The sequence below is a fragment of the Neltuma alba genome, unplaced genomic scaffold (genome assembly GCF_004799145.2).
Source record: "Neltuma alba isolate B1F8T4 unplaced genomic scaffold, ASM479914v2 tig00011854_pilon, whole genome shotgun sequence".
Taxonomy (NCBI): Eukaryota; Viridiplantae; Streptophyta; class Magnoliopsida; order Fabales; family Fabaceae; genus Neltuma; species Neltuma alba.
The window spans coordinates 164,197-279,784 of NW_021636459.1; the positions used below are offsets into that span (position 1 = coordinate 164,197).

General features: G+C 36.9%; 12 protein-coding genes, 1 non-coding gene and 2 pseudogenes across 31 annotated transcripts; 10 read left to right on the forward strand and 5 right to left on the reverse strand.

Moving 5' to 3' along the window:
• Positions 1–5,665: 5,665 nt before the first annotated feature.
• On the forward strand, positions 5,666–13,965 carry LOC114718617 (transcriptional corepressor LEUNIG_HOMOLOG). Of its 6 annotated transcripts, none has more exons than XM_028903999.1 (19): positions 5,666–5,854; positions 5,961–6,057; positions 6,222–6,309; positions 6,392–6,489; positions 6,706–6,815; positions 6,906–7,186; positions 7,280–7,355; positions 7,471–7,582; positions 7,855–7,904; positions 7,993–8,262; positions 9,607–9,681; positions 9,809–10,033; positions 10,575–10,716; positions 10,794–10,903; positions 11,250–11,399; positions 11,823–11,981; positions 12,073–12,189; positions 12,301–12,495; positions 13,511–13,965. In XM_028903999.1, exons 3-19 carry the CDS (start codon positions 6,278–6,280, stop codon positions 13,652–13,654), a joined length of 2,346 nt encoding a protein of 781 aa, XP_028759832.1. In that variant the 5' UTR covers positions 5,666–5,854; positions 5,961–6,057; positions 6,222–6,277; the 3' UTR covers positions 13,655–13,965. The 6 variants fall into 6 exon arrangements, with proteins under 6 accessions (XP_028759832.1, XP_028759831.1, XP_028759833.1 ...); XM_028903998.1 differs by having other exon boundaries at positions 5,668–5,854; positions 7,468–7,582; XM_028904000.1 differs by having other exon boundaries at positions 5,669–5,854; positions 7,468–7,582; positions 7,867–7,904; positions 10,569–10,716.
• A 2,266-nt stretch (positions 13,966–16,231) lies between these two features.
• LOC114718612 (cyclin-dependent kinase inhibitor 4) lies at positions 16,232–19,504 on the forward strand. 3 transcript variants are annotated; one of them, XM_028903986.1, is made up of 4 exons: positions 16,232–16,694; positions 16,725–16,813; positions 18,639–18,845; positions 18,981–19,504. In XM_028903986.1, the coding sequence occupies exons 1-4, from the start codon at positions 16,317–16,319 to the stop codon at positions 19,048–19,050; spliced, it is 744 nt and encodes a 247-aa protein (XP_028759819.1). In that variant the 5' UTR covers positions 16,232–16,316; the 3' UTR covers positions 19,051–19,504. The 3 variants fall into 3 exon arrangements, with proteins under 3 accessions (XP_028759819.1, XP_028759816.1, XP_028759818.1); XM_028903983.1 differs by having other exon boundaries at positions 16,232–16,813; XM_028903985.1 differs by having other exon boundaries at positions 16,234–16,813; positions 18,642–18,845.
• Positions 19,505–26,093: 6,589 nt separating this feature from the next.
• LOC114718607 (26S proteasome non-ATPase regulatory subunit 1 homolog A) lies at positions 26,094–33,547 on the forward strand. Its single transcript, XM_028903976.1, has 13 exons — positions 26,094–26,487; positions 28,245–28,314; positions 28,607–28,712; positions 28,960–29,071; positions 29,155–29,323; positions 29,429–29,895; positions 29,997–30,132; positions 30,222–30,470; positions 30,548–30,768; positions 30,849–31,107; positions 31,299–31,531; positions 31,613–32,132; positions 32,746–33,547. Exons 1-13 carry the CDS (start codon positions 26,342–26,344, stop codon positions 33,079–33,081), a joined length of 3,024 nt encoding a protein of 1,007 aa, XP_028759809.1. The 5' UTR covers positions 26,094–26,341; the 3' UTR covers positions 33,082–33,547.
• Positions 32,651–49,813, reverse strand: LOC114718611 (vesicle-associated protein 2-2). Of its 2 annotated transcripts, XR_003737832.1 has the most exons (10): positions 49,776–49,813; positions 49,195–49,282; positions 49,002–49,072; positions 48,731–48,812; positions 48,416–48,531; positions 48,085–48,267; positions 47,629–47,820; positions 47,332–47,409; positions 46,524–46,798; positions 32,651–32,661 (listed from the first exon to the last, which is right to left on the reverse strand). XR_003737832.1 is itself a non-coding variant. In XM_028903982.1 (9 exons), the coding sequence occupies exons 2-9, from the start codon at positions 49,241–49,243 to the stop codon at positions 46,685–46,687; spliced, it is 885 nt and encodes a 294-aa protein (XP_028759815.1). In that variant the 5' UTR covers positions 49,244–49,282; positions 49,776–49,813; the 3' UTR covers positions 46,439–46,684. The 2 variants fall into 2 exon arrangements, 1 of the variants encoding a protein (XP_028759815.1); XM_028903982.1 differs by lacking the exon at positions 32,651–32,661 and having other exon boundaries at positions 46,439–46,798.
• On the reverse strand, positions 35,670–37,852 carry LOC114718609 (transcription factor FAMA). 3 transcript variants are annotated; one of them, XM_028903981.1, is made up of 5 exons: positions 37,802–37,852; positions 37,344–37,485; positions 36,465–37,205; positions 35,941–36,381; positions 35,670–35,842 (listed from the first exon to the last, which is right to left on the reverse strand). In XM_028903981.1, exons 2-5 carry the CDS (start codon positions 37,371–37,373, stop codon positions 35,753–35,755), a joined length of 1,302 nt encoding a protein of 433 aa, XP_028759814.1. In that variant the 5' UTR covers positions 37,374–37,485; positions 37,802–37,852; the 3' UTR covers positions 35,670–35,752. The 3 variants fall into 3 exon arrangements, with proteins under 3 accessions (XP_028759814.1, XP_028759813.1, XP_028759812.1); XM_028903980.1 differs by lacking the exon at positions 37,802–37,852 and having other exon boundaries at positions 37,344–37,778; XM_028903979.1 differs by lacking the exons at positions 37,344–37,485; positions 37,802–37,852 and having other exon boundaries at positions 36,465–37,321.
• Positions 41,252–45,893, forward strand: LOC114718608 (sodium/hydrogen exchanger 2). 2 transcript variants are annotated; one of them, XM_028903977.1, is made up of 15 exons: positions 41,252–41,303; positions 41,813–42,116; positions 42,227–42,345; positions 42,608–42,705; positions 42,912–42,971; positions 43,081–43,127; positions 43,221–43,415; positions 43,485–43,531; positions 43,805–43,871; positions 43,982–44,082; positions 44,217–44,318; positions 44,416–44,554; positions 44,643–44,705; positions 44,821–44,904; positions 45,196–45,893. In XM_028903977.1, exons 2-15 carry the CDS (start codon positions 41,949–41,951, stop codon positions 45,520–45,522), a joined length of 1,617 nt encoding a protein of 538 aa, XP_028759810.1. In that variant the 5' UTR covers positions 41,252–41,303; positions 41,813–41,948; the 3' UTR covers positions 45,523–45,893. The 2 variants fall into 2 exon arrangements, with proteins under 2 accessions (XP_028759810.1, XP_028759811.1); XM_028903978.1 differs by lacking the exon at positions 41,252–41,303 and adding an exon at positions 41,499–41,518.
• A 4,213-nt stretch (positions 49,814–54,026) lies between the features above and the next one.
• Positions 54,027–56,797, forward strand: LOC114718597 (acyl carrier protein 1, chloroplastic). Its single transcript, XM_028903958.1, has 4 exons — positions 54,027–54,245; positions 55,187–55,297; positions 55,883–56,005; positions 56,425–56,797. Exons 1-4 carry the CDS (start codon positions 54,180–54,182, stop codon positions 56,551–56,553), a joined length of 429 nt encoding a protein of 142 aa, XP_028759791.1. The 5' UTR covers positions 54,027–54,179; the 3' UTR covers positions 56,554–56,797.
• A 1,848-nt stretch (positions 56,798–58,645) lies between these two features.
• On the reverse strand, positions 58,646–66,588 carry LOC114718630 (serine/threonine-protein kinase RUNKEL). Of its 2 annotated transcripts, XM_028904019.1 has the most exons (11): positions 66,324–66,588; positions 66,116–66,205; positions 65,183–65,235; positions 64,993–65,068; positions 64,207–64,268; positions 64,014–64,092; positions 63,854–63,913; positions 62,080–63,732; positions 61,298–61,852; positions 60,991–61,175; positions 58,646–59,975 (listed from the first exon to the last, which is right to left on the reverse strand). In XM_028904019.1, the coding sequence occupies exons 1-9, from the start codon at positions 66,369–66,371 to the stop codon at positions 61,802–61,804; spliced, it is 2,172 nt and encodes a 723-aa protein (XP_028759852.1). In that variant the 5' UTR covers positions 66,372–66,588; the 3' UTR covers positions 58,646–59,975; positions 60,991–61,175; positions 61,298–61,801. The 2 variants fall into 2 exon arrangements, with proteins under 2 accessions (XP_028759852.1, XP_028759851.1); XM_028904018.1 differs by having other exon boundaries at positions 60,991–61,852.
• Positions 61,091–61,638, forward strand: LOC114718631 (uncharacterized; annotated as a pseudogene).
• Positions 66,589–68,497: 1,909 nt separating the features above from the next.
• Positions 68,498–88,715, forward strand: LOC114718602 (chromatin structure-remodeling complex protein SYD). Of its 3 annotated transcripts, XM_028903969.1 has the most exons (35): positions 68,498–68,658; positions 69,496–69,610; positions 69,831–69,892; positions 70,228–70,316; positions 70,407–70,838; positions 71,249–71,406; positions 73,051–73,217; positions 73,303–73,367; positions 73,461–73,816; positions 73,883–74,228; positions 74,345–74,520; positions 74,682–74,779; positions 74,860–75,045; positions 75,202–75,382; positions 75,465–75,659; positions 75,738–75,781; positions 75,985–76,041; positions 76,648–76,744; positions 77,054–77,226; positions 77,311–77,524; positions 77,737–77,862; positions 77,980–78,069; positions 78,932–79,048; positions 79,215–79,295; positions 79,680–79,787; positions 80,102–80,271; positions 80,894–80,972; positions 81,061–81,135; positions 81,614–81,711; positions 81,830–81,937; positions 82,727–82,784; positions 82,859–83,086; positions 83,627–84,851; positions 84,938–88,553; positions 88,634–88,715. In XM_028903969.1, the coding sequence occupies exons 2-35, from the start codon at positions 69,506–69,508 to the stop codon at positions 88,689–88,691; spliced, it is 9,438 nt and encodes a 3,145-aa protein (XP_028759802.1). In that variant the 5' UTR covers positions 68,498–68,658; positions 69,496–69,505; the 3' UTR covers positions 88,692–88,715. The 3 variants fall into 3 exon arrangements, with proteins under 3 accessions (XP_028759802.1, XP_028759800.1, XP_028759801.1); XM_028903967.1 differs by having other exon boundaries at positions 73,461–74,228; XM_028903968.1 differs by having other exon boundaries at positions 73,461–74,198.
• LOC114718604 (uncharacterized) lies at positions 88,692–92,216 on the forward strand. 3 transcript variants are annotated; one of them, XM_028903970.1, is made up of 7 exons: positions 88,692–88,891; positions 88,965–89,225; positions 89,310–89,573; positions 89,650–89,898; positions 89,979–90,149; positions 90,225–90,305; positions 90,742–92,216. In XM_028903970.1, the coding sequence occupies exons 1-7, from the start codon at positions 88,700–88,702 to the stop codon at positions 91,963–91,965; spliced, it is 2,442 nt and encodes an 813-aa protein (XP_028759803.1). In that variant the 5' UTR covers positions 88,692–88,699; the 3' UTR covers positions 91,966–92,216. The 3 variants fall into 3 exon arrangements, with proteins under 3 accessions (XP_028759803.1, XP_028759806.1, XP_028759804.1); XM_028903973.1 differs by having other exon boundaries at positions 89,310–89,471; positions 89,794–89,898; XM_028903971.1 differs by having other exon boundaries at positions 88,995–89,225.
• Positions 92,217–94,085: 1,869 nt separating this feature from the next.
• On the forward strand, positions 94,086–101,273 carry LOC114718622 (bifunctional 3-dehydroquinate dehydratase/shikimate dehydrogenase, chloroplastic). Of its 3 annotated transcripts, none has more exons than XM_028904007.1 (12): positions 94,086–94,267; positions 94,611–94,849; positions 95,609–95,714; positions 96,325–96,552; positions 96,892–97,238; positions 97,924–97,987; positions 98,076–98,184; positions 98,288–98,428; positions 99,293–99,441; positions 100,109–100,271; positions 100,399–100,443; positions 100,883–101,273. In XM_028904007.1, the coding sequence occupies exons 1-11, from the start codon at positions 94,262–94,264 to the stop codon at positions 100,437–100,439; spliced, it is 1,593 nt and encodes a 530-aa protein (XP_028759840.1). In that variant the 5' UTR covers positions 94,086–94,261; the 3' UTR covers positions 100,440–100,443; positions 100,883–101,273. The 3 variants fall into 3 exon arrangements, with proteins under 3 accessions (XP_028759840.1, XP_028759841.1, XP_028759842.1); XM_028904008.1 differs by having other exon boundaries at positions 94,089–94,267; positions 96,325–96,543; XM_028904009.1 differs by lacking the exon at positions 94,086–94,267 and adding an exon at positions 94,374–94,454.
• A 3,678-nt stretch (positions 101,274–104,951) lies between these two features.
• LOC114718634 (uncharacterized) lies at positions 104,952–108,456 on the forward strand. Its single transcript, XM_028904020.1, has 2 exons — positions 104,952–105,052; positions 106,021–108,456. Exon 2 carries the CDS (start codon positions 106,195–106,197, stop codon positions 108,145–108,147), a length of 1,953 nt encoding a protein of 650 aa, XP_028759853.1. The 5' UTR covers positions 104,952–105,052; positions 106,021–106,194; the 3' UTR covers positions 108,148–108,456.
• Positions 108,457–108,955: 499 nt separating this feature from the next.
• On the reverse strand, positions 108,956–109,027 carry TRNAP-AGG (transfer RNA proline (anticodon AGG)). The gene has a single exon. It is a non-coding gene; the product is annotated as a tRNA-Pro (tRNA).
• Positions 109,028–110,580: 1,553 nt separating this feature from the next.
• Positions 110,581–115,036, reverse strand: LOC114718596 (uncharacterized; annotated as a pseudogene).
• Positions 115,037–115,588: the final 552 nt, after the last annotated feature.

The window sequence follows — 115,588 nt, forward strand, 5'->3', positions numbered from 1 at the left end:
GATACAAATGTAATTAAGAACTCCCTGACTGATTGCTCCAGGCTTTATAACTCTCTGTTTCAAGAGGAATATCACACTCAGCTGCTCATGGTCAGATTAGTAACTCCACCAACCTCCATTGATTCAGCCTTCATTGCAGCAAAGGGAAGAGGCGGACTGGGAGACTCACGCAAGAAGAATGGAAGACACAGGTATCGCGGCCTGAAGATGCTGATTGATGGTGAAGACGAGGTCGGCGGCGGCGCTCACGGTGAAAGGGGAAGAAGACGATGATTATGGAAGACGGGGGAAGGAAGGTCGCCGATGGTTATGAGTGAGGAAGTCGCTGGCGTTGATGGATTGAGGGAGGAATGCTGGGATGGAGGTGTGTGGAGGTCGATGGTCGAAGGTGGAAGATGGAATATGGTAATGGTGGAGAATGGAGGATGCGTTCTGTCGTCTCTCCGTCCACTCTCTGTCTCCTTCCCCGCTGATTTCGAATAATCGAAGAAGAGGAAAAAAAGAGAGCCCTAATCAAAACGTAGCACCTCATGCTTGGATTCTTCTCTGCAATTTGTGAAATTCTGACTGTCCTTTGCTTCCATTTTCATTGTTCCTTCATTATAATTTTTTGAATATTCTCTTTTTATCTTTAGTCTCACCCAAATTTTTTATAATAAATTCAAGATATTACAGTATCATATTTTTCAAAATCAATCAATCAAAATAAATCACAAAATATGATATTTCTGCCATTTTATTTCTATTTTCATCTAATCACAATTAATCCAAATTAACCATAATCAATACATTTAAGCCTAATAAATATGATAAAATTCTCAAATAAGACATGAAAATTTATAATAAAACAAGGATTTATCAATAATTATATATTACTACCTCTAATCCTAATTATAAGAGCTAGTTGACTAATTTGAGGAGATTAAAGTCTAAAGAAATAAGTTGAGTTAGTTATTTGTCCTAAATAAGTGTTGTTTTTTTTTAAATATCATTGCTAATCAAGTGTATTGGCTAGAACTACTATTATTAGAATGACTACTTTAAAAAAATGTATAAATATGAAAGACAAAGTGGATTGGAGTCCTATGTTTAGGACCAGAATAAAAGTCAAACAATATCTTATACTCTTCCGGTCCTTAATATAAGATCCATTTAACTAATTTGGTTAGATTAAGAAAGTTATGTAAGTTAATTAATTATAAAAAATGTGACACTTTTTTTCTAAAACACCATAATCATCTTTATTAATATCTCATCTTCCTCTCTTACTTGATTATGATTGAGGGAGTATCCATATGGGTAATTTAGAAAAAATTGATAAATATGAGAAATGGGTCTTATATTTAGGACCAAAATTAACTCAACAATTAGATAATATATTAAGGACCGGAGGCGTATTAAGGATCCAAGGTAGCATTATCTAAAACTTTTTTGACGAAAAATAAAATGACATCAAAGTTTTTATTCCCCGAGCATAGGTACTCAAGTTAGTTACTGACTGAGATATCAATGGATATTAAATATGGGCATTTTTCTTGATAGGAATTTAGATGCTAGTTTCTTTTGTCCAAAAATTCAGACCTTAGTTTGATGTTACAGGAAACTAGTCTCTTTTATTGTATCCAATCCTCTTAAGGCTTGTTTGGAATCATCTTCAAAAGTACTAATAAACACGTTTCACATAAGTTGAGATACAATTTCTTTCATATAATTATCTTGTATTTCGTAAATTATGATTGAAAAGTTTTTTATAAGTTATTCTAAATAAGTCTCTCAAATTAAACTATTTTGGCACGTTTGGTTGGATCACAAGAATCAGGATTACATGTAATCCTAATGCAAAGAGCTGATTCATTTGTTTGGTTTGGCTTTTGTAATGTTAATTACCTAAAGTAATGTAAAGGGGATTACACTAGTGGAACATGTGAATAAGGATTACAACATGTGGGAATATAGCAAAAAGACATTTTTTGCCCCCCTCCTCCGTAGTCTCGCTGACCACACATTCACCTACTCACGCATTTCTTCATCCACTATCCTCCTCCTCCATTTCTATTACCACTGTCGAGCTTTATCATTATGGGTGTCATAGCTTCATCCCTAGTGCCGCCACTCATTAAACTCCTATTCATAAACTTTGCCACCACCATCACCTACTCAGCAATGGTGATTAAGTTTAGGAATCGAGATATTTGGGTCTTCCATGTAGATCTTGAAAACTCATCATGAATTCTTAGTAAATACTTCCCATGGAAACAACTTCAAGTGAAAACCACGAACAAAAAGACTAGAAAAAGTGGGTAAATTAGTAGCAGCAAAAAAAAAGCTACGGTTACTCACTTGAACAAACTTTTTTGGTCTTACAAATTATTAAGCGATGAATCAATTAGATAATAGCAGCACTTGACTCTTTTCACTTGGATCAAAAGGCAATGAAACATATTAATAACATTTAGGACCGGCAATATACATCAACTTTAGTAGCCCTCTACCTCATTTGTTGCTGTAGTCCTGATTCTTCTTTTGTCTTCCACCCAATGATTTCATTTTTGTTTTTAGCCTTTCAAATCATTTTGCCTTGATTATGTTTTTAGACATTAGTTATGGCAACAAGCAATGAAGAAAAAGGAGGACGGGGAAGGTGATCATGGAAGGGAAGGGGGTAAGGAAAAAATGTGATAAGGATATTTTAATCTTTTTTGTTTTTATAATTATTAAAATTAATATAAAAATTATTATCTTTTTGAGATTTCTAATATTAAACCAAACAAACTTATTGTAATCATCTTTACATTACATTACATTCCCTCCTATTACATTACATTCTATTACTTATGATTCAATGAACCAAACGGGCCATTTGAGTGGTACATTATCTTTTTCCTTATTGCTCAAATAATGCGGGTCAAAACCAAGAGCTACAAAAAATATTGCGAGAATAAAATAAAATGTTGTACTGGGTTTAATATATAAATTAGGATTAAGGTATATATAGTATCCTAAAATTTTTTTTCAGATGCATTTAACACTCTAAAATATTTCGTGGGGTATTTAGTATCTTAAAATATTTTTCAGGAGTATCTAGCACCTAGAAATATGTTTTTTGATTTAGTACTAGATGCATCAAAAAATATTTTAAAGTGTTGTACGTACCTAAAAAAATACTTTATGGTACTTGATACACACAAAATACCTTAAGATGTTGCATGCGTCTAAAAAAAATTTTAGAATGATAAATGCATCACAAAATATTTTAGAGTACTGGATGTATTTGAGAAAATATTTTGGGACACCGAATACACCCTAATCCTATAAATTATACTCAAATATAAAATATTGACATGCGAGAACATAATTAATCTTACATCAATTAAACTCCACATTTTTCGATGGCAAAGAAAAAACATATTATTTTAAAGAAATTGAGTTCCGCCACTGCACAACTCAACGACAAAATATGTAATAGATAGGCAAAAAGATTCCATTTTCACGCCTATGTTGTAAGAAGATGGAATCATATTGTAAAATGCTTACTGTGAAGGAGTGAAACCGTAGAAATAAGGGGAAATTACAAAAAAAGATCTTGAAATTGTAAAAACGCAGATAGGGACCCTTGACAACTTCATTTTGAGTTTTGACAATTTCAGGGCATATTATTCTTGTCAAAACCTAAAGTGAAGTTGTCAAGGGTCTCTATCTGCGTTTTTGCAATTCCAAGGTCTTTTTTTGCAATTTTCCCTAGAAATGACCTATATATTTTATTATTAATTGCAACATTATTATGCCCCAACTTTTTAAAGATTTTTTTAAGTATTAGGTTATACATAAAATAAGTTATATTTTAAGACCTTAGGATAACAAGATGAAATAATTTTATAGGTTTTATGATTTTTTATGAGTGATTTTTCAAAACAAAAGTTTTAAATGTTCAAACATTTCCCGAATATACTTTTTTAACATATTTATTTGAAAAATTGTAGCTTTTAATTGGAAGGAATTTGTTTTCCCAACGCGGCAACACGCACCGCCAAAAGTCGAAAACCATTGCTTCTTCATACACTTTACTTTCTTTATTCATTCGTTTTATAATACTTAATAATTAATAAGTAATTGTTAATGAATATCTGCTGTTCAGAAAAATTTGAAAGAAGTATTTAACGGGCGGCAAAATAAAAAAGAAGAAGCAGTGTTTGATAAAAAAATTTCCCTGCAGGTTTAGTTGCGGATTTTATTATCATTAATTAAATTAACCAATATTTTTGTTATATTTAAATTAATTATTTAATTCTGTATATTATTTCCGGTTTTTAATATAAGAGATATCTAACTAATTTGAGTAGATTAAGAAAGTTTGTTGAGTTAGTTATTTATAACAATTAGATGTTGTCTTTCCTAAAATACTTTTGCTAATCATGTACTACTGCCAGTTCTTATTGATTAATTTGAGTAGATTAAAGAAACTAGTTAAATTAGTTATTTGTAATAAATAGGTACTATTTTTCTCAAAGTATCACTGCTAATCAATTGTATTGGTTAAAACTACTATTATTACAAGCATTATCTTGAAAAAAAATGAATAAATATAAAAAACAAAGTAGATTGGGGTCTTATATTTTAGACTAAAATAGAAGTCAAATGAGCTCCTATATCAAGGTCGGATGTAGTATTAACCAAAATTACCATTTGCTTGAACCTTTAATACTACCTCCGGTCTTTAATATAAAAGCTAGTTGACTAATTTGAGAAGATTAAGAAAATTAGTTAAGTTAGTTATTTGTAATAAGTATGTATTGTTTTTTTTCTAAAATATCCTTGTTAATCAAGTGTATTGATTAGAATTATCATTATTACAAGAACTACTTTAAGAAAAAAATAGATAAATATGAAAGATAAAGTAGATTGATATCTTATATTTAAGACTAAAATAACAGTCAAATAAAGTCTTATATTAGGGATCGGAAATAGTACATGCAACTACTATAAAAACTACTTTGAAAAAAAATAAATAAATATGAGAGGTAAAATGGATTGGGATTTTATATTTAGAACTAAATTCAAAGTTAAATTAGCTCTTATATTTAGGATCAGATGTAGTATAAGACCTAGTTGACTAATTTGGAAAGATTAAAAAAATTAGTTAAATTAGTTATTTGTTTTGAGTGATGGGATGATAAATCCCACATCGCCTGAAGTCCTGACGCTCCTATAGTTTAAATATCATTTGGGTATCTCCTACTCTTGAGCTAACTTTTGGGTGGGACTCAAAGGCCTAATGTGGTATCAGAGTCATAGTTGCGGGGGAGGGTGAAGAGCGATAGGATGATAAGTCTCATATCGCCTGAAGTCCTGACGCCCTTATAATTTAAATATCCTTTAGATACCTCCTACACGTAAACTAGCTTTTGGGTTGGACCCAAGAATCCAAAAATCTTCTTATTAATTGTATGTTTAAATTACAAATTGATTATATATTTTTTAATTTATACTACTACTATAAAAATTATTTCAACACAAAATAAATAAATACAAAAAACAAAATATCCTGGATTTTTTTAACCAAATTAAAAGTCAATAGTAGTTTTTATATTTAGGAGGGGTAGTGAAAAAACCGGATAATGGACGTGTACGTTTTCTGGGCGCTTCGAAGATTATCGAACAAAACGGAGAACGCTCCCTTGGCTTTGCCCGAACCTTAGCTTCGGCGAAATAACGAACCTGACTTGCGGACCTTGTTCAGACACTCTCTGCCCCTTTCCGTTCAAACTCGATACTTGATGCTTGATTGTCCTCACTGGGTTGCTAACCTGGTTTCGTTTCGTTTCGTTACGGTTTTTATTTTATGATCCACTGATAGGTAAAAAATGTATATAATTATTGGAACTGCTCGGAATTGCCTGGTTTGTTTTTACTGAGGATCGATCTTTTTTTTAAAAAAAATTTTGGGCGATGCCTGAATACAGAGCGATGATCCATCAGTGACTCGGTGGTGATCTTCGATATGAGCAGCCTTTGATTAAGTAATGCAGGATTTTGATCCGTCTTTTGTTGGGTTTTGAGGTAGGATCATAACAATGCAATTATAGTCCGTTATTTTGCAACTTGGATTCTGATTTGTCACTTTGATAATTCGATGAGCTTGTGAATCAGTATTTGTATAGAAACATTGTCTAATTCATGACTTGAATTATCTCTTAGTTTATCCCTTTTTCCCCTTTAATTAGTCGCTTACAGTGGGAAATTTCATCTTGAGCAGCTTTTTCATTATTGACACGGGAAAATGGCGCAGAGTAACTGGGAAGCAGATAAGATGTAGCTACCTATTCATACGTCTTGTTCAGATTACTTAAGAATTCAGTTGTTTACTTTCTGATACGTGGTTATTGGCTGCTAGGCTTGATGTTTATATCTATGATTACTTGGTGAAGAAAAAATTGCATAATACTGCCAATTCATTCATGACTGAAGGAAAGGTCGCGCCAGATCCAGTAGGTAAGAGATAATTTCATCAGTTCAATTTATCAGTTACTCTCTGGCAGATGTTATATAAAATGATGAGTAGCCCGTGCAGCCATAATTCATGATCTGTTTTAAAATTCCTCGTGTCAACATTGCTTACAATATTTGTCTCCATTTTCATCCGGGGTTGAAAGTGCATAAAATATTTTAAGCAGAGTGCTCATATTATAACTATGTTTCAAAATGCAGCAATTGATGCTCCTGGAGGGTTTCTTTTCGAGTGGTGGTCTGTATTCTGGGATATTTTTATTGCGCGGACGAACGAGAAACATTCCGAGTCTGCTGCAGCATATTTGGAGGTAGCTGTTAACATCTTATCTGACTTGATGATGATTTGTTGGTAACATTATAGTGAAGTAGTCGTTTGCCATTTTATTGATAACTTGCAGGCTCAGCATATTAAAGCAAAAGAACAGCAGCTTCAAATGCAGCAGTTGCAACTTATGCGTCAAGCTCAGCTTCAAAGAAGGGATCCTAATCATCCTCCTCTTGGTGGTACTGTAAATGCTATTGCTTCTGAAGGAATGCTTGGGCAACCTACTGCCAGTGCATTGGCTGCAAAAATGTATGAGGAACGGATGAAACACTCTAACCCAATGGATACTGAGACATCCCAACCACTCATAGATGCTAGAATGGCCCTTTTGAAGTCAACTACAAGTCATCCTGGGTAAAATCATCTATGAATTTCATATAACTACAAACACACATTAAGTTCTCGTACACATAAATAATGATGTGTTTGGTCACTTTTGCCCAACAGTCAGATGGTTCAAGGAAATACTGCAAGTGTGACTGCAGCTTTGCAGCACATGCAGGCTCGAAATCAGCAAACTCCTGTAATCACTTGCACTACCCTGGTTCATTTAGATTTCCTATATGTCCTCTTTACTCCATTAGTTAAAGATGCTGAAATCTTTCCCCTTGTTCTCTTAAAATAAAAAAATTCAGCAGGACATTAAAAGTGAAGTCAACATGGGCACGATGCAAAGATCTTTGCCCATGGATCCTTCTTCAATTTATGGGCAGGGAGCAATGCAGTCAAAACCAGGAATAGTAAATCCAGGTCAGAAGAAAAAACAATATTTAAGAATATGTTGATTTTAACTGTGATTCCATAATTTTATATCATACATAAAAGGCTATGAAACATGTTAGAGGAAGGAATTTAGTTAGTTCTGCTTCTTTAGGTTTGGGTTTCTGCACTATTTCCTGTTCACATCATACCTTTTTAGATTATTTTCTAATCTCGTGTTGTATGAGTATCACATTGCTTTCTAAGAAATGTCCTTATATAATCATCATGTTTTATTTCAATAATTCTCTTCTCATTTCTAGGACTAAATCCAGGGGTTGGTGGGCTCACATTGAAAGGATGGCCTTTAACTGTAAGTTCTGCAATGTGATTCATTTTTTCTTTGACCCATCTGTCAATGTATTTGACCCAGCCTAAATCAAAATCATCAAATTATCCAGGGCATAGATCAAATTCGACCAGGTTTAGGAGCGCAAGTTCAAAAGCCTCTCCTTCAAAGTGCAAATCAGTTCCAGCTTTTGCCCCAGCAGCAACAACAGCTCTTGGCACAGGTTCAGGCACAAGGAAATATTACCAGTTCGCCAATGTATGCAGATATGGATCCTCAACGGTTGAGGGGATTAGCTAGGGGTAGTCTGAATGCAAAAGATGGCCAACCTATTGCAAATGATGGATCAATTGGTTCTCCTATGCAATCCACTTCATCCAAGGTATGATCGGTTATTTCATTGCCCTTCATGCTTCATGAAATGAAAAAATTGACACCATAGAGCATACTCGAATGTTAGCATCAGCAAGTCTTTTTTGGCAATGAATCTTTTTTTTTTTTTTTTTTAATTCTGATGATGCCCACATCATGTGACTGGCCTGGTTTTTGTACGTGATAAGTGAATCATGTCTTTGTGTGAACAGAGAGTATCAGTGAATTTACATCCCCCCCCCCCCAAAAATCTTACTTTTTTGGTTATATGCTAAGTGTTGATACAATTCCTGCCCCAAAAAGTAAAGAATTATCCTTTTAATTACTATTTGCACCATCATCAGACTGAGAAAGTTTTTCAAGATGAACGTAAATCATAAATGTTGGAGATATCAGATCTGGCTGGAGTATACCCTGGCTTTGATGACAAAAATGACGTGGGACAGTGGGTTGAGTAAGTAGAAAGGAGGGAAATAGAGGGAAGTGAGTGGGAAGAGGGAGGTGGAAGAGCAAGGAACAGAAGATGACGTGAAGGAAGGAGATCCAGATTTTGAAAATATTTTCTCCTCCTATCAAAATGCTCCCAGTATAATTTGTAATTTATATAGAGCCCGTGGGATAATTTCTTCTGGCTTTAAAATTAAAAGCATAGTAATAAAACAAAAGTATTGCAATATTAATTTTTAATCCTGGTCTTATCTAAGTATCATTTACTATATTTATCTTTAATGCCTAATTTACTTATAATTGATGCTAATATCTTTCCTGATCTCTTACAGTTCTCCATCATTAATCTTTTGGGATAAAGATATTCTTGACATGATTAAGTGGTCAGGATTCGAGTTTGACAATTGAGACCCCTCCTCCCAATCAAATTAAATTTCAGAGCAACATGTGATAGACCTGTTTGTTGTTGAGCCTTCAAGCCCAAAGGGCTTTTGTATTTTTTTTTTTTGGGGGTGTGTTTTTCAAGTTTTATCTCATGATTATGATACTGTTTGAACTTTCTTCTATAGGCTTTGGCTTTTGGGATTTGATTGTTCTTGACAAAATGAATCCAGCACTCAAAATCAAGATAGCTATCATAACTGTTCATGATGATTGACGACTCTTTGGCTAAATAAAAAACAAGATTAACAAATCAAGAAAATATGGGAGGTTCTGTTGTACCATAAATTAAGAATCTTCTAATTTTGCATACGTCATCCACCTTCTTTGTATATTCTATATATTCTATTCAGTTAACTGACTGTTTACACTTTTATGACTTATTTATCTGTGTAATTTCATATGCCTTTTAATTCCAAGTGTAGGTTGCTGTTAGTTGACGTGGTGTTTTGTGTTTTGCATGCAGATCAACATGCCACAGATGCAACAACCTACCACTCAGCAACAGCAGGATGCTTTGCACCCACAGCAACTGCAGCAGGTTTGTTTCTATCTTTACTTTTATTATTTTGGTTACTTTCATTTTGGTTTTGCTGAAAGTAATGTAAACTAGCAGTTCATATGCTTTTTCTGAATGTTTTGGCTGTTATTTTTTTATTCTTCACTAGAATAACCGGAAAAGGAAAGGGCCTACTTCTTCAGGAGCTGCCAACAGCACTGGTACTGGAAACACTATCGGCCCTTCTAATTCCCAGCCATCAACCCCATCTACTCACACTCCTTGTGATGGAGTAGCCATGGCTGGTAACTTGCAGAATGTTGGTGGTGTATCCAAAGGTTTGATGATGTATGGTGCTGATGGCACAGGTCTTGCATCGTCCACAAATCAACTGGTAAGTAAAATTGAATATGTAACTTGCATAACCTGAGAAACGACTGATGTAGAATCTGCTGCTGCATGTGTTGCGAGAAAATAAAAATATTTGTTGTAAAGAAACAGTTTAGTACCACTTCGCATCCAGGAAAGTAGGAACAGAAGAATGAAATACATATTTCTTACCATTTCTGGTCAATTTTATTGCTGAAAACATTTATCCTTTGAACAAAACAAGTTATAAAAATTTGTTTGGGATGCTTTAGTCACATATTCTTAGCACTACTTTAAGACCTTAAAGACAACAATAAGGTTGACTCTAATCCAGCTACTCCAACGATGTGTAGGCTGAAGTTGATTATATTCATGCCTAGGACAACTATTTCTTAAATTATGTTGATTACATTGGTGAAGTGCTGGTAATATATATAATTCTGCTTCTACACTTAAAACATTTAAACTCGTCCTTTATTCCCTTGCTAGTTTACCAATTTTATTTACTCCACTATATTCTATGCTGAAGCTTAAGCACTAGACATGCCATGTTCTTTTAGTTGCAGGATGACATGGAACGTTTTGGAGATGTTGGTTCCTTAGATGATAATGTGGAGTCATTTCTTTCACACGATGATGCTGATGGAAGAGATTTGTTTGGCACCTTGAAAAGGAACACTTCAGAGCACACAACAGATGCTTCAAAAGGTAATTTAATACTCACATTGTTCTAATATATCCACATTATATTGACTTGTTTGGTGTTTGTATTGCTTTTATTTCAGGCTTTACCTTTAGTGAAGTTGGCTCCATACGGAAGAGCAATGGCAAAGTTGTTTGCTGTCACTTCTCATCAGATGGGAAGTTATTGGCCAGTGCTGGACATGACAAGAAGGTAGTATGGATTTATTTTTTTATGCATAGAACTTAAGGGAAGACAGTTAATTTGCAAAACAGGATTGCTTATTTTCTTTCATCATGGTAAAACACTATATTGTAAATCTGATTATATAGCTGCTGGCTGACATTTTAGTTAAGAACTTCAAAGGTTTTCCTTTCATTCCATTTACAATTTACTGGAGAATTGGTTAATTTAATGCTTTTACTGATGTATAATAGCCGTGGGCCATCGTCCCTGATGTGGCCACTACCAGCACCTATGCTTAAATTAATTTATGCTCTATTTAAAAGGCATATCTCCTTTAGAATATACAGATGCTCATTTTCCTCCCTGTCAGTAGGTTTTTCTGTGGAACATGGAGACACTACAAACAGAGAGCACTACAGACGAACACACACTTATTATTACTGATGTTCGCTTCAGACCAAATTCATCTCAGCTCGCAACTTCTTCATTTGATACAACTGTGCGACTCTGGGATGCTGCAGATGTAAGTTTCTTTTCTCACTCCTTTTCTGAATGGAAATAGAAACTTACCTTTGATCTATTCCACGTGTTGAGATGTTCTGCTTTTATTGAATGTGATGTCTTCTGGATGGATATTATACTGTTGCCTTCTACCATGTGATATGTTGTTTATCCATAAATATATTGTTTATCATCATTTATTTTCCACTTAGTTAACTTAAGGTGCTGTTTTTCCTGTGGATACTGTGGTTGTATGTCCATAAATTATTAATTTCAGCTTTTGCTTTTCTGATGGAAAGCATCATGGGTCTTGTGCTGAGCTTGATCATTTGCTAATTCTTAGTCAATAGTCACTAAATTTTATATTATAGTTTTATTTCCTTGTTTGATGCTGATTTACATGCTACCAGTTCTTACCTGTCTCTTTTGTTTTTCTTTTTGGCAGCCAAACTACTTTTGTTTACAGACATATACGGGTCATACCTCTCATGTGATGTCCCTTGATTTCCACCCAAAGAAAAATGACCTTTTCTGTTCTTGTGATGCCAACAGTGAAATTCGCTTTTGGAATATTAGTCAATATTCCTGCACTCGTGTTTCCAAGGTCACTTTTGAAACTTACATGACATAATATCAAAGATATGATGGCTTTTTGTATGTCATGTGTTCTGAACCTCAATATCTAAATCGAGCAGGGAGGCTCTACACAGGTAAGGTTTCAGCCAAGAACAGGACACTATCTGGCTGCAGCAGCTGGTAATGTTGTATCCCTCTATGATGTTGAGACTGACAGGCTGGTGCGGTCATTACAGGTATAAACATGAATACGAGCTCCTGGAGAACTAATAGGATGTAATGAAAGATCTCTAGCACCCACTTTTATTACAATATCCGGCTAATAATTGAAACTTCATTTGTTTTAGGGGCACACTGCAGATGTGCATTCTGTTTGTTGGGATACCAATGGAGAATACTTGGCATCCGTGAGTCAAGAATCTGTCAGAGTGTGGTCACTGACCTCTGGGGAGTGCATTCACGAGCTTACGAGCGGGAACATATTCCATTCTTGTGTTTTTCACCCAAGCTACTCCACTCTCTTGGTTATTGGAGGTTACCAGGTATGTTTGACCAAGTCAATTTTCAAGTTGTGTGAATGATTTCTTTTTTCGGCTCTTCGTTTCCTTTTTGATGTTTTATGGTTTTCTTATTTCCATTTTACTGTTCTCCACTCCTTTTCCTTAGAACAAGTAAGATACGGACTATTAACTACTACCTCCGGTCCTTAATATAAGACCCTGTTTGACTTTTATTTTGATCCTAAATATAAGACCCCAATCCACTTTGTCTCTCATATTATACATTTTTTTCAAAGTAGCCCTTCTAACAATGATAGTTCTAGTCGATACACTTGATTAGCAAGGATATCTTAGGAAAGACAACACCTATTTAGGACAAATAACTAACTCAACTTACTTCCTTAATCTCCTCAAATTAGTCAACTGGTTCTTATAATTAGGACCGGAGGTAGTATAAGTTTGTGAAAGATGCGGATGGACAAAGTGTAGATAAGGAGAAAAACATCCATTTTATAAGAAGCTACATAGGACCCTGGAAGAGAAAGCCCCTTGGAGACTGATAGGAACCTTTGGGAGTATTATGTTTCTAGAAGCTAGTTCGTGTGACTGGTCTAAATATCACATTATAAGCCCTCACATCTCCTATGTGGGACTCACCATATGGCTTAGGGTGGATGCTGGCAGGCTTTGGGGTTAGCTTTCTAGTCCTAAACAAATACTGCTAAATAAAGCAAAAGACTGAATTGAAAAGAACTCTGATTTTGGACAGATTTCATACGATGAATACATCAAAAAGGTGGTGTGTGACATGGATGGGTCTCTGATTTGTGGGATCTGTAAGATAGTGGTTCCATGCGAGCTTTTGTGTTTGCACCAAATAATGAATAGTTTACGTGTTCTGAACGTTACGGTTGAACTTGAGAATAGATTTGTAGGCTGCTTTACTGTTCTCTTCAGATTATATCTCACATTCGAGATCTGATTCTACGGTTATACATCACATCATATGATTTCCTCGTAGTTTAACGGTTTCCTATGCATCATTAATGGCTTGCAGTCGTTGGAGCTATGGAACATGGCAGAGAACAGATGCATGACAATAGCAGCTCATGAGTGCGTGATCTCCGCTTTAGCACAATCACCAGTGTCAGGAATGGTTGCATCTGCAAGTCATGACAAGTCCGTCAAGATTTGGAAATGAGTTTGATAGTTCTTGTGGTTGAAACAGCCGAGTCAAGTGTTCTACTACATGTAACATTCTTAAGGGCAGCAAGAATCTGAACAAGAAGCTGTTGAAAATTTTATCGGAAGCAAGGGGGGAGGAATCCTTCATGTTAACCCCCCCCCTCTTATAAGTCCCATCTTAACTTCATTATTTGATATTTACCGTGTTAATTTAAAATAATGGAGTTGTGGGTTTACGTTTCTTTTGCGTTTCTCATGTTGAAAGTCTTAATCTTTCCTTTTCTTCATTTTTCTGTTGTAATGTTGCCCTTTTTTAGGCTTTTCACCCTTTTATGCTTTCTTTTATCATTCCTCATATGATTGCTTCCTGTTACACCAGCGCATAAGCCTCAGTGTTAATCTTCCATTTATCCTCTGATCCAAGTCCTCAATGTTTATCTTCCCATTGAGTTCTACCTTCCTGTGTATTTTACCTGCCTTAATAAACCCAAAAAAAATTAAAAAATCTCATTTTTTTGTCTTGCTTTGTGGACTCATTTCTGCCTCTTTTTTAATATTTTTTTTAAGGAAAATTAATATTAGATTGCCTATAATTTATGTCGTTTTTCAAATCAGCCCTTGTATTTTTTTATTGTGAAATAATTCTCATAAAATACGATGGTGCAGAGTTGGTTCTTGGATTATTTGGTAATTGCCAACAATGCTTTACAGTGCTTGAAGAGGCACTGAATCAACAGTAGATTTTTATAGCATGTTTTCCTATGATCCGATCCAGCAGTGTGGCCTTTATCGGGAGTTAGGACTATGTAAATATATAATTTTTTTAAAAATTTTAAAGTGAGAATAATGTATGTGAATCTCGCCATACAAGAAAAACTTGAACGTGCAGCGAAACTAGTGAATTAATTAAAAGTTTTAAAAAGGTGTTTGGGTAGTATTAAAAGTGTTTTTAAAAAGTATTTTTCTGCAAATTGAGATAAACTTTATATACTATAAAAATATTTTTAAAACTATAATTTTAATTTCATCTAAACACTCTCTAAATAAGAGTCCAAAGAAAACATGAGAATCTACGAGTGATTACACGCACGGGGAAGAGAAAAGGATGGAGGGAGACGTTATAATAACATACGCTGGAAAAAAATCTTAGTATGAACATGCCAAAGTAAAATTTCCGCATTGATTATAGTCCTAAAAGAAAAAACAAAAGAAACTATAACATGTTCATCTTTAATTCAATAAAAATAATAAATCCCGTAAGTAGAATTTGACAAAGGAAAAAAGTGCATGCGATAGCGAACAATCACATAAAATAATGGAAATTGATATTTCAAACGTGGAGCGGCCAAATTTATATCAGCAGCGACTTCCGGAAAATATTCGGACATCACAAAACTTGTTCAGGCCTTTGAGGATTGTTGGATAAGGGAGGAAAAATCCTACCTTTATTTTTTTTTCATAAAAAATAAAACTGTATGAGCTTAATATAAAAATTAATTGATTAATTTAAATAGATTAAAAAATTATTAAATTAATTATTTTTAATAAATATGTGTTATTTTTTTAAAATATCTTACTAATTATATGTATTATCTAAAATTACTATTTGATAAAATTTTTAATATGTACAACTATTATAAAAATTATTTAAAAAATAAATAAATATAAAAGATAAAATAAATTAAAATCTTATATTTAAATTAGAAGTAATATTTTATATATATTTGAACACGGTTAAAATATCAAATTACAGACGTATTCACCTGGTTTTTCTTTTATATACTGGGCGCTGCTTCCGAAATAATTTCGCCTCAAATATTCTTTGAAACGAGGCAGTACTTGGCCTATTAGGAGAGCTGCAGAGTTATGAGAATAGGCCACTCGTGCATGTCAGCGCGTGACGTTCATGCCCGATTGAGGAAGGTGGGGCGGGTATCCGCATCCGGAACCTTACGCAGAAAGAGAGAAGCGTGAAATAAATGAATAAATAAAACTGAAATTGAAAACCCTTTCCACGTGGCCACTCACAAAGAGAATCCAATGACTTGGCCGTCTTATCAAATGTATCTGTGACCCCTCCATTTCTCGCCGCCTTCTCGTTTCGTCATACGAAACTAACAATTGCCTGCCCCTTCTCCGTCCTCTTTTTATTTTTTTCCTTTTCTTTTTTAAGTAAATTAGTAATAGTAATGAGAGGTTTTTTTTTTCCTGAATTAGGGGAGATACTAATAACATAAAATTGTAAGCAGAATTAAATTCACACATTATGCTTTCAAAGAGTATTAGATTATTAGGTCATTGGCACAGTATGTTTTTTATGACAAAAAAATTAGATAGTTAATAAAATATGTAAAAATTTAAAAAGAAAAATTACAAGAGCTCAGAAATTGTGCCAGCCGAGATATTGGAAAAGAGCGGGGGTAAAAGGGGAAAAGCGGAAAAGGAGGGAGAGAAAGAAGAAAAAGGCGAGAAATTGGAAGAGAAGGAGGGTGGGGTCTGTGGGGAAAGGGAGGGAAGCCAACCCTACCAAATTGCCCTTTTTCTCAATACCAGTCAGTCAGTCTCTCATTAGCATTTATACTTTGTATTCCCGAAGCCTCATTTCCTTTCTCGCGCTCTCTCTCTCTCTCTTTCTATGACAGCTCTCTCACTCTCCGCTTGGCTTCAGCTATAGCTTGATGGGCAAGTACATGAGGAAGGCCAAAACCTCTGGCGACGTCGCCGTTATGGACGTCTCTCAGTCCTCCTCGTTCGGTGTTCGTACCCGCGCCAAAACCCTAGCCCTTCAGAAATCTCAGTCTCAATCCACCTCTGGTTCCTATCTTCAGCTCAGAAGTCGCCGCCTTGAGAAGCCCCCTGTTTTGATTCCAGCTACCCATTATTCCAAGCGACAGAGGCAGTCTTCCAAGGAAACCGTTGCTGTTCAAAACCCTAAATCAATTCCTACTACCAGGGCCAGTTCCAGGCTTCGCCATGGTTCCGGGGCCTCTGATTCCAATGCTTCGCTTTCGCTGGGCCGCGTGAGCAGCAAGGAGGATGGTCAGAGACCAGAGGAGGCTTCTTGTAAAGTGTTGGTTAAGGAGGAGGGGGCTCAGGAGACCCATGAAAATGTTGATGTTGGCGTTGAAGAAGCTTCTTTTGGAGAGAATGTTCTGGAATTTGAAGGTAGAGAGAGGTGGGTTTTTTTCTTTAGAGAAAAAAAAAATATTTGGTTTCCTTTGCACTTCCATTTTAATTTCCCCTTCTCCTTTTCGATGCATGTCATCCTAAATTTGAATGGTTTATTTGGTTGTTTTGATTGCCATGTTAGGTAGCAGTGTCGAGAAAATGAAATTTGCAAACGAATTTCATGATTTTTTTGCGTTTTGTTTAGGAAAGGATGAAAATTTTGGGTCAATTCGGGATCTCTGCTTGTTTATCTTTCGAATACTTTTTATTTCGGGGAAACCATAGCTTTTGCAGAGGTTGCAATCATTGTAATTTTTCTCTCCCGTCTTCAATAATCATTTTATTGTAAAAAAGAGTATGAAAAGTTGGCTCCTTTTTCCCCCTTTAAATTTCCCCGCTTAATTTCTTGGTTGCAAGTGCAAAGGAAGAAATAGACAGATAAAAGACTGGAACAGGGAAGAAATTGAAATTGGAATTGAACCTGGAGATTTCAATAACTCTGTGATCATGTTTAGTTTCTCATTTCTTAAATCCCCTCAATTTTTAATCCTATTGCCTTGTTTTGCCTGGGGGTAACTTTCGGAAACGAACCCACAGGGTAAAAGATTTTAATTGAAGGAAAAAAATTGTTTCTTGCTTTTTTCCCAGTTCACCTTTCCTGGCTATCAAACGTGGTCCTGGTAGCGTGCTCTCTGTTTCTCGCTGAAGTAAGGAAGGGGTTATTATCATTGATCCCTTTATTCTTCGTTATGTAATTATGTGCGAAATTTGAGCAGATTTTTCATTTTTGTTGTCCTTTTTTGCGCGCTTGTGTTATTTTTATTGACCTTCTCACTTAAGGATTTGGTTGAAAATTTCACTAGTTATATTCCTTACGGACGTTTTTGTTTGTGCGCCCCTTTTTTTAAAACTTATCACTGTGTCTGGGGGAAATTGGGCAAATCTATTATCTATTATATGAACTATGAAGTGAGATGTGATTCAGGTTTATTGGGAGGAATCTTTTATTTTTTTTCCGGGTCGGGTAATTTGGCTGTTTTTCTAGTTTTTTTTTTTTTTTTTCCTTTGTGAATTTTTTTATTGTTATATCTTATTTTCCTTTTTATTTCTCTGAATTCTTTTCTTTTATGCAAACCTTTAGTATTGTACAATCTTTGAGTGCCATCAGGGTATTGTGTTTGTACCTTCGCCTGATATTCTGAAAAACCTTCCTAATCACCTGCAGTTTTCATTTTTCCATTTTTCCCGATCCGCGGATGCTCTTAAAACGGGAACGACTAATTTTTTTTCTTTTTCAATTTTTTTTCTAATAGTGTAGCTGCTTAAGTGCACTAAGGGCTAGCAGCTAAAGATTCTCTGCTCTTTTCTCAATTTGATGTTTCCACTTATTTTCCTGTTGAATTGATTGTATTTATTCCTTTTGATAATGGTTGATACCGTTGGAGTTATATGTTGTAATAATTATGATGGTCTTTATTTTGACAATGTGGGGATTAGAGGCAGTAATTTATTCACTCTATTCATTTCTTTTCTTGAAACTATCTCATAATTCGATGTAGAAGGGATAACCGTATAGCTCCCCCCCCCCCCCAAAAAAAAATTTCGTTACATGTATAATCGTTCATTTATGGAATCTTTGGCATACATGTGTCAAGTTGCGATGGTTGAGTTTTATGGAATCATATTTATGCTATGTGGATCTGCCTTGGAATTGCAAGCATGAGCCCTAACAGCAATGTGTGTGATGGATTGTTTTGTTATCCTTTGGTACTTGCCGGTGCTTCTGGTTTCCATTAACGCTACTTAGTCTTATTGTTTGTTATTATTTGCAACAGGAGCACTAGAGAGTCCACTCCTTGCAGCTTGATAAGGGACCCAGACATTTGCAGGACACCTGGTTCAACGACAAGGCCTACTTGCTCTACTGAAGTTAATCGAAGGTCAGAAACTATGACAAGAAGGCACATTCCAACTGCTCGTGAAATGGATGAATTCTTTGCTGATGCTGAAGAGGCACAGAAAAGGCGATTTGTTGAGAAGTAGGTTTTCATCCCCCCCCCCCCCAAAAAAAAAAAAAAAACGCACACACATTTCTTTGTTGTGTTTTCCCCCAAAGACATGGGTATATTCTATCTCCATGACCTAACGTATCCCTTGTGGGTTCGATTGTGCAGGTATAACTTTGATCCTGTGAATGACAAGCCACTCCCTGGACGTTATGAGTGGGAAAAATTGGAACCCTAGAAGCCTAGTGTTAGTGTTCCATCAAGACTTCTTTTCCTGCACATTCTCTGGTTGGTCTAAGATTAATAGGAACTTTGAAGTAGCTGGGTTAGATTTAGTTGAAACGGTGGTGGTGTTATTTCCATTTTCCATCGCCCCTTTATTTTACTTGTAAAGAAAGTAGGGCTGTCAAGATGTGTAGACTAATGGTCTGTAACATAACAGAGGTGATGATGATTACACAACAATACAGAATCTAGAGTCCTTTGTCTAACAGATCATCTGAGAGGGGAAGGGAAAGAAGGTGTAGGTCGTAGTGGGGTTAGGGATCAGTCAATTAATTAGGTGGGTATGGAGTACAGGAATTTACTTAGGTTTCTCTTGTTCTTGTATTTTCTTCCCCTTTTTGTCTATACTTGTACTGATGGAACCTGAACAAAACTCTTTAATAAAGATTTACCCATTTCCCCCTTTTCATGTGTCTCCTCCTCTCTCTCCCTCTCTCTCTCTCTCCTGGCTTTTATATATTGGCCTTCATTCCATGTCCGTTAGACGTGGTTCCTTTCATTTGGAGAGATTGCTGAATGAACATGGTTTTCAGAAGACAGGTAGATTGAAGATAAAAGCAGAGTCATGAGTGGACGTGTGAGCATATCAGAAGTGGATTTTACTGGGGGAAAAAAGTTGCTGTAACTGTACGTTTATCTCTTCATGATTAGTTCACAGAAATTAGGAGAATTTTCAGTTATTGGCCTTTGTCAAGATTGCGGATACCTGCCAGTTGATGCTTTGAGAATTGGTTGGTTGTTTTTGATATTAGTGGTGGGGTTGTGCAATTAGTGGGCATATTGGGAGGACCTTGTCTTCTCTGCAATCAAGTCTCCAGAGATTGTCAATGAAATGACATAAGTGGGGGGCTTTCTGCAAATATGTTAAAGATAAAGGGTGAGTCGAAAAATGATGCGGTTTAATAGTGATATCATCAGGTGCGAGAATTTTGGCTTTAGTTTCTGTGGGTTATTTTTCGGGCGAAACAACCTGGAGCTCTGGCTGACAGCTGAAGAGACCACAGCCATAAGGGCCACTGGTTTCTCTTTTGTCAAACACAAGCAAGGTCTTCAGAATTCAGAAACATGTTTTTTTAACTGGGTAAAAAACCAAAAAAGCAAAGTTTGCAAGTGTTTTCTGCAGGAGGGGATGGTGCGATAAATTGATAAAGGTTTATCAAAATGCGTGCCCGTCAGGATGAATTCTATATATTGTCTAAAATTAAAATTGTTCTAGTCAATAAATGTTCTCTCTGCTTTTTACTGTGTTTTTTCTGTTTTGGCCAGATTTTTTTTACTGGATTGAAAATTGAAATGATCACCTGTATTAATGAAGAAATGGAGGAGCGAGGGGCAGAGAAAGAGGAAAGGGGAAAGCTAAGAGTAGGAGGATCTTAGTGTCTGAAAGGTACTGCAAAAAAATGGGGATTCAAATGATTACGAAGGGACCCTCTCTGAGCCTGACTCATACATGTGTGTGTGTGTATTGGACTCAATTTATTCGAAGCATGCGTATGAGTAGCAGAAGGAGGAAGGACGTGTTTGGTAAAGAAGTTAAATTCAAAATCTGAGACGTATTTACGAATTTACCCCCGATTGGCTGTGCGAATGCGACTTCGAGGACGCAATCAAATGAGGGGTTTGAAATTTGAGAAATCCATCAAAAGCTGTCTGTACCTGGCGTAGAAATAAAGGATGCCTTCCCCTCCTTCTATCATGCATCATCATTCTCGTTCTGACCTCATTGTTTCCCCCTTTTTTTTTTCCCACCTTATGACAGAGAGGATTAATACTTCCTAGGTTCTTATTATAAACCTGGATTGGATAACGAACAGTTAGTTTAAACTAATAAAAAATAATAAATAAGTTAAAGATATTTTTTTATTTTTAAATGTATTCTTACAATAAATGAGAAAAAAGATGACAAAGAATGTAGGGGAAAATGTGATAAAAAAAGTTACTGTGGCAAAAGAAAGAGAATAAATAATTAAAAATAAAAAAAATGTATCAAATATTAAGACAAACACAAATTAAAACTTATAAAATGTATCACACCTCTTCTCAAATTTAAAGCTTATAAATAGGACATGAGGAAGTATGTAGGTTTTACAATTTTATCTTGTTTTTTAAGTAAAATTTTTTTTCTCTTTGTTAGGCTGTTCTTAGTTATGGGCATGGATTCTTATATTTATAATTTATTGATTTATAGAAGAAAGTATCCCTGGATGGTAATACGTCACTCGCTCAATGTACATGTAGATTAATTTTGTTACATGGACCAAAATAAAATCAAGATCACAAATAATATATATTGATCATTAATATATTTTATTTCACTATTCTACTTTCTAAAAAATTATTTTGTATTTTATGATATTTTACACGTTGCTTAGTCAGCATCATATGTGCCTTCATTAACAAATTATGAGCATAAAAACTTATTATTATAATTGAAAAAATTGCGAAGACTTAATAAAAAATAAATAAACTTGATTAGATAAAGACATAAAGATATTAATAGATATAGATGAGTAAATAATAAATATCATGTGGAAAATAAAGTAAAATGTGGCAACTTCTTAACAAGAGTGGGGAAACTGAGAGACTTTGGGATGGGAAGGAGGGGGATGATAGGACGTGGGGTTTGGGAATAAAAGGGAGGGAAGGGGCAGAACATCTCCAATTCCCAATGGAATCTCTTGAAAAATACCGCAGCCTTCCATGTTTCTTTACTAGTACTATTCATTTCAACTTTAAATGGATAATTAATTCAGAAATATTTATTGATAAAAAAAATTTATTCAACACATGTAATCATAGAAGTAATCTTAACAAAAATACAAGCCTCAAAAAAACAGAATGAATTAGATTTTATATTTAAAATCAAAATAATTTTTTTCATTGACTAAAGAGAATCTCATTTTTTTTTTTGAAATTAAGTTAGTGAAATCTATAAAGATTGACCGCCCCAAATAGTAGTAATATATTGCTGCTCAAAATCAAAAGAGCATTCATGATTGTTAGTGGAAAGTAGGGTGGGCCTCAGGCTGGGTGCTTCCCTATTTTCAAAATCCCACGCTCCATGTCATCATTTCTCATCACGCCCCCTTCATTCTCCCCTCTTCTCTTTATTACTCTTACAATATTGATTTTTTTCAACAATTGTGCTCATTTTCATGAGCAATTTGCACTTTCTCATTAACTTTTCAAAAAACTTATTAAATAAACATATATTGAGTATCATCAGGTATTTCTCAGTTTTTTTAAGGTATTCAATACACATAAAAAAATACTTTAAAATATTGAATTAACTACAAAATACTTTCGAGTACTAGACAATTACAGTAATCATTAACAATTTCATACGGAATAGATATTCGGGAGAATATTCTACGATCATGTTGTCCATGTCTGAACTGAAAGTTTATTCTACCTAGAGAGTTACTCCTATTATGTTTGGAATATTCTCTCGCATAAGCTAACCCCCAGCCAAAAGCATATATCAATTTTCAATCAAGAACCTCACTAGTCTCGATTCCATCCAGATTTCGAATATCAACAACCTCGCTAATCTCCATGTCAATTGTTGTCAACGGAGGAACGAAACTACCGACTCCGGATAAGACACACTCAAATCAATTACAATCTACCCCGCCAGATTAAAAAGTATTGGGAGGAACACATTGAAATCATTTATTAATTCTGATAAAAAAATTCAAATACTCTTCCGGTCTTTAATATAAGATCCAATTATTGAGTTGGTTTTGGTCCCACATATAAGACACATTTCTCATATTTTTTAATTTTCTCTAAATTATCCCTATGGATACTCTCAATCATGATCAAATAAAAGAGGGAGAGAGGGTATTAAGAAAGATGATTATGGTATTTTAGGAAAAATATGTCACATTTCTTATAATTAACTAACTTATCTAACTTCCTTAATTTAATCAAATTAGTTAAATGGGCCTTATATTAAGAACCGAAAGAGTATTAGTTAAATGATCTGACAAAGTTTGAGTTTAAATTTCACCTCCCACGACCTTATTAATAAGTGATCTGAAAGTACTCTGCAAAAATGAAAAAGATCAATGTGCGCCGGTTAACAGGGATAACAAAGTTGAAGGTCCCTAACTATGGGCCGAGTTCAGGAGGGCCAAGAAACGAAGCCCAATACAATTCCACAATTTAGGCCTAATTAAGCCCATACAAGCATTTTAAACTACAACTAAGAGAGACTGCCAGGATAATGATCTGGCTTTTCCCCCCCCAGTAATCATAGGTATCCTCATATTACAAATACCGCCAAACATTAAATATGATTATCTCTTTTAATAGGAATTCAAATTTTAGTTTATCACAGTGTGAGAGACCAACCTATTTCATTAGACCCAATTTTTTGTTAAAATCTAAGTATATTAATTTTAATTGATCAGAAATTAAGGGGAAAGCACCCAATAGTAATCGGAAACTTGGCTGAAGTTTGCCATGTAGAAGTCGGGCGGTGACCGTGAGTATAGTAGAAAATGGAACATGGAGGACGAGGGGAACAAAAACCTAGGAGAATTTACAGACTAAGTTTTTGGATTTTGCGAAGGATTCACAGGGTGCAGAAACGAATAATTGAATAAATAGCACAGCTTTTGAGTACTGAGATTCATATTCACATCTCAGCAGAGACAGCTCAATCTGAGTCATCCCTCGCATATTTCAAACGTTGGAGGGTGTCGGTGAAACACGCAGACAATTTCCATGAGGGTTAATATTATCTTTACTTTGTGCTTATTTTAGTTTTAGTATCTTAAGTTCAAACCATAGGTTTTGATTTATAAGGGGTAAAATAGTTTAAATTTTTATTAGGTTATAAGGATTAATGTTTTAAATGAAAAGAACCTCAAAATACCAAAAATTATGATTTAAAATTTAAGAGATTAAAACCAAAATAAAGATAAATTTAAATTTTCAAACATTTGCTTTGATCGAAATAACATGACGCCAGTTTTCAAACCCACGAGGGTGTAAAACCTATGACATATTTTAGGAGTTGTTTTAAATGACTTATAAATAGTTTTTTAATCATGATTCATAAAATATTATTTCCGATTCTTAATATAAGAGCCAGATGACTAATTTTAGTAAATTAAAAAAACTAGTTAAGCTAGTTATTTGTAATAAATATATGTTGTCTTTCTTAAAATATTCTAATTAATCAAGTATATTTGTCAGAATTACCATTATTACAAAAACTATTTTGAAAAAAATAACTAAATATGAGAAACAAAGTAGATTGAAGTCTTATATTTAGGATAAAAGTAAAAATCAAACTAGTTCTTATATTAAAAACCGGAGATAGTATGAAACAAATATGTGATAGGAGTTTTGTCTTCTCTTACATAAAGCATGCTTGTAAGTAATAGCAAATGGGATGTTGAAGTGCAGTTCCAGCAGCTAACGAGGCATTTGGCATGGAATTTTGATGCATTGGAGGTAAATTCCTTTTGCACAAAATAACTAAAAACAAATTCATCAGGAGCTCTTAAACATTTTGATTCCTGATGGGTCCCTTTCAGTAATTGGATCTTCATGGCATTTTCCCAACTTATTTAAAAATAAACCTAACACGAGTTCGTATGAGTCTATCTCATTTTTAATTAATCTGTTATAAATTATTTTATTACGTTTTTTATGTTTTTCTTAATTATAAGTATTGATGCCTGCACTTATAACTTACCTGTGAAAAAAATGGAGCAAACGTCCCAGAACAATCATCAGCTATACAGCACCATTGGCGGGTAAGCAATACTCACCTCATCCTGGACTTGTGATAACTTCTGCTTAGGGCGTGTTTGAATGTTTGGATGGTATGAGAAGTGCTTTTGAAAAGTATTTTTCTGGAAATCAAGATAAACTCTTTCATATATCTATTTTGTATACTGTAAAATCACTTCTGAAACTATGATTTGGTTTCTATCCAAACACCTCCTTAGCATCTATCTCAGCCATAATTAAGCGTGTGTTTTGGGAGAGCGATTTATGGGCCAAAAATAACTTATTTTGCAGTAGAAACCTGATTCAAAAAATAAGCTTGTTTGGTAGAACTTGTATAAGACTGCACTTTGGGGCTAGACGCGGCACTCACCTTAAACCGGGGAAGGTAGCTTTTCAAGTGGCAATCAGGCTTAAAACCGTTGAAAATGATCAGAATAATAATTTTATCATACCTATTTTGGTAATTTTATAACCTAAATTTACTTTTATTCAATCATAATCAAAATAATATTTTATCCAATCTAACTTTTACAAGCCAATTTTTATAAAATTCAATCCAAACATAATTCACATTATCCAATTTAATTTTTTCAAAAGTCAGATTACAAACAAGTTACTTTTTCTACTACTAATATAAACAGACCTCAAAAAATCATGAGAATGTAAATCAAGGACTATAATTAATTGAGAAAATGATATGAGTCCAATAAAAACAAAAAACAGATTTGTTTAAAAATCAAGTAAAATTATAATAACTAATCAGTTAATTTTCCTAAAAAAAAAAAAAAAAAGAACAGAGCCGATGCTTTGGGACCATCACAGAATGAAAACTGCGTCGAGTGAGTGATCCAGGTGAGGGGAGGGAGGATACCCTGAAGCCCACCACAAAGCCAGGATACCCTGAAGTTCAGCCGAGCCAAGCCTTGACCCGGCCGAACCCAACCAAGCATGCCCCTGTGCTTGACAAGCCCACCACAAGAAATGAACCCGTTGGACTCAACAAACCTCTCAGCCGTCCCCTTTGATCCCTTGTTGAAACTTGAATGCATGTCGAAGGCTCTAACCTAGCACGCTGTGTCAATATTATTATAAACAAAACGTCCTCTATTTTAGTTCCATTCAATATATTACCAAAAATAAGTTAAAATTTATTTAACAATACATATTCGCCTTTTAAATTTTTCAGCTTAAATTTTATTTATAAATAATATTTTTTAAAAGAAAGCCTGGCTTGCGAAAAAAGCAAGCTGCCTTGGTATGGTAGATCCAGAAATCCATTAGATGCAAGCAATAGATATTTCGAATTTGCAGTCCAGTCCCTCGCTTTACAAACTCACTCTCCTTCTTCCTCTTTGTTGCTGAAAGTCGTCTCCTTTTGGAACTCGCTCTGATAGGGTTTCGAATCTTCCTCTTCTAAACCCTAACCCTAATCTTTTGGATTTCTGTTTAAAGATCCAAATCCTTTTGAGTTCTCCTTCCTGTCCCTCGCGCATATCATGGCGACCACAATTGTGAGCTCCGCTGGTGGCTTGCTGGCGATGCTGAACGAGTCCCATCCTATGCTCAAGCTTCACGCTCTCTCTAACCTCAACAACTTGGTTGACAACTTCTGGCCTGAGATCTCCACCAGTGTCCCCGTCATGTACGCATTCTCTTTCTCCTCCCAATGCGTGTTTGTTTGGGCGTCAATATGTTTTTTTTTTTTTTGGTTATTGATGATGCATGAATGAAGTTTCCTGTGCCAATTGATTGACTGCATATTCGATGAAACATGTTATCAACTCAAACGCTTACTAGGTTGAAAACAGTTAGATGTTAATGACACAAATCAGCTAAGTATAAAATTGAGGCTTTTTATGTGAGAACCTAATTAGCACGAGAAGATAAAGTCTCAGCAAGAATGTTCTGATGGAGAATAAGGAAATTCAGGAAATTTGTTAACAATTGTAACCTTTGGGTGTTGAGATTAAGGGTCTAATATATAATTGAATCTTTGTGGGACCATGTGAGGCGTTCATTAGATAGAAAAAGGACCAGAGAGGAAAGATTAAACAGATAAATATAGACTTACTTTGTTTTGTAAGAATTGAAGTCTTAATCCTATAGATACTTCACTCTTCTTGCATATGCTAAATTATTAAATGAGCATGGACAGTAAGATTAAATAATTAAATAAGTCCCAATATAACGTGAAGAACATGAAGCCCGTTTGAACGGAAATTCTCCTTATCCCCAACGCTCATAATGCTCAACACTTAATTGTAGCAAATATTGTTTGAATTGCTGTACTATTTCAAGAACGTCATTTGGATTTCTGTCATTCTGTTTTTGATCTTTAAAGTAGCTCCTAAGTGGTCTATCTAGATGTTTTTCTCTGGTATACTGTTGATTGAAATTTTCTTTCTAAGATATCAATTCATCTAGAGAATTGTGATTGCATGAACTAATATCACTAAGTTCTTGATAGTTTATGGGATAGGAATTTTGGTAATATGGTCTCACATTGGATTATGCTTGTATTTTGTCCTTGACTGCTCACTTTAATGGTTAGAGTAGCTTTCTGGAGAATTATGCCCGTATAATTCTTTCCTCCAAATAATGATAGGCCATGGACCATACTTGCAAAATTCTGTCAAAAGCATCTCTAATAGCCATAGGATTGCTCAAAATCTTCTGTTTACATGGCACAAACAAGCCTATAAATTGCACACGAGGGGCTCTGTAAACTTGGTAGACAGGTCAAGAATGAGTGTAGGGTTGGGGTGTTGGTTACTTGATTTGATTGCTCGGAAACATACATGTTTGGCAGTTTATATATTAGGGGAGATTTCATTAATCTCCAACTCTTCTGGGTTGTAGGTTTGGGATGTTTGAGATTGTTGGAAGACGTGGTGGGCCTACTGCCTAAGCCCTGTTAGATTAAGTTTAATCCAGTTTAGACCTAATTAGGATAAGTGAGTTTTAGTAATTATTTTGCTGTTATTATTCTCATGATCTTTCTCTTGATTTTCTGGGATTCCTGATTAAATAAGTTTGAATTGTTGATATGTCTGCTGATTAGTGCTTATTTGCATTGACGGTGAACATGAAACTGTGGTTGGATTCTAGAAAGTTTTGTATCTCTAGACGCAGAATCAGATATTACATTTAGGGACCTACTACTACTTAGCTCCACTTCGGTTCATTCAGCTTGCCAAATCACAGTTTAAAGCAAACTTTAATATGCTACTACATGGATAACTGCATTCTCCATCAGTAATTCAAGTTGCTTCCATTTTATGTGCATATGCTTGGATTGGATTATGGAAGTCCTTATGATTTAACTTGCTATGTTCTGACTTCTGATGTGTATGGCCTTTATGATTATATGTATCTTTCTTTTTCTTTTTCTGAACACAGAGAGAGTTTGTATGAGGATGAGGGGTTTGATCAACATCAAAGGCAACTTGCTGCACTTCTGGTATCAAAGGTGAACTGGCATATCTAGGGAGTTCAAGTTTTGTTAATTAGAATGTTTTCGTTTAATACCTTGGGGATTTTATTTTTTTCCGGAACTAAGGAACCAAGCGTGGATATATGGAGAATAATTCATTCATCATGATACTTGAGTTTCCAGGAATCTGTTTGTTTTTTCACTTTCTTTAGTCACTTTGTCACATTATCTATGTTCTTTCACCCATACAGTTTTAGTCTAATATATGGAAATCAGTGCAGTAGTTTGTCATTTGTGGGCTAATTTTAATTTACTCCTTGATCTTCAGGTCTTTTATTACTTGGGTGAACTTAATGACTCATTATCTTATGCCCTTGGAGCTGGTTCTCTCTTTGATGTTTCGGAGGATTCTGACTATGTGCATACTCTTCTTGGTAAGACCTATGGTCTAGTTCAGTATGTCAATTTTGATGTGTAAAATCTATATTGCTATGTGATAATTCTTAGCATCTAAAGCTTGATACGGGCATCACTTTGACCACTATGAGATGGCAGGGTCATGTCCTTGAATTCATTTGGTTTGCTATACTGAAAACAGTAACGTTAATATGAAAAAAATTTGAATTCCCTTTGATACATGATTAATACTCATGCAGTGTTGTTTATTTTCTTTCTGTTCAGCTAAAGCCATAGATGAATATGCTAGCCTAAAGTCTCAGGCAGCAGAGTCAAGTGACAACTCTGTGAAGGTGGACCCTAGATTGGAAGCTATTGTGGAGAGAATGTTGGATAAGTATGTAAAATATGACTGTTCACGTGTTAATGATTTCCATAATTCTCACTTTTCCTTCTACCTATTTCTTTTCCCTTGTTTAGGTGTATCATGGATGGAAAGTACCAGCAAGCTATGGGAACTGCCATTGAATGTAGGAGATTAGATAAACTGGAGGAAGCAATTACAAAAAGTGACAATGTACATGGCACTTTGTCATATTGCATTTACGTCTCTCATTCCTTTGTGAATCTTAGAGAATACAGACAGGAGGTAATGGCATTGAAGATCTACTACTTGTATTCTAGTCTTATACGTTGTGATTTTGTGGTGTGACTTGTACTCTGCAAAATGTGAGGCATTGATCTCCTTTTTCAGGTTCTTCGCCTGCTTGTCAAAGTATTTCAAAAGCTGCCATCTCCTGATTATCTTAGTATCTGTCAGTGTCTGATGTTCTTGGATGAACCAGAGGGCGTCGCAAGCATATTAGAAAAGCTTTTACGTTCTGAAAATAAGGATGATGCCCTTCTGGCATTTCAAATAGCCTTTGATTTGGTAGAGAATGAGCACCAGGCTTTTCTTCTAAATGTTAGAGATCGCCTTTCCCCCCCAAAATCCCCACCTCCAGAGTCTGCGCAGCCAAAAGCCAGTGACCCAGCCCCAGATGCTAGTGCTAGTGGACCAGATGATGTTCAAATGGCAGATGATGATTCTACTTCTAATGTGAATGTGCCTGAGGATCCAAGTGAAACTATCTATGCTGAGAGGCTAAACAAAATAAAGGGAATTTTGTCAGGAGAGACTTCAATACAATTGACCCTGCAGTTTCTGTATAGTCACAACAAGTAAGGGTCATAGTTTTGCACATTGTGATCGTTTGTTGTTTATGGTATCTTTCATCTGCTTTGTTGGTTCTTATGCTGTCTTGGCTGTGTTTTGCATTCAGATCTGATCTCCTTATCCTGAAAACAATTAAGCAGTCTGTGGAGATGAGAAATAGTGTCTGCCACAGTGCAACTATATATGCTAATGCAATCATGCATGCGGGGACAACTGTAGACACTTTCCTGAGAGAAAATTTGGTGAGTTGTGTTTTCCTTCTTGTTGTTTTCCCTCCCTTAAAGCTTGATTATTTTCAATTGTTAAGATTTTGTGGCCTTGAAAATGTCAGGACTGGTTGAGCAGAGCTACTAACTGGGCCAAATTTAGTGCAACCGCTGGTCTGGGTGTTATTCACAGAGGCCACTTGCAGCAGGGAAGATCGTTGATGGCACCTTACTTGCCTCAGGGTGGATCAGGTGGCGGTGGTAGTCCATACTCTGAAGGAGGTGCTCTCTATGCTCTTGGTTTAATTCATGCAAACCATGGAGAGGGCATCAAACAATTTCTTCGTGATAGCCTGCGCACTACTACTGTTGAGGTGCTCTTTAATTTTGATGATTATTTCCTGAAGAATCATATTGCAGTATTATACTTCACAATTTGGTCATGGTGCAGGTTATTCAGCATGGTGCATGTTTAGGTCTTGGGCTTGCAGCTCTAGGAACTGCTGATGAGGATATATATGATGACATCAAAAGTGTTCTCTACACTGATAGTGCTGTAGCTGGCGAGGCAGCTGGTATAAGCATGGGGTTGCTCATGGTTGGAACAGCCAGTGAGAAGGCAAGTGAGATGCTTGCCTATGCACATGAGACGCAGCATGAAAAGATCATTAGGTAAATGGATTTCTGTTGACATGGTGCTAAACCAACACTTCTCTTTCGCTGGATGTTTATATGTGTATTTAATATTCCAGGGGTTTGGCACTGGGGATAGCTCTCACAGTATATGGAAGAGAAGAAGAAGCAGACACCTTGATTGAGCAGATGACTCGAGACCAAGATCCAATATTGCGTTATGGTGGTATGTACGCACTTGCCCTGGCATACAGTGGAACAGCAAACAACAAGGCCATTCGACAGCTGCTACACTTTGCTGTGTCTGATGTGAGCGATGATGTCAGAAGGACTGCAGTTCTAGCATTAGGATTTGTCTTGTACTCTGACCCAGAGCAGGTTGGTGCTGTTCCTATTTATATTTTTCTTGCTTGGAATCTCGTTTTGAGTTTTGGCCATGCCCAGAACTCCTCATTTTAATAATCATTTGTTTATCTTGGACTGTGTGTGTCCTTTCTCTGCCATCATATTCATGTTCTATTTTTGCTTGGGTGGCTGTGCTGAGATGTCACAATGTCTTGTATTTGCAGACTCCTCGAATTGTTTCTCTTTTATCAGAGTCTTACAATCCCCATGTTAGATATGGTGCCGCACTTGCTGTGGGCATTTCCTGTGCTGGTACTGGTCTTAGTGAGGCCATATCTCTACTGGAGCCTTTGACATCGGATGTCGTTGATTTTGTTCGTCAAGGTGCCCTTATAGCAATGGCTATGGTCATGGTCCAGATCAGTGAAGCTAGTGATGCTCGTGTTGGGACATTCAGGTAACCTGTTCCTGACTTTTTTCACGGTGAGGAAACAAGTTTTTGGATGTCTGATGGTTTACTGACTTAATGCTATTTTAGGCGACAATTAGAGAAAATAATTCTGGATAAGCATGAGGATACCATGAGCAAGATGGGAGCAATTTTGGCCTCTGGGATTCTTGATGCTGGTGGAAGAAATGTGACCATAAGATTGCTTTCCAAGACAAAACATGATAAAGTTACTGCGGTAGTTGGTCTTGCAGTTTTTAGTCAGTTTTGGTATTGGTACCCTCTTATTTATTTCATAAGTTTGTCATTTTCACCCACGGCTTTTATTGGTCTGAACTATGACCTGAAGGCTCCAAAGTTTGAGTTCTTATCACATGCAAAGCCTTCATTGTTTGAATACCCTAAGCCTACTACTGTACCCACCACAACATCTGCTGTGAAACTTCCCACTGCTGTTTTGTCAACATCAGCTAAGGCCAAAGCTAGGGCTAAGAAAGCTGAAGATCAGAAGGCCAATGCTGAGAAATCGTCTGGGACTGATTCATCCTCAGTTGCTTCGGGTACAGGGAAAGGAAAGTCTTCCAATGAGAAGGATGGAGAATCCATGCAGGTAATCCACTTTTTATTATTTTATCATTGAATGAAAGCGCACACATTGGATTTTTGTGAGGGTGCATAATCTAGTTGGTGGAATGTAGAGGATCAAAGGTGGTGGGTTAAAGTTGTCTACTTGTTGCTTGCAGTCATGTTTGTTTGTGCAGCCAATTGGAGTAGGCTACAGCTTGTTTGTTTTCTCCACCGTTGTTTTGGCTGCAGGATGATGTGGATTATTCTTAACCCCATCCTACCTTCTATTTTGGGCTTGTTCTCTCGTGCATTAAGTTTTCTTGACAGAATAATTTAAGGCAGTTTTACATCTAGACACACACCCATATATATATATATTATATTTTTTTTGGGGGGGGGGGGGCTACGGTTTTAGATATACGGTTTTTAGTTTGATTTGTAGATTGTAGATTTGTAGGTGATTTGTAAAATATTGATCTGCAAAGAAGCTGCACTAGCTGATTACAGTTTTCTTGTAATTGGACTGTAGTCAGGCTTGATATGTGTTCTTTTCTGGTTGCTTTTAGATATATCTAATGACTATTTCTTAGTGACCGACTGAAGAAATAGGTGATATGATTAATGCCAATTTAAAGTGTTCTCCTCCGTCCTTTAAGGTTGATAAGGCTGATAGCCCACCGAGAAAGAAGTCAGAGCCTGAGCCTTCTTTTGAGATTCTAACCAACCCTGCTAGGGTGATTCCTGCTCAGGAGAAATTTATTAAATTTTTGCAAGACAGCAGATACGTTCCAGTTAAGTTGGCACCCTCAGGGTTTGTCCTTCTTAAAGACCTGCGGCCTACTGAGCCTGAGGTGCTTGCTCTGACCGACTCACCCTCCTCTACTACCACCTCAGCTGCAGGTGGATCAGCAGCAGCACAGCAGAGTTCTGCATCAGCCATGGCAGTGGACGAAGAACCCCAACCTCCCCAGCCATTTGAGTACACCTCATGAGGTTGGTGTCCAGATTAAGCAAAGGACCTTCACAGTGCATAGCAATTTGGCATTGCAGTGGAGAGCAGTCTCGAATAGATCAAAATCGTTACTGCTTCTCGATGTTGACACAAAGTTTGGGATCCTGGGCATGGGGACTTTTGTTTTTAAAGCACTGTTATGGATGTCTCGGGCTCCAGTATGCAATTGATCTATGAACTGGTTCTTATTATTGTTACTATTTATTTTGGAAGAGATACAGGGGAAGATAGGAGCGGGAAGCGGCCAGTGTGTAGGATTTTAATGTGTTTAATTGTGCCCCCTACGTTCTTCAAAAAATTAATTCAATTACTGGTCTCCAATTCTGTTTGTAGAGTAGTAGCACTGCTAGTTATGCTTTTCTGCTGGAAAATCAGCGCGTTTATCTCCTTTATATTTTATAACTGGCAATCTGCAGTAATGTACGTATGAAGTGAATTCCATTTCATTCGATGCATGTTCTGTCCACCGCTATCGTATATGTGCGAATTTGTTCTTGTTTGGGATGCTTATGCGAACATGCTTGATGGCTTTTGAAAATTGAAATGTATTCAGTAATATGTGAACAGGCTGCTTATTTTAAGTTTGTATGCATGAAAGTCTGTACCTTAAAAGAGTATCAATCAATATAAAAAAATTATAAAAAACATTGGAGGGTTTATGTACAGTCTTGTTTATGGTTAACTTAACGGATGATAGTAAGGAATTTTTCTCGAGTCTTGCGTGTATTTAGTTGGGGCCCACTGGTTGGCTGCAAAAGACAAGGAATGTAACTATCAGCCAGGAAGGATGGTGCCCAAAGAGATGTGACTATTAGCCAACAAGGATGATGCCCAAAGAAACAATGTGTTGCTAATATCTTGAAAATTATATCGAGTAAAATTGCGAAATAATTTTTCCTTTATCCTAGTCGTTGTGCACTGGTATTGTATTGGAAGAAGTCCTAGAAACAATTTTTGACTTCATCTGAAGTTCGGAGGTGATTGTCACGTGTGATGATTTTGTAATTATATTTTTGTCTAATTTAAATTCGAACATGCTTTGGACGCTCCAAATCGCATTTTAGGCGTATCATTGTTGACTAGAAATGAGCTCATGCCTCCATCAAGTCAGAGTAATATAATGAAAATATGTACATTAAAGAACCTTCTTCAAGAATCTACCCCCCCTTCCCCAAAAAAAAAAAAAAAACTCCAAAAGGGCTGCTTGAAGAAATTTAGGAAGTTTCAATCGTGAAAGTGAGTATATTTTGTTACGACGTTGGATACCATTCTGTGCCTTTGAATTTTGACAAAATTTTATTTTTCATATCTAAATTTTGACGGCGGTCTGACTCTGTTTGAACATTCTTTTTCATAAGCTTTTTGCTTATAATTAATATCACCATTTTATTTTTTATTCTAAGTTTTATTAATCATGTTATTTATGAATAAGACATATCCTAAACTCCAAAACAATTGTGAGGTCATAGAACCTCTTAGATAATTTATGTCTACCAAAAGATACTTATTATTGATTTGGTAATTTGTGTGTGTGGCTTTGCCAACGCAAGTATGATATGTGTGTGAAGAATTTGCAGTTAATTAATATGCAATGAAGGATTTAAAAAGGTGGGTCTCAGTCATATTAGGACGTACTTGAGCCGGAGACTTGGAGGTGTGGTCACCAGAGAGAAGGACAATAGCTAATAAGAAACCCCACAATGGTCAACTCTTGTTCGTGGGTGAACGAGAAGGACAAAAATGGAGAGAAGTCAGAGGAAAAAACAAGATTAGAATTGATGAAACTGAGAAAGTCAAACACACACACACAAATTATATGGAGTCGAGCATAGAAATAAGAAGTATCCGCTCGCTTCCAATTTATAATTGAGAGACCCTACAAAGCACTGGCTGTCTCTGAGAGTTGAATTAGCCTAATATCTCCAACCAAGTAATCATTTCTGACAGGTCAACGACACAGAAACCAACATGGTTAGGGACCGTTGACTTTCCAACTCATCAATCATCGTGGTCATCTCCTCTGCACTTCAACCACACTCCAGAATTCAATAACCTGTCCTTATCATGACTCTCTGCCACATTTCCCACCGCTATTAATCTATAATATAAGAATTAGTTGATTAACGTGACTAGATTAAAAAAATTTGTTAAGTTAGTTATTTATACTAAATATCCTAATTAATCATGAGTCTTAGCTAGAACTTTGAGGGAAGATAATTGTTCTCTAAAAGATGGCGGATATCCCCTTTGCACATACAATTTGATTAGTTTTTAATAGATCATATATATGCACATGAAGATTTATTGATGAAAAAAATTGTGTAGCTTTCTTTAATTCCTCATTTGTGTCTTCCGATAGTTCACTGACCGTAATAAGATGGGAATTTTTTAGAAGCACCGGCAAAATTACCCGTGATCTACTCATAAGTTTGAAATTGATAGAGGAAGACACGTCCCTAAATAATGGGAAGTTTTACCATATATTAATTATTCTCTCCAATTTTTTGCGTAGGTTTTTTATTCATCGTATGTATATTGTGCTGTAATTTTGGGAGAGATCGATGAATATGAATGAACCCAAATCATCTATAGATGTCATATATAATTGGCATAGGTAACAAAGTAATAATAACAATATAATGATAATAATATTACATTCCAGTGTTCTCGTGAATGAAACTGAATATCTGTTGCACAGAGCTGGCTATGTCTTCCGCTGTGAACCTTGAATCGCCTGCAACCTGCCCATGCCCAGCCATTATTAATTTACACAAATTAGTTATTAAAATTTCAGAACAAAACATTTCTTTTTATACATATCTTCAATTAGCTTGCATACCTTGACATTGAAAGAATAAAGAACAGTTTGTTCAATAGTGGTGATATTGGTGTGGAGGATAATAAGCTGCAAATCTTCGAGTGCAGCAATGGTCTTAATCAACTGGCCTGGTCTTCTTCTTGATAGGATCTTGATCATCGCATCAAACCCTAAAAGCTTCACTTCCACATCAGCCAGACACGACTTGTTCTCTGCTGTTTCTTCCCTGAGCCCACTCTCAAACTCAACAAGCTTCATCTGATCATTTGGCAAAGCTCCCAAAGGTGGAAAAAAGGGAGCTTGTTGTTGTTGCTGCGCCTGTACTGCAAGAGAAGAATCCCCAGCTTGCCTTGAAGCTTCTCCCAGTAACCTCCTTCTCTTCTGTGACTCCAGGCACTGAAGAAGCTGCTCTAATTCCCTCACAAACTCTATGGCTCCTCCTATTATAGAAGCTTGATCCCCCTGTACCAAATTAAAACCCTTTAATTACGATGACGAGATCGAAGAAGAAAGAAAGGTTATGAGATATGTAATTAGGTACGAACCCTTTGGACGTAAGAACCTGGCATGAGGGATCTGAGGACGCGAAGATGCTCGTTCATTTGCTTCCGACGGTTTCTTTCGACGGCGATGTGAGTCATACGCTGGCTTTCTACCTCCTGACTGGTTTTGATGGTTCTGGGTCTCTTTCTCTTGCTCTTATTAGTATTGTTGTTGTTCTCTTGCACTGTGCTTGTAGGGTTACTATGATTCTTCTCCATGTCTTCCCCTACAAACCCAAGTTGGTGCACCGACTTATTATTATTACTATCAGAGACACCTCGAGCTTCTACTTCATCCTGATCTCTCACTCCTTCTTCTGCTACGTTTTCTCCTGCACCAGTCCCCATCAGATTCTGATCCTCCATTAACGACTTGTCATTTAACACAGGGAACTTGAGGAAGAAAACTGGGTCCATCCCAGACTGATCTTCTTCTCCTTCGGCACAATTCTTGGTCTGGTTTAAGGACAACTTGGGTCCGAAATCTGCAAACTGCATCACATCTGCGAAACTCAGCTTATCAAAAGTAGAACCAGCGGGCGCACCATAAAACCCACAAGGCGGTTGTTGTTGAGAAGGAGGATTGTTGTTGTTGTGGAGCATATAATCGACCATGCCACTATTATTCATGTGGCTGGTTTCTCCGGAAGCTTCTCCGATCCGAAACTTCATGAGATTGTGATGATACTGAGACTGGGAGTTGTCCAGCGGCAGAGCGTTAAAGCTTTGGGGGAAAGAAGGAGCCTGCAGTGGTGATTCAACAAGATTGGAGCAAAACAACATTTGACTTAACACTGTGAAAAGATCTGACGACACATATATGCAAACCTCGAATCCTGCAAAACGAAACCGAAAAGAGAGAGAGCTATGTTATGTGTGTACCGAATGATAGTTGTCGTGATCTTTCTCCATTTTATATATAAGGAGATGACTTTAATCGGAAGAAACCCTAGCTGCTAGCTCTCACTTCAGTTACGACAGATCCCAGTAAGAGAAAAAAAAAAGTCTTCTTGGGCCCCTCCACCTGACAAAAACAAATAAATTAACAAACGCGGTGACGCTCTGGACAAGTCGAACTCCTTGCCAGGTGAATCTTTTGAAGATTTATGTACAATATTTTTAAAAACTCATGAAGTTCAAAATGAATCCAGGGTTAAAACACACACACGCAGGTCGGTAAAAAAACTTGATGGGATAATGATGAAAGGACAAAGATGGAGAGTGAATAACAAGAGGGATGGATGAGAACTGATCAGGAAATGGAAGGAGACAAGGAAGAGGGATGGTGGGGTCAGAAGGAGAAGTGTAGAAGAGAGAAGGAGGAAAGGTGGGGTACGTACCTCACATGCAGAAATGCAGATCTATGCGGAAGAAAAAAGAGTGTATTGATTTGAGAAGATGATTATATAATATATCACAAGAAGAAGCCAAAAAGGATTGGATAGAGATAGACAGATGGAAAGATACGAGTTATATAGTTTAGAGGTGTGGAATGAGAGGAGAAGATGATCAGAGAAGCTCCCAAAAGGTAATGGAAGTCACAAGTTCGCCTCTTTTAAATTAATGCAACTCACAGGAGCCACCAACGCTCTTCCCCTTTACTTTACCGCCCAAGTTCACGACTTCATCATCTTCATCTTTTCTTATTTCCTCTTCTCTCTTTTCAAATCTCTCCGCTCACACATCACGGATATTGCACTTCTATCCCTATACTTTCCACGGTCATTAATTAATATGAATATGCTGCTAATTTAAGTATACACATTTTATATTTCAAAAATAAATTCACTTTTTTTAAAAAAACATATTATAATTATAATTTTAGTATGTTACATGTTTCAAAATTATTATTATTACAATTTTTTTTTTGCTTGATCAACAAATATTTGTAGTTTTATTTCAGGTAGAAAGTTAAATCTTTTGGACCACAAACTATAAGTCAATATTGACTTTAGTTCTGAGGCTTCAATTCAGGTGGGTCCTTGAGTTTTGGTCTTCACCTAAAGATTGCATTGCTTGGCGTCCATGAGGTTAAGAGGAATGGGTTGGGAGAGAATAAAACCCAGGAACAGTAGTTTTGGGCGTAATGGACCTCACTTGACCCATAACTTCATAAGCTGGGCCGCTACTAGATCCAAACTACAATCAGACATTCACTTTAAGGGAAAAAACACTTAAAAAATCTGCAACATCAAAAGTGAGGAAGACAGCACAATAATCTCAAGAGCATGAATGTGAAATGTTAGAATGACTTCACTTTTCTTTTGCGTTGGGAAAAAAAAAAAATCGCACTTAAATTAAATCTAATCCTTTTATTAAAAAATTATTAACGTAAACCAGGAAGCGGCAGCATAATTAAGAGAGACCAAGCCTCCAAATAAAACACAGAAAGAGGAAGACATGATGCATCCGACGCCCACGGGTGAGTCGAACAGAGATGATTACCTGTGTTTAGGGGATGATGGCCCCACTGACTTTAGTGGACACTTGTCAATTGATGCCGTAATTCATGAAGTGCCATGTGGGTCCCAGAACACGTGTCAGTGGATTAGGGATGATTCCACAAACCCTAATGATGCCCCTGATCCCTCGCACGCTGGACATCATGATCCCTTGGTTCTTCATGCCCCCCCTTCCCGCGTATTAACAATACGCACTCAGTTTTCTCTTTTTTGACTAACCCCATATTTCAAACTTTGCTAAGAAAAAACACTAACGAACCACTCTTTAAAATTTAAAAGAAAAATGGTAAAATTGAAAGAGAGATTAATCAATGTTGGAGGTTGCGTTGAAATATGAGACAATAAAAAAGAAGGATGTTTGTGTGTTGTGGGAGTTGGAATTCTGAGTCCAACTGAGCCCTCGTGATCATTACCCGGTATGTGCCTCCACAAAAATAATCCTTTGATTTTAATATAGGACTTAATTACTGAGTTGGTTTTAGTCCTAAATTTAAGACTTATTTTTCACATTTATCAATTTTCTCTAAATTATCCCTATAGATACTCCATCAATCATAATCAAGTAAAAGAAGGAAATGGAGGTATTAAAAAGATGATTATGGTGTTTTAGGAAAAACATGTCACATTTTTTATAATTAACTAACTTACCTAATTTTCTTAATCTAATCAAATTAGTTAAATGGGTCTTATATTAAGGATTGGAGGAATATTACAAAAGCAGCCATATTAATTTAATTTAGTCTACCTTAATTTACATACAACACTTCCTACAAAGGCCTTGCTTTTTTGAGTTGGGAAATAATTCTTATAAATATTAATCCCCTCCTCTTTTATCAGTCATGTTTCGGGACACATATTTTCAAAGAATTTTGGCTTTAACCTCATAGATGATTCAAATCCAATATAACACCTATAGATATATAAAAAGTGTATTAGATGTATTAATAGAATTAATATTGCTAAGCTTATATCCAAGTTCTTATCAAATTATAAAAACTAATGTTTTCCATGACATAAGTATATGAAAGAACTAAATTTTCAATTCCCATCAGAAATATATTTATATTAAGTATCCGACAGTATCTTAAATAGGTGCCTTTAATAAGATAATACTGTATATGTGTCTAGTAAAAAAGTATGGATAAAAAAACAATGAAAGTATAATATAAAGAATAAAAGAAAAACTTGTTAAAAATATAAGGAAGTGGGTGTAACCCTAAAAAATATTGTTTAAACAATTAATTGTTAAAAGTTTGGAAAGAGATAAATTGTGGGGAAAATATTGAGCACGGTATTGCAACGTGGAGGTTGCAGCGACTGTCCGCACGTGCTCATGTTGGAAGAAAAGGTCTCCTCCTCATTTTTCATAATATCACTCCTACCTTATGCCATTATGTGACTGCACCTTCCGCGACCCAAACGACTGGCGGGTTTAAAATGATTTATAAATAACTTATTTATAGAATATGAGGTGTAAATAGTGTATTTAAATATGAGGTTTAAGATTTCAAATACTAATTTAAATAAGGCCTAAATAGTGTATTCAACCTAAATGAAGACACTAACCTTGGGACGAAGCTTGCGATATGATTCATCCACAGTTATAATGTTTTCTTTTTAATAATTAAAAGTACACTTCCTAATTTCTCTGCTCTTTTTGCCAACAAAACACTTCTTAAATTTATGTGTACATATATAGGAGTAAATTTTTTGTTCTGTATGTTATTACGGTCCGCATGTTCGCGCTGATATATTCTGTTTGCTATATAACTTAAAATGTTAGTTCAATGAAAGTTGGCTTGATATAATACTTTACAAAACTACCACTGCTAAAAGTAAAAACCATGATAATTGCTCATAATATTCAATTGTTTTTATGGAAAAATTATAAATAAAATTATTCTACATATTAAAAAATTTTAAAACACATATGTCAATCAGAGGAAAATAAATCAGAGGAAATAAAAATTGATATACTATTTCTAGTAAAAAAATTAAAATTAATAGAAAAGAAATAACGGTGTGAATTTAAATTAAAAAGGAAAGAAAAGAAAGGTTGGACGACACAATAATGAGGGATGACCCTGTTTCGTTCCCCAAAACTCATCTGCCTCCATTGGGTATCCAATGGAAAAGAAAACGCAAGTATTGCCTACATTCACAACCACAGTACCATCTCATCTCACCGTTGAATTTTATGGCCCCCGGCTGGAACTCCTGATCAACGGTCAAAGTCAATTCTCTCTGTGTGTGTGTGCCCCCCCCCCCCCAAAAAGAAATTACTCTCAATGAATCCGTATATAATAGCGTCATTCCCGGCCGTTCTTTTCGCATCTTCCCCGCGCTCTATCGCTGTCCCTCTCAAGTCTCACTCTCAGCGGTAAATCACTCTCTCTCTCTCTAAGATACTCGAGTTTTTTCCTCTTGGCTGCCCAATTTGTGTTGGAAGATTCATTTGAATCTGAAAACTTCAAGTGGTAATCATTTTTAGGAGATTTTGTTTTCTTCTTATTATAGTTCAGACTTCAGTGCATGCATACTTAGCCCGTGATGATGAGTGTGTAAATCACCTCACTACCAGAATGCGTTTGCTAGGTGAGAAAATGTGGGAAAATTCCAAGAAGATAATGGAAAAATGCTTTTGCTCACTTCTATTTTGTGAACGTGATCAATAATTCTGCTTATCAAAAAATCAGAATGGATTATAGATCACATGGTTTTATTCTTCAATTTGGGAAGGTGATGAGTAGATCGAATTCAATATTTGTGGTCCCGAGCTCACATGTGATAGCGCTGGGAGACATTTGCACGTCGTTTTCCCAGCAGCCTAGCAGGGAAAGCTGAGAACACGAATATTTATTTATTTTTCAACATTGGCTAATCTGGCAGATTTGGCTGAAGAACCGGGACGAGAATGCTGCAAGCATGTGAGTGCTGTATTGAAGCTTGAGGTGGAACTTCACTATAAAAGAAGTCGAATTCTGATTTCTTCTTCTTGACTCTGTGGGACTTGGCTACTATTAATATGGCTGTCGAAGCATTGATCACGAAATTAACGACAATGATGACATCTGATCATGCTTCAGTGGTCTCAATGAACCTATTCGTGGCACTTCTTTGTGCTTGCATCGTAATCGGTCATTTGCTGGAGGAGAACCGATGGATTAACGAATCCATCACTGCTCTCGTTATTGTGAGTTCATTACTGCACACAAGCTCTCCAGCTTTTCTAAATGCATTACGATGACGATGAATTTAATTTTCGTGAGTTAGATATAATCTTTCTGCGTGGGCCGATTGCAGGGTCTCTGCACTGGGATTTTTATCCTGCTTACGACTGGAGGAAAAAGCTCCCATATATTAGTTTTCAGTGAAGATCTTTTCTTTATTTACCTTCTGCCGCCTATCATTTTCAATGCCGGGTGAGTTGTTTGCTCTTACTTGATATTCCTTTCAGCTAGAGCCTTTTTCTTCTTGTTTTTGTTTTCCTATCAGAACAAAACTAGGCAATTTATTATTTCGAAGAAAGTAGTTGAGTCCGCTCTAACCTATATACAGTACGCGATTTGCAGAGTAATTACATGTAGTTACATCTCCGCAACTCATAAGAGTTTTCATTTTAAATAGATTTGACAGTCTCATAGCTGATAGCAAATACTGTTCTTTTCTTCTGATGTTCAACAGGTTTCAGGTGAAGAAGAAGCAATTTTTTCGCAATTTTATGACAATCATGCTTTTTGGTGCAGTTGGCACTTTAATATCTTTTGGCATCATATCGCTAGGTAATTTAAGTACCGAGAATCTGTGCCAAAAGAAAGCAAACTTTCCTGTTATTATCTACAAATTTTCAAAGGAGTACTTCTTTCTCGGAGCTTTAATTCCCATCTTACGTCGACCCTGTCATTTGTTAAGGCCACAGGGAAAAATTTTGCATCGTGCAATTTTCTTTTTAGATCACTATTAATCTCACTTATTTGTTTTGACTCAGGGGCTATACACTTTTTCCCAAAATTGGATATTGGATCCCTGAAGCTCGGAGATTATCTGGGTATGGTCGAATGAACTTCCTTCTGTACGAATGTTTTCTTACAAGGCTTCGACTTTGGTCACCTTTCTTTAACTTCTATTTTTTACTTACCCGAGTCTCTTTAATACAGCAATTGGAGCAATATTTTCAGCAACAGATTCTGTTTGCACACTGCAGGTATAAATTCTTTTTAATGTGAAACTCCAAAGTTCCTTTATTCTTAGTTATACAGAATAGTTCCTCACATGATATTCAAATCCAATGTCTCAGGTGCTTAATCAGGACGAGACACCTTTATTGTACAGCCTGGTTTTTGGGGAAGGGGTCGTAAATGATGCGACATCTGTAGTGCTCTTGAAAGCAATCCAGAACTTTGACCTTTCTCACATCGACTTGATTACTGGTTTCCACTTAATTGGAAATTTTTTCTACTTATTTACAGCAAGCACTGTGCTGGGAGTCTTGGTAAGTCTCTTCTTTTATCTACTTCACAGCGCTTAATTGGTTTTCTCAGATTTTGTTTTAACGTTTCAGGCTGGATTGCTTAGCGCATTCATCATAAAAAAGCTTTATTTTGGCAGGTTGGTAAAGCCAGAGCGAACTGATTTTGTCACTGATTGCCATTAGTTCAATAGGGGAGAATTCAATTCCTGCTAGTTTCAAAAGGAGAACATATGTTTAGCAGCTAGAGTATTGAGCAAGCAATTGAATTAACCAAATAAGAAAGACGCTGCAATGAAATAGTAGAAGTCATTCTGTGATATGATTAATGATTTTGGAATCTGTCTAATGCAAATTTGTTGGTTTCGATGAATCACGCTGATAATTCTCTAATTCTTCCCTCTCAAATTCAGGCATTCTACGGACCGTGAGGTTGCCCTCATGATACTCATGGCCTACCTTTCATATATGCTAGCGGAAGTAAGACTTAATCTCTGGTTATGGTCATTTCTTTGTAGTAAACTGAGATTCCTCCATGCTTCTTGTAGTAACATAGTGCCTATATTCACCAATTTTTTTCTTCTTGGCAGCTATTCAATTTAAGTGCCATTCTGACAGTGTTCTTCTGCGGCATTGTCATGTCTCACTACACGTGGCATAATGTGACTGAAAGTTCAAGAGTTACAACTAAGTATGTCAAATCTCCGACTTCCTAATTTTTTCTTCTCAAATAGCTGAAGAAAGGAGTTCATGTTCAGACTCATTTGTTAAAGAAGATTGCAGTCAAAACTCTTATTTTTTTAATTTTCATTTTGCCTTTTTCAGACATGCTTTTGCGACTTTGTCTCTCATTGCCGAGATCTTTATCTTCCTCTACGTTGGGATGGATGCACTGGATATAGAGAAGTGGAGGTTTGCCCGTCAAAGGTTAGAAGTTTTCTGAATGAACATCGACTGCATTGAATTAACTTCGTTTAGTACAACGTAGATAAATATGGAATTAACTTCTCCATCATTTCCTTAGCCCTGGAAAATCAATCGGGATCAGTTCATTGCTATTGGCACTCATCCTAGTGGGAAGAGCAGCATTTGTTTTCCCTCTGTCGTTCTTAGCCAACTTGCCTAAGAAGTCGCAATCTGGGAAAATCGAGATAAAGCAACAAGTATGAGCTTTCCTGTTTCCATCTATAAGGACGGGATATCGTAATCAATTGATGTAATTACAATCCTCCAAGGATCCTTGTTTTGCAGGTGACGATCTGGTGGGCCGGTCTCATGCGTGGAGCAGTTTCTATGGCACTTGCCTATAATCAGGTGAAGAACCAAACACTTCCCTTCTCATTTCACCTCTCTGGGCTGCGATTCTGACTTAGTTCTAGAGATCATGGCAGAATATTAGGTAGTAATGAGCTCCATTTTTCACACGCAGTTCACCCGGTCAGGCTATACTAAATTGCGTGAGAATGCCATCATGATCACCAGTACCATCATAGTTATACTATTCAGCACTGTGGTAAGATACGCTGTGATCATTTTCTAATGTACCTCGATCGTCTCATACATTTGATTTTACATCAGTAGTATTTGAAGCAAATATGATTTAAGCTTTTGTCACGGGAAGTGGGACTGGCGCCTGCCTCCTCCTGGGTCCAGGGATGATTTAGTGGCGTTGATTGTCCCCCATATTTTACCAAATGAATTCGGAAGAGGCGTATTAATTTTGATATGAATTTCTAGTCAAGATTCCCAATCATTTATTGGAATGTGGAAGACAAACATCAATTGACAACGTTGACATGTGCAGGTGTTTGGGTTGATGACCAAGCCACTTGTGAGGCTACTGCTTCCTATTTCAAAACATAAGAGTATCATACCGTCCCCACCGGGTACTCCCAAATCGTTCGTGGTGCCACTTCTCGAGAATGGCCAGGAATCAGAGGGTAATGGTGGCACACACAATGGCCATCGCCCTAGCAGATTGCGCTTGCTACTGAGCTTACCTACTAGGGGCGTCCACCATTATTGGCGAAAGTTTGATGATGCTGTCATGCGACCTGTTTTCGGTGGGCGGGGTTTTGTGCCCTTTGTTCCTGGCTCACCCCTTGAGCAGAGTGTTCACCAATGGCAATAAATTGAGTTCCTTCGAGGCTCTTCTAAGTAAGGTACAAGATTGTTGTGTGGAGAACTGGTTTTCGGTGTGCAGTTTTGTTTAATACCTTTTTCCTTTAAAAAGAAAAAAGAAAAAGAGAAGAAAAATTACCTCAGTTGATATGAAAAGGGAAAGAAAAATATGGAGAAAGGAAAACATGGACATTTCAAGAAAGGAGTGTGGACATTATTTTATTGGACTGGGTTTTTTGACCTTTGCTTTTACTTTACTGATTTTTGCTAACAATTAGAGTGGGTTGCTTGCCTGCAAGTTTTTAACTTGATTCCTCTAAGGCAAAATTTTGTAAGCGTATACAGATGATTGATGAAAGGGTTGCTTTTACATTCACGTTCCATATTATCCATCCCCGTTGCTTTCAGGGCACAACTTTCTCGTTTCTAGAGCTTTTCCTTTTCGTTTCGGCCTGACTGAACATTTCAGTATAAGTTTTCCCGCAGTGGGGACATATGTAAAGTAAATATAACTGTCTGCCAAGTTATTTTAACTGTTTTATTCAGCATTATATGATTATATTTAAATTTCAAGAAAACAATAAATATGACCATATAATTCTAAGGGATTAAATCAAGACCTTTCTTTGCTACCTTCTTGCCAGTGATCAAGAGGGAAAGGATTGGCTAGAGGCATGGAATTCTAATTAAATACATTTTATGCAATTTTATACTATGGAATTCAATTAAATCCTGACTTCCCCCGGTTTCTTGTTATAGCTATTAAATGAAATCCATGATTGCAATACTTTAAATTTTAAAAATATAAAATCGGTACAAGACTACAAGTTTCCAAGATCATAATTAAAAATGATTTTGCTTTCTGTTTTTCATGATTTTGAGGTAAGCCGCCGTGTCTATAAAAACGTTTTAAAACAACCCATAAATTTAGATAAAAATACCAGATGGCTGCTTATTATGCTTCCCATTGAACGGCGAAGTTCATTTACACACACACACACACACACACACACTGTTCACTTTACATGTCTTTCACAAAAGGTTCCAATCCCACATATTAACATTTCCCCCACTAGTACCGCCATAATACACAATGAATCATCCTCTCTATAACAGTAAAAGACAACAATGACTTTTTAGAATTTTTGTAAGCACGCAGAGAGCTCTCTCTCTTATGGATGAATATAGTATCCGACTGCCACACTGATAAGAGCGACCATGCAAACATACAGTAACGGAAAGCCCAACTGAACATTTTTGGCATTGATTCTCCTCTTCAACACCTCCTAGAAAGGTCAAACAAACCAGAATCAAATGGTTGCACAGCAGCTATAATGAATATTATAGCTTCAATCAGGGATGTAATAGGGTCATTATGTATCTAACAATCAATAGTATCAGGAGAAACATTTAATGAGCTTAATATTAAACATAGGAAGTTGATGTATCAAAACATTTACTCTGCACTGCCAATCAGACAATCACAACACCACCTACTATATGTTCTCAATGGAAGGATTATATTTTTCTTCCTTTCACTAAAAGTCCTTTATGAGAAAATGTTGATGCTTAGGTAAAACCATAAAAGCCACATCTTTTAGTTTCTCCCTTGAAAAACTTGGCTAAAAATAAAAATGAAAAACTAAGCTGCAAAAAGAGATGCAAACCAAGACCTCTAACAAAGAACTACAAGCTCTCTGCTTTTTATATCGTCTTAACTCTACAGTTTCTATTCAGCTTGCACAAGAAGCTAAAGAATACGAAAAGCAGAATTCATGTAGTCTTGACAGTGACGAATATTAAATGAAGAATAACCTACCAATTCATGTTTAAGCATATCTTTTTCTTGGGTACTCACTCTTCTCTCTTCATCGAGCTTCTTGATGACAAGTTCAGCCTGCAAAGATTTACAACCATCAGTTGATTGCAAACCAAGGAAACAGATCCAATAACTGGACGACCTGCTAAGAAAATCATAAAGAACAGTGACATTCCAATCACCAGCCATTGTGATAGAATTATATTAACTGGCTGCAACATATGGGCTAAAGAACTTAACATAAAGGTTTCCAAACCATGATTTTAACCAATTTAATCAAAACTTAGAAGCTCTGACCTCTCTTAGCTTTGAATCCATTAAATTTAGTCTTGACTTCAATTCCTCAGAATCCTTGGCTAAATTCAGCTGCAGAGCATCTTTCGCTTCTATATCATCTACATTCTCAGCTTGTCCTGAGACGTTATTCTTGATTGCTCTGTCCTGCCCCATATCCTGGGCTGTTTCAAAACCCTTGACATCCTCAGCATCCTGGTACAAAGGAATACAGACAGAGTGAGACTTTGATTTCATGCAAGGGTGCACAAAATTCTTCTTTGCTATCAGGTTAACCTAATTGAAAAACCCGGGGTAAAAAGATCTATCCATGTATAAGGTAGCTATCAGAAAACTGACAAGCGCAAAACGTTACTGTGTCCATTGAATTTCCAGAAACTGCTAGGGAAGGGAGATTAAGGTTTGAAACACACAGCTTAAGCGACAAGGTGATAGAGTTCTGACAGGGGAATAGCTCACCGTAGGAGGAGGGATGTTTTCAACTCCACTAGGCAACACCCTATCTCTTTGCAAATGAATTTCATTGGATGGATCCTGCTTCGTGTCTCCATTCACTGGAAGCAATACTGGGGAGGAAGGTGGGCTGGTTAGGACAACTCTTAGTTTCTTCTCCTCAGTAAGCTTCCCATCAACTTTTGCAAACTGTCAAAGGAGAAAGAATTTTAATCAATCAAGAAACACAAGAAGGAAAAGGATACACACACACACATAACTAAACTCTTGATCCTTGCCACCTATAACACCCCGGAGACTAAGGTTTGGATAGAAGAAATTAATGATATAACGTTACCATGTCAGATGTAATATCATCTTCTGTTGTTCCGGAGGGGACAACCGTGCTTTGAATCAAAAACTTGTCTTTGCACTCCATACCAGGTGGCATTAAGCGCTGAGCTTGCATGGTAACTGCATGTAACCAAAAAAAAAAAAAAGTCAAATCATGCTTGCGCTGTTGTAGTTATTATCTGTGCCATGTGTAACAGGCACAGATGCAGAGCAACGGTCCATCCATACACAGTAAAATCTCGAAAGCAAGCATGATTTAAAGGGAAAAAAAGAGAGTTAAATTGATGTTAGATTGGACGAAGGGATAATAGGCAAATACCAGTAAAATCGCTTCTTGAGTTGGGCTTAACAATGCCTATGTTTGGTCTCACGCAATACTTCTTGGGTGACGTTGTTTTCACCTGCCGATGTGCTTGTAAATTTTACAAATGTTTCTTGACAATTAAGAAATGATTTACTTTTGATCATACATACTATGCAGAGAGATACCAGAAAAGATCATAGATTGCAGATATTGCTGCAATTAACAAAGAGATGCCGATACTAACCGGGAAAAAAATAACAAAACAAAACACTGATATGTACCACACCTTAAATGCAACATACTGATCCGACTTGTTTGCAAGTTGAACCAAGCATGAACTCTGTTTCTTCAATTCAACTACAAAGAATGAAGAATATGAGCAAGTCACCATCACTACGCGAAACAGTGATCTATATGAAAAATACTATACCACACTCGTGTACAAATTACAGAAATCGCATGGACGTGGAGGTGCTTACAGAAAAATTTAAGCTCATGAGGTTCAATCTCCAGAAGCTCTGTAGTCATGGCTCGTCGACAATAAAGATGAAAATTAATCCGGTGAAGCTAGCATGTCAAGGCCAAGGTCAGAGTTAGATAATCAAATAATTTTAATGGAGCTTCATTACAGAGCCAGAATCTTCAGAGCATGTATCTAATGCTTAAACATAACAAGTCTCAAAACGATTTAAACTGAACAGGGGAAAGAAAAAGCCGCATGAAGTCAAGCCAAGCTCGCAGGCATCACCAACACCAGGACGTTTATCTTTTTAACTATGACTCGGTGACTCACACGTGAGGAATCAAGCAGGAGAGCATTTATTTTTTTCAAAAACGTAAAATGCAGACTCCAAGCACAGTCTCGCCACATCTATTACACCGGACCATCATGATCATGGAAGCGCAACATAATTATGAACCCAAATCGAAAATAGAAACGCCAGAAAGTGACACCCAGCGGTAACGGCAATATCCAGAAAACACACTATAGTGAAGTAGAAAAAAAAATCTGAATACAGAGGAACAGCAATGTCGAAAAGGAAATCAGGAAAAGACCAACCTGGAACCCTAATCAAGAGTGATAAAAATCCAATAATGGAACAAGGGAAGCGAGGCAGATAAAGAGAGATGGTGTGGAGGTGAAGCAGAAGAGGAAAGAAGAGATGGAAGGGGGATTTATTTTGAGAGAAAGGAAGAGAGTGAGAGGGCAGTGAAGAGCGTTGAGAAACGTGAGAGCGTCGGTTACGTGGATGGAAGCGGTTGTACCAGCTGCTTCCCTTTCCAGTCCACCTCCATTTTCATTTCCCTTGTCTTTCCTTACTTTCTTTTCTTCCTCACCTTTTCTTGTTCGTTACGTCCCCACCGTATACCTCTCTAGTCTCTAACAAATGTAGATTTATTATTGAATATTTTTATTTATTTTTAAAAACAAAATTATAAGGAAACATGATAAAAAAAACCTTAAAAAAAGAAAAATTATAAATAGGGACTCGGTATAATATTAGTATTAATTTTAAAAATAAAAATTTTTATAAACCGGTTCTTATATATGTTTTTTTAATTTCAAAGGTTTATTTTGTGATTTTTTAAAATCATAACTCTTTGTTTTAATGGAATTATGACTCATTTTTTAATATCTTTAAATTACTATGCTCTAATAATGTCCTTCGGCTCCGGCTCGCTTGAGATCCAAATCCGCCAGCTGTCACGTATCAGTTTAACAACTCATCAACTTCAATTCACATAATATATAATAATTATAAAACTATAAAGTATAAAAAATAACACTATATTGTCTACTGTGATTAATAGAGTATAAAAACTAATTTAATTTTAAATATAAAATTTTAATCTACTTTATTTTTTAAATTAGAGAAATAAATATTAATAATTTGAAATTACCAGTGGGATCGAATTAATAACCTCTAGGAAAACTTTTATGATGCCAATACTATGAGGCGAGTGACAAATGATGATCTTTATATAGTTCCAATTTTGACATATGCCATGCAATGGTCTGCGTTATATTAGTTTCAAGAGACGAGGGATGAAAAGTCCAAGATGGCAAAGTGATTCTAGAAAAAATAAAAAGAAGGATTCTCACGCACCTACCTACAGCTTAGCTAATTAGGGATATGGACATATAAACTTTATAAGGTGATGATTTAATTTAGGTGATTATGAATCCCCTTATTCCTTGGTTTGTTTCTTTCATCTTCATGTTGGGACCTACCAATTTAAATCATAAAAACGAATAATTAAAAAAAAAATAAAATAAAGAACGAACGCAGCAACTTTGGAACGTTAACTTTTTTTTTTAATGCAAGCCAGAAAAATGCTGTTAAGCTTTTCCCTCTTTATGTGCGCCCTTTCTTTGACAAATTAAAGTATTTCTTTTGAAATATCGAAAGAAAAGGAAAAACATAAAAAATATTCTGTAGTGTTTAATAATCAGAAAAAGTTTTCTTTTCACTTTCTTTTTTTTATTCCTCCTTTCGATCGGGGTAGCCTTTTTACCTGGAATAGGTGTGACGTGAATTAGAACTTAGAAGACGTGACAAGTGGGAAAATGATGTTTATAAGCTCACGAAACCCTCGTGCCAAGCAAAGATTTATTAATTTATTTATTAATTAAGATCATAAAATCCATGCATGCTTTAAACAGGCCACAAAAAAAAACAGAGAGATTTATATAAGAGAAACCTCCCCTCCCTTTTAAAATTCGTCCACATATATTCTCTCATAAATCAAACATGCAAGAAATTTCAGACATTAAACTGAGGGTGAACATGTTTTACACTGTCAGGAAAAAAAAAAAACTCCCTCTGTTCAAAATTACAAGATATTTTTGGTATTTTAAGGCGTGATTTCTAAGATTTTTTTTTTTAAAAAAACTTTTAGCTGGGAGGGTAATTAGTAATCTTTTATTTGACCAGAACAATTAGTAATTTTTTGATTGAACCATCCTATTATTAAATAACAGTATTTGTAATATTAAAGGCTATTACATTAAAATATAAAAATTAACTAAAACTACCTTCTAGTCTTAGAGGTAAAGTAAAGGGAAAAATACAACTAGACTGGATTGTTATATTAATATGAGAAAATCATATTGCAGTTGCCTATATTTTTTCTCAATTTTTATTTTGGGAGTTATGTGTTTTTTCTCTTAAGTAAATCACTTAATTTTATTTTTTAGCAACAACTTTTAACTTTTCTCTGTTAGTATTATTAGTCTCTATACAAAAGTTAATGTTATTAACAGAACAAAATTAAAGATTTAATTAAAAAAAGCATATAAGTATCAAATTAAAAAATAAAAAAAATAAAGATACTTTCAAAATGATTTTATTTATTAATATTTGCGGATGAAAATGCGTCCCGCCGGGACAGCATTGGAAGGAGGCTGGCTGTTAATCGGCCTCACCAAGCTTACTTTATATTCATAGTACTCGATCTAATGAATAATAATTGTATCTTGAAGCAAAATAGTACTTACATACACTTTATAGAAAAATTAGACTTCTCATACATCACTACACATGCATAATGATATCGGAGGCAACCATGTTTGAAATATTACTCACGGTCCTAATTATAAGACCCAATTGACTTATTTGAGGAGATAAAGAATAAGTTAAGTTGGTTATTTATAATAAATAAATATTGTTATTCCTAATATCCTTGCTAATTAAGTTATTGGCTAAACTATCATTATTAAAGAATTATCTTTGAAAAAAATGTTAAATATAAGAGAGAAAATGGATTGGGTCTTTAATTAGGACCAAATAAAAAGTCAATTGAGTCTTATAATAGGACCGGAGGAGTATCATGTAATGCAGGTATTTCTCTTAATAGGGTTCGAACCTTATTCGTCATACTACGAGGGATTACTTTTTTCACTAAACCCAATTCTCACTTATTGATAAAATGTCTCTAATGTATACAGACTCCAATCCTTAATATAAGAGTTAATTTAACATTTAATCTGATTCTAATATAAGACTTAGTTAACTTTATCGCTTGTATTTATCTATTTTTTTAAAATAGTTTGTGTGATTGCACATATTAAATGATAGTTATACTTATATAACATGATTAATAAGAATATTCTATGAAAGATAACACCTATGTATTATAATTAACTAACTTAATAAGCTTTCTTAATCTATTTAAATTAGTTAATTAAGAATGAAGTATTAATTAACACAAAATCTCACGGCACTGCACTGCTTCTTGTGATAGCACTACGAGAGAAGCGTTGCACGCTTGAGAGGCATCGATTAAACAGATGGTCATCTTCGTATTATTCATGAGTTGCAGCTTACAAATGAAACACGTGGTATCAAAAAAAGAACCATCTTATTTAAGTTCATAATAACAGGCAAAGCAGTTGTAATTTATGACAGTTGGCCAAAAAAAAAATGATAATGGATCATTTTAAACACCTACATATATATAAATATATATATTTTTTATGTGCTTCCTTTCTTCCCAGCTCTATTTATCTCTAGCAATTAATAAAGTGATGGAGCTCGTGGATTGAGTCTTTTATTTATGACCAAAATAAAAGTCAAATGAGATCTTATATTAAGAATCAAAAGTAATATCTAAGTGCTCCATCACTTTATTAATTGCCATCTTACCCACAAATTGGATTATCCTTAGTCCAAGACTAATTCAGCTGGCGTTGTATTTCAGAGTTTCCTCTCCAAATCCATCCAAACACCTAACTATGTTTTATGAGTCGGATCGATGAATAGAATAGCAATTATAATTGGATTGAGTTGTTAAAAAATATCAAACACATTTTAGAAGGAAGTTCCGTCCTCTGGCTAAACTCTCAATTCCTTGGAATCTTAATTTAGGTGAACCAAGCAAGATTGCAATCATGAATCCTTTTCCGATTCTTTTTTGATGTGGATTCTTTAATACTTCATCTGGTATTTAATATAAGAACTAATTAACTAATTTGAGTAGATTAAAGAAATTAGTTAAATTAGTTATTTGTAATAAATATCTTTTGTTTTTATTAAAATATCATCACTAATCAAATATATTAGTTAGAACTATTATTAATACAGAAATTATATCTTGAGCAAAAATAAATAAATACTACATAAGAGAATCCGCGCCGTATTGAAATGTGACCGTTTCATGAAAACGACACGGCCCGAAGGGGGAGGGAAGTCATGTCGTCAAACCAAACGGAGGGAAAACGACGATAGAACCAAAGGCGAGAACGACACAATGCAGTGAGGTGGAGAACCTAACGAATCCGAACACAGTCCAAACTCCGAAGTCCAACCTTCGATACTAACGAAGCCTTCCATCGACCAGGCGTCGTTATAAAGAACCCCCCTTTTACTCACTCTCGTTCATATACACTCTTTGTGCTCTCCGCCATTCCCTAATTCCTAGCTCCGATCTCAGATCTCTTTCCCCCTCTCGGCGTTTCTCCTAAATGGCGTCTTTCACTGCAACCTCCATCTCCATGACCTCCCTTTCCACCCCTTTCAAGCAGCCTCTGGTATTCCTTCTTCTTTTTCTCTCCAACGTCTTGCTGTTTAAGATACAATCTGCTTAGATTCATGCTGCTCAAATGTGCTCTCATGGTGTTTGATTCATGTTCTGCTCCGAATCTGTTGTGCTCGGCCTTTGAGTGTGTATATGCTGACGTTGAGAACGTTTTGTTTTCGAGCTTTTATTTAGATAGTTAGTAGACGGTGTTAATTTTGCTTGGTGGTGTGTTTGAATGCCCCAGTTGAATAATAGCCTGCGTATTTAGACTCTATATTTATGTCAGCGCTGTATCAGGTTTGGAGTCCCCCTGTTCTTTTACATTTCGAAGGAGAGCTGTTTCATTAAAGGGTCTCGTCTATTGAAATTAGGTTACCCAGGATTACTGTCGATGCTTTAAGTTATTTCATAGCCTGATGTGTTGGGGTATTGCGTACCTCCATTTCATGAATATATGCGGTCTATAGAAAGTGAGAATTCTTGATCATTCTTGATAATCCTCTTAGATTTTTTTCCGGGTCAAGTGTTTGAAAGAGCGAACATACAATTTACGAAATGATCCCTTAACAGCGAAGCACATTTGGGTTTATCACCTTTTCATTCTTCTAAAGCAATTTTTATCACACCTGACATTTGGGTTTATTCCTGCATGCTGTGATTTTGATGGTTTAGATTTAATTGCTTTATGCCATTTATCATCATCTAGACAAAACAATCTGCAAGGCTGCAACACCAAATCTTCCTTTAACAATGCACTTATTATGGCTGATTGGTTGTTGAGCTTCAGCGCCACATGATAGCATCATTATAATTTTATTTTTGTGTTAACTGCTATATCTGCTTTATTACTAACAAGAGAAGTCTTGTCTACAACCTTTTTTTTTGTCAGTTATAAAATTGTAGTCAGCTTTCTGGACTTGTTTAATTCCTTTTTCTTCCATGAAAAAACAGGTCCCTTCCAGGATCTCAAGCCCTAACTCAGTTTCCCTTTCAATCAGAGGGAGAACTTTCCCATCCATCACATTGCAGCCCAGAGTACCTCGGTTTCAAGTTACATGTGCCGTAAGTGTTATATTTATAAACCCTTGCATGGTTTCTCTTGACTCATTGTCACCTGCCTTAGTGGAGGGATCATTTCTTTAGTAATTCACTGTTGGAATATTTGTCTTTGACGTTCATTTTAACGATGTTCCATAAAATGGAGTTAATTATGGCACCTGCTCCTTTTGCGTCATGGAATAGATACTGAATCATTATATGTAACCATGTATATTATGAACATAAAAATACTGTAAAGTGTGATGTAGATGGCTTACGCATACCAGCTACTTTATTTTTATCTCTAGCCCCATGCTCAAAGAAGATATTTGAGTTACGGACAGCTCAGCACTTATCTACGCTTCATAGTTTCTGTGATTGAAAGCGAATAATACACTGAATCATCTCGGTGATAAAAGGCCAATGCCTAAGCTTCTATTTATTTCCTGAATAATATTTCTGTTTTAGAAATATCAATTATGTTTTGTGATTGTGTACTTAATTCAGGACTAAGTGCCGCTTCAAATGTCAGAACTACTGTGTATTGAAAAACTAGAATATAGACATTCTAAATGGTGCTAATCTGACCAAACTTTGTTACTTTGGCAGGCCAAACCAGAGACAGTGCAGAAGGTGTGTGACATTGTCAAGAAACAATTGGCTCTGTCAGATGAATCTCCTGTCACTGGGGAGTCTAAATTTTCGGCACTTGGAGCTGATTCTCTTGACACGGTAGTGTAATGATACTTATTATGAACTATTGTTGTGGTATGGATTTAGAGAACTCTCATCATGGTTCAAGTTATTAAATAACTTTTACTCTAGTATCATTACCCTTTTAGAGCCTTTTTGCTTACATATATGACTTTCTTCCCTAATAAAAGGGAGAGTTGGCTACTGCAATGGCTAGATGTTTCATAATTATTATGTGATATGAAAAGCTAGCTATATGTGTTATGTGACTTTGCAATTGTTGTCATTGAAATACCTCTGATTGTTTGCCTTTGAGGCTTGTTCCTTCCTTTGGTTGCCCTATGCCCGAGTCCAAATCATGTTTAACATGATTCTACATGAATCATGACATCTGTCCTGGTATGCGTGTTTTGCAATATTTTGCTTGGAATTTTAAACTTGTTTTTGAAATTGTATAGGTTGAAATCGTGATGGGACTTGAGGAGGAATTTGGAATTAGCGTGGAAGAAGAGAGTGCACAGACCATTACCACCGTTCAAGAAGCGGCTGATATGATTGAAGATCTTCTGGAAAATAAGAGTGCTTGAAATAGAGGGCGCGCATGATGGCCATCTTGGGATTTTTTTTTTTTGGGGGTTATTTTGTTGCAAGGGGTCATAAACTTCGAAATTTGTCTTGATACTTCAGTTTGATTTTTATCTGGTAACTGCTAGATCTCTTATATAAACTCTGCTAGGCGCAACTGTATTTCTCTCTTTATCTTTGTAGAACTGAAAGCTATTTATTCTGTTGAAAAAAAGATTTGATGTTGGAGTTCTTTTGCGTCCTAAACGAGTTTCAAGTGCCCGCTCCCGGACGCATCGCATCTTTTGTCATTGGATGACTAAAATCTTAACAAAATCCCATGTGCTTTCTATATGTAATCTTTTTGAGTCTGTTAGAAGTTAGAACATTTTTTTTTAATGTCTATTTTGAGTGCCCTTTCTTGTATGTTGTGCCCAATCCTTCCCCCCCCCCCCCCCTCTTTTGGATACAAGTTGTGCCGAATCTTTTGATTCCAAACGGTAAGCGTTGGCTGATCACAACACAAAACCTGCACTAAACGAGTACAAATCAACCCAGCCTCCTGTTGATGAGATCTTCTGAAGGTAAATGCCTATGATGTTCTTGAAGTTAGGTGTTATTTTAAGAATGATGAAGCATTGTTACGAGCTTTAAAATGAAAAGTTGAAAAGGTTGGCCAAAAAAAAGAGGAAGAAAGAATGACCCACACAACTTCAGGAGCTTGAGACGTAGAAACTTGAAAGGCATCCCTTCTTTTAAATGGGTTTTCTTAAAATTTTTTTACTGTAATCATGAAACATTTTAAATTATTTTAAAATGCTAAAATATTCATTTCACTTAAACTATAACTTCTTAACAAGATTATTTCCACACTTTAAATATATAAATATGTGTTCTATTTGCATTTAAATAAAATATATTTTATCTTCATTAAAATCTACTTAACTATATATTTTCAGCCATCAGATCAAATGGATTGCATAATACAGGTCACCTTGAGCAATCATTTAACCTAATTTTTCAACTAATACGGATAAACTATGAAGACTGAAAAAAGCTAGCAATATGCACGCTTAATTTCAGTCACGACAAAGTTTGGTGAAGACAGGAATGCAAAAAAGGGATCAATAATTCTTAATCATGGGCATCTGATTGGAAAGACACAGGACGCAGCCAATCAACTTTAATAGGAAAACAGAAAAAGAAAGGCTCCTGAATAATCACAGCTGGGAAAATCTACCGTAGAGCGCCTCGCTCGCCGGAATCCTCCTCCCTCCTCCCCCCCCCAAAAAAAAAAAAGAAAAATCATATTCTCCAGTCCTGCACAGACCAGAAAACTGCTAAACCGGCAAAAACAGCCATCCCTGAGCTACAAACCATGCTTCTAGGGGCGTCGGAGGTGGCTTGCAATAACCCAAATGGTGAAAACGCAGAAAGTGGCCCAGGAGCAAATGTGTCATCTGGGTTGGGAGGGCTTGGGCTTGAAGGAATGGTGGTTGTATCGGAGCCAGTTGGAATGGGCGACACGCCACCATCTGAAGGCAAAAGTGGAGCAATGTCCGGGGATAGCTCTTGGAGAGAAGACATAGAAGATAGAGGAGGGTCTGCTAATGCTGCTTCTGAAGAAGAAAGATTGGGAACTTTGGTGTTAGGATGTGATGCTGAAGAAAGCAAAGGTGGAGACGTGAAAATCATGAAGAGAATATGTGCAAGATAAACTCAAGGAGGCCATTCTAATTTCTCATATAATGTTCTCAGGGAGCTGGAGACTGGAGTGTTGCCGCTGGCTAGCGAGGGGTTATGATTGCGATCATTAAATGGTTAAAAACCAGAGGCTCTTTGGGATCTCCTTTTTACTTTCTGTCACATCGTCCTGGGACTAAGTGGGCCCAAAGGTCTATTGTCTATTGGATGGTGATATGGAAATAGAGTTGGAGTTCCTTTGGTAAGAGACAAAAGATTGGAAAAGGTTGATAAGAGAATCCTTTTGAGCCCGTGATACCTGGTACCCCAAAGTTATTGATTTTCCGATAATGCGGACAATGGAGAGCCGTAAGTTCAGGAATGAAGAAGGGTGGGGGGGAGAGGGGGAGAGAGAGAGAGAGAGAGAGAGCCTACTCACCAATTTGGCTGCGTTAAACAGAACGAGGAAATAAATACAATATATATGGTTCATGAAGATACAAAGAACTCGTACATTACACAAGGGATTCCGAAGCATGAATAGAATTCACCTTACCATGCCTTAAGATTGCTTGCTTGACACTTGTTTCACTTGCAAGATACAAGTAAACAACTAACATTGAGAAATGACTGATTCTTGCTCCAGTTAGATGCAGCGAGGCAACCGCTGCAACTCCAGAGCTGCTAACCCAGCTGTCCTGGCCAAATCATGGACACCTGAGCTTTTGAGTTCGGAAATGATCATTTCAATTCTTGAAATTTCTGGTATGGATATTGATAATATCATTGCATGAAACAAGTATTGCCTGCAAGCATAACCTAAAGCATGTAGCATTCGTTGCACCGACAAGCGAGAGGTGCCTTTTCGCCAGCACTCTAAGATCACACTAACCTTAGAGAGCTTGGTTAGTAGACCAGTGGTGGCTTCTCTTGGAGCTGCCTTGAATAGTAAAATTATACATTCAGAAGCTACGTCGGCGATGTTGGATTCATTAGATCCACTCAACTCCAGCAAGACACCAACATTGCTTCCAAAGTCCATTATATCTCTCACACATTGTTGAGGGTCAATTGCACCACTCGCCTCAGAAGAACATTCACCCAAGAGAGTAAGTTCTGCTGAGCAATTGGCGCCTTTTCCGCTTCTGACTGAAAGTGCAAGAAAGGCTCTGCAAAGCCCAAGAGTTGGCTCCAAGAAATCTTCCATACCCTTTGCGTATACGAACTCCAGAAAATTGCCAATTCTCCTAACTACTTTTAGTTGAGAGAGCAACTTGGAATCCATTTCAGGAGCAGCAGCCAGAGCCAAACACAGCTTAACATTGTTAACGTTCGCATTTGAGAGATCACCAAGCAAGAATTCGAAGCACTGTGAGATTGTCTTCAGATGCAGAATGTCTGGAATTTTAATAAAGCTGAACTCCAGTAACATCACAAGAAGCTTCTGTGCATACATAGGAATAGGATCCTCATCCTCAACCAAGGTCGGGTAGAGAGGTAGAAAACGGGTATTTGAGACAGACTTCAAGTCCTTCAATCTTTGTTCATCTTCTATCGGTTCACTCAAAAGAATGACCATCACATCAAAGAGAATCTTTAGGCACAGAAATCTGGCATCACCATCTTTGTTACCCTTGTACAGAACAGTTAGGCTAGGAAGGATTTCACGGATGAAAAGGTCAGGATTCCCAAAAATCACGGAAGACTCCTCTGTTAGAGACTCCATAATGCGAAGAAGGGTTATTTGGAAGTCATCTCTGCCCTGAAGATCATTAAACAGAAAAACTATCAAACATTCATTTTGTCGAAAGTCAACATTGTTTCCACTAATGTGATCTGCAGCCGTGAATGAAAGTCCCCATCCCATTAAATACTAAACCCCAAAAATCGAGCCAAAGACTAACAAGTGGTTTGTTAGTTGAGCAATATTTTAAAAAATGCCAAGAAAATTGTTATGTAATTATAATTATAAATAAGAAAATACTTAAATATGATATAAATAGGGTTTAAATAAATGTTATTAGGATTTAGATAGTATTTAATTATATTAGTAGGATTTGGATAGATTAGGATATCTAGATAATATTTAGATAATATTAGGATATTTAATTAGATTTATACTCCCTCCGTTTCTTATTATAAGAGACGAATAACCGAATTACGTTAATAAAAAAAACAGCATTAAAATTAATTAAGAACAATCAATGTATAAAAAGTATAATTTTTTTTCAAAAATGCCCTTATTAATAAGGAGAGAGAGTATGAGAGATAACAATTAAATTATTAAAAGAAAGAAAAATGAGAGGGAGAGAGAGTGTGAGTTGGAGACAATAAATATGGGTAAATTGGAAATCAACAAAAAAAAGTAGAGACAAACTTTTAAGTGTCTCTTATATATAGGAACATGTCATAAGCATCAAATGTCTCTTATAATAAGAAATGGAGGGAATATCTATTAGGGGTTTTGCTTATAAATAGTATTTGTCATTCTTTGTATCTCAGTTTTTTGCAATGTGATTAGAAATTATTCAGTTTCTCTTGATCCTCTGCTCTTCTATTTCTATTACTCTTTTTCCTTTGTCTATCTTTTTTCTCTCTCCTATTTCTTTACTTTTCATAACAAAAATCTTATAGGAAAATATTAAAGTACCTTCGATGATGACGACGACTATATTTTTTATGTACAAAAGTTACATTTATTCACTCAAAATTCCGATGAAGAAATACTAACCAGACCATCAGAAGGAGGAGAAGATAGAATGACTCAAGTCACTGACCTGAAATGGTGTCTCCACGATCTTAACAAGGTTTGCCAATTGCTGCAAGACTTGGTGAGTCGCCACTTTGTGTTAAATAATATTGAACTTCTAGAGAAGATGGAAGGAACAGGGAACAAATGAATGAATGTTGGATTTTGGAGCAGATCTGCTGGTAAGGGAAGAGATATGTCCATGACGCCTTCCTGCCATCATTTGTTGGATATCCCCGGTTATAGTATCCAGTAAACCAGGAATTGTAGAGGCTATAATATGCAAGAATGCATTTAAACACTGCCGCACAAAGGCATCTTTCTCTTTTACCAACCTGTCCACCACTGAAAGTAATTTCGGACTGCATAAGAAGTGTGGAAGCCACCTTCTACCGCCTTTACAGAGAAGAGCAACAAAAACAAGTGCCTTTCCCTTTAAAACTTCACTACCCTGCTCGATAAGAGCCAAAAGACTTGGGATCAAATTCTTTTCCTCAACAAGTTGCAGAAGGTATCGTCCAATATTAGAGAACATATGACTTCCAAGCATTGCCATGCTAAGAAGATTTAAGCTGATTTGCTGCTCACGAGGACCGCCCTTGACAAGAGCAGATGCTAGGTCCTTAAATGAGAGTTTCTCAATAACTGGCTGAATGCTAGAAGGATTGAAACGAACTAAGCGCACCAAACATGACCCTGCAGTAAGCCTCATGCTCTTGTTTTCCTGCTGCCCTATATATATACACAAATGGTAATGATATTGACTAGTAAATCGACCCACCCATACCCCTCCTTGACTGCAAATCTCAATCGTCCTCAATGCATACAACTGCGTTATGTCATCCTCTCCCTTCCGCAAAAGCGATGAAACAAAGATATCGAATTGGAACCTGCAATCATTGGAAGTTGTATAAAAATGACGATTAATGGCATCGAAAATGATCGCAAATAAAACTCCTTAATTGTAACAATAAAAAATTTCTCAAAGTTAGATTAAACAAGATATAAAAACACATAGCACCATACCAAGAACGTCGTGATCATTAGAAAGTAGAGCAATCAAGCTTCAAATAAACCGGCAAACAAACTAAAGCAATATATAAACTAGAATGCTAACCTGCCAGCCACATGTAGTCCGATTGTCCTTCAACGGAGATTCGAGCTGACTGTTATCTCTATTGTCCTCATTTTGAGTTGATATGTAGAATAGTAGCTCACCTAAAGCAGCCATCGAAAACCTCCTCACTTTGTCCTGCTTGTCTCTAAGGCCATCAGTCAGTGAACTTAAAATTCCACAATTAGCCAAACTGTCATCAATATAAGTAGAGTGCCGTATCAACAAACCAATCAGCGAAGCAAGTTGAACACGTAAAGCGGATGCCTTGGACTGACGAAGCAATTTTACAAGTGTGAGCATTATTGGCCCATTTGTCAAGATATTAGCTGCATCAGCATTATTGCTCAACATCTCAAGGTATCTAATGACATTCTGTTTCTCCCCAATGATGGAGTTCCCATTGAAAATTGCTACAATTCGGTTTTGGATAATATCCAATTGTTCTTTTGACATCTTTACAAAATCAGACACAGCAAAAGCCTCAAAAGGAAGTGAAGGGATGACCTCTTTATCAATTTTTCTACTGGGCATGACAGGCCTGACTGAGAGATCAGATTGATGCCAAAGAACCTGGGAAATGTTACCGGAAGACCTTGAAGAATCAGAATCAAAAGCAGATCCCAAGTCTTCTTTAACCCTATGCTTCCTGACCTGAGGGCTCACACTGGGAGAGATAGAAGACATGTCAGGATGCTCAGGAGTTGATTCCGGATCAATTGACCTTGAATCGTCTGAGTTGGGTGTGTTAACAATAGAAGGGGTGTCTTGCTGATGTATATTACTTTCTATCTCCTCTGGTTTCCCCTGTTTTTGGTTTTGATTGGACATCTTCTCATCAGGCACAGAAGTTGTATGATCAGAACCATCAATTTCATCATGTGCATCATCTTCTGTATTTTCATCAAAATCAAGTTCCATATCAGTATTCTCAATTTTAACTTCAGAGTCATTATCAGAGCTATTAGGCAAGGGGCGTCGATAATTCTCTTTCTCATTTTCCTTCTGTAAATTCGATTTTGCTATTCTTGAGAGTCTCAAAAGGTTCATAGCCTTGTTAGCATTGGAAGCATCTTTCTGCCTCAACTCAGTTGTTTTGCCAAAACCCTTTATTTGAGTTTTATGGCCATTTGGTGGACCCCTAGTAGGTGTATCGTGACCTCTCGGTCCCATGATGGAATTCTCATCTTGCTTGAACAACCCTCTCATATCTTTTTCTCGGCATTTGGGAGGAGTTCTGTTTTGGGAGGATTTGTCACCATTGCGTTCTGATAAACATGGTTTAGCATGCAGCTCTATCATATCATCAAAAGCAGGTTGCGGCGGTAAAGACACCAAATTCACTTTGGTTTTCCAAAATGCATGCCCGCAAAGCTCAGGCCATTGTATTCTTTCAGCTGGATCTTTCACCAATAGAGAATTAATCAAATTGACAAAAGAGCGACTTGGATTACCAGGAAGAGGTGGAGTTGGATCTGAAATGATGGATTTTACAAGTTTAGTGAATTCTCTTCCTACAAAGGGTGGTCTGCCAGTGTAACATTCGTAGAGGACACAACCCAGGGCCCAAAAATCAGAAGCATATGAATGGACTCCACCATCCTCAAAAAGTTCGGGAGCCATATAGGAGGGTGTTCCACGTTTTGCTTGCGGCAACTGGAAATGTAAAGTATAAATATAAGAATATAATTTGTCAAAAAACTATTCGTTGAATAAAGGCCATTCATTAAGGCATAAGGATAAAGATATATCAATCTCAATTTTTCAAGAAACATACCGATGATGAAGGAATTTTTGATATATCTTTCAATTTTCTAGCCAAGCCAAAATCACAAAGCTGCAATATTCATGTAGAAAGAACACAAGTTATCTTCCATAGCGAAAAATATGATATTGTGTGTGTGAGATAGAGACAGAGAGACAGAGAGAGTAGTGACCTTTGCACATCCATTTTCATCCAGCAGAATATTTGATGGTTTCAAGTCACAATATATTATTCCATTTGAATGCAAGTACCTGGTTTCATAGCAATTTACAGTGCATACAAGAGCAATACAACCCAACGGTGAGAAAATTAGTAAAGAAATAGGAAAAGGAATAGAGAAAGGGAAAAAAGACTTCAGAACATACTGCAAAGCTTTGACTAGGTCATGAGCAAGATCGTAAATAGAATCTTCAGGTAGATGATTATCCTGGAATTCATCCCCAGAAATTAACAGTTTAAATTTTAAAACGAAATGAAATAAATCCAAAGAATGTGAACAGCCTTGACTTTTGATTTTCAAACTTAAAAAAAAGAAAAAGAAAATTGCTAAGCAAACCATCTACAAATTAATGTTCTACGATGGCCAATAATTCACCTCCTCAGGAACAAATTCTTGAATAATATGAGAAAGTATTCAAGCTTACGACATGTTTTTCCAACAAAATGTAACCATCAATTATGCAATATAACAAGCTGGCAATTTTATTTGCTCATTTGACAAAGGTTTAAAAAAGATATTCATTGGAGGGTTGCATTTGGTTCACAAAGACCAATATGTTGTAGTTGGTTCTCATCCTTCAGAGACTACGAGTGTAATAGGAGCATCCTTCAGAAACTACTTTCACTGTTGGACGTTCGTCAGCTGCCCAGCATAAAAGGGGAGGAGGGAAAAAAAAAAAAAAGAAAAGGAATATCTCTATCAAAATTCACATGTCCCACACCCAACTTATATCACAAAGACTTATGAAATGAGTTAAACAGATCGTAGGAACCCAAACATCTACCCAGAACTCAGGTGTACATATTACTATCTGAAAAATTCATGCATCAAATGAAAATTCCTACAATTCTACGTGTAATAACTAATAACAAGCACGATTCTCCAGTCTTGATGCTCTACCCAATAATATATGTGTAATAAAACAAAGTACCTGCTGTAATAAGGCAAGCAAATCTCCTCCAACGCAATACTCCAGGACCAACCACAGGTGAGCAGAAGTTTCATACCTAGACATCAAATTGACATTCCATATTGTAAGAGGCCCGAGATTTTTTTTTTTTTTGGGGGGGGGGAGTTAAGTTGGGAGCAAATATTTATCTCGGTGACAGGATAGGCATTACCAAGAATAAAATTTGAGTACATTTTCATGATCTAAAGAGTGAAGAATCCTGACCTGAAAAAGAAGGCAGCATATAGAACAGACAACATAATCAAAGGATTATGATAAATTTAAAGCATGTTTAATATGGAAAGCATTAAACTAGCTCAAGTCGTTTATCTAACCTAACTTGAATTTTGAGCATTCCGGTCAAGGAAACTACTATTTTTAGTTAGTCAATGAGAATCAATTGCACTGCATGGGGAGATGTACTTAAGTATTTGGCGATCTTTATCCCAGTTTCAAGTGGTATAAAAGCATACATGATAGAACATAACTTAAAAATAGAGTTCAACCAAGTTCAAGAACAGCCAAAATTCTTGTCACTTCCACAGACAGACTCAAAGAACTGTCTTGAGTATGGTCAATTCACGAAACGAGGAGAGCACTGCCATAACGATAGTGTCTTTTATGCATTACATCAGTACTTGAAAGGAAAAACCATGCTGCTTACCAAAAGCCATGCTCTTTATATGGCAGTAGCTCATTTTTAGCATGGTTACCCATTGACATAGAGTTAGTATAATTATATACCTTTTGTGCTCACTATAGGAATGAGCACCGACAGTACAGAACCAAAAAAAAGACCGTGCCTATAACTGCAGTCCAGACTGAAGTGATGACTTTAAATGCCTTTAGATCTGGTTGTTCCACCGAAATTCATCGTAAAAATCCATTATGATACTAATAAATTATGCTGTAGAACTTGATAGAGTTCGATATTTCCGTGTCAAGTGGGTTCAGTCACTTATCAACACTTGTACACTAGGTTTAAATAGTCAGACGCCTTACTGGAATTCCCAAGATGTGTGTCGAAAAAAGGAAAAAACACGCCCGCCCGCCCGCCCGCACGAAGCTCCTGGCAAAGAATAGAAAATGGAATTCAACGACTTACTTCTTGAAGAACCTTGCTTTTCTGCGACTTATCAACACTCTTAATCGCAAAATACTCGATGGTCTTCTTCTTCCTGCCTTTATACACGGTCTGCAAGTTCATAAACATAAATAGAGTCATAGAGAGAGAGAGAGAGAGTACATCATCTCCCCGAGCAGACAAAGCAAGAAAGTAACAGTAAGATAGAGCTCAAAACGGGCAGTGTTACCGAGTATTTGCCGCGACCGATGGCTTCGTAGATGTGGTACTGATTCATGGTCGACGTATCTCTATCTAATGCTTCAGATTGCAGATGCAGAGGTAAAGCAGCGGCGGCAGAAGAGAGATCGTAAGGGACCAGAAATGAGAAGATGGTTCAGATTACGGAAAAGAGAACTGTGAATCATGAACAGTTGAGACAATTGGATATTGATATTGATGATCAGTCAGCAGATCAACGGATCAAAGGAGAGAGGAAGGGATACTGTTAGCAACGGGCGGGAAGAGGGAGACGTTTTAAAAATCAAAATCAAATGTCAAAGAAACGGGATGTTGCGCTTGTTTGCAGCGAAGCAGACGAATGCTTGGTCACCTAAAACAAGGCCTCTGTTTTGGGGGGGTGGGGCCTTTTTTGATTGGGCCAGAAGCCACGGGCCGAAGAAACCAAGGCTTTTTTATGGGCCTTTTAGAGCTCGCTTGATTGGTAATGATAAGTAGGGAGAAAAAGCCTGGAAAAAAGCATTGTACCAAAAAAAACAAACACTTGTTGAGCGTTGAAAATCATAATTTGTTTCGGCCAGTAAATTCAAATAAAAGTTTATGTCCAAAATTTCAGAAATTATTTATTGAATATCTAATATTATTTTTCAGTTAAATTCAGTATTTTGATGTTAGTTTTTTAGTGTTTTCAACATCCTAATCTTATTTATGACATAAAAAATAAAGATTATGGTGTTGAAAGCACAACAAAAAGCTCAGGAATTGGTGGATGAATTATAAATAAGAAGAGGATGCTAAATGTTACTGACAAGCATTTCTCCCAATAGGAATTAGGGCCTGTTTGGGTATCCCCAAACCGTGGTTTTAGAAACACTTTTCCGCAAAACGAGATAATCTCCTCCACATATTTACTTCGTAATCCGTAAAAGCACTTCTGAAACCATGGTTTGGATTCTATCCAAACACACCCTTAGAAACTTTAAATTGTTACGTTTTGAGGGACTAACCCTTTTAGCTACACTTAATCCTAAATTGTGTTGGTAATTTTGCAACATTCTTATAGTTAAAAAGTTGTTATGATCTTTAGCCATGACACATGGTCAGGCTTTAGGGTAGGCTTTAGGGTTGATATAAGTTATGGATCCCGTGATTTGGACTCACAGCACGACCATCCCAGGCCTTTTATTGCAAGATGTATGAATAAATTTAATATTAAATATTGTTACCAACTGGAATTAGGTTCAGTGGAAGGGGCTTATCCCTTATAACGCGACGAACCAATGTTCAAATCTTCGCGGGGATAGGTGCCCACATTTAATATCCGACAGTACCTCGAATGGGATTGGTTGGGTCTAATGAAAGGAGTTAGGCCTCACAACATAATTAACTAAGGTTTGAATTGTCATTTAAAGAGACATTCATATTTAGTGCTCTAGTGCTTCAAATATGATTACTTACAATAACAAGATGCCTATGCTTATTAAAAAAAAAAAAGAAGATTGTTAGGAATTAAACCTCTTGTTAATAAAAACCTCCACTCACTTGCTTAAAATGTAACAATTTTTTCTACTCGCTTAATAAGTAACAAATTTTTTTGGCTAAAGCTTGAAACGTAACAATTCAATTTCAATTTTATATACAGAAAATATGTCATTTTTTATGACAAATAAATGATGCCATTTTTCATATACGTGCGCCATGTTTTACTAAAAATCTGAAAGATAAATATATTATTTTTAGGGGAAATTGCAAAAAAAGACCTTGGAATTGCAAAAACGCAGATAGGGACCCTTGACAACTTCACTTTGGGTTTTGACAACTTCAGGGCATATTATTCTTGTCAAAACCCAAAGTGAAGTTGTCAAGGGTCCCTATCTGCGTTTTACAATTCCAAGGTCTTTTTTTGCAATTTTCCCTTATTTTTATCTGATTAATAATAATTATGTACTTAATATATATTTTCTAGTAAATAAAATTTAAATAAATTAGATCATGGAAGCTGATTACGATCAGGACCCGCCGCACCGCTTTTGTTGGCGTATCCTTAATTATTAAGTCTTAGTTTAATTTTTACATTTTCATGAGCTCTAATAAGCCCCCGGCCATCGATGGGGCCAAAAAAAATAAAGAGCGCCCCGTCATCAGACTCCGCGCGTGTTAAATTCACAATTCCCGCACAAAGGCTCACACCACGCACGTACCGGACCAGAGACCTTGTTTGCGGGTCTCATTCTGGGAAAGGTCGGTTCTTTTTTCCGTCGCGAGCTAGGCTTTCAGGGGCGAGTTCTCTATGTAGCTGACCCCGCTTCACTTCTCGGAGTGTCATAGCCTCGATCTCCGATCAGGTAATTCTTAAATGACCCACCTGAATTTCTGGCTACTGACAGTGTTCTTGCGTTTCCAATTGTGTCTTTCACGCTAGGACTCCTCTAGAAACCACCTCCGTCAAATTTCACCTTTTGGAGACTCGAGTCAGTCGTTTTTTCTGGAGTTTTCATGGGTTTGATTTTTCCTTGCTAACTACGGAACGCAGCTTGGAGAGTCGCAGCTGGTTCAGCCGGCATTCCCTCCCTGTATTTGCCGTAACATGGCTTCTTGTGTACTTAAACTAAGTTTGCGCGATTTTCTGCGTTAAGAGTAATGATGATGTGGTATTGCGGGCATAAAGATACAGAGGCATAATTTTCCCTTTTTCTTTTGGGTGGTTTTGGAATAGAAAGGAACACGAGTTTTGTATATGTTGATAAATTGGCGTATAAATATATAAATTTTGGTTTTGAAAAGTGTAAGATAGGGTACAAATGAGAAAGTGAGAGCTGTCTTGGTAAATTTTCGGTTCATATTCCGGAATTAAAGCATTCGCACAGTTTCATGCATGTCTTGATTAATGCCCCCGCCTTTTTACCCTGTTGGTTTTGTGGGATTATTTAGATAGCTGGAACGAACGCACATATGCTACCCAATAAGATACGTAGGCTGACAAACAAGGTCTGCTGGGTTTATGTGGTTGCTGTTGAAAATGTGAAGTTCATTGCAGTCTGCATCACTATAATCATTCTCTGCATCGAGTTTGGAGATACCATTGTTGTGAATATTGATTATTCTTTGGAATTATTTAAAAATGCAAGCAATTCATAGTTTATTTTGATCTGATAATGTTGGTTATTGCTTGCATACTGCAGCTTAAATGATATGGCGTCCTCACATAATGTTGAGTTGGAGGCAGCGAAGTTTCTGCACAAACTCATCCAGGATTCAAAAGATGAGCCAGCCAAGTTGGCTACTAAACTCTATGTGGTGCGTTCTGTTTTCTCTTGAATAAAAATCTGTGGTTTTTTCTTTTTAATTTATTCAAAAAAAAAAATCCTCATATACAACTAAATCTGCTTGTAATTGACTTCTTTTTATGTGCTTCTCAGATGATCTGTGGCCTTTTTTTTAAAAAAATATTTATTAAAAAATTCCGTACATACAATTAATTGTGCTTGTGATTGACTTATTTTTATGTGCTTCTCAGATACTTCAACACATGAAATCAAGTGGAAAGGAACATTCAATGCCGTATCAAGTGATATCAAGGTAACTATGGCAACTACCATTCTAATGCGTGCGTAGTTATTGAATTGTTGACCCCTTTTTCTTTTCATTTTGATTTTTGCTAACCATGCTCCTTTTTTTGGGGCACGAGGGCCTTCTTACCCAATAGACTTGTAACTCTACCCATAGATATTGATGTTGCCCTTGTTGCAATTTGATATTTCTAGCAAAGTTTATATTTTCTTGTCCTAGGCACTGGGCCTGTATTGTTTTGCCTATTTTAATCCTTCTCATTCTCCACACTCAGTAAAGTTCTTTTACCTGCTAAATAAAATCTTTTAATGCATTTTCCTTCTATTTAATCTTGTCTTTTATAGGGCAATGGAGACTGTTATAAATCAGCATGGCCTTGATATTGAAGCATTGAAGTCTTCGCGCCTTCCCTTAACTGGTGGAGCCCAAATAGGTAGATATATGACAGTGGGTTCTCAAGATAGAATATTGATCATTCCCTATCATAGGTTTTCATATCATTATTGTTATTGTTTTTGTATAGGATCTTCACAGGCAGTAGGTGTTCCAAAGGATTCTAGAGTGGGCTTGACCGAACATGATATGTCCAAAATGGAACCATTTGCTTCTAACCGGCCACCGGTTGCCCCAAGTAGTGGAGCTCCTGATTATTATCAGGGATCTGTGGCTCAGAGGAGTAGTCAGTCTTTTGATCAAGAAAGTCCTTCTAGTTTGGACTCAAGGTCTGCAAACTCACAGTCACAAGACAGACGTGATACTGCTAACTGGGAAAAGCAGGGGAGTCAAAAGGATGGTAAGAAAGCTGCAACAAAGAGAAAGAGGGGAGATACATCCTCACCTGTGGAACCACATGTTGATGGTCCTTCTCAACTTGATTCGCGGAATACTGTTGTTAATGCTAGGAAGGGGAAAATGACAAAAGCTGAACCATCAGATGGCCTTCCAGTTAAAAGTGGTGAGCAGACTAACTTTAACATGGTTTCAAGTAGTGGTGCAATGGATCTTTTCATAGCTCTGTCTAGTAGCGTGAAAACATTGCAGCCACAGGGTCATTGTATATTGGAATGTACAAGTGGCAAAATTTGAAGAAAGAGGATGCATTTAACGTTGATTATCCAATGACATCTTTATATGGAGATTTTATGCTCACTCTGGTTCTTATGTCAGTCTTGGCTTTTCATGAGTTATATTCAAGCTCTTGGATGCATTTTACTTCATTAATATGTCTGCAAATGTCAAACTAGGACAATAAGGATTTGGGAACATATCAGTTCTGCTTACATTTTGATGTTAACAAGGAAAAGCTACAATTTTGGAATTTTTGCATCTTATTATTTATGGAGTCATTTTCTTGCTGGATTCCAGGTGCGTATGGCAAGGCTCATGGAGGGATGGCAGTTGCTACTGGTGCATATCCATTGGCAGAAACAGCTTTTTCAAGTCCAATGCAGTATGGTGGTGGTGGTCTTGAGCATGATGGGGGCAGCGCAGCTACTTTAGCTGATGCACATAAAGTGGCACAGGTGCTTAATGCTGCTTTCTAGTCCTTAAATTTTTTATTTCCATATAATGCATTTGTTTGCCTGTTCACCTTGTGTAGTCACCTGGTCTGAGATTTTTGATGGAGGCTAATTTCATGAGGCATATGTACTATTACAGTTGTGAAGTTGATGGGATGCCCCTTCTCAGTATTAATTTAATTTAAAACTAAAAAAGACTGTATTGTATTTTGTAGATGGTTGCACAATAGTGTTCTCTGGAAGTTGAAAATGCTTTCATACTATTATTAATTTTAATATTAACTTCATCAGAAACGACTGAGAATGGTAGAGCTGATTGGTTCTTTGTAGGGTTTTGACCCCCAGTAAAATAATGAAAATTTTTCATTGTACCTATAACGGTGAAAACCACTGTTATGTCCCCTTTTCACAATTATTTATCCAGAATATTTTTTTTACTATAAAAAGAATTTATTGATGCGGAGAAGATGTAGAAAGAAGGAGAATTTCATCAAGACAGAAAATGATGTTGGGAAACCATGGCATTTTATTTAGAAAAGACTTTCAAATTTGGTGGGTAAATCCATTGCTCTCCAAATGGCAAAATAAAAAGTGCTAGGCTACATTACAACCACAATACAAAAATAGATGGCCTTTTGTTTCAAAGTATTTATGTGTCTAAATGTGAGGAAACAGCCTTATGAAGCCAGGCACTGTTGATCTAGAAGGATATATTTGAACACTAATTGTTGGTGCTATTTGGCTATTACACTTAGTAAGGTGTTCATTTTCGTTATCTAGTGTTCTGGTAGAAGAGCAGTCTCCTTTTGCTCACTCTCCTGCTGGAGAGCGGGAAAGTCTATGGCTATGTATATTGTCTAGCCCTCACATGTTGCCACTAATTTAGCCATTTCAGCTCTTGGGAGAGATTGATTATTCTTTCTAGCGGATAGCATCTGATTCCATTAGAGATTGTGAACAAAAATAAAATCTTTGGTGTGTTCTCTAAATGCTTAATATTTGTTTTTTTTTTTTCATGTGATTCTGATACTAGAGCCTCAATGATTGAGTGTGAAGATTTTGATCCTTACTACTCCCCCTTTTTTAGTTAAATTAAATTTCAGCACATTGCATGGTGGGCTTAAGTTTTATCTAGGCTTATAAACCAAACGGTGTATGTCAAAGGCCATGATAAATGATAAAGATACTAGTAATACGATTCATGGGTCATCTCCTAATTGTGAAAATATTGGGTGAAGTGGTCCTTGATGGCAAATCCTAGCTGTTTGGGAGCTAGATTGATCAGCTTAGAAGAGAGGTTACATTAACTTTTATTTCTTGTTATGCTCAAATTTTTGCCTTCTGGTTCGCCCCTTTATTTTCTCTACTTTATATATATATATATATATATATATATATAGACACTGTGCAATGGTCATCTAACTCTGATAGACTTGGTGACAACTTAATGATTATATATGAATAGTTAATATTTATTCTGCTTGAAGCCAATAGGCCTGGTTTAGCCGTGAGGAGTCAGGTTATTTATACTAGGCCTTAAGTTCAAACTTTTGTGGGCCCCCCAAGAATATTCTGCTTTTTGCTATCTATGAATCTTACTTAAATATGAGCCAACCTGATTGCTTGACCTGATAATTTAATTGGTAGATTGGAAGGCAAAACAGTGCCACAGAATCAGCTATGCCAAGACAAAGTGGTCCTCCGAGAGACACTGGAAAATTGCCTTTTTCTGGACCTGCATCATCTTCCACACCATTTAGAGAACAACAGTTAAAGCAGCTTCGAGCTCAGTGCCTTGTTTTTCTAGCATTCAGGTAGATATGTTCTACCAACACTTTTTAGGTGTGACTTGAATTATCTCTGAAAGTGGCTTGATAAAAATCGTTGTTTAATGGGCAGAAATGGTTTGCCACCAAAGAAATTACATCTTGAGATTGCATTGGGAACCACTTTTTCTAGAGAAGGTTAGTGATATCTAGTTTTTTTATTTGTTTTTTTGGTCAAAAAATTAAAAGGTCTTCTTCAACTAACTGGTGTGCAATGAGGTGGCAATACAGATGGTTCCCGCAAAGAGCTGATTGACCAGAAAGGAAAATCACAGTCTTCGAATGAACCCAATAGTGCATCTGGAATGATGATGCCTTTTGGAGGCCTAAACAATATGAGACAAACTGATAAAAACCCTACTCTGTCGTCTCCTGCGGGAAAGATTCTGGAGGCTGATTCATTTTCAAAGGGGGTTGAGAGCCCAAATGTGATGGAGGACAAAGGTAACCTGCATTCTGATGTCCATGCACTTTTAGAAGAAAGGAAGCATCTGCTATCCTTAAAGAAAGGAGAAGTTGAACGACAGATTCAAGAAAGAGTGGCTGCACAAGCGTTTTCAAACCCAACATTTCAGCAGCACGATTCTGTGAGCGGAAGGGGTTCTTTGGTTGTTAATAATCATTTGGATGATGTTGACAATAGCAATATGCAGTTTGGAAGGTCTAACCAGACATCTACTGTCATGGGTCTGAATAAGCCTGTGAACCCTGATGGCATTAACTGGTCTGGATTTGTCAGTCACAATGACACTCTGAAGGGACCTCTACAGGTGCCTGCTGTTCAGCACGAGTTGCCAGTTGAGAGAAGAGAGAATATTCCTAGTCATTTTCAAAATATTGGTAATAATAATGGTGGACCTCGGAATCATAGTTCTGTTAGTCACTTGCCTTCTTATTCCTTAAAGGAGCACTGGAAACCTGTGCCAGGAACTGACAGCGATCCTCAGGGAGTGACCATGTTGAAGGATGGTAATGTTATGACAAAACATGTTTCTATGGGTGAGAATCATGTGCAATAGAATTGCGTACCTGGAACCAAATTTTTTGTTGCTTTCCTACTTTATTTCTATGCATATTTCTCAGGTGTTCTGATTTTCAAAAGAAATTACTTGCAGAGCAAGAAGGGAATGAGAGGTTTGCATCAGCTGAAATGCCAGCATCTCCAAGATATACAATGTCGGAGAAATGGATTATGGATCAGCATAAGAGGAGGCTTCTAATTGAGCAAAATTGGGTACGAAAACAGCAAAAGACAAGGCAAAAAATTGTTTCATGTTATGACAAGCTAAAGGTTTGTTTTAACTGTTTCTCTCTTAGTAGCTCAATTTTGATATGTTTCTGTGTTCATGTGATTTATTATTTGTGCTCTGCTACACTGCAATTGTAGATAGTTTTGTTATTACCTAATGCCGTTTTGTTTCCATGGCCTGTACATAAATCCCTCTGATGCAGGAAAATGTGAACTCATCTGAAGATATATCTGCTAAGACAAAGAGTGTTATAGAGCTGAAAAAACTTCAACTATTGGATCTCCAGCGTCGTCTTCGAAGGTTTTTTTCTTTTTTTCTTTCTTGTATTGAAGACTTCAAAATACTTGTAGTTTGACAATGTAATTTTCCCTCTTGGGCAGTGGTTTCTTGAATGATTTTTTCAAACCGATTACATCTGAGATGGACCATTTGAAGTCAATTAAGAAACATAGGCATGGTAGGAGGATTAAGCAACTTGAAAGGTTTGAGCAGAAAATGAAGGAAGAGCGTCAGAAGAGAATTCGAGAGAGGCAGAAGGAGTTTTTCAGTGAGATTGAAGTTCACAAGTATGTGCTCTTCTTACCCATTTCTGCTGTTTCTTTTTTACTTCTAGTGCATTCTTAGTAGATAGGTACACATGTTAGTTGAATTTATATACAAATTTCTCTTTTTCCCTGCCATTCTTCCTCACTTGGTATGCTGCTTTGTTTCTTGAATTGTAGGGAAAGGCTAGATGATGCATTCAAAATCAAGAGAGAAAGGTGGAAGGGTTTCAATAGATATGTGAAGGAGTTCCATAAAAGAAAGGAAAGAATTCATCGAGAGAAGATTGATAGAATTCAGAGGGAAAAGATTAATTTGTTGAAAATAAATGATGTGGAGGGCTATCTGCGAATGGTGCAGGTGGGTTTTTGTGGTTACCCTTTTTGCTGAAGCGTTCATATTTAGAACTTTTGGCTAATATAATCTTAAATGATGGCACTAGGATGCAAAATCAGATCGGGTAAAGCAACTTCTTAAAGAGACCGAGAAGTATCTTCAAAAGCTTGGATCAAAGCTTCAAGAGGCAAAGACTGTAGCTGGTCGTTTTGAGCATGATGTTGATGAGGCAGGAAATGGAAGTGTGTTTGAGAAAAATGAGACAACTCTTGAAAATGAGGATGAAAGTGATCAGGCAAAGGCAAGTCCTTCCAACCAACCACTTCCTTAAGTTTATATGATAGAACATGGAACTCATATATTGCAATTTCTTTTTCAGCATTATTTGGAAAGCAATGAGAAGTATTATATGATGGCCCACAGGTGATACTTCTACCCTGTTATCTTCAAAGATTGATCTTCTTGAGCTCTTTGCTAATAACTTTATTCTGTTGTGAAGAATGTCTTTCTGAAATTACTTACATCTGTCATCTTTTTAGCCCATTGATCTATAAATGTTGTCCTGAATTTTCTTATATGTAGTTTTAGTTCTATTTCTCTGTTGTAAACAAATTTTTTTTGTGCAGTATAAAGGAGAGCATTGCTGAGCAGCCATCTTCTCTGCAGGGTGGAAAATTGAGGGAGTAAGTGAAGTTTCCTCCTTTTTATAGTTTATGAATTCTAGTAGATTCATGTGTATGTTTTATTATGGGGATTGAAATTTGACTGCATTTTATTGAACGGTGGAGAAGCTTCTTTTGTTTGTTGTCATGGTGATGTTTTTGTGGGTTGGATTACCATGCTGATCCACAAAATCTGAAGTGCCCCGCCCTTTTTTTAAATGTGGTCCCTTTCATCACATGCCCTACATGCCAGTAGATTTCACTTGGACATCTTCCTTTATTCCTTTTCTAGTGCCTGGGGGGCCCAAAGTTCATGTTAATAAAGTAAATTCACACAAATGGTCGGTGAATGATGAGGTTCACCCCTAAAACTATTGGGAACTAGTCACAAACTTTTAATCTGTAAAGACCAAATTGAAAATTCATTGATGATTGACAGGGTAATTTAACATTTGTTGAACTAATTTGGCCCTGCTTTTGTGGGTAAGGCAGGGAGATTAATTCTCTCTGCATGTTCTCTGGCTTATTTTCTCTCTTTTTTAATTATTTTTATTTAACCTTGTTTGATGTTTGGTAAGGAGGGAGTTTAGGTTGACATTGCTTTTGATTGTGATTTTTATGCTCCAGGTACCAAATGAATGGCCTGAGGTGGTTGGTTTCGCTATACAACAATCATTTGAATGGAATACTTGCCGATGAAATGGGACTGGGTAAAACTGTTCAGGTATGCTGTAGTTCTGTTCAAGTGGGAAAGTCGTTTTGGGAGCTAGATTCCTGTTTTTCACTGTATGCTTAATGTCTATTATTTAATACTATGTTTTCCTGCTTGGTAATTTCTCTTAGTTAGATTTTTTGATATTCTATGAAAGAGTAGCTATAGAGTATCAGTGCATGTTTGGTCCTGCATCAACAGGGCTAAAACTACTCACCTGAAGATGGCAGAAGCTACTTTCTGTTGTAGATGGGAGCATTATTGGACCTTAAAATTTAAACTTATACTCTGCCAGATCCTGATCATGTTTCACTTGTCTAGGTTATTGCTCTGATTTGCTACCTGATGGAAACCAAAAATGATAGAGGACCTTTTCTTGTGGTTGTTCCCTCTTCAGTTCTACCTGGTTGGGAGTCGGAAATTAATTTTTGGGCTCCAGGTGTTCATAAAATTGTCTACTCTGGACCTCCAGAGGAGCGTCGGCGGTTATTCAAGTAATGGAATGATAGATAACAACCTCTTGCTTGTTTGAAATTGTGTTTTGCTATATGATTCTGAGATTTTTATTCATACTGTAGGGAAAGGATTGTTCACCAGAAATTTAATGTACTATTGACAACATACGAGTATCTAATGAACAAGCATGATAGGCCTAAGCTGAGCAAAATACATTGGCACTATGTAATAATTGATGAAGGGCACCGAATAAAGAATGCTTCTTGCAAGTTGAATGCTGACTTGAAACACTATCAAAGCTCTCATCGGTTGTTGTTAACTGGAACACCATTGCAGGTTTCCCTCTCTTTTCCCCTCCCTCTTTGTACCTTTGGCTCCGGTATTGATCTTTGCTGGTGATGCATGATCATTCTCTCTTTAAAATTTTCTTTGCATTTGCTTCTTTCTCTGAATGACAGAGTTCTGCTGAATCTGCTGACTTTTGCTTTGTCTTTTTGCTTTGTTGCCATGATACTGATGTTGAATGTGTGTGCTCTTCTCACATACAGAACAATCTTGAGGAATTGTGGGCACTGCTTAATTTCCTGTTACCTAACATATTTAATTCATCAGAGGACTTTTCTCAATGGTTCAATAAACCATTTCAGAGTAATGGAGACAGTTCACCTGATGAGGTAAGATTTGGATCGGTATTAACATTAAAATTTTTCCTTGATATATTGATGCTGCCCTGTGCACAAGTTAAAGACCCAACTTTTGCAATGTTCATGTTGTTGTCTTTTGTTAATAAGGCTTTACTGTCTGAGGAGGAGAATCTCTTGATCATAAACCGTCTACATCAAGTTCTGAGGCCATTTGTACTTCGCAGGCTAAAACATAAGGTGCTCATTCTCATTAGTTGTTTCTATCCATGGTCTTGAGTTCTCTTTGTACTTTAATTGCAGCTTGATATAACTGATAAATTTCTGTGGCTTGTGATTCATGAACATCATGAATTTCTCATAATGAATAATTAATTTTTATCATGATTATAAAAGTATAGTTCTGCATATATTTGCTTTGTAATTGAATTTGTCCACCACTATCCATGTCAACTACGTTTGTGGAGGAACATTATGTTTTTAACCGGCTTGAGCCACATGCTTACTATGACAATCATTCTCTATGTTCTCCTCTGATGTTGTGGTACGTGCTATCAAGATGAATTTTTAATAATGAGCTGCCTGAGAGTAATGCTAGATATTTCATTTTCCATAAAATGAATGACTAATGTTTAACAAAATTATGAGTAGTGTCCTTGTATGACATAACTTATACTCATGTCATGTGCTGTATTTTTTTTTCTGCTTGATTATAAAAGAAAGATTCTGAGTGGCGTCCTTTTATGATATAGATATAACTTTTTTCTGGGGCCAAAAATGATATAGATATAACTTATTTTTGCGTCATCTGCTGCATTTTCCTTGGATTTAGACATCTAAGTTGAGACTTAAAAACTGTATTTGTCTATCTTGTAGTAATTTTATCTGGACTTCATTATTATATGTTTATTATTTTTTAGTTCTATCATACTTTCAGTTGTAATGAGCTGCCTGTACATTAATATTTTCCTTACTTGATTTGACTTATGAGGACATAAATGTAGAACATTTGAATTTGAAATTGTCCTTGTCCATCTTTCTGTCATCATATCTTGAAATTGTTATCTTTTGTTAATTATCATGCCTTTCCACCCTACTATAGGTTGAAAATGAGCTGCCTGAAAAGATTGAGAGACTGGTAAGATGTGAGGCTTCTGCATATCAGAAACTTCTAATGAAGCGGGTGGAAGAGAATCTTGGTTCTATTGGCGCTTCAAAGGTGTCCTTTCTATCTGTGTTGAATGCTGTCTCATTCCTTTAGTGGAAATGGACTTATTTGCCCCTTATTTTCCTCTCATTTTTTCTTTTATATACGTGCACGTATATGTGCATGTGTAATTTAATTTATTGGGTTTTGGGGTCTAATTGGAAGCCTCAATTGTTAGGCTCGATCGGTACACAATTCTGTTATGGAGCTCCGTAATATTTGCAACCATCCTTATCTGAGCCAACTGCATGCTGAGGAGGTAAGCTTTTATCTTTCTTAGAAGATGGGATAGGAAAACAATAATTTTACTGTGACATTGAAAGATTGGGGAGCATTTGGTGCTCTTCAAAGGTGTTGTGCTTAAGCTTCTCTTCCTTATTGAGCTGGTAAACCGGATAAAAAAACTTTAAATACTCTGATCAAAAGTGTCCTCTCTAGGTTTGCCCTTAGTTTTTCTGCTATTATGATCTGAGAGTATAGAGCTCTTTGCATAGGTTATACCCTGTACTCTATTCAATCTCTGATTATTTCCTTCACCCTTTCCATCTATCTGATTATTTTGGTGGAAGGTCAAGGTCCATGGGATGGGATTCTATGTTGATTTCTTGTTGTATGATTAAGCTGTGACTCTTGCCTTCTGTAGGTGGATAACTATATACCCAAGCATTATCTGCCCCCAATTGTAAGACTTTGTGGGAAGCTTGAAATGTTGGACCGATTATTACCAAAGTTGAAGGCCACAGATCATAGGGTATGAAAGACGCCATATTACTAGGTTACTGCAATTAGCTTTTATCTATGATACTTACAAGCTGTAAATATGATGTTTTTTATTTTTTGTACTGACAAACTGCAATTAACTCTAGTAGTGTTTCTTTGTTACTTGTGTCTTGTTCCTCAAGATTCTAATGGTGAGATTTAGCTTGTTAGTTTCCACTTCAGATGCTTTATGTGCTTGAAATAGTCTCCCCCCCCCCTGCATTTAGTGATGTACCTTAAGCATCACTTACCTTCATTTGGGACATTTCAATAATGTTTGATTTTATTCTATCAATACCTTTACAGGTTCTTTTCTTTTCAACAATGACTAGGCTTCTTGATGTTATGGAGGAATACTTAACGGTAAAACAGTATCGTTATCTTCGATTGGATGGACATACATCTGGGAGTGACCGTGGTGCCCTAATTGATTTGTTTAACCAACCTGGCTCTCCATTCTTTATATTCTTGCTCAGGTAATTCTAATGTTTACTACAGTATTGTTTGTGACAGTGAAAGAGGGTAAGAAATCATTGTTATTGACATTTAGTTTTAGTCTGCTGGTTGTCATCTGTTTGTAGTTAAACCATCACTTGGCACACCTGGTACGTCTTGTTCTGTGTCAAAACCCCAGAATTTTTACCGCCCCTAATTTTTATATCTGTGAATCAATCAAAGATCACTGCCAGATTGAGTTTTCAGCAACCCCAGAAAAAGCAGCATGCTTGCCCGCTATGAGATCTAATAGCTAAATATAAAAAGTCTGATGTTAAGGGCTTGGATGACAGGTGTAAATAAAACAAATGAAAACCCATTGCCCTTACGGAATGAAAAAAATATGACATTGTTATGAAAATCCATTGTGGAAGTAAAATATGAAGTAATTACTTCTAAATCAGCTGTTTTAATGTGGGTGGGCATCTATGGTGACTGTTACGGAATGGAAGATAAAATCTTTTATTGTATTCATGTAATTTTTCTTAGAAGTCACCCCACAAAAAAATGTTAACAATTTAGGTCCTAATTCTCTGGAAGTTCTTCTGTATTCTCATTTCCAAGTAGCTTCAGTATGCTGACATGCACGTATGTTTTATAAAGCATTCGAGCTGGTGGTGTTGGAGTGAATCTTCAAGCTGCTGACACGGTGATCATATTTGACACTGACTGGAATCCACAGGCAATGAAATTTCTGTTATGTGCTTTTGGATTGCTTAGTTTTTGTTGCTGATATACTAAGGTCTTCTTATTTATTGGTATATTATCAGGTTGATTTGCAAGCACAGGCAAGAGCTCATAGAATTGGTCAAAAGAGGGATGTTCTCGTTCTGCGCTTCGAAACAGTCAGTATTTGTTTATTTGTATATTGCATCAATCATGTACTGAGAAGTGACAACGGATAAAGTGAATCTACTGCATTCTTGAGCCCCGTAGGCTAATGATTCTCATAGGTTTTTCTTTTAGATGCGTATCTTATCCTCCTCCCTCTCATTTTCTTTCTTCCTTTCTAAGAACGAAAGTGCTTTCTTTATTAGTAAGCTTTGTAGAAGCAAACTGCATGCCCTGTACAGTGTTGATATGAAGCTGGAATATGCTTTTTAGACCGTGTAGAAAGTATTCTTGCTGTCACTGTTTTCTATCAGTGTATGGCATGTATGATTAAATTTAGTGTCTTCTTTTGAATAATGATGTACTGTGCATAGAAAACAACCCTACCTGTCATCCTGTTCAATTTTGAATAATTATCTTTGCAACATCAGCTTTGATTTGTTATTTGTCATATGGACATATGTTTGATAAAGTATTTTCCTATATAATAAGGTTCAAACTGTTGAAGAACAAGTTAGAGCTGCTGCTGAGCACAAACTAGGTGTTGCCAATCAGAGCATTACTGCTGGGTTTTTTGACAACAACACGAGGTTTTCATGATATTAATTCAATTTAGTTGTTCACGATGATATAAATTTAACTCCAATTCAGTTGTTCACAATGATATAGATTTAACTTCTAATTTACCCTGCCTATTGTTTACCTCAGTGCTGAAGATCGACGAGAATACTTGGAGTCCCTCCTACGTGAGTGTAAGAAAGAGGAAGCGGCACCAGTATTAGATGATGATGCTCTAAATGATCTCTTGGCTCGGAGGTATTTTTTTATCTTAATGCTTTCACCACCTGGCTGTCTTTCCATTGCCTGGCACATCCCATTCTGATTATGAATTGCATTCTAGGAGTTTCTCCTCTCTACTTTAGCACAAGAGTGATGAGAACAGTTACTGTGTTATTGAGAAGTGCCGTTTGATCATGGTGACTCTAGATGTAAGAATAGGTGTGATGTTGTTGTATATTTTGCTGTCATATGTATTGTACGTGTTTTGGCATGCCCGATGAGATAGCTAAGAGAGGTGTTAAGTCCCACACTGGGGTAGTGAGATGCTTAAGAGCTCTTATCAGTATGGAAACTTTACTTTCTTAATATACTGGTTTTCTGAGAAAGGATCTCCTCCAGAGTTGTGACATAAATCTTAGAAAAATTACATTGGAGTCTTTAAAAAAAATAAGTCATTTGAAGCAACTCCCCCCTTCTTGCATCAATGACCGCATTGGAATCACAATTGGATAAAATGAGGGGAACGTAAACTGATATTGATCCACTCCAAATTATGGGGCCTCTGCATAGTGTCTTGTCATTTGAACATCTCTTCTTCCCTAAACCCGATCTAAATCCTACTTAATATCATTTAAATCTTATTTATCCAATTTATATCATATTTAAATATTTTTTTATCTGTTATTATAGTTACATAACATATTGCATTTATATCATGCATTTACGTTGTGCCTTTTACCCTTGAACCCTTCTCCTTCTATGCTAATTTCATGTCCAATGAAAGTCGAAAGAAATTTGACAAAGATCATGTGCCTTTGTGGGCAGTGAAATGGAGTTGGATATATTTGAGGCTGTTGACAAAAAGAGGAGGGAAGAAGAAATGGTATGCGATCAAGTGAATTTCTGTCTTTTTCTTGTATGGATTATCTTACAGTAGCTCTAAATCAATTGTTTCAGACTACATGGAAGAAATTGATGTTTGGCCAGGCAGCTGATAGTTCTGACCTTATAATTCCCCTTCCACCTCGTCTTGTAACTGATGATGACTTGAAAAATTTCTATGAAGCAATGAAGATATATGATGTACCTAAGGGTGCAATAGTTCCTAGTGGAGTAAAGCGGAAAAGTGAATATCTTGGGGGCCTTGATACTCAACAGTATGGGAGGGGAAAACGTGCCAGAGAGGTTTGTCTACTGTATGATCTTTTGGTTCTTCCTGTGCAATTGTTTATATGGCTGTAGATGTGTATCTAAACTGCTTATGTACATGAGTCTGGTTCTAAGTTTCTTTATGAATGTACTTACCAGAATTAGGGAGCCTTCTCTTGGTCCTAATTGTAAGAGACTAACTATCCATGACTACCTTATTTATTAAAAAGTTCTCCTTATGTCCTTCTTTAAATATAAATTGGCTTTATGAGGGTCATCAAATATTTTGTAAGTTCACATTTAATTGCGGCATTTTTTGGAAAAAAATTACACTTTGTGACGTACATTTTTGGTACACTATGAAATGAGTCTTACATTTAGGACCGGAGGAGTATTTGTGAAGAGTAAATGTTTCAACTAATTTTTTTGATCTTCATGATTTAGTTATTTGTTTCTTGTTCAAAGGACTGAAGGGAGTAAATGGGAAATTGGATCAAGGAATGCTTATTTAGATCCTTGTGTGTTCAGTATGGTGTCCTAATGTTGAGCTTTTCACCTTGTATGTTATTCTTGTAGGTGCGTTCTTATGAAGAGCAATGGACAGAAGAGGAGTTTGAGAAGATGTGTCAGGTTGAATCTCCAGGATCACCCAAAGTAAAAGAAGAAGTAGTAGAAACAAGTGGCCCAGCAAATTCTTCCAACTCAGTTGCAGCTACTTCTAACATTGAACCTGAAGCCATCCCTCCTTCGGTCCCAAGTCTGCCACCTGTGGAGATTGTTCCCGTACAGCAAACCAAAGAGATAACTCCTCCAGCTAAACGAGGTAGAGGAAGGCCAAAAAGGATAACATCAGATAAGTCACCGGCTGCTGTGGTTTCTCTGGCACCTCCTGCAGCTATTGGAGTGGATAAGCAGTTACAAAGAGGGACTTTGTCTGCGCCTTCAACATCTTCTAGTCCCCAGTCATCTGAAGCTGTAGGGACAATTGGACCCATGCAGCACTCTGATTCTGGAATTGCTCCCACCTCACAGGTTGCCGTTCCTTTACCAACAGCTGTTCCTGAGAAGCAATCCACTGCTGCTGCTGTCTCTGTGCCAATTCAAGCAAGAGGACAAGGGCGGAAAACTCAAAGTGGAGGTGAAGCACCCAGACGCAGAGGGAAGAAGCTGGCTGTGGTGTCATCTCCTGTATCTGGTGGTTCTGGTGGTCCTGATTCAAAGTTAAATGAACAGCTAGAGGATAAAGCCACAAACTCATCTGTAGACCAAGCTTTTTCCCAGAGTGGAACTGTTACCAGCAATGCTACAATACAGCATCCAAATATTGTATCAGCTTCTACATCTTTAGACAGTGGAAAGGATCATTTGGGTGCTGGAATTTCTCTGAATAGTCAGGTACCTACATCTCTGCCCTCTGCTGCTACTGCGCCTCAAACTGCCCCTACTTTTCCCAGTGTTCCTACACAGAACAAGGGTCAAAGTCGGAAGTCACAAAGTGGAGGAGGAGCTCCCAGGCGCAGGGGAAAGAAACAGGAGTCTGTATTGCCTGTTGTTCCTGACACATCAGGTCAGAAGGAGTTGCATATAAATTCTAGTCTACAGGTTTCATCAGGCAGTGCACTGGGTGAAAAAGGTGTCGATGTGAAAAGCTTGACGGAGGATGTTGTTCAAGAATCGAAAGGTGTTATTCAGGAGCAGGTATCACTGAACCCTGGTGATCATGATTTAAAACTCTCAGAAAAATCGGATGATTTGGCCAAGCAGACAGTGACTTCACCATCTAATATTACTAAAACTCCAGGTGAATGTGCAGTGGTTTTTATTACAACTTCTAATTTATATCAGCAACGACTATCTAGTAACTCAAGGTATGTTCTTCTTGTACAGGGTCAGAGTTGCAGAATTCCAATGTTCATGATTCTGCTTCAGTGGCTAAAGGGAGTTCTTCGCAATTCACTTCATCCGACATTAAAATTAGTGATAATTCAGGGAATGAAACTGTGCTTGCCCCAACTTTACCTCTTACTGCGGTCACAAAGGACCAGACAGTTGATGGCAGAACACAACAACCAGTGGAAACTTCTAAACCTGCCCCTTCAAACATTGATTCTCCAGCCAGTTCCATAGCTGGTAGTGCAACTATGGAAAGCATTGGTAAATCTTCGGATCATATGGATGCAAAGGTTGCTTCCAGTGTCCCATCAAGCATTTCTTGCTCTCCCCCTCTGGGCTCTGAATCTTCTCATCCTTGCCCATTACCATCTGAATCTGTGCCGGTCAAAAGGCAAGGTCGTAAAACTCAAAATAGAGCAGACCCACCACGACGCAGGGGGAAAAGACAAGCTTCAGCTTTACCTGTTCCCAGTGCTCCGGCTGTTCAGGATCCTAAATTGAGTCAGCTTTCCCATAACTCCCCTGGGGACAAAGCCGCTTCTATAGCAAGTCATGGAGGTGAGGTCCAGGAATGGACAAATGCTAATCAATCTCAGCAATTCCAGATTCATTTGCCCAGTGGTACAGCTGTTCCAGATTCAAAAAGGAAAGAGAGAGCCTTCAATTTTTCCCAAAACAAGCAGCAGAGAGGTTCATCATCAAGGGGTGATGGTGCTTCTGGATCCCCAGACAAGGTTGCTGCTACTGGCCGAATTCAGAATGTGAATGATGTTGCTCGTGTGATGAAGGAAGTTTTCTCTGGAACTTGCTTGGCAAAGCCTAAAGCACATGATTCTGTTGGGATTGAAGATAAGAACAGCCCAATTATTGGTGCAACGACTAAAACTGCAGTGGAAGAATTGAATAACCAGAGCTGTGACAATAAACAGTGTTCTGATATGCCAACTTCTGGAGCAACAAGTGTAACTCCGGTGCTTTCTGTAGACAAGCATGAAAAACTGTCAGAGGAGGTATTAAAGGCTCAAAATCCTGAGGACGAAATGAATTCTGAGATACCAACTTCTGAAGCAACGGGTTTTACTTCAGTTGTTCCAGTAAATGGGAATGAAAAACATTCAGGAACATCATCTGATTCAAAAGCAGTTGTGAATGAGATTATGACTGTCAGTGAACCTGAAATCCGTGCCAGTGATTTTAGTCAAAAGGAACAGATTCAGAATTGCATTGAATCCTCAAGCACTCAGATTGAGGCTGGGGCTCAGCATGATGCCAGTTCACTTAATGCTGCGCAAGAGAATGTTAGTTTAAACAGTCTTTCTGCTGCTTTACAGAAGTCTGCAGGTTCCTCACCTCTAGAAGTTGGTGGCACTGGATGTGGAACAATTCCCCTGGAAACTGATAATTCTAGTAATAATGCTGTTGCTAGTCAGGCTGGCACCTTTAATCTGGATTGTTCAGCCACAGCAGAACGTTCGGGTATTGCTGAAAATACTTCTGATAAATTGAGCCCTAATGCTAAAAATCCTTCTTCACCTCTTGCTTCGTGTCATGGCGGCGGCTCTAGGTTCGTGTCCCAGCCTGAAGCTGTGGGAGGCCAATCCGAGTTGATCCCATCTAGTCCTGCAGCAACCCCTCATTCAAGGACGATGGAGGTTTCTGGTATGTCTGAACATGGTGAAATTAATTCTGAAAAGGAAACTGATTATTCTTTACCAGTGTCTGCTGAGCTCTCTCTTGATGACTCTAAAACTTCCATATCTGCCAACATTGATGATAGTAATAGTGGAGAGCCAATAGTCCAGAGCTCGCTTCCTGCCTCTTCGGATTCGCTGGAGCCTGAGATGAAGATTACAATTGAAGATAATTCTCAAAATGCATTAGAACCTTATAGTAAACAGAGTTCCAAATCACCTGAAATGGAAGGTTTTGGAAGTCCCAGACCTTTTCTTGCTGATCTGAAGCCTTCAGATTCTGATAACTTTGATGTGAATAATTCTAATAAGTTAGAAGAATCTTTAGTGCAATCTGAAACTATCAAATGTTATGTTGATGCCAGTGTGAAAAGTCCACCGAGTTCTCCAAAAGTCATTGATGATGAAGCTGCTCCTACGTCATCCACTGATGGTTTCAATTTGCATGAGACTCAACCTTTGGAGGGCCACTTAGAACCCTTCTGTGAGGAAAAAGTGGAGGAATGGGATGACAAATGTGAGCAGTTGCAAGCAGTTGTTGCCAATCCTACCAATAGTGACATGGAAACAGATACATTTGACAGTAAAAGAATTAATGTTTCTCCGGTCAAGGAAATTGTGCCTGAGAACGCATCAAGCATAGATATGTCGTCTTCTTTTGTTAATGAGGAAGAAAAACTTAAAGACCATGCCCATGAGGATCCTATTGATACGGCAATGGTGTCACAGCCTTCAGGGTTGGAAGCTGCTGTTGATGATTCTGTGGTTGTTTTTCAGGATGGTGATCTTCCCAAGAGTACAACGTCTAGTAAAAAAACTGAGGAAGAGAAATTACAATCGTCTGTGTCAGAAGATATAGTGAATGATTCTGTGGGTGTTTCTCAGGTTGGGGATATTGTGGCTGACATTACATCTGACTCTGCAGTTCTGCCCTCATCATCCTTGGTGCAAGAGGAAAATAGGACATCATCTGAAATGAATCTAGTGAAGGATTCAGAACCTTTGGAAGAGTCAATGGAGGAGGATTTGCACAACAGCTCTGTAGCTCCGGAGGAAACAAAAGTTTCGATAGCTGATACTAATGTTCAGATGGACTCATCTGATGGTCATGTATTGCATGAAGATTGTAAGATTTCACAAGAAGATTTAAATGTTTCTTCTTCCTGTTTGATGGAAAATAAAGAAAAATTAGCAGGTTCTATCACAGGTATCCAATCAAGCAGTGTATTACCATTGGATGAATTAAAGGATTCTAAAATTGAGGCGGGCAGTGGAAATATTACTCAGGATGGTGATGCTCTTTCTGGAGATGAAACATCAATGAACTTGTGTTTGCCTTCGTCTCTCATGGGGAGTAAGGAAGAGAGGGTTGCTTGTTTGTCTGATGATGGTTCTCAAGCTTCAACTCTAGGGTTACCAAAGTGCTCTGATACTCTAGGTGATAAAAAGGAAGTTTCTCAGGTTGATGTAGTTGAAACTGTGATAGATTCTATTCCTTCACAAGTGAAAGATAAAGAACAAGAAGTTGTATCATTTGATAATAATTCAGTTGTGAGATCTGTCTCCCATGAGGGTATGGATGGCTCGAAGGTGGATCAGAGTAATTACAATGCTAGTTTGCAAGCTGGTGATATTTTGCCACAAAATGCAGGGTTAGAAATCAATATAATGCCTTCAGTGAAAGAAGTAAAAGATTTTAAGCTTGAAATTTGTGATGAAAAGGAGGCCTCTAAGTCTCTGGATGTTGATCCAGAACAAGATGCTTTCAAAATGATGGATGCCCCTTCATCTTCCTTGTTGACGAATGAGGATAAGATTGCTGCGTCTTCTAATCAGGTTCCTCAGTGCAGCAGTCCACCAATGCCAGAGGAGTCGAGAAACTTGTCAACTCTGGATGAGAGTTACAGGGAAGCCCTGAGGTAGGTTCTTGAGCATCTATTAGGCATATTTGCTTTGCCTCGTTGTCCCTCTAATTTGCATTATGATTTGATACCTGCAGTGTTCTACACCAACTACATCACCTCAACGGAAACCAGATTACGTTGAGGCTGAGATGAGCAATGAAATGGAGATAGATCAGGTTACTGGGCTTGATCCAGAGAAACATGCGCCTCAAAACTTGAATGTGTCTTCCTTGGATATGATGCAAGATAAGACTGATGCCCCTTATCATAAAGGTCAACTCTCCGATGCACTGGGTGGTGGGGAACTAAAAGATCGTCTGGATGGTGGAAAGAGTCAAAGACATGCTGCTGAGGTATGTCGGTACCTATAAGTGTATAGGCCTAGCAACTATTGCTTCACTTTCTTCAATAAATTCATTTCTGCAGGGTTCCGTTACAAAACCATCACAAGTGCAGGAATCAGGCCTCCGCAATTCTAAGATAGAGGATCAACCAGAATCATCTCAGGTTGCCGGAACTAATCCCGAGAAGTCTTTCGGAAATGCAGATGTACCTTCTCCTTCCTTAGGGGCTGAGGAAAGTGAGAATGATTTCTCATCTGGTAAGAGTCCTCTTTGCGGTTCAGTAGAAACACGTGAACCTGAAGATAGTTTGATTGACGAAGAGAATTGTGGGGATGCCATTGTGGTAAGCCATCCTGCATCCATTGGGTATTGGCATATGTGGCACAGCACTTATCCCTTAATTTACTTCATGAATTTATTTCTGCAGGGTCACATGATGATTCCTTTACTGCCCCAAGAATCACAAAATACTAGAGTTGAAATGGCTGATAAACCTGAAAAACCTGAATTGATAAATGATGATGTGCTTCCCGTGAAGATTGAGGAAAGTAAGAAAGATTATGGGCTTCCTATGGAGATTGAGGAAAGTAAGAAGGATGTGTCATATGATCAGGAGCCTCCATGCAGTCCAGTAGCAGTGGTGGAGCCAAAAGGCTTGACTGGAGAGGGGAATAGAAGGGATGCGACTGCAGTAAGCCATTTTGCACCTATTTGCTAGTAGCATATCCCTTCTTTTACCCCTTTACTTAATGACTTCATTTATTCAGGATCTTGTTACAAATCCGTTACCCCCCCAGGAGTTATGTTATTCTGGAGCTGAAATGGATGATCAAATGGAACTAACTCATGTTGCTGGAAATAAGCCAGAAAAACTTGAATTGAGAAACATGGAAGTACCTTCATCTTCCATGGAGATTGATGGGTCAAATGATAAGGAACCTCCCAGCACTTCTCTAACACCAAGGGAATCTAAAAGCTGGGTGACAGGAGAAGAGCAGTGTAGGGATGCCACTATGGTACGCTGTTTTGCACTTATGGCCCATTAGTATTTTGGCATGGTTATTATCCATATAACTTGATGAATTCATTTTGGCAGGCTCCCATTACTGATCCATCAGTAGCCCAGGAAATGGACATACCTTCATCTTCCATGGCGACTGAGCATGTTGATGTACCATATGATATGGGACCTCCTTGCAGCTCAGAAGCGCCAGGGAAACCAGAAGCTGGTCTGACAGGAGAGGAGACATGTGGGGATGCTACTATGGTAAGCTATATTTCACCTATTGGTTATTAGCATACATGTCACGGTAATGATACCTCCATAAATTCATCTTTGTAGGCTCTCAGTGATGATCCGTTACCACCCCAGCAATCAAGTAATTCTGAAGCTGAGATGGGTGAAAAAAGGAATGAGTCACTGGTAAGTTATTCTTTGGACTTCGTCCTGATGTCAAGTATTAAAGGTCAGTAGATTTATAATTGTACTGTACCAGTGCAAGTCCAAGTATTGTGTCTGAATAGTAAGCTTAAATGCATTCATTTTAAGATTATTGAGTGAGAGGCATTCATCTATGTAAAACCATATTATCCCAGTTCAAGGGTTCATCTACTAGTGGAGAGCAAAGCAAATTAAATATAAGCATTTCTCTGACTTGGTACATATTCACTTGTCTGCAATAGCATTCCTCCTCGCAAAATTCAGAATGCACTTTTACATTACTTTTTACACGTATAGAATTACATGTTCGAAATCAGTAAATTAGGCAAATGGGAGATGACTTATCTGTCAAATTTGGTTATGTGATTCGTGATTTCCTTGAATTCTAATTTGTGACTCCCATCTATGTGCAATGAAGGTTGGCGTAATACCTGTTGGTGATGATACATTGAGGTGTGAAGCTTTGACTTTGACCATCACTACAGGAGAGGGGCAAAAAGAGTTGGAGGCCTTATCTGAGAAGGTTCCAGTAGGCACTTCGGAAGTACAACATGATATGAAGGATAAGGCAGATATTATTGAAAGCTGCGCAGCAGAGATGGGAAATGCATCAGGAACTCCATGTCCCTCAGCCTCAGGTGAAAAAGATGGGTGCTTATCTGAGAAGGGTGTAAATTACTGTGCAGTGGGGATGGAGGTGTCAAAAGGATCTAATGCTGATATTGGAAAGGATTTCACAAATGGTTGTTCTGATGTGCTAGCTCCAGAATCAATGGGTGGGGGTTCACCTCCACAGCCTTCATCAGCAGAGGGTAATCATGTAGAGAGCTTGGAAAGTGATGAAGTGATCAACAACAGTCCTGTCCAACCAGAAAATGTGTTGAAGGAATCTGAAGGTGATATAACTGATGGAAATCCTGTTACTGAAGTTAATCTGGATATGCTAGCATCAGCATCGACAGACAGGGTTTTGTCTCCGTGTTCAGCTGCAGAGGGTGATCAAGTGAACTCAGATGTTGATGTTACAAACAATGCTGATCATTTCATGCTAGAGAATGCATCAGCAGAATCTAAAGCAGATACTACTGATGGAAAGGATGTTACTGAGGGTTTTGCGGACGTGCTAGCAACAGTGTCAGTAGACCACGCATCCCCTCCATCTTCCCCGGCAACAGAGGGTTACCGTGTGGGAAGTTCAGAAACTGATGTTGCAAACATTGGCAATGATGGCAAGCAAGAAAATGCATTAGAAGACATGGACCAACCTTGTTCTTCTGCAGCAGAGGGTGAAATCGAAGAAAGAATGTCTGAGAAAGATCTCACTGCCGGCACAGGTGTCCAGCAGGAATCAGAAGAACACACAGTGACTGGGGATGGAAGGGGTACTGTACCGGATTTGGAGGTTGTAAACACTGAAGCACCAGACAACAGGATTCCATCTTCGCACCCTTCCCCAGCAGTGGAGGGTGATAATAATGCGCAGAGCTTGCCTGAGAAAGAGCTGGCTGAGAGTTCAGTGGCATCAGAGGTAAAAGAACATGAAACTGACTTGGAGGGTGATAATGATGCACAGAGCTTGCCTGAGAAAGAGCTGGCGGAGAGTTCAGGGGTATCAGAAGTAAAAGAACATGAAGCTGACTAATTACAATGTGTGGGTGTATATATCTCTAGAAGTTGTGCACAGATATGTCGTATCTTGTCAAAAGCGGAAGATCTAGCATTTACCGAGTAATTTCATTTGCCTGTAGTTATTAATGTAGGAATGAGTTCACATGTATACTGGCAGTCATCGTCTGTCAGATGTAAAGGGTCTATAATTTCTCCGAGGATCTTGTTCAAAATAATAGCATTACTAAAGTTAATGACAGTGTTCTGAAAGGAATTATGATCCTAGTAGCACCCTGGATATGCTGGAAATTGGATTATGACGTGGAAAGCCTAATAAATGATTCGGATGCAGAATAAGAGAAAAACGAGAGTTCAGTTTGAGAAATTATCGCTTTTCAGTCTCCAAGTTTTCTTGAAGTAAACTATCATCGGCTGTTTGTAGGAGCTCAAAGAATGAGAAACGTAGGGCATGCAGTAAAACGAAAACGTAATCTAAATAAGACTTCGAAAATATTGATTTCAATTTCTTGTTAGGTTCAAGAGGTGTCAATTCTTTTTCGGCGAAATAACAAGTGTGCATAATTTCAAAGATATTTCATCGAAGACGAGTGTTTTTTGTTTCTGAATTCCTACGAAAGATTTGTATATTATTAAAAAAATGAAAATAAAGGAAGGAATTCAAAAAAAAAAAAAAAAAAGAAGAAGCTTGAATAAGCACGAGCACAAGTTTCAGGCTTGCGCAGTATTTGGAAGTTTTAAAGAAAAATTCAAAAAAAAAAAGAATACCTTTAAAATTTTAAACTATATTAAAGTATAACAAGTAAGATTGATTTGAAATTTTGTAATTTAAAAATATTTTTTGAGATTCTCTCAAATTTTAGACTATTATTTGAGAGAATTATTTAAAAGAGTAAAATATCCTTGAATGGCCTCCCAATCATTTTTCAAGCCATCATAAACTCATTTTTCCTACCCTAAAATCAATATTGATTTTGGACTTCAATAATTGATAATACCATAATTATAACCAATATAATTTTACTTAATCATTCGTTCTCCTAATAAACTTCTCAATAATATAGCATTCCATCTCTATTCCACTCCACCTCGTTAAACCGTCACGTCGCACTTCAATTTAGACTTCAAAAGTTGAAACACATTAGATACGCCCTGATTTATACTCTTATTCACACACATATGTACAGGCGTGCTGAGTTTACCTAGTAACAGCCCAACTGCCCAAGAGATACTTAGGAACATTTATTTTCAGTTTTTAGTAAGGGTTAAGGTGTCACCTCGAAATATTTTTTCAGATACATTCAACACTTTAAAATATTTTACAGTCCATCAGTATTTTAAAATATTTTTTAGTAGTACCTAACATCCTGGAGTATTTTTTTGGTCTTAGTGCCGGGTACACCCAAAAATATCTTTGAGTATTGAACGTACCTAAAAAAATATTTTGAAATATTCGATGCACCAAAAAACATTTTATGATACTGGATGCATCTAAAAAATATTTTTAGGGTGCTGGTTGCGGGCCTGTTTGGCAAATGGCCAAAACCATGGTTTGGGAGGGGGAATCAGTAAACCACAGTTTTGGGTTTAAAATCATAGTTTTAAAAGAAGTGAATTCATTTTGATATGGTTCAAATTGGAAAGTATGATTGTGCTTGTCAGAGTAGATCCCAATAGTAAAATGACTTTAACACCCTTTAATTATTTTTCTATAAATATATTTAATCTTATATTTTATAAATGTATATACACATATTAATTAATTATTAATTACATTATCTTATATATTATAAATTATGTTGGTAAAAAATATATTATTAACAATTTTATTTCTTCAAATTAAAATATATTATAAAATTTATTTTTATATAATTATCATATTAACTTATGTCTTTTTTAATAATTTGCACATATAAAAAGTGATTCTGATAACAACTATCTAAACACATTCATTTTATCAAAATTATCTTTTCACAAAATCTATTCTTTTAAAAATCTATTTTCTAAAAATTATCTTTTAAATTATAATTTGGTTTCATTCAAATACTCCCATATATCTCAGAAAATACGGGGTGCTGACGCAACTTGACTTTTTTGCAAAGCGACTCGCAGCTTGGTAGTGGCTCCACTGAGCGCATCCCTCGTTTTTGCCTACCACCACCTGCCCTATTGATTTACTTTTTCCAGATACCAACCACCAAAACTTGGTGAAACAGATCACTGTCGCGCTCGAGGAGCCACCAGGTATACAGGTGTACAAATTCGTCACAGTGCAGCTTCCCCGCCTACTCCATATCTTCTAACAAAGCGCAATGGAGGTAACCCCATCCCCCTCACACCCTTCCTTTTCTATCTGTTTTTTCTGTTTGGTTGCGAAGATGATTTAATTTTCTGCCCGCGAGTTTAGAGAAGCAATTTCTTTTTTTTAACTTTCCAAGTTGATTTTGCTTTGCATGTCATTGTTTTGCCAAATCTGCTGAAAATTAAATCTTCCGAGTTGTTTGGGTATGGATGGTTTAATTGCGGTGAATTTAATTGCTTTTTTTTTTTTAAATGCATGCTTTGTTCTTAGGCTATGTTTAGAAACTTGGGTTTAGCTGTTTATAATCATGGCTGGTCTTATGATTATTGTCTCTTCATTTTTGGTTTGGTGGTTAACAGCTTGCGTCTTCTACTTACGGTCAAACGGTAAGTGAAGAAACCAGGAAGAATGGAACCTTAATTTGTGTCCCTATAATGGGAGAGTCAGTTGACAAGATGAAGATTGACATGCACAAGGCTAAAGCTAGTGATGCTGACCTTGTTGAAATACGATTGGACTCTTTGAAGAACTTCAGCTATGTTGAAGATTTGAACTCTCTAATTAAAGAGTGTCCTTTACCGGCAATTTTCACCTATAGGTTTGGCAAAATGGATTCCTATTACTCTTGTAGCTTTTCTGATGTATGCTATTTCTGATAGTTGATTGGTATGACCAGTTTAGATGGCGAATTCACTGTCTTTTCCTGGACATAGAGAAATCCAAGGACTAGCGTAACAATGACCAAAGCTATTTAAATAGTAGGACGTTAAGTTTTATTGTGATAAGAGAATACGTAGAGTTCCTTAGTGGTCACTTGCAGCGGTATCATTGCAGACTTCTTTTAATTGTGGTTACCTAAGAAGCTCTCTGTACTCTCTGGCTAAAATGTGAGATGGTAACTCTCTAGGTTCCCTACAAAGCCTTACTTTTGTATTCAGAAAACAAAAAAAAAAAAAAAAAAAAAGGATGCGAGGCAAATGGACTTATTAAGGTGCAGAAAATTCTCAACTTGCCAAGAGCCAAATTCACTCTCATATTTTGCTTGGGCATTGGTGTTACTTATGGTAGTAGTTTTACTTGAGTCAGTCAACATCTTCTTTTAATTACAGTTTTTGGAGGCCTTCATTTATATGTCTTGGTAGTACAGAGTCAAGGTAATTACTCCTTCTTTTTTTTTAGTGAATCCATTTCTTTATTTTTTTAAATTTCAAATATCTAAAATTGAAAGCTTTAATTTCTCTGCCGTGCTCTGTGGATGCTGTTTTTGTTCTTCCTAGATCGTAACTATAATATGAAATTGCTAGCTGAAATGTGGGATTCTCGTTTTCTTGACCTCTCTGACTTTATGTTCCTCAAGGCCAAACTGGGAAGGTGGCATGTATGATGGTGATGAAAACAAGCGATTGGATGCATTACGATTAGCCATTGAGTTAGGAGCTGATTACATTGACGTTGAACTTAAGGTTAGGATTCATCCGATTATGTAGCTAAACCATTCCAATGCAAACCTGCTTTTTTTTTTTTTTTTTTTTTAACTTTGCTATGAGAAATTGTCTGGAGAGGCTGAAAAGTTTGGTCAGTTCAATTTATCTGGTAATTCTAAAAATACAAGTAAAAAACAAATTTCTGATTATAGTATCATGGTTTGGTCACTCGGTTAATTTAGTGCTGTAAACTATGGATTAAATACAGTTATAGTTGATTAATACTTGCTCTGTTTAAGATATATATACCATTCTTTCCATTCCTCATAAGCTATGCTGTTTACTAGTTCCATGATTTATAAATCAGTCAATCATCCTGATGATGCTGTAAAAAACCTGTATCCCATCTGGTAATAAGATTTTCTTTGGGAATTCTTCTGCTGAATAAATGCCTTTAACTTTTTCTGACATCGGTGATCAAGGCAGCATGTAGAGATATAAGGTGGTGAACTGGCAAGCGTTAATCCTTACCAGACATTTTAGCTCTTTCATCTCATTTGACAAATCCAGATACTGTCTTCATGTTATTTGCTAACTGAAATCTAAAGATTAGTGATACTTCTTTTTGGTTTCTTCTGGATCTCCAAAGGCTGCTCATCGGTTCTATGACTCCATACGTGGAAAGGAACTCAACAAATCCAAGGTCATTGTTTCATCACACAATTACCAGTACACTCCATCAGTTGAGGATCTTGCCAACCTTGTGGCAGAGATACAAGCAACTGGGGCAGACATCGTGAAGTTTGCAACAACTGCCTTGGATGTCACTGATGTGGCACGCATTTTTCAAATAACAACACATTCTCAAGTAAGCCGCGTATGTAAAATTTTGGTCCATGGTTGATAGGTATAATTTTGGCCCCTAATGGGATAAGCCTTCTTGTTGGTTTTGTTGGTTGATAGATATAATTTGATCAACTTTGAAAATAATCTTTTGTTGTTGCTAACATGTCAAATTGCCAACTATCTGAATAAAGACCGAATTGATTGTCTTCTAAATTCTTATAGAGTTTTTGACCTAATACATCAATGTAATTAATTATTGTAGGATAAAAATACTTAAAAGTTGGTTAGGAGCTGAATTTTGTGTCATTGATAGAGAGCTAATTCGGGTTTGATTTCATGTATGAGAAATTTTAGTTAATGAAACTTTCAGGTTCCAATTATTGCACTTGCTATGGGTGATAAGGGCTTAATTTCACGTATACTTTGTGCAAAATTTGGTGGGTATCTCACTTTTGGCACCCTTGAGGCCGGACTAGTTTCAGCTCCTGGTCAACCAACTATTAAGGATCTGCTAAATCTATACAATTTCAGACAAGTAGGTCCAGATACAAAAGTACTCGGCATTATTGGAAAGCCAGTTGGCCACAGCAAATCACCCTTATTGTATAATGAAGCCTTCAAATCAATAGGTTTTGATGCTGTGTACGTTCATTTACTGGTCGATGACCTTGCCAACTTTCTCCAGACTTACTCATCCACAGATTTTGTTGGATTCAGGTGCTGACTCCTTTCTAAGACTGTGAAGATTAATTTCCGTTATCTAATTTTTGATGCTGCTTGTTTTGCTGCCGTAGTTACACCATGGTATCAGTTTCTAAATCCTCTTAACTGCTAGTCATTTTCCATGGGTCTGCAGAAGAAGGCTGTAATATTGTATGATAAGTAAGATGCTTATATAGTCCTTTTTCTTTGCGGCTTGGGGTTGCTAAAAGATGGTTCTGCTAGTAGTAGTATACTGACGAACATTTTAATCCTATCGGCTTGACATTGATTTGACAAAGCCAATGGGGATCAGAATTCTTCTTTGGCCTTTCCTTAAGTTGGTCTAATGACTTAAGTTTGCAATTTTTTATTCTTGATTTATGTTATCTTACATCAACTGTTAAGAGTTGGAGGCTTTTTTTTTTTTAAAAACAAATTTCCAACCTGCACATAGTGGGCTTTAGTTGGAATATACATCTTTTATTACACTATTGTCATGCTATTGAACTCTATCCATTCATGCATGCGTGCATGCACGATACATACACATTATGTTCATGCAGGCATGCTGGTGGTCTGTTGAAGTTGGGTGGGTAGGCAGGCAGATGAGCATTCCTGTACCATCTACCTTAATGTTCTAGATAGTTTAGACTCTCACATGACCTTCTAGAATTTGATCTTTATCAGAATTGTATTTCAGTGTTACCATTCCTCACAAGGAAGCTGCACTTAAATGCTGTGACGTGGTTGACCCAATTGCTAAGGTAATCCCACATGATAAAGCACAGCCACACCTGACAGTCTTGGATTAGTGTATGATTAGTTTATTGCTGTTTTTGTATATGAGTGCAGTCAATAGGAGCTGTGAATTGCATTGTAAAGAGTTCAACTGATGGGAAGTTGATTGGATATAATACGGATTATGTTGGTGCCATTTCTTCCATTGAAGATGTTCTACGAGGTCTTTGTTACATTTATTGACTAAACATTTCTTGTTGCTATTGTTTTTGCTTTTTATAAGTATTCTATTGACAATGAGATGTACTCCAATTATTTCTTGGCAGGTGAGGATTATAGCAAGGCAGCCGCTTCACCATTAGCTGGCAAGCTTTTTGTTGTGATTGGAGCTGGTGGTGCTGGGAAGGCACTTGCTTATGGTGCGAAAGAAAAGGGGGCAAGGGTTGTGATTGCCAACCGTACCTATGGTAACCTTCAGAATATGCAAATGTCCTGCTTGAAACGCTGTATCTTCTTCAACTATGTTGTTGAGAAAGAGAGAGAGAGTAAGCTAGAGTGAGTGAAAATGGAAACCTTCTTCTTGGTAATCCCATTTGATAAGTAAAAAACTTCTAGTATGAAGAGCTTCTTGTTGGCATTTCCATTTGATGAGTTGAATGTTTTGACTATGGAGGGCTTCTTGTTAGCATTTCTATTTGACGAATAAAAAGTTCTTGTATGAAGGGCTTAAAACCATGGGCTTAGAAAGACAGTTTATATCAACATTTCATCCTTTTCAACTTGATAGATCCAAGGGGACAGTGGGCCAAGTTTATAACAGGAACTATCCCAAAGACCTTAGCAAGAGGGCCAAAGTGGACCAATTGTCACAAAACAATGTCGCTTGAATAAGAGAAAATGTATGAGGGTAGGGTGTGCATTTTTAGGGTTGTGTGCAGATCTATTACATAAGCACGATTTCTGCTCTGCGTGTGGAGAGAGCCTGACCTCTAAGTCAGTGCAGTAGGACCTGTCCTGGTTTATGTCCCCTTGTGACTGTTTGGTGTTATTTTGGTTGTGTTTTGGACGGAATTAGCTTGGATCTTGTGATTTTCCTCTTCCGTTACTTATTGAAGAGGTGTACCTAATTTCCTTTGATTTTAATACTACTGTTTTATCCAAGTGCGATCACAAGTTTTGTCTTCAAGTTTATATTGCTCTAAAACACAACGTTTCTTGCCCCTGAAACCTATATATTGCATTAACCGTGTAGCTTTTCTTACAAACACAGCTGCTATCTATTACCTCCTTATCTTCGATTGTATTTAGACTGGTGTATTATTTATGCATAGATCGTGCCAGAGAACTTGCCAATCTGATTGGAGGAGAAGCTTTAACCCTTGCTGAGTTAGATAATTATCACCCGGAGAATGGCATGATTCTAGCAAACACAACATCAATCGGAATGCAACCAAAAATTGATGAAACACCAATCTCTAAGGTTTGACCCCTTTGATATGCTGCTTTCTTGCATCAATTAGGTCATTGCAACCTTGTTATCAGAAGTTTTGAATCTTATCTGTGGTCTGGTACTACATGTGGCCAAAATTTTCTAAACAACATCAGCTTTTTGCTTTACTAAAGTATGGTTATTGATTGTGAAAATGCATACTTCTGTTATCTTTGTCTTCAAGTATCATGCATGATATCCGTTGATTGTAATTTGTCGTCTTCTAATCTAGTGAGACTAGCCCTACTCCTTTAATTGATAATTTTGCAGAATTTAATTCATTTTATGGTGACCTGGCCATGTTAGGCAAGTTAGAAGTAGTTCTCTTAAATCTATTGAAGAAGAGAAAAATGCGAAGAAGTTTCTGATGCCTCATCGGAAATCTAATTTTCTGATGGACATCTAGAAAGATAAATATAAATAATGCACCTTTTTAGCTTTGTGGTGATAAAAAGAAATTTACTCATTGTGATTTATATAAACATAATGCGAGCAATTACAGGCATTTAGATATTGGGGACATGGTGTCTTCTGTTCTGGATGAGTTAAGCATTCAAGCTTAGCAGGAAAAGCACCCAAATCTCTTGATATTGAACATAAACACAGTTGAAGGCCCGAAACTCAAATCTAACTATCTATTCAAATTACTTGTTTGCAGCATGCTTTGAAGTATTACTCCCTGGTTTTTGATGCTGTCTACACCCCCAAAATGACAAGACTATTGAAAGATGCTGAAGAGTCAGGAGCTGCCATTGTAACAGGATTGGAGATGTTATTAGGACAGGCTTATGAACAGTATGAGAAATTTACTGGTTTGCCAGGTACGTAGAATATGTAGGTTCAGCAAACTAAGTTCAATCCACCTTTTCACCATTAACCCCCTTCACTTTATTTGATTTTGGTTTGGATGTCTTATTTTCTTTATGTGACTTCATTTTGCATGCGCAGCACCGAAGGAGCTTTTCAGAAAAGTTTTGGCAGACTACTAATGAGGTTCGCAAGACTTAACCACCGTTGACCATGTTTTACCATGTTTTCAAGTTCTAGTCTTCTGCTTGATCTAGTTGGGTTGACATGTTGTTTTAACATGGGAATTAGTTGTGGATATGATTGTGTCTGGCTTTTAAATTACCTGTGATCAGTTATGCTACGACATGTTCCATGTACTTCTACAGTCTGAGAAAATTGATTTGATTTTATCTTTTTGAGCACTAATTAGCTTTATGCTCTCGCAACGAAGCATTGTAAAATAAATAATGCACATTACTTCTTATGCAGCTATCTCTATTGATGTATCTGATATCTGTTTGGAAATTTTCCTATATTTTCTGCATTTTATGCGCAAACGCATTCTCTTGAGCAATGATCGCTGATCTTATTAACTAGGTTGATATCTAATGGTTTTTTCTCAATTTCTCTGTTTATGCAATAGGATGAGTTCAATAATGCTAGTCTGAAAAGGCCAAGGGTTTTTGCGTAGAGATTTCCATTACACCCCAAAGAGGCTGGTTGGGCAGGAGCGCTTTCGTCCATTGTTTTGGGGCAGAGCATGTGGCTTGTGAGGAACCTGCAAATAAGCCCCATTTATCAAAAAGAGAATAATTTCCACAATTTGCGGCCATTTGAATGTTATACCACTTTTGCTTTAGTACATAGAGATTTGCTGCAGTTTTCAGAGTGTCTTCTGCTAGAACAAATGTTGTCATTTAGTAATATTTACTTGTACTGTAAATTAAGGGTTCTTGGACAATTGCAAATGTTTTGCCAACATAAACCTTCTCTCTCTAATATTTTTAATCCCATTCCTGTCGCAGATTTTTAAATTTTCTAAGTTGCCATGAAAATTGGACCTTTGCATACCCTCATTACTTGGAAATAAGACCCAAAGCAAAGAAAGCTGCTTTCTCCGTTCATATTTACTTGTCCTAATTTATATTTTCATTTTGTCAACTGTCTTTTCTCAAATTTTAAGGTATAATTATTGCTTGTTTTCAATAATATCCCAGTTAGATGGAGGGCATTAAATGGGGTAGTAAGATTTAAAATGTTATGGCATTAAATGGAGGGTAAAACTGAAAAAGAAAAAAAATTCTTATATAGTATATATACTATACAGATTTTATTCTCTCCTTGGGAAATTGTTATATGTCATTATTTCTATTAATTTCATTTCTTATCAACTGGTGAATAACGTTAAATAACTATTATACATGACGTGTTAAATTCAAAAATATTTTCGAACGATTTAAATTATTGAATACTTTATTTGAAAATAAAATTGTATATGATTTTAATGGTGAAAACGTTACAGCAAATTATAGTATACGCCTCTTAAAACGGTTACATAAGTTTCTTCTGAGAACAGAAGTAATTTATAAAAAGCATTTTATAAATTTTGTTAAAATTATGTAGATTTGCTTTATTTTAAAAATATGAATCATTCATAACCTTTCTGAGTTTTGTTAACATTAACTAATTATTTTTAGCAAAAGTTTGTGTATTTTTAACAGAATTCAATAGAAACTTGTATTGATTTTGATTATTTGAAAATTGTTGGGCCTTTGCCCCGTAGTCTATATAAAGCGGTTTGAAATTGTCACAAAACGTTTTCGGCCAAGTTTGTGGCAAAATTAAAAACGGAATAAGTAATCTAGTCTCATGCTTATTGGACCAATGAAGCCCGTGGGAGAATACCCCACGGAACAAATTAACATATTTTAATTTGAAAAACTCTGATAAGGCCCGCCCACCGTTATGAAACACAAGTGAGAAGACAAAATTGCCCTTGCTCTCATCATGACGACGAAATCATCTTTCTTGCTCAATTTGTTATTGAATTACTTGACTCCTCCCCCTGGTTATTCTTCTTCCTCATTTCATTTTCATCTTTTCCATCGCGTAAGAAATTTCATTAATCTTAAAAATCAAATAAAAATTGTGAAATCAATAGATTCATAAAACGAATCATGTACCCAGTCTGTCGAATATCATGAAATCAGTGTATCAAAAGAAAACGATAATAAACCAGAAAGATGCAAAATCCAGAAGAAAAATATCGCAGAAGAACTATATTTTTAGAGAGAGAGAGAAAGGGGAGGGAGTAGCTAACAAGGACCTCGAACCACCATGATCAAACTCCACAAATCAAACATCACCAACACAAGCCGGCCTTGACGAGAACCAGAGCCATTTTTGCTCTCTAATTGTATCCTTTCGCATCATCAATGTCGCCGTTCATGGAGTTTGCGTAATTTATCAATTATGATATACAAAGGGTTCAACACGATGAATTATACCCAGGTTGTCATGATGTTGAACATGACGACGCTCATACAAGAATGGCTGGTGAGGAGGTGAATGATTGAGTTGCTCAACAAATGTGAAATCAGAGATGAGAGGGGAGAAATGGTCATGATGACTTGAGATCAACGATGATCTTTGTTGGCAACATCTATAAAGACTAATCATATGTCATGTACTAGTTACTCTTTTTATAGAGATATTCTGCAACTGCTCAATAAATTAGAGCAAATGGATCCCTCTTATATAACAACACACGGTGATTAAAAAAAAAAAACAAACAGACAAACAAAAGGTAAGAGAACTCGGAAAAGAGAAGAAGATTTCATTGGAGAAAGAAGTACACGAGCACTTTAAGAGCGGTTACTTCTTCTTTGACAAACATTCCTTTTTTATAGGTCACAGGTAGGTACAAGATATGTCTAAAAAAGCGTCTATCTATTAAAAAGAGAAATCCATCAAAAAGAGGAAGAATGTTAGAGAGGCTCTTTCTTTAACACGCTCATGTACAATATTTACAACAATCTTGTGCTAGAAACTAACTCATTTTTCATATGGGGTTTTTAATGAAATGTATATTTAAAAAAAAACAAAACTTAGCTTTTTTTTTAAAAGGTGGTTTCAGTCATACCATAGGCAAGAATGTACATATACTGAATAAGTCCTTAGGCCCTATTTTTGGTAGGAAGCAGGAGTTGGAATTGAGATTATGATTGAAAAGGCTCACTAAAAAGATTATTTGATATGAGGAAATGATTGCTACTTTGGAAATAGTAAATTCCATGTACGTGAGATCAGAAAACACTATAGGAGAGGTGATGCTGGGAATTCTATCACTGCTACATGCTCTTTAACCTTGCTGTTGTATTTGTCTTCATTCTCTATTGTTGTTATGTCTCTTCGGCCATGTCCCCTCCTTCTCCAACCTCAAGGGCTGTCATTATCTTTTATGCTTTTCACCATGCCTTTTTCTCCATATCCTCTTGATAAAAAAGGAATGACAACATAGAAAGACACTAGTAGTGTACTAAGGTCATCAGATCTCACTAATATCTTGTTTTGCTTTTCTTCTTTGACACCCCCTTACCCCCACCGTCTAATCTAGAGTTGCCTCCTTTTCTCAGACGATATGATGGTGAGTTTGTGTGCAATTGATGAAGTTTTTTGTTCCTTCAATCATCCTCTTTCTTTGCGAATCCTCTTCCTCTAATTATAGAGAACGGCGAGTTGTCTGATTTGTGAAAATGAGCAGAGTGATAAAGTTCGAGAATCAGGACAAGGGTATTAAAGTATTTTTCACATTTTATGTTGATTATAAAATGAAAGTAATGAAAGCATTATGTTTAAATATTACTCTATACCAAATACTACCTCCGATCTTTAATTAAGATCTCGTTTGACTTTTATTTTTGTCCTAAATATATGACCTCAATCCACTTTGTGTCTAATATTTGTGTATTTTTTTTCAAGATAGTCCTCCTAACAATGATAGTTCTAGCCAATACACTTGATTAGCAAAGATATTTTAGAAAAAATAACATTTATTTATTACAAATAACTAACTTAACTTCTTTCTTTAATCTTTTTAAATTAGTCAATTAGCTCTTATAATTAAGATCGGAGGTAGTACAATTTAAATGCCTCATTCCCATCCATATTCTCACTTCATCAAAATTCAAGCATGATTACCAAATAAGACTTATTATCAAATAAGAATTTGGACACTCTGAAGTACTTCGTCTAGATGAGTAGAGAAAAACCAAAACCAAAAAAAAAAAAAAGAAGTGGATTTCATCTTCATTTGTAAGTCCTTAGATCATAAGAAACTATCATAATCGAGATTGACCATAGCAAAGAATCATTAGTAGAATTAAATTTGTGTTTACTTGTTCGTCTATAAAATATGAGTCGTATTCTTACCAACTAAACCAATATTTGTTGGTAATAAAAGATGAATAGTTACATAATTTTAGTTACAAATTAGACCCCACTTGTCCGATGTCCAAGCCCAAACTATGAAATAATGGAGGCCCAAGTAAAATAATTGAAGTAAAATTATGATTACGAGCCCAAATTGTTGAACGGGTCGAGCTGAGCTGACCCATGGGCTTTTTCAATTAGCACCTCTGGTTGCATCATTAAAGCCTTCATTTTGGTCTCCGACGCTGCTCCGGCTCGACAAAGATACATATGCTGGCGCCTGAGCCCTTAGCATTTCTGAAATAAGTCAAAATTGCTGTTTGAGCTCCGGCACTTCCCGAACCTTCGACCACCGGTTTTCTCCTTCCGTTCCCTCTGAAGTGTGAGTACTCCTCTGGTCGTTTCAACACTTTTTCTCTCCCACTCGCCTCGAGATCGTTCCGTTTATTTTTCTTTTTTGGGTTTGGGTTCATTTGAGATTTAATTGTTAGGTTAGCTATAATTAGGGTTCTAATGTAGTTTTAAAGTTTCTTCGCACACGCATGTTCATATTGTCCAATGTGCTGTCTTAACGGGAAAAAGAATGCCATTGTTTATAGGCCTTTCTCAACTGTAACGGCACAATAGCTCCTGATTTTTCTCTTGAAGTTTTTTAAGTGAAACTTATGTTTCCGCGATGTCGTTTTACGTTTCTTCATTTGAGAATGAGTCAGGCCTTTTTTTTCCTCTGTGACTTGAATGTTTTTGACATTTTTTTTTTTTTTGGCTAGTTTTGATAAAGCGTATCGCCTTTATTTCTTAGTCTTTCGTGGAGCCTAAAGTCTGACCGAAAGTGGCTGAACTTGTTCGACGTCCTTACCATCGAGTTATCGTCCTCCTGTTGAATAGAAGCCTAAAAAGATTTTTTTTTGGGGGGTGGTTATTTTAATGTCTTTGTAACATTTGTTTCTTTTTTGTATCTGTGGCTGCCTGAAACAGTTTGGATTTTATTGAAGATCTGAACGACCGATGATCTCCCTCATAGAAAGAAATGGAAAAAAAGGACCTTTTTACTTATAAATCATGTTACAGCTTATTATTATTGTTTGATAATTTGATTAAGTCTGATTGGAAGATGATGGAAGAAAAGGTTTTATTAATTTGTACAGATGAAGAAAAACATTTTTACTGATAAATCGTCTTACAACTTATAAGTATTGTGATTGCACTGCTCCGGTTGTAATAAATAGAAACATCCACATATCTATCGAGGCTTCTGAATTCTGTTTGCAATGCAAACGACTCCTTGGTTCTTTTACAACTGTTGGTCAATGTAGAATCTAATAGCCGTAAGTTATGCAAAATCTGCAGGTTTTATCTGGGGTGCAAATATTGTATTTTGGGTACTGGTGAGGCGCTGGAAGGTTTATATGGACTCCTAGTTGTTTGGTTAGGTTGTTCCCAGATACGTTAGATTAAATGTAGTCGTTTTCTAATGCACTTGACCAGAAAGCTTGCTTTGAAGTTTTATTATCTGGATTTTTGATGGACTGCAATAAAGAAGAGGCCTTACGGGCCAAGGTAATTGCTGAAAAGAAGATGGAAAGTAAAGATTTCATTGGGGCTCGTAAAATTGCTCTTAAAGCTCAGCAACTATATCCTGATCTGGAGAACATAACTCAAATGCTTATTATATGTGATGTGCATTGCTCTGCGGAGCAGAAATTGTTTGGGAATGAGATGGACTGGTATGGAATTCTTCAAGTTGGGCGGTCAGCTGATGAGGCAATGATAAAGAAACAATACAGGAAGTTTGCCCTCCAACTTCATCCTGACAAGAACAAGTTTTCCGGTGCAGAAGCTGCATTTAAACTAATTGGGGAAGCCCAAAGGGTACTTTTGGACAAAAATAAACGGGCTATACTTGACATGAAGTACAAAGTTCCTATGAACAGAACTACAAAGCCATATCATCCACCACAGAAGTTTCATACAAATGTGAGTGCTGGGGTGCAAAACAATGTCAGGGCGAATTTTCCCAACATGAATCCTCAGAAGCAGCAACAGCCTAGGCAGTCTACACAGCAGGGACCCAATGGTAGCCGCCCTACATTTTGGACTGCTTGCCCATTTTGTAATAGTAGATATGAGTTTCACTTTGAAGCTGTGAATAGATCTGTTTCCTGTCACACTTGTCATAGGCCCTTTATTGCATATCTGCTTGGTACATCAGTAGCGGCTAATTCAAGTCGTCAAGCTTTTGGGCAACAAAAAGATGGTTTAAATCATGGTGCTGATGTTGGGTCCCAGGGTATGAATACTGGGAACGTCAATACAAAGCCTTCTGTGAAAAAAGGCCCGAACATCCCTGATAAACCAAATAGAAAGAGAAAGAGGAAGAGGGTAGCAGACTTTAGCGAAAGTGCTGATTCCGCAGACAGCAATGATTCTGAAGATGATATGGCTGTTGACAAGGATGGTGCTCGTGGTGAACAAGGAGGCCGAGAACAGCATCGACGTAGATCTACAAGGTCTAAGCCTCAGGTTGTATATAATGAGAATGGAAGTGATGATGATGATGACCTAAATCCCTCAATGGGGGCCAAGGGAAGTGGCTCATGTGGTGCGGAAGAAGACAATGGGGAGACAGCTAAAATGAATAACCGTAATGGCTCAGCTGCTGACCTGAAAGATGATCAGAAAGAGGTGAAACAAGAGAGCTTACACAAGAGAAATGAGGAAACTCTGGACAAGAGGGGAAAAGAGGCAAACCAGTGCTCAAATGGGACAGGGGAAGCAGCAGAAGATCCAACCTTTTTTGTCTATCCTGATGCAGAGTTCAGTGACTTTGAAAAGGACAAGAAAGAAGGTAGTTTTGCGAATGGACAGATTTGGGCTATATATGACACAATTGATGGCATGCCGAGATTCTATGCTTTGATCAGGAAAGTCCTCTCTCCCGGATTCAAGCTGCGAATAACATGGTTTGAAGCAGAGCCAGATGATGAAAATGAAATCAACTGGGTAGAAAATAACCTGCCAGTTGCTTGTGGGAAGTATGTGCTTGGCAACACTGAAATTACTGAAGATCGTCTTATGTTCTCACATCTGATTTTGTGTGAAAAGATTGGCCGTAGTACTTTTAAAGTTTATCCTAGGAAGGGTGAGATTTGGGCTCTGTTTAAAAATTGGGATATCAAATGGTACACTGATGTGGAATCTCATCAAAAGTATGAATTTGACTTTGTTGAAGTTTTGTCGGATTACGTTGAAGGAGGGGAGGTATCTGTTGCATACTTGGAGAAGATGAAAGGTTTTGTGAGCCTCTTCACTCGAGCTAACAAGAACGGTGAAGATTCATTTCAAATTCCATCGGTGGAGTTATTTAGATTCTCTCATAGGATTCCTTCATTTAAAATGACTGGTCAGGAAAGAGTAGGTGTCCCTAAAGGATCTTTTGAACTTGATCCTGCATCTTTGCCGGAAAATCTTGAATAGATTGCTGTTTATGGAAGGATTTGAAAGTCAAGGTTGTTAGTGATACGGAGCATATAGGAAGTTAAGGTTCTATTCATTTTGCTGCGAGATGATAAGAGCTAGGCCAGGAGAGAGGATGCAGGTGAAAGTTTAACCAACCATACATCCTTGTACTTCCTAGAAGTAATCATATTTTATGGCTTTTTTTAAACCCTCCCCCCTCCCCCAAAAAAAAAAAACAGAGAGAGATAACTTTGTGGGTTGTAAGACGAGGACGTGCCTATGGCGTTTGACTTTTTGAGCAATGAAGAAAAGTTGTCTCTGTTTTCATCTTTCTTCTATTTGTTTTCAATACGTGAGGCTCGGATGTGTGTAGAAATGGAGATGAAGTACAAACCCCCTCGTTATATGATTGATACCCCATTTTGTCACCTTTTGGACATGCGCCGAAGGGATTGTGAAACATTTAGTTTTGATTTTAGTAACCACTACTAGAAAGAGAAAAAGGGTGAAAAACTTGATCCAATTCATTGTCCATAGAACATTGGGTGTTACTGTGTTCTATGTTTTGACAAAATTCGCCTATAATTTGTTTTTAATAAGGTAAATTTGTTCCGTGTTCGGTATTGTAACTATTGTAAGAGTACACGGAAATTCTACATTTCTACTCACGGGAAAACGATGGAGGGGCCGAGTTGTATGATAGCATCACAGAGGGACAGGAATCGCCAGTGCCCAGTGCCCAACAACCGCGCGTACCCAATAAAACATAAAAATCAAATAAAAGCCAAGTACGCCCAGTTGATTTTGCCAGCAAAATTACAAAGACGGGGCATTCCGAGAATTGAACTCGGGACCTCTCGCACCCTAAGCGAGAATCATGCCACTAGACCAAATGCCCGAACGGTGTGCGGAGGTTCTTTAAAACCGTATTCACCACCCTCCAAAAAGAATGATCACTTCGTGAGTCCGTAATGTGATTTTGCCATCCATTTCCACCACGGCTCCGATGATTTTGCGCTTTGTCTGCATCCCTCGATCATCCTTTCTCTGTTCTTGTAGTCGCCTTCTTCATGTGTGTTATGGTCCATTCGACGTGATGTTCAGTTCTTCTCCAGGTTTCTTGGATTGTTGCCTCCTGTGATTTTTCGCTGACAAACCAAATGGTTCATCGCGACAGTTATGCTGGAGACACTGCATCAATGCAGAGGACTCGAGTTGCAAAAGCCAACTGTTTCGATAAGACCGAGCCATTTAACAGCCAATGAACTCTTATCTCCTCGTGAGCATTTCGTAGTATTTTGTTTATTTTAGCTTGTCAGTTCTTCGACAAAGGCCATGTTAAACTTGGACATTCTCTCTTTTAAAAAAAGGTAATGGCTGCCCTGTGTAATGATGTCATTTGGTTCCATTTGGATAATAATTTATCTGGAAATTTTTACACGCATGAACATGTAAGTTTTATGTCTTTCCCCGGTTGTTAGGATCGTAAATGGTTCCTTTTTTTTTTTTTGGCTGTAATGATACTCATTACTCGAATCTTTTGTTCGATTCTCTGTTTAATGAGTAAGAGAAATTCTTAGTTTTCATCAAATTTAACGAGTTCATGATGTCTGATGCTATTATTGATGAACAGACCAATTCGGGTCGTCCCTCTGTCAACTATACGGGCGTTAGATATATGACTAGTCTGTTGTTTTGTAGTGAAGAAATGTAAAGAAGAAAGAGGTATGAATATTTTTTACCGATTAACATTTCATGACTGACAATTTCAAATAAGTAGATGGTACGTTCTTATCGGAAAACTATATATATATATATTCCCTTCGTTCCTTATTATAAGAGACGAATAACCGAATTACGTTGATAAAAAAACAGTTAAAATTAGTTAAGAATAATCAATGTGTAAAAAGTATAATTTTTTTCAAAAATACCCTCATTAATAAAGAGAGAGAACAATGGTAATTATTAAAAGAGAAGTAGAAATGAGAGAGAGTGTGAGTTGGAGACAATAAATATGGGTAAAATAGAAAATCAACACAAAAAATAAAGACAACTTTTAAGTGTCTCTTATATATAGGAACATGCCATAAGTATCAAATGTTTTTATAATAAGGAACGGAGGGAGTATATCATTGACCTAAGAAAATTTATCATCATTTCTTCAAGTCTTATGAGGAAATTGAAGTAGGAATTTTTGCGCCATCTCGTTCAGTCGTTCATTCTGATCTGCTTCTCTCTGTTGCCGGCATCGACTCTTTGCAGACCTATTTTTCAGAGGTTGAATGCAGCAACACCACAGAGGAAAAGCTGACGTCCTTTTCGCTTCATAGCTGCATGTGTTTCTTCATGAAAGCTTTGAGGAAAGCTAAATCTGGCGGCTCTCTATTTCTATTATTTTTTCCCACACCGAATTTGTTGAGTAGAACAAAATCAAAATCAAGATGGAGCCAGTGGCCTACCTAACATCATCGTATATTGATGAACAGAAAGCTATACAGCATCCATTAGCAAGAAAATTTACTCATCTTGGATATTGACAGTGAAATCCGCTTTGCAACAAAGACTGCCTAAACATAAAAGTCCAGACAATCTGTTTTTTTCCCTTGCCTTCCAATAGTTATACATTTCATCATATACATACATACATATATATATATATAGAGAGAGAGAGAGAGAGAGAGGATACAGCATTTGATGATTGGCAAACACAGGGTCGATCGTGACGTCAGTAGATAAACAGAAAAATCCATGTTGAGGAGACTCATACTGGGTTGGCATCCTGGGAGACTTGCAGACGCCAAGAAACATACTGGATATATGCGTAGTTGATGCTCATAGTCATACCAAAACCCAAAACTGATGAAAGCAGTATTGCGTAAATGGGCTTCAAGTGCAACTGCAATGCAACCAGGTTACATGAAAAGATCCATTTAACAGTTGTTCCAGATAAACCAGGGGATTGTCTCAGACAAAAAGAGAAAAGATCTTCAGGGAACTGAACACTAAAGTGTCACCTCAAAAGTCACTAATATAGAGTTCCAACTTCTATCTCTCTAAGATCAGGTAGATGAACACTTCTCAAAACTCAGATCATTTATAGACCTACCATCTCTGTTAGGAAATTACACCTTGTGTATTATTCACATGAATTTAAGATATTGCGGTAGATTTTGGTTGTTTTCCTTGATTCCCCTTCTTGTGCAACATCATGTTTGGTCTATATGGCATAGTACAGAATGAGTACGAGAAAGTCCACTCACCATAGTATAGAACAGGTGTACTGTTATAGCCACAAGAGCAAACTCAAGAGCAGCATATGTCCATATATACTCTTTTATTGCTGCAAGCAACACAAGCAAACGTTCAAACAGTAATCAAAATAAAATTAGGAGGAAAAAAATGGCGTGCTGTTTATTATTAATGAGACTATACCAAGGATGACCGCAAAAATAGATGCCAGGAGACCCAAGGTAAAGGCAAATGGTGCTGCTATAATGATTGCTTGAGTCTTCATGTCAGGAAGCTACAAAATGGAAACAGATATCGTGTTGGTCGAACATGATTGGACATTAAAATTTTGGGGGAAATATAGACAATTAGAATCACATTTCCCTAACTTCTAAGGTATATCCAGTCAGACATTTTAATTTCACGATACTGTAATGCATAAGCAGTTTGTGGTTCTTTCTTTTCTCTTCCCAACCCCTCCAAACAAAGGAAAATCTATATCTCCTTTAGTCATTTAGAATGTAAAAGAAATAATAATATCTACATGGAAAAAAACCACTGGAAGAGATTATCAAGTGGATGTCAGAAAGTGAAAACAACACTCAATAAGAATGAGATAATACAACAAAAGTAGTTTTTATAACCATGAAATAGATTGCCATAAGCTTTCCCTCATAGCAAACGGGCATACCAGTAGCTGCTCAAGGAAGAAAAAATAGCATATTGTGCTTATTAGGACAAGCACCACGAAGTCTTGCCAAGCACTGTAAAAAGAACAACAGAGAATAATGAATCAGCAAAATGTTACTGTGCAGTAGTTGATGAGTTAGATGCTTAGAAATAGAAGAACCCATTAATTCATTCTGACAATAAGTTTCCAAATTATCACTTTATCAGCCAAGTTAATGGTGAATTAAGAACAATTCTTGAAAATTTCTTATAAATAGAAGATGAAATCCATATGTGTGAATGCACAGACACTTACAGCCTGGATTTTGATTTAAACTCATAAAGGTAAGTATTATAATGCTTAAAAGGACACCAACAATCATGTAAGGCAAGTTTACCCATGCTTCTCAAGTAGAAAAACAGGTCAAATTTGAGGATATGACTGTCGAATCACCTTAACGTCTCAGGATTCATGTTCTGCTGACCCTGCGCCTGTCTCCTTCCTGTCTGAGCAGAGCTGGGCAAACGAAGCAGTGTTACAGGTAGATTCTGAACCTCTTGGCCACAAACATCACATTTCTTATTTCCTTTTGTGGTAAACCATTTAATTGCACATTCTTCATGAACAAGTGTCAAGTCGCCTTTACAACTGCACTCCAATTTGAGGGTGTTCCTTTCATCACAAACATCATAACAGATTCTGCAAACTGCTTCCTCTTCAGGAATTTCTTCATCAGCATCTTCTACTGGCACAGGAGTTATTTGATCTGGTTTGCCAAGAAACCAACGTTAAATATGAAAAAACAAATATTCCTATTTGACTGTGTGCAATTTGTGCAAAACACTGGATCATTCAGGTGTCAATAACTCAATAAAGTTTCAGAGATTAAACTAGAGTCCGGCACTATAATACTGTCTAAATATGAATATGATGTCTTCTGACGTGGTCACTTATGATAAAGTCTACCAAATTAAATTATTCAAATCATCTTAGAATTGTCTTTTCTTAGTTAAATCATTTAATCGAAAGCCTCTATAAGGAAGAGGCCACAACAAGACGTACAACTTTTTTAGTTTTAAATTCATTGAACAAATGAATATGACGAGAGGAGGAAAACTGTAAGTAGAATGAAATTTGACTTAAGTTCACCCATTTTTCTAGCCAATGCCAACATAAAAACGGACAGTTTATTCAAGCACATGAATTTAAACATGGCAAAAGGAGTCAGACAATGGAACAGCAATAACAGAGTATATAGAACATACCATCATTCTGATCTTGCCGTGCGTGCTCACTCCGGGCAGGAAAAGACAAAGATCTTACAATAACCATGTTCCTCCCAGGCACAGAGAGGGACCTTGAAACCTGGGAACCAGCAGCAACCGCATCTTTCTGCACAAAATTAAAAAGAATCATTAGGTTTTCCACCATCACAAATGCCAATTTCCTCAGGCAAAGACTAATGTCAGTGTGCTAATGTTAAAATAGTTTTTAAAATGCATTAAACACAAGCTTGACTCAATGTCTAAATCAACAAGTTTGATGCCATGAATTAAACTTTCCCATGGCTCCAGATGTGGACAGGATTTGAAACCCCACGAACGAGGAGTGCACAGGAGGTAGAAAGAAACTTACATGGCGTTTAGGTTGTTCCCTGTATGTCCTTGCAGAAGCAGGGTGTAGAAACTGAAGGGGACAAATTTGTAGCAGGCGTAACAGGAAGAGAAGTACATCTTTTCCATGAAATTGCGGGTGGAAAGTTGGCCAAATTTGGACTGTCTGGAGCTGCCTTGGGGTCTGAATTGAGGAGGCTGCTTCTTTCAGCATCTGCTGTATTGCCTTTCCTTTTGAGGCTCAAAGCCCGCAAAATGCCTCGTGGTGATGGAAGCCCTTTAGAGAAGCTTTGAGAATGGTCCAGAGACCTTCCACCACGTGTACTTCCAAAACCTACATGTCTCGGTGGGATTTGAAGTGAAATATCTGGCCGCCTCCCACTTGGTCCATTGTCTGAAACTTCTCTGTTTAACTGAAGATCAGTCTGCGCATTGAAAAAACATCTTTAAGAACACGTTTTCAATTAGAGAAGAAAAACTTGTATACTTCCGGAACTCTTTCTGTCAACTACATCAGAGCAAACACATGAATGGCTCACCAACTTAAGGGATTGGCACCATACCAATGCCCACACGCTTATCTCCAGGTTCTCTCATTCGCCAATTTAAGGGCAAACTTTCCCCCATAGGTCTCTTTCATCCTCTTAGAACTAAATTTTCACTGAACATAAATTTATGAAACCAAAAAGCAATTTGCAGATTATGCATGATATGTTCTCTGAACGTAGCTAGTTAAGCATAAAATTATTCAATTTGGTCTGGCAGTCCACGGTGACATGGAAAGAAGAAAATCCATATCCGAACCCAAACATGGTAAGCATTGAAACTAGGACGCAAATCTAGAAAGGGATTTTAGTACGGGGACTAGCCTGCAGGAACGGTTTCAAGCAAGCATAGGAGAAGCTGAAATTACAAACCCCTTGATTTCAACTGGATCAATTAAACAGATATGGAAAAGTGAAATCAATCAGCAACTACACCATTCCAGCCACAAGATTGCAGAAAAACAAACTGAAGATTAAACACTACTGGATTCAAGCTTCTGCAAATATCCACTAGTTATGAATTGAATTAGAAGAAAAGCAGAATAGCCATCTCACTTTCGGTAGTGATTAAAACCACAGAACTTTAAATGTTACGCAGATCAATCGTTGAAATCCAACCTTTTGTGAATTATCAGAACCTTCATTCGTGGCTGCTTGAGTTGCTTGCATGATTTGCAGCTCCAAAGATCAAAACTGTGAAACGGGGAAATCCCAGAAAAGAAAAGGAAGAGTAATAATATTAGGAAACCCCAGAGAGTGGAAGAAAGAAGCCGACAGAGATACAGCAGCAATGCAAAAGTATTAAGGATTTGGTGGAAAACTGAGGGTCGTTGAGAGCATTAAGTACTTCATACGTGGAATAACAGTGTCCCTTTTAGCCGCAGAAGAGAACGAGGAGGAGGAAAATGAGCAAGGATGAAGCTTCTTCGAAGATCTGGCTTGTAGGTGGTGTTTGGTTCACTGTTCGGCCCGGAGACTCCGGTTCGGTTCAGACCAGTCGGTGTTGTCATCATATTATTCACACTTGTTTGGCGCATTGCACACTTGCAAACTGCAATTGCAATATTAACAGTTATAAGTTGCCAATAATTAAAAAAAATTAACAGTTACAAGTTAACAACACATTATTTCTCGCTTGCTTTTTTTTTTAAAGTTCATTTATAGCACAGAAAATAAAAATTATGCACGATGAAAAAAAATATTCTTTGTGGTTATTTTTGTTTATTAAGTTACAGGGACAGACGGAAAGAAACCTGGAAGACGCTAAATCCATTTTAGTTGGAGTGTCAGCAGCTTCATCGGAGAATCTCTGGAAAACAAGGTTCGAATGCTTGTAATGACCAAATTTATGCAAAATAATAATGTACCAGCTAAAATACAATAATGTTTGCATGTTGCACCAA

Coding starts and splice junctions, on each gene's coding strand:
- LOC114718607 (XM_028903976.1), top strand. CDS start 26,342: ATGGCGACCACAATTGTGAGCTCCGCTGGTGGCTTGCTGGCGATGCTG. Junction 29,072..29,154: donor GTGGAGAGAATGTTGGATAA/GTATGTAAAATA, acceptor TCCCTTGTTTAG/GTGTATCATGGATGGAAAGT. Junction 29,324..29,428: donor TTAGAGAATACAGACAGGAG/GTAATGGCATTG, acceptor CTCCTTTTTCAG/GTTCTTCGCCTGCTTGTCAA.
- LOC114718622 (XM_028904007.1), top strand. Junction 94,850..95,608: donor CCGGCAATTTTCACCTATAG/GTTTGGCAAAAT, acceptor ATGTTCCTCAAG/GCCAAACTGGGAAGGTGGCA. Junction 98,185..98,287: donor CATTGAAGATGTTCTACGAG/GTCTTTGTTACA, acceptor ATTTCTTGGCAG/GTGAGGATTATAGCAAGGCA.
- LOC114718634 (XM_028904020.1), top strand. CDS start 106,195: ATGGACTGCAATAAAGAAGAGGCCTTACGGGCCAAGGTAATTGCTGAA.
- LOC114718608 (XM_028903977.1), top strand. CDS start 41,949: ATGGCTGTCGAAGCATTGATCACGAAATTAACGACAATGATGACATCT. Junction 42,117..42,226: donor CCATCACTGCTCTCGTTATT/GTGAGTTCATTA, acceptor GGCCGATTGCAG/GGTCTCTGCACTGGGATTTT. Junction 43,416..43,484: donor GCACTGTGCTGGGAGTCTTG/GTAAGTCTCTTC, acceptor TTAACGTTTCAG/GCTGGATTGCTTAGCGCATT.
- LOC114718597 (XM_028903958.1), top strand. CDS start 54,180: ATGGCGTCTTTCACTGCAACCTCCATCTCCATGACCTCCCTTTCCACC. Junction 54,246..55,186: donor CCCCTTTCAAGCAGCCTCTG/GTATTCCTTCTT, acceptor ATGAAAAAACAG/GTCCCTTCCAGGATCTCAAG. Junction 56,006..56,424: donor GAGCTGATTCTCTTGACACG/GTAGTGTAATGA, acceptor GAAATTGTATAG/GTTGAAATCGTGATGGGACT.
- LOC114718602 (XM_028903967.1), top strand. CDS start 69,506: ATGGCGTCCTCACATAATGTTGAGTTGGAGGCAGCGAAGTTTCTGCAC. Junction 73,218..73,302: donor CTTGTTTTTCTAGCATTCAG/GTAGATATGTTC, acceptor TTTAATGGGCAG/AAATGGTTTGCCACCAAAGA. Junction 73,368..73,460: donor AACCACTTTTTCTAGAGAAG/GTTAGTGATATC, acceptor GTGGCAATACAG/ATGGTTCCCGCAAAGAGCTG.
- LOC114718612 (XM_028903983.1), top strand. CDS start 16,317: ATGGGCAAGTACATGAGGAAGGCCAAAACCTCTGGCGACGTCGCCGTT. Junction 16,814..18,638: donor GAATTTGAAGGTAGAGAGAG/GTGGGTTTTTTT, acceptor TATTATTTGCAA/CAGGAGCACTAGAGAGTCCA. Junction 18,846..18,980: donor AAAAGGCGATTTGTTGAGAA/GTAGGTTTTCAT, acceptor TCGATTGTGCAG/GTATAACTTTGATCCTGTGA.
- LOC114718617 (XM_028903995.1), top strand. CDS start 6,278: ATGGCGCAGAGTAACTGGGAAGCAGATAAGAT. Junction 9,682..9,808: donor ACCCACAGCAACTGCAGCAG/GTTTGTTTCTAT, acceptor ATTCTTCACTAG/AATAACCGGAAAAGGAAAGG. Junction 12,190..12,300: donor GGCTGGTGCGGTCATTACAG/GTATAAACATGA, acceptor CATTTGTTTTAG/GGGCACACTGCAGATGTGCA.
- LOC114718604 (XM_028903970.1), top strand. CDS start 88,700: ATGGAGATAGATCAGGTTACTGGGCTTGATCCAGAGAAACATGCGCCT. Junction 89,226..89,309: donor ATTGTGGGGATGCCATTGTG/GTAAGCCATCCT, acceptor TTATTTCTGCAG/GGTCACATGATGATTCCTTT. Junction 89,899..89,978: donor AGTGTAGGGATGCCACTATG/GTACGCTGTTTT, acceptor TCATTTTGGCAG/GCTCCCATTACTGATCCATC.
- LOC114718609 (XM_028903979.1), bottom strand. CDS start 37,244: ATGTTGTTTTGCTCCAATCTTGTTGAATCACCACTGCAGGCTCCTTCT. Junction 36,382..36,464: donor CAGGTTCTTACGTCCAAAGG/GTTCGTACCTAA, acceptor AATTTGGTACAG/GGGGATCAAGCTTCTATAAT. Junction 35,843..35,940: donor TTTATTCTTTCAATGTCAAG/GTATGCAAGCTA, acceptor GGGCATGGGCAG/GTTGCAGGCGATTCAAGGTT.
- LOC114718611 (XM_028903982.1), bottom strand. CDS start 49,243: ATGACTACAGAGCTTCTGGAGATTGAACCTCATGAGCTTAAATTTTTC. Junction 47,821..48,084: donor AAAACATCCCTCCTCCTACG/GTGAGCTATTCC, acceptor CCTTTGTACCAG/GATGCTGAGGATGTCAAGGG. Junction 46,799..47,331: donor ATATGCTTAAACATGAATTG/GTAGGTTATTCT, acceptor TGACCTTTCTAG/GAGGTGTTGAAGAGGAGAAT.
- LOC114718630 (XM_028904019.1), bottom strand. CDS start 66,371: ATGAATCAGTACCACATCTACGAAGCCATCGGTCGCGGCAAATACTCG. Junction 66,206..66,323: donor TCGGTCGCGGCAAATACTCG/GTAACACTGCCC, acceptor ATGAACTTGCAG/ACCGTGTATAAAGGCAGGAA. Junction 63,914..64,013: donor ATGAAAATGGATGTGCAAAG/GTCACTACTCTC, acceptor TGAATATTGCAG/CTTTGTGATTTTGGCTTGGC.